The following is a 133,628-nucleotide window of genomic DNA, read 5'->3' as shown; positions in this document are numbered from 1 at the left end:
AATTCAGGGTACCTGAGTAGCTCTGTTGGTTGTTTGCCTTCAGCTCAGGTCATGAACTTGGGGTCCTGAGATTGAGCCCCGTGTTGGACTCCCTGGTCAGTGGGGAGTATGCTTCTCTCTTTCCCATTACCCCTCCCCACTGCTCTCTGTCAAATAAATAAATAAAATCTTAAAAAAGAAAAGAGAAAAGCACCCAGAGATTCTTTCTAAAGACAAGATAACAGTGTGGAGAAATGGCAAAACAGACGTTCAGTATTCCCAGGGAGCTTCATTAAAGATCTCACCTAATTACTTCCAGTATGGAAAGAGATAAGTCACTAGGATAACAGGTCCAGCATAGGGAATATAGTCAATGATATTGTAATAGTGTTGTACGGTGACAGATGGTAGCTACACTGGCGGTGAGCACAGTATAACATACAGGGTTGTTGAATCACTCTGTTGTACACCTGAAACTAACATTGTCTGTCAACTACACTTAATCTAAAAAAAAAAAAAAAAGTAGTGATCGAAAAAAAGAGCAAGAGAGAATTATAATAGGAAAAAAAAAAACCTCACCTGGGGCGCCTGAGTGGTTCAGATGGTTAAGTGTCTGCCTTTGGCTCAAGTCATGATCCCAGGGTCCTGGGATGGAGCTCCCTGCTGAGCAGGGAGCCTGCTTCTGTCTCTCTCTCTCTGTTCTCCCTCTGCTTCTGCTCTCTCTCTCTCTCTCTCAAATGAATAAATAAAAACAAAAAAAAAAAAAGAAAGAAAAAGAAAAAACCTCATCTAAATAAAGTTATCATACTTAAAACACATAGGGGAAGATTGCTGGGTGCAACCTAGTCCCTGTGCTGCATTTGCCTCATGGAAAGCACAGAGGCCTCAGAACATTCCCTCCCCCAGTGTGGCCAGTGCACACGGGAAGAGTAGGAGCTCCACAAAGCCCACAAGAGCTCTCTCTACCCTCAAGAGAACTCTCCTTGTTCAAAACATGGAGTTCTACTGAACCATGTGCCAATCTGAATAAAAGCAGACATCATTGTAAAAGAGAAACTTTAATTTATGCTGAAAAAACTTTTTAGGAGATAACATCCTGATGTTAGTCAGAAGCAGGTAAATCAGGGCATTCTGCATTTTCTTTCAACACAGGACACACCTGAGATCCTACAGACAGGAAACGTGGGGAGGATAAATCCAAAGACATATGCATCAGGTACACTCCGAAGTTCACCTGTGAATAAGACAGTGGCAACAAGCTCGATTATTTGAGCAGTTGAAATAATTCTGTAAATAATAATGTTCAACTAAAATCAAGACAAATATTAGGGATCCTGGGGGGCTCAGCAGTTTAGCCGTTGCCTTCGGCCCAGGGCGTGATCCTGGAATCCTGGGATTGAGTCTCACATCAGGGTCCCTGCATGGAGCCTGCTTCTCCCTCTGCCTGTGTCTTTGCCTCTCTGTCTCTGTCCCTCTCTCTCTCTCTCTCTGTGTCTCTCATGAATAAATAAATAAAAATATTTTAAAAAATAAAATAAAATAAAGTCAAATCTTTAAAGACATGTCTGAGAATCTAGTGGGAAACAAGAATCCCAATTTCAGACACCAAGGATTCTCGTTGACACCAAGGATTCTCGTTTCAAATGTCCTTTCCTGGGCGCCTGGGCAGCTCATCAGTTAAGCATCCAACTCTTGATTTTCACTCAGGTCATGATCTCAGGGTCATGAGATGGAGCCCTGAGTCAGGCTCTGTGTTAAGTGTGGACTTCGCTTGGGATTCTCTCTCTCCCTCTTCTTCTGCCTCTCCCTTCTCCCCACCCCCGTGATCTCTCTCTTAAAAATACATACATACAGGGCAGCCTGGCTGGCTCAGCGGTTTAGCACCGCCTTCAGCCCAGGGCCTGATCCTGGAGACCCAGGATGGAGTCCCATGTCGGGCTCCCTGCATGGAGCCTGCTTCTCCCTCTGCCTTTGTCTCTCTCTCTCTCTCTCTCTCTAATAAATAAATTAAAAATCTTTAAAAAAATACATATATATATACATACTATCCTCTCCTAATAGTCACCCCACACCTGTTTATTGCTGGACCCATTCTTTTTTCTCCTTCCTCTATACCCTGAGCTTCCAGTAGGAGGGCTTGCATCCTGCTCTTTGTTTTTCACCACTGTCAGGCCAATTTCTGCTCTGTTCCCTGATGTAAAAACTATTTTGTGAAAATAATAGCAAAACTCTGCATTTTCTTTGTTGTGATTTTTTTTTTTTATATCATGTAGGTTAAGTTCTCCAAACTCTCTAGGATAAAGATGGAAAGTCCACAATAAAGAGCTGTGTGAGTCTACTCAAAGTTTGCCATCAATGCAAGTGAGCCAAAAAGGACCTTTTGGAGCATGTGACGTGCTCCCAGAGCTGTTCATTGCTGTGATAACATCAGCTGGACGCCCCCAATGTTCCAGGCCTCAGGCTAGAGGCTGAGGCCAAATTAATTCCTTAAGATTTGTGCACATGTGGGTGAAGGGTACACAAGAATTCTCTGTACTCTCTTTGCAATTTATCTGTAAATCTAAAATTATTCCAAAAATTATTTTAAAAAAGAAAAGATGTGTGCACATGAGAATTACAGTGATTCTAAGAAGTATTATTTCCTTGCATGCCCACCATCCCCTCCCCTAGCACCCTTGGCATGGCAGGCCCAAGGTCCCCACACCCCCAGGGGAAATGACTTGCCTCACTGAGCACATAGACATGTTGGTAAAACACTCAAGTGCAGACCATATCTATCCTGTACCTGTAGGGAGACTGTGGCAATTACATATTGTAAACAAATCCCAGTTTTGGAGAAAGAACAAGTCCCAGTTTTGGAGAAACACAGGAAACAGTGCAGAACATTTTACTATGAGTTAACTTTCTAACTTACTATTGGAGAGAGATTAAATATTTACATTATTTCAGTTAACTTTCAAGAAATGCTCCATGCAGGCTGACTACTTACCTGACTTCCTATAATTCTTGGGAAACAAAACCAGAAAGTACTAGCCTAGACACAGATCTTCCTAAAGAATCAATCTGTGAGAAATTCAGTTTCTATAATCTGGCCTCCACAAAAACAGTATTTGGGCATATGAACCCTCAAGATGATTTACAGGCTTCTGAGAGTAGAATTTACTGAATTTGTGCAGCTCCACTACTTACCAGGGGGCATTTTACTCTCATGAGACATCCATGGAGAAGAAAATAATGATCAATACAAAAAAATTACTTTGCTTATTTCCTTATTTCTTATTTACACCCAATATCCCTTTAATGAAATTTGACAGCATCAAAAATACACATAATAAGACCCAAAATAGTAAGGAAGTGATAGAAAGGAAAAATAAGATGGGTCCGTGGATGAGGTCAGAACCTTAATGGTAGCCCATCAGCCTTAGGATGTGTCCCCACTTCTAAAACTTAACTCAGCACTAATACTCAGAACTACAGTTCTGGTGTGGATAATGAGCCAGGATCTTAAAACAGGTGCCATGGTTCACAATCATGCTTACCTTTCTCTCGCGCCTCTCAGAAAGCTTTTGAAAAACATTTTGGTTTCGCTGCCCAGTTTGCTGGTCGATGCAGATCATCTGGCATCTGTGACAAGGCCCCGAAACCTGGGAGGTGAGAAGGGAAAAGAGAGTGTTGCCATGAAAATGACCAGACACTCCTGCTGTGCAGGTAGGAAGCTGAGTCCGGAAGACTGGTTGTAAGAGGTAGAGTCTCCAGCCCCACTCACACACAGAAATGCTCAATATTCTAACAGCAAGGAGCCAGAAAGTGGCACCTCCTCAGGTCATTGGTCATCTACTGAAAGGCTCCCACCTCAGGGCTTTGTAGAGAAAAAAAAGAGGGGTTGTGAATCTTGGATGGCTTTCAAATGAATCCTGGGGATCCTCCCAGGAAGAAAAGAAATAACTGATTGGAGGGGTAAAAGGGGAGAAGATCAATACCTACGGACACAGCACTGAGTCCTCTGAAAGAACCTTACAATGTCCATGCCCTTTGACCCAGAAATTTCAATCCTAGTAATTTCACCTAAGAAAAGAACCACAAGTACAAACACAGATTCACATACAAGGATCCTTCTCACATTACTTGTAGTAGGGGAAATCTGGGAGTGTCTTAAACATCAAAGAGTAGAAAAGGATGGCCACACTCCATGTATGTATCATGCAGGTATTAAAATTACCTCTATAAAGGGCTTTATTTTTTTTTAAGATTTTATTTATTTATTCATAACAGACAGAGAGAGAGAGGCAGAGACATAAGCAGAGGGAAAAGCAGGCTACCCACAGGTTGCCCCATGAGGGACTCAATCCTGAAAATCCGGGATCAGGCCCTGAGCCAAAGGCAGCCGCTCAACCGCTGAGCCACCCAGGCATCCCTATAAAGAGCTTTAAATGAAAGGGGAAATATTTACGTTTATAAGTGAAATAAGCAGGAAACAAAACATATATATATACACAGTGTCTTGACAGGGGTCATACCATATGGTAGAACTTCTATTCTGCTTGGTCTGCCATGAACATGAATTGCTTTAAAGTGAGAAAATCTCCCATAAGTGTTAACACAAAAAAAAGAAAGTATGCACTCAGCGGTGACAAGACGCTTCTTTTGTCTCACATATAAAAAGAGCAAAGGCACTTGATTTTCTCCTTTGCTCCTCTGCTCACCCATGGGCGCAAAGTAAGCACTGAAATCAGAAACAACTAAATCTGGATGTGTCTTGGCCTTTCCTATCCCTCGCTCCTGGCTGGTGGGCACTAAACCAGGGGAAGCGTGCCCTCACCGTGGTGCGGAAGTCAAGGTCCGCAGGCCTCCATAAGCAGCTGGAGTGCGCTGTACGGGCCTCCGCCCAGCACTTGCCTCAATACAGGGTAGACCTACGACCTCTCAAAGCCCTATTTCCTCATCCAGCCCCTTAGCTTGATTTGGTGATTTCTAAGATGTCAAGCCCAGGCCTGGCACTTAGTCATGCTCAAAAGTGGAAGCTCTCATTGTAACACACAAGAATCCCCAATATGGAACAAGACTTCCAAAAGATCAGAACACTAAGCCCTCCAGAATCAAATACAGAACATTTTACCTTCTCTGCCTAGAACATTATGATTGCCAGGCCAGGCTCCCTCTGACTCTGCAGAGCCATGTCCCTCAGAATAGATGTCCCACAGAAGGGATGTCCCACCAGCCCTGGGCCCCAGTGGCCACCTGACAGACAACACTTGAAGTAAAAATCCTGTCACTTTGGTGAAAAGACTCTCTTAAGACAGTTTCTCAAGCTGACAGAAGGAAAGATATTTTCCAGGCACTTTTTTCAAACACTAAGACAGAGAAATCAACTTTCTTACAAAACTGTAATTTTTGGGACGTCTGGGTGGCTCAGTGGTTGAGCATCTGCCTTCGGCTCAGGGCGTGGTCCCAGGGTTCTGGGATCAAGACCCATATCGAGCTTCCTGCGTGGAGCCTGCTTCTCCCTCTGCCTGTGTCTCTGCCTCTCTCTCTCTCTTTGTGTGTGTCTCTCATGAATAAATAAACAAAGTATTTTTTTAAAAAACACTGTAAATTTAAGCTTTTTTTTTCTAGTACTCTTATCCATTGGGATTGTAGAAAATTGTTTACTAGCATACAGGTTCTTTGAAAAATAACTCAAATGATACAGAAGCTTTAAGAAATGAGAAAGCACTTAGCAGTAGCCTCTCTATCCATCCTCAGAGGCAAAGGCCACTAACATGGCTGTAGGTCACTCCAGACTGCAGCTTATAGCTGGACACGACACCCCATGCACCTGCATAGCACACTCACTGCACTCTGAAAGACCACTGAGTTTCCTCCCTGTTGGCATCACTCCACAATACATCTTGGACATCCTTCCATGTCTGTACAGAGACGACCCCATCCCTGAGCTTTGCAATGTTCAGGATGGCTGGCATTCCTGGGAGGTGATGTTCTTCACTGTTCTACAAAGCCATATCAACAGTTTCTTAACTCTTTGCTGTTATCGATAATTTTGCAATAAAGGTCTTAATCCACATAACCCTCTTTGAGCTCTAACGTTTTTTGTTTTTGTTCTTTTTTTAGCATCAATCTCCCTAAATGTGACTCTAAAACCAACACATATCCAAGTTTCTATGACCTGATGATCCCCAGTGCTCTCTTTAGCACAGAGATGTGCTAAAGCTTTTTGCATTGCAACGGCCTCAGCCTGAGTATTAGCAACAGCAAACGTCTTTTAAGCATTTAGTTTTTGAAAGGCACAGTACTAACTATAGTTTATACTTTTTAGTGTCTGCACAGGACCACATTGTGTGAAGATAACATAATTTATTTAACCAGTTTCCCTTTTTGTGCATATGTAGGATAGCCTCCAATTCTTCATATTTAACATCATAAGCACTACAATAAGTTTGTAACATAGCTCTGCATACATGTATTACTGTATTTTGTGGAATAGATTGCTACCCGTGAAAGAATTGAGCCAAAGGGCAGGCAAAGTCTCACTCTTATTAATGAATGTTTATTAAGTGACCTAAAGAAAACAAAGCATCTCATAAAAGTATCTTAAAGAATCTTCCCTGTATGCACATCTCTGGGGGTACCTGAAGAGCCACAGTGCTATGGTTTCTGGGTGAGTTTCTGACAGTGACAACAAACTAGTTCTAGTTCTTTCGTTATCCTATTCTTTTCTTCCTTTATTTCTCCCTCCTCTTCATTTATCAAACAACATAGACTAGCACCTACTCAATATCAGGCAGGATACCTAAGAGCAAGTGTTTTAAAGACATGACAAGGACACAGCAACAGGAAATAAGAGGACATCAGGAGTCAGGGATAAGGGGGTGGGGGAGGCGGCAGGAAGGCTAGTGCCAGTGAGAGGTCTGTGGGAGTGAATATCACAGAGAGAAGAGATTGTTTTTTTCAAGAGGGAGCAGCTGCCAGGATAAGAGGAAGTTTGGGGAGTTAAATGGATAAAAGAAGTTCTCTAGGACATTTTAGCGTCATGCAGATTGAATCACCCTCCACAACCTCAGACCTCTGACATTCTTCAAAAGATTTATTGTTTTAATTTACTGCTTTTCTGGATATTACAGTGGTGTCCCTTCCAAGTGCAGAGCCAGGACACAAGGTAGCCCAGTATAGTCATTATACCATTGATTAATAACACTACTATCAAAATAGTTTCATGCCCCCACTAAAGAACTGGGCACATTCTGTGCAGATGCCCTATCCTTCCGTCCCTAGCTATTCCTTATCTTTCCTGTCAATTCATTCTCTCAACAATTACTGAGCACTGACTCCCAGCCAGGACTGTTCTGGGCCCTAGAGGGACAGCAGGGAACAAAGCCTACTTAAGCCCCACCCTTGTATGCCCTGAAGGAATAAGCAGGTAGTATGCAGACTCAGAGTTTTTCAAGGAAGTGGTATCTGAGCAGAGGTCCTGAAGTGGTGGCAGGAAGAACATGCCAGGCCTAAGGGACAGCAGGGACAAAGGTGCTGAGACAGGACACTTGGCCTGTTTAGAGAGTGGAGAGAACGGTGGTATGGCAGGTAGGGGTGAGGGCTGGCAAGCTCGGAGAGGTTGGAGAGGTCAGAGGGCTCAGGGCTCTGAGGCCTTTACTGGCTCCAAGAAAGAATGCAGGTTTTAACCTAAGACTTCCTCACATCTTCCATGCCCATTGCACAATTTGGGGAGCTCAGAGCCTTGGGAGAGACAGCAAGCCATGGCTTTGCCTCTGACTACGAGCTCCTCCACAATAACCAGTGAGGCCAGAGGGCAGAGCGTGGGAAGAGGGTGGAGTGGCCATGGGCACTGAGGGACTGCTAGGCATCTGGGACCTTCTCCACCAGACAGCAGTAAAGTCCAACAGGTTTCAAGAGGATAAAGTTCTCATAGACACAGCATTCTAAGAAAACAGAATCTAAGCCTGAACATAGTGAGGGGGTGGAGGTGGCACTGAGCTTGCAATCACCTGTATGGGGCATATTCTCTCTGCCCCATGTGAAACTGACTGTTGCTGCCCTCGTGGGGAATAAACAACAGATCCTTCCCAGGGGAGTCCCAAAATGTAGATGTCAAAGGACTCTCCTTTAAGAGTCAAAGAGAGGCATTCCCGCCTACCACCACCCTGGCCTTAGATAAAGGTCAGTTTCCATTTGCAACCCTTGAGGAAGGGTAACTGAACTTCCCTCAACTCACCTGGAAACGCAAGGAACCAATAGAGATCTCATCCCACTTCTCTTCTTCAAAAGCCCTTGTTCCATTGGTAATAATATTGGCACGGAAACGTGAGATGAGGTCTTTCATTGGGAATAACTCCTCCTTTCCATTCTCATCACTGTTTAAGACATACCGAAGGGGGGTGGGTAAGTGAGGAGAAGTGGGTAAGTGCATTGTTTTATTTATTAAACATTTCTAGCACTTGATGCCTGACTTCATCAACTGCACTCTGGCCTGAGGCCTAGATGATCAGAATAAGCTTCTGCCATGAGTATAAGGCCAACAGACACCCATCTGTTTAATAGACCTTGATGGTGTCCCCTGGGAGATAGTCCCATCTCCATGAAGAGGCCTACTAGAGGCAGCACAAAGGTGAGTAGATCTTAGCAAAAAAGCTGAAGGATTCTAAAAACCAAGTGAACAGGGTCAAGTGAACAAACATCTATGAAAATACCAGTTCTATGAGGTGAGTCCAGACAAGGCATTTAAAGAGTGTCAATAGGCTTAGTTACCAAGGACCTAAAATGTTGCAAGACCTCATACTCTTTTTCTAATATCATAAAGCAACAGGTACCTATGGGAGGTTTTAGTATTTATTTCCTATAGAGAACAGACTGGTGGTTACAAGAAGCAGGCATGGGAGCAGTCGAAATGGGTAAAGGGAGTCAAAAGATACAAGCTTCCAGTGCTAAAATAAATACATCATGGAGATGTACAGCATGATGACTATAGTTGTTACTACTGTACTGCCTGTTTGAAGATTGGTAAGAAAGAAAATCTTAAAAGTTCTCATCTCAAGGAAAAAATTTGTATGTGGTGACAGATGTTAATTTGACTTATTGTGGTGATCATTTGTTAATATATACAAATAGTGAATCATTATATTGTACATCTGAAGCTAATGTAATATTGTATGTCAATTATATGTCAATAAAAACAAATTTACTTCTTAACTTTTATCCTGTTTGCAGTTTTAACTAGCATATGCTATATTTGTAATTCTTGTTTACAATCTCTGCTTACTGACACAAGGCCCCATACAAGGGCTCTTGGCACCTCCATGCACCCCCTCCCCCAAGTGAAAAAGCACTGAAAAAAAGCATTTAAAAACTTCAGCAAAAGAACACATTGTATGATCCCATTATACTGGGTTCAAGAATAGGTGAGACTATCTCTGGTGAATGAAGGCAGAATAGTGATGACCTTTGATAAGGCTAAGAGGGGATACAAGGAAAGTTTCTGGTTTACTAGAAATGTTCTCTATTTGATCTGGGTGGTGGTTACATGGGCATATACATCTGTAAAAATTCATTGAGCTATGTCCTTATTATTTTCCTGCTTTGTTGTGCCTCAACAAAAAATAAATAAATTTTAAGTTGGGGGGGGGGGATCCTTAAGTATGATTGAATTTTCCCTGGAAACAGAACTGAAAGTCTCTAGTGGAGGATACGGCTATATCTCAATTCCCTTCCAAATGGGGAATGGTGTGTGAAAAGATGGGAGCCAGGAGAACCACCTCTAGCTTTGCCCCTATGTATAACTCCCATGACTGATGAACTGAGAACTACAGTTTCCTCATCTGAAATGCAAGAGCTAGTACTTTCCAGTCCTAAAATCCTTTGATTCTGGATTTACCCTCTAGGTTACAAACCTTTCTTTTGTCCTCTGTAAAAAGAAAAACTGTATGTTTAAAAGCTAATGTGGTCAGCATATATAACATAGAGTCCGTCAGATTTGAAAGTAGAACAGAGATACAGCAACCAGAGCCTCTAGCGACCCTCTCAGGTACTAGGCACAGGCTGGTCCTCTTACCTTCTCTGCCTACTTGCTGCTTGTCAGCCCAGCATTAAACCAACTGGTAGGAAACATGGTCCCCTCCTGGTAGGAACCAGGACTGCAGCAAGCCTGTCTCCATCTCCTAGTTTTCCACACCAAGAATCCTAGAAAACTGCTGACCTGCCCTCCCCAAGGGCTCTGAGTACCTGAAGAGAAGTGTCACTCTGTGCCAGGCTAGCTCAGTGAACACCCAGGGCCCATGCGCTTGGGCTCTTATGAACCCAAGGAGGGTGAGCTGGGCCACAGCCAGGGAACTGTGTTGTATGTTTTTGCCAATGACTATAAAGAGGAATTACTACAAACAGTCCATCTTTGTCATTTTTATTAAGCTATATTTGTCCATGTTTGTGAGTATGCACACATGTGCCCAGGACCACATGGCATGTGAGAGTTACAGGATCCCTGGCTCATGGTGACAGGCATATACACACCCCTCCTAGCCTGTGGACCAGGGATGAGCAGTCCATCCAGCTCTCACAAAACAACGGGGTAATTCTTTTTGCCCTAATTGTCTGATTACCTTGAGACTTCAATTTCCTCTAAAGAACAATGAAGGGAGTTGAACTAATCCTTTCTAGAGCTGACCCGCTAATATGTCAGGGCCCTTGGAAGAGCACTGGATGGGAGCAGGCAGGCAGTCATGTCAGTTCTGTCTGATGATACAAACAAATAATATCTATAGTTACAATTTTAAAAGCTTTCATAATCACTCTTCTTTTCACTCAAAATGACTGTGGAAGTAGGGCAAAGCTCCTAGGGGACAGGGAGTAGTAGAGGGCAGGCAACGAAACTGGGTCAAGTTCAATTCAATTAGAGCAAATGTTAAGAGATGGAATGATTGGGGTGCCTGGGTGGCTCAGTCAGTTAAGTGTCTGCCTTCAGCTCAGGTCATGATCTCAGGGTCCTGGGACTGAGGCCTGTATCGGACTCTCTGCTCAGCCAATAACCTGCTTCTCCCTGCCCCTCTCCACTACTTATGCTTCTCTCTCACTCTCTCTCAAATAAATAACTAAAATTTTTAAGAAAGAGAGAGAGAAAGAGAGAAGGAGGGAGAGAGGAAGGAAGGAAGGAAGGAAGGAAGGAAGGAAGGAAGGAAGGAAGGAAGGAAGGAAAAGGAAAAGGAAAAGGAAAAGGAAAAGGAAAAGGAAAAGGAAAAGGAAAAGGAAAAGGAAAAGGAAGAAAGAAAATAAAAACTTAAAGTTAGGGTTGACTAAGCATCATGAAGGCATCAAGAGAGATGTGGGAACTGTACCTAAGGGCTTTGCAACTTCTTAGGGCCTCAGTCTCTCATCTAGACTCCATGACTCCCCAGGTAGGTGCCAGGCTCACTCCCAGAGTCAAGTGGTTACACATGTCTGCTATGCCCAAGGCAAAAGGTCTTACCTGGCATTTAATTGCTGCTGAAGCTCCAAAACACTGGATCTGTTTATCAGCAAGTACTGTGCTTCATTCACCAGAGAAAGGCTGGCTGTTGTACCAGCAGGCTGATCTAAAAGTGATGGAGTATTTTAAAAAGAAGTTGCAATAAATGGAAATAATCTAAGTATCTATCGATAGATGAATGGATAAAGAAGATGTGAGATATACATATAATATTATATATATAGATATATATAATATTATTCAGCCACAAAAAAGAATGAAATCTTGGGGTACCTGGGTGGCGCAGTTTTTTAAGCATTCAACTCCTGATTCGGGCTCAAGTCATGATCTTGGTGCTATGAGACTGAGCCCTGCATCTCTCTGCTAGAGATTCTCTCCCACCCCCTCTACTTCTCCACCTGCTCACATTCTCTCTCTCTCAAATGAATAAATAAATAAATCTTAAAAAAAAAAAAGAAAGAATGAAATCTTGCAGTTTCTGACAACATGGATGGAGCTTGAGGGCATCATGCTAAGTGAAATAAACCAGACAGAAAAGCCATATGATCTCACTTATATGTGGAATCTAAAACAAATAAAAACAAAACAAAACAAAATAAAAAAACAAGCTCATAGTTACAGAGAATAGATTAGTGGTTACCAGAGGCATTGAGGAGTGGGAGCAAGATGGATGAAGGGAGTCAAAAGATAGAAGCTTCCAGTTGTAAAATAAATACATCATGGGGATGTAATGTACACCATGGTGACTGTAGTTAATAACACTGTACTGCATGTTTGAAAGTTGCTGAGAGTAAATCTTAAAAGTTCTCATCACAAGAAAAAAATGTGTAACTATATATGGTGACAGATGTTAACCAGACTTATAGTGGTGACCATTCCTCAATATATACAATATCGAATCGTTATGTTGTACATCTGAAACTAATATGTTATATGTCACTTATACCTCAATAAAAGTTTAAATTTAAAAAGAAGAGTTGTTTTCTTAGAATGCAAATGAATCATGCTTCCATTAGCTTGCATTTTTAAAAAGTAGAGACTATTTCTACAAGGGAAAAAAATAGTGCCCTGGAAATAATAAAAATGTTCCAAGCACATCTGGCTCAAACCTCCCAGAAACAGAAAGAAAATGAGCTCCTAGAATACTGTTAATAACCCAGAAAAAAAGTAATAATAAAATGCTGAAATTGGTCCAGCAAAGAAGACTTAGATGCAACATTTAGGGGAGAGATGAGAAGGAGACAGGGATGGGCTTCCCTAAGACAGTCGAAAGAAGGGCCTTGAGGAGAGCCACAGGCCCAGGAAGATCTTCTGAATCCAGTCAGGGATTTTTCTCCTTAGGAAAGTGTATGATATGGACTTTAGAAATAAATAGTACAGGGGCGACTGGGTGGCTCAGTTGGTTAAGCATCAAACTCTTGTTTTCAGCTCAGGTCATGATCTCAGGGTCATGAGATTGAGTCCTATGGCAAGGTCAGCTCTCAGCATGGAGTCTGCTTGAAATTCTCTCTCTCTCTCTCTCTCTCTCTACCCCTACCTCACCCAGGTGCATGCACATGTACATTCTCTGTCTCTAAAATAAAGAGAAGGAAGGAAGGAAGGAAGGAAGGAAGGAAGGAAGGAAGGAAGGAAGGAAGGAAGGAAGGAAGGAAGGAAGGAAGGAAGGAAGGAAGGAAGGAAAAAAGAAAGAAGAAAGAAAGAGAAAGAAAGAAAGAAAGAGAGAGAGAGAGAGAAAGAAAGAAAGAAAGAAAGAAAGAAAGAAAGAAAGAAAGTAAGTTAGTTTTAAAACTACTGAAGGAAAAAAGTAGAAAACTAGTAAAGGAAAATATCAAGTGTGCCCAGAACTGCTAGCAGCTTCTGTCAGCCATTTGTTGACTGGCCATCACTGTTCTTGCACAAGATGTTGAGAAAAAGAGTGAGCTGGGCTAAAACCTAGTTAGCTGTCTCCAAATCAAATTCGTGGAACCCAGTACACAAAAATGGGTACTTTTATGAGAATTGCTTTCCATACCCTCTACTCCCATAGGTCGTCTTTGCTAAAATGGCTGTGTCAGGAAATGGGAGGTGGAATCCCAGCCCCCTCCACAAAGGCCCTTCTTGTAACTTGCAGGAGAAAGGCTCACTCACCTCTCCCAAGGTGCCTTGCCACTGGGGGCTAAACCCCTCCAGGGTAGAAAACAAAAACCCCATTCAAAGCCCTGGAGTCTGTGCAGAGAAAATAAAAGTCTCTAAAGCGCATATGAATGAGCCTCCTGTAGGTCAGACGGGTTCCTATTCCTCACTCTACACAAAACTGCCCAATCTAATTAAGCAGCCAAGTGCTGGATGATTCAAGTCATCCTAGTGTGAGATCCCTGTGCTTTGGTCATGTGCCTCAGAAGGAAGGTTTGAGTGACAGTGCATTAACCAAATCCCTTTCATCCCCAGCTTTGTATTGACTTAAATAAAGTTTTCCAGAGAAGAACCAGTCCTGAGCACCAGCTACTCTGGCCACAGGTGACAGTCATCTCGGATATGGGAATTAATTGGGAATTAATGGTGGGAGGGGGGAAGGTCTGGCATCTCATTAAGAGATTCTTTTTCAACAATGTTCTATTTATATTTATTAACTATTTTTCAAAATTTATGATTGCTTGTGTTGTTTTGATAAACCGTGTACTATTAAACACTCAACCTAGAAAAAAATCTAACACTTGGACTCTTATGATGACAGTAAACTTGAAAAATGTGTATACGTTTCAATTTATATATTATTATAGTTTCAGATAAATATGACAGTGATAAAGAAGATTTTCAAACATGAAATATATAACACTAAAATAAAATTCGAAAAAAATAAAATTTCTGACCATTAAAAAGCAGTGTGCCCGTGTGTGTGTGTGTGTGTGTGTGTGTATTTCTAATGGATACTCTTGAGAATCAAACCACTAAATACCGAGATTCTGTTGGACAGTTTATATGACAATGTAAAAATGTACAAGGGGGTAGTGTAACTCTAAAAAAGTTCCTCTCAGGTGTACTAACCTAAAAATGTTCCTAAGACCAGTGGCCTTGACCATCAGAGACGTCTCCACCATGAATGGCACCCTTGAAGTATATAGTATTCACAAGCTGACACTCCCTGGCACTGTATCTTGCCGGGGACAGACTTCCCTCTGCACCTACCTCTGCCTCACCCAGGTCCCCACCTCCCACTAGGACAGTCACTGCTACCTCCTGCCTGGCCCCTGTGCTTCCCTCACCTCCCTCTCTGATACAGCTTCCATGCCACACCAAGGTTGTCTTTCTAACACATGTGGCATCACGAAACTCATCAGCTTAGAGTTCTTCAGTGCCTTCCCCCAACCACAAGACAGTACTCACTGGCTCCTCAGCCAAACATTCATCTCTTCTCCCCAGCTCTGCCCCAAGGCTCCCCTACCCACATTCAACCCTCCCAAACCCTTCTCTGGGCCCATGAAATGCCAAGGCCTGCCATACTGTTCTCAACTCACCTTCCTGCCTCTTTTGGCCTACAAAACTCCTATCTCATGTTAAGATGCAGCTCCAAAGTTACCTCTTCCTTGAAGCCTTCCGTGATTCCCTCCAGGTGTAAAGGATGCCTCCCCCACACCCATGCCCTTTGCATAGACCTTTAACTGTGACCTTTCTGTTAGTGTCACTGTCTACTGGTAAGCCATTGCCTCTAAACTTAGGTCTCAAAAGACCACAACCATTGCTTTGTAATCTTGGCCAGCCTCCTGAAGACCCAGTTGAGCCCCAGGTGGACAGGAAGTATAGGAATTATGGAGATATTCCATCAGCTCATGTATATGGTGGCCCTCGTCCTGCCAAGCCCCACTCCTTGCATATCCCTACTCACAGAAGTGCCTATTTCTCTCTCCCTTTTCCCCATGTCTCTAAGCTTGCCCATGCCCAAACACTACCAGCCCACCCCCTCAATAAGATGAACATACATTTATTCCTCTTCTCCATCACACAGCAACTCAGATTGCTAAACAGCTTATGATATAACAAATTGTCAGCACTTGTAAAAGTGCAAATAGATTATATCCTCCAAATCCTCTCTCAATCATACATTTTAAGGGACTCATGGTTCACCTATGCAGGTCCCTAGACTCGGTCACTGGTCCCTATACTGTCAAAATGCTACTCGGATTTACAAGCCAGTCTCTCTGGGAGCTAATAACTAAGCCAGGTCATCCCTACACAAAATCAATATAGTGGCAATGACTCATCCATGCATTCATTCATCTGGTATTTATTGAGCAACTGCTATGTGCTAGATGCTGTTCTGAGCACTGGGGATGCAGCACTGAACAAAGCACACAAAAACTCCTGTCCTCTCAGAGCTTACAATCTATTGCAATCTCATAAACAGAATGAGTAAAATGCATGGTCTATCGGATGTGAAAAGTACCACATAGAAAAATAAAACAGGGAATGAACTGGAGAGATTCAGGTAGAGGCTCTGGTTCTAAGGAAAGCAGTCAAGCAAGGCTTCCCTGAGAAGGTGACACTTGAGTAGACACCTGAAAATGATCTCTTCTTCCCACGTGATACTGTTAACTTTCAAACACTTTCTTCTTCTGCTGTCTCAATTCAGCTAACAACAGCTTTGGCAGGAAAAACTGTCAGCACTTTTACAAGTCGAAGGAGTTGAGGTCTACAGCAGTTGAGACATCATGAGGCTTAACATTTGCCAAGCTCTCAGAGCCATGTGGTGACAGAGTCAAGACTAGAAACCAGGTTTTCTCATTTCCACATACAGTCTGAGGACATAGCAAGTTACCAATGCTTGTAACCCAGTAAACCTGTGCTTCTAAACATGGAGGACTGAGACAGAGTGCTTGTCAGAGGTGAAGCAGCTGGCTGGAAGCCCACCTCCCCTCCTCAGGGTCATCCTGGAGACCACACGTGGTCCTGCAGACCACCCTGCTTTCTGTGCATGAGTAAGTCGCCCTGTAAATCCGTTTCATGGGCTGATTTTGATGTATGCCAGAGTAAACCCAAGCTCCTGTCACCTAAGAACCAACCCAAAATGTGATACCTTTGCCCTGTTTCTTTGCACTTCTTTGAAACTTTGAACTTTGTTTGATCAGTTGACATGGACGGCCAAAAAACCTTGACAACCAGCTTGAAATTTTTTCTCCACAATTATAAGTATTTACCCTGGAAAAATAAAAGGGAGGGGTGGTGAATATTACTTAGCATTCCTTTAATTTGATTTTTATTTGATTAAATAATAATCTAAATATCAAAAAAGTTGGGTTATAAAATATAATACAATATTATAAATATAATGTAATATAATACTGAACCATAGAGAGGAAAGCATTAAGTGACAGTGTGCTCAGGAAGCTGTGGGGATATGCTCAAAACATGGGAAGACCTGAAGTTTAGGGCTTGTGCAAAGCTTTCAGATCAGATAAAAGCTTTAGAAGTTCGTCTTGAAAGACCTTGTTTAATTATAGCTACTGAATACCATAGAGCTTAGAATTTGAGAGCTTCCAGAGCAGTATTTTGCTTTAAGAAGCCCTTGAACCCAGACATATGTTCTGGATTTTTACTATTGGCCTGACTAATATTTTCCCTCATAGCCAGACTACATGGAATAATGGGTTTGGTTTGTGAAAAGAATGCTATGCCTTTATGTTACCGATAGAAGTACATTTATTGATTTAGTTTTTTTCTTCTAGAGTCTTAGAGACTTTTTAAATTTAAAGCATTTAAATTTTTTAATTGTTCTAAAATCTACACAACACCAGAATTTATAATGCAAAATTGCTAATAACCTACATTGGGATTACAAGATAGAGTGTATGGAAAATCTAGCCTTAATTTTACCTGGATCAAATAGCTGCCTACCTGTGTCTGGAAAGGAAAGAGTAGAATGAAACCTCATTTAGTTACACTTTCTCTCTGGTGCTTTGAGAGATTGCAGGAAAGTCCATTTTCATTAATCTGAGCATTTATGGTTCTGAGCAAAAGAAGCCTAACTACCTCTTTATTAACCAGAAAACAGCATTTATCCCAAATGAAGCTAGATGAAATGTGCAACCAGGAATGAGCCTCATAAAGAAACAGCAGGTATCCCTAAATGGCTGCATTTCTCTCTATGCTGGCATCCTGAGGAAGGAGCATGCTTGGTAGGTTTGAAGAACAGCAGGAGGCAGTGTGCTCAGAGTGGAGCTCCTGAGAGGGAAAGGGCAGCCGACTGGATGAGGGGTATAGCTAAGGACGGATCTATAGGGCACTGCTCTCCTCCCCTGCTGTGTTACCTGCAGATGGACTGAGATCTTCACCTGCTACAGAGACTCACCTGTCTGCACAGACCTTGCTTTGGTAAATCTGAGCCTGTTCACCATCTTCTTCCAAGGGCACCTCTATAGGCTCCATCCCTAAAGAATAAAGGTTAGAGACAGATTTATCATCAGGCAAAAAGAACAACTATTGAAGTGAAAGTCCGTTATCATGAAATATACAAGAAGTGTAATGCCCTGGGAAATAGGTTGGATCAAACAGTTGGCCAGATCTTGGAAATCTCTTTATAACACACAATCTCTTTTGCATGATCATTACCACCAAAGAATATACATCAAACAGCCTTCTCATGGAAGACTCTGCACTTCGGAAGTCACATCCACAGTAGCTGGATCATGATAAATTCCTTAAAAGATTTCTCTAACTTTCGATGACTCCACATTCCAAGATCATTGTTCTCTAAACTACCTTAAGTCCTTTAGAAATAGGCAGGCTTGAGGGCTCACTCTGTAAAGATATCAGCATAGAGTGGTAATTCCCAATAGCTCCTGGGAATAAGCATCAATTTGGATTCCTGTACCAATCACTGTCATCTAGATAGATAGATAGATAGATAGATAGATAGATGACAGATAGACTGACAGAAATAAAACTGTTGCCATGTCAGTGGGGCTGGGAAGTTTATTTTAATTGTTGCATTTATCATGTATGAAGGAGTATATAGCATATGTATGCAACAGTTTTAAGAATAACAATAGTTAAAACTCATGTACCCATTACCCAGCTAAAGTGCTATTTATTTTTTAAATTAAATCAGAGTGAAATACATGGATGAAACAAGAAGAAACGGATCCAACTAAGAAGTGAAAGACCGGGATCCCTGGGTGGCGCAGCGGTTTGGCGCCTGCCTTTGGCCCAGGGCGCGATCCTGGAGACCCGGGATCGAATCCCACGTCGGGCTCCCGGTGCATGGAGCCTGCTTCTCCCTCTGCCTGTGTCTCTGCCTCTCTCTCTCTGTCTCTCTGTCTCTCGTGAATAAATAAATAAAAATATATTTAAAAAAAAAAAAAAGTGAAAGACCTTTGGTAAAGGCTGGAACTGCTGAGGCCCTCTGCTACTCTGTACTCCTTGTTCTCCATGAATCGTTGAGAGTACAGGGAAACATATGAAGCCAAAACACTCCAGTAGAATGTATGGTGGCCTCTACTCTGTGGACACTAAGGCAAGAGCTCCTCCTGTGTGATCCACCTGGCCCTCCAGCCCTCTCAGCACTGCTACTGGTCACAATGCTCACCAGTATGACCCAACCTGTTCCTTAGGCACCTGTCATGCACACCTGCATTCCTGACCATCTCAGCCCTCCTTATCACATAGGGCACAACACAGCACATCAAATGGGCATATCATGAGCTTCAGATCATGCCTGCTGTTCAGCCCGTCACAACAGGGCTTTCACAGAGACAAAGACAGAGATGCAACAATTTGATTACCAAGTTTTCCATGAACTATGTCCCCTGCTTGTCTGCACCTTACACATGCACAGCCCATTCCATACTCCTGTCCCTGTGTGGGGAAAGCCAGAAGAACTAATTCAGAATGTTCCCAAAGTTTGGAGAAGGGATGTGCTGCTCTGAGTAATTATAGATGCTGCTGTGTCAAAAGGGTGTGCATGGAAGAACAGTACGGTGCCAGGTATGCATCCACAGGGAAATGCAGTAAAGTGAGCTTGGAACACTGGTTATGAGGAAGTCACCACAGCAAGGCAGACAGCATGTGGACAAGGGCACACAATGGGCAAGTGGCGCTGGGACTGTGCTCAGCCTCTTTCTATCCTTACACAGGCTCTAAATAACTCAGGGTCTTTGGCCCTCAGTTGCTTTCTAAAGGTCACTGTAGGCCTCTGGTTAAGGCAACAAAATCTGGGACACATCCGTGAATTGAACTCAAGGGACCTGAACAAAGTTCATGGACAGTGAGTTCATTCCATATATACAAAAGCCCTGGGCTCAGCTCAGAGATACAAAGAAATAAAAGAGCCTGACCTCCAGACTCAAGATGCCTAAAATCTTTGGGAGTGCCAAGTCTCACACATGAAACCATTATAATGCCTTGTTTTATTGTTTATTATTCAGTTCATCCTGTCATGCATTGCAAAAGATGGGCTTACCCCACCCACAATACAAGAATCCTCAGCAAGTGAGCAGAATATCTGGTACATGGTAGGAAGGGACACCACACCACCTCACAAAGCACTGCTATTTTGGAGTGGAAGATATTGGGTATCTGTTTTCTTTCTCTCTCCCATTCTTTGCATCCTGGAATAAACCCTACTTATCCATGATATATATTTTTATGCTTCTGAGAATAGAAAGAAAGAGAAGCAATCTGCTCAATTCTTTTTATATATTAATGTCCTGGATACCTGAACTTAAATAAGAAAGCACAGTAAGGGCAGCTCAGGTGGCTCAGGGGTTTAGCACTGCCTTTGGCCCAAGGAGTGATCCTGGAGACCCAGGATGGAGTCCCTCATCGGGCTGCCTGCATGGAGCCTGTTTCTCCCTCTGCCTCTGTCTCTGCCTCTCTTTCTGTGTCTCTCATGAATAAATAAATAAAATCTTTAAAAAAAAAAAAAAAGAAAGAAAGCACAGTAAAAGAAAGTGATATATCAATCTCACTAATGAATAGTTACAAAAATACTAAACAAAATATTAGCAAACCAAATCCAACAATATATCAAAAAGCCATTGCCACCTACTGTTTCCCTCCCCTCAAGAGTCCAAGGATAATTTAGAACTAGACAATCTATGAATGTAAGACATCACACTAACAGACTATAGGAAAAAAAATATGATAACCAACAGATGCAGAAAAAGCATTCAGTAAGAATTGACTATTAGCCATCATTTGGCTACATAAGAAAAGAACTATTTCTATCAAATCTATCCAAAGCTTATAGTAAGAATCATTATTATTTTTGAAACTGTAAAAGTATTCTATTCAAATCAGTAATAAAGCAGGCTATCTTCCATCATTGCTCCAGCATCATACAAACAGGCTAAGCCAATGCAGTAAAAAAGAGAAAGAAGAGAAATACAAATTAGAAAGATAAGAAACTATCATTATTAGAAAATTATATGTCTATTTACACAGAATACGTGAGAAATCTTCAGACCAACTAGTAAAACTAACAGGAATTCAGAAAAAGTATGGGGAACACATAAATATATAAAAATCAAACATTTCTATATGTATTAATAACCAATTAAAATATTTAATCGAAAAAAAGATAGTATTAAAAATATTCCAATAAACCATTACAAAGCAGGGCACCTGCATGACTCAGTTGGTTAAGTGTGTGACTCTTGATTCCTGTTCAGGTCATGATCTCAGACTTGTGAAATTGAGCCCCGAGTCAGGTTTGGCACTGAACATGGAGCCTGCTGAAGATTCTCTCTCTCTCCCTCTCCCGCTGCTCTTTCTCTGTCTCAAAAATTCATTCATTCCTTCATTCATTCATTCATTTAAGAAAACCATTAGATAGCAAAAAAAAGTACAAAAGTCTCTGGAAAATATTAAAATTTAGAGCAATTAAAGAAGTTGTAAATCAAGAGAAACACCATTATAAATAAAACTCAATACTATGATAAAATTATTTGAAATTAATATATCATATTACAATCAAAATAGGATTACAAATATATGACTATAAATCATGCAATTTTGCAATCAAAATGCCAACAGGACACACCAATAAAAATATAGAGATTGTCAAAGTGGTTAGAAAGCATGAGCCAACTCTATGGTGGATATAGGAAACTCACTTTAAATCTAGTGATACAAAAACCACAATGAGATACCACCTCACCCCAGTGAGAATGGGCAAATTAACAAGGCAGGAAACAACAAATGTTGGAGAGGATGCGGAGAAAAGGGAACCCTCTTACACTGTTGGTGGGAATGTGAACTGGTGCAGCCACTCTGGAAAACTGTGTGGAGGTTCCTCAAACAGTTAAAAATAGACTTGCCCTACAACCCAGCAATTGCACTGTTGGGGATTTACCCCAAAGATACAAATGCAATGAAACGCCGGGACACCTGCACCCCGATGTTTATAGCAGCAATGGCCACGATAGCCAAACTGTGGAAGGAGCCTCGGTGTCCAACGAAAGATGAATGGATAAAGAAGATGTGGTTTATGTATACAATGGAATATTACTCAGCTATTAGAAATGACAAATACCCACCATTTGCTTCAACGTGGATGGAACTGGAGGGTATTATGCTGAGTGAAGTAAGTCAGTCGGAGAAGGACAAACATTATATGTTCTCATTCATTTGGGGAATATAAATAATAGTGAAAGGGAATATAAGGGAAGGGAAAAGAAATGTGTGGGAAATATCAGAAAGGGAGACAGAACGTAAAGACTGCTAACTCTGGGAAATGAACTAGGGGTGGTAGAAGGGGAGGAGGGCAGGGGTTGGGAGTGAATGGGTGACGGCACTAGGGGTTATTCTGTATGTTAATAAATTGAACACCAATAAAAAATAAATTAAAAAAAATAAATCTAGTGATACAGACAGATTAAAAGTAAAATGGAGCCACCAAGAAGATAAAAAGACAATCTAGGGACCCCTGGGTGGCTCAGTGGTTGAGTGTCTACCTTCAACTCAGGGTGTGATCCTGGGGTCACAGGATTGAATCCCATACCAGGCTCCCCACAGGGAGCCTGCTTCTCTTTCTGCATATGTCTTGTCTCTCCTCTCTGTATCTCTCATGAATAAATAAATAAGATAAAATCTTAAAAAAAAAAGACAATCTACACAATGGGAGAAAAAATTTGAAAATCATAGATCTGAAAAAGGACTTGTACACAATATAGTAAAGACTCTTACAACTCAATAATTCAAAAATAAAGAAGCAAAGAATTTGAATAGATATTTTTCTAAAGAAGATATACAGATGACCAATAAACACAAGAAAAGATAGTCAACATCATTAGTCATTAAGGAAATATGAACCAAAGCCACAGAGGTACCACTACACACCCACTACAATGACTATTGAAAAACAACAATGGAAAATAACAGGTGTTGAGGACATGGAGAAATTAGAACCGCCGCACATTGTTGGTGGGAGTATAAAATGGCAATGCAACCACTTTGGAAATGTTCAACATACAGTTCCCACATGACCCAGCAATTCTACTCCCAGGTATATACCCAAGAGAATGGAAAACATATGGCCACCTGAAAACTTATACACAAATGTTCATAGCAGGATGATTTCTAAAAGCCAAAATGTGGAAACAATCTAAACATCTATCAACTACTAAATGGATTTTTCAAAATGGTATGTCCTTGCAAAGTAATATTATTCGACAATAGAGAGACCCTCAAAAACTTGTGCTAGGTGAAAAAAGCCAGTTGCGTATTACATGATTCCATTTTCACAAAACATCCAGAAGAGGCAAATCCATAGAAGCAGCAGATTACTGGTTGCCTGGGGCCAGGGATGAGACTGGTGATGGAGACTGACTACTAATGGGTATGACGTTTCTCTTTGATGGTCATGAAAATGTTCTAAAGTTGATTGTGGTGATGGTTGCCCAACCTCGTGAATGTACAAAAAAAATCTGACCTGGACACTTCCCACTAGCCACATTTCAGGGCTCAAGAGCCACATGTACCCAGTGGCTACCAATCTGGACAACAGAGATATTAAACATTTCCATCGTCACATAAAACTCCATTGGGCAGAGTTGATCTATACTTTTATATATTTGTTAGTTTATAACCCAAAAAAACAAAAATGAAGAATTAAAGCTTGAGTATGTATTATGACAAGTGACTAAAATAAAGGGGATGCAAGTGAAAAGACATATTTCAAATTTTATACTTCTTTATTCCTGAGTCAACTGCCAGATCTTTACCTCTTTCCAGAAATGTCTCAAAACATAGGGAGCAAAACCTTTTTGTTGTCTCTTAACACCATTTCATGGACTTTAGGGTTATTTTAAGAGTTGGTAGAGGAAACCCCTTATTTTATTTTCTGAGGAGTACGAAAGCTACTCTTGACAGTGGATTTGTGAAAAATGAACCCAGTTTTCACACCTTTGGCTTTGAGGACCATGACCTTTTGCTGTAAGTCAATGAAGGGCTGAATCAGACAGAGCCGGGGCTCCTGCTTCTGACTGAGGCACACGCCGTTGTGGTTCACAACCATCCAGCTCCGGTCATACAGCAGCCCTTGATTCCCTAGAGGCCACGTGGTTACCTAAACACAAAGGAAAGCAGATTTTAGGGTAGGGCTCCTCAAAGGTGGCCTTTGCATTATTGCACAGTGGCTGCACAAGTACAGATGGACTTCATGGCCTCAGCACACACTCTTCCTTCAAGGAGGAAATGAAGGAAGAAAAGAAAGGAAAGCAAAGAAGACAATGCACAGGAGACAGTGTGAGAGCTAGATGTCTCCCATTTACCCTCCAGATCTACTTCCTACCCTTCTCTTCGAACTGTCTTTTAAATAGGCAATGTGTGTGCAACCAGCAACATTCAGAGTGCTCATGGAAAGTAAGTCTCACTCCACCCCAGCTCCCCTCCCCCCAGACTTCCATCCCTCTCACTTTCTGTCTATCCTTCCATAGTGGTGAATGTCTGTACAGGCATATCCTGATACTACAGACATATTTCTTGCATAAACTGTGGCTATAGGCATGGCCATTGAGTTGAGCCACTTTAAGTATACATTTAAAGTGTATACACGTTTTCCTAAACTCTTCATATTTCTACAAATTTTAAAATATAAATTACACCCACTGCCCAGATCATTCTTGCATTCTAATACTATTCTCCAATAAAAAAGAACTGGGATTATTTGGAGAAATGGTTGATTCTAGGGCTGGGTCAGCAGCATCTGGTGATGGTAGAAAAGTAAGGAAGTACTCAAAAAGCAAAAAGATGGGAGCATGTCAAAGGGATGCAGTAGTCAACTGCATGGCAGCTGGCCAAAACTGGAACAATCTGAGCAAAAATAAGAATAGTGATGTAGTACTGTATTATAACCCAATATATAAAATAAATATTCATGAGTCAATACTGAAATAAATACATAATTGGATAAATAATAAATAAATATACAAATATATAAGAAAAGTTAAGTCTCCCACACAGAAAAACCTCAAATAATTGATGTAGATGCTCCCCTCTCAAGAAGGAGGAGTAGAACTCCTCACCCCTTACATGTGGGCTACTGACTTGCTTCCAAAGAGTTCAGTGTGGAAAGGGGGTGGAGGAGAAACTTTATAGTGAAGAAACCTGGAAAACACTCTCTCAACCAGATGATCAGGGTTAATTAACATCAGTAGTGGTAAGTCATGTTGATAGTATGTACTATGATATGATATGATATTATATTATATGATTTATGATATGATAAGAATAGCACTTTGTCTCTGTGTTCCTCCCCCCCACCAAAAAAAATCCTGTAACCCCAGTCTAATCATGAGAAAGACATCAAACAAACCCAAGTCAAAGGACATGCTAAAAATACCTGACCAGTACTCCTCAAAACTGTCAAGGTCATCAAGAACAAGGAAAGTCTGAGAAACCGGTACAGCCCACAGAAGCCTAAGGAGAGATGACCGCTAAATATGATAGGACATCCTGGATGAGATCCTGGAACAGAAAAAGGGCATTAGGGAAAAGCTAACAACATTTCAATGAAGCATGGCCAGGTCTTCACAGGGTTTTGTCCACAGCTGAGCTACTAACAGCACTGCATGCAACATCGCATGTACGGTAGTCCCATCAGCGAGGGCTCTTCTGGAATCCGCTCTCCATTGAAGAAAAGGCAAAGGCGAAAAAAAATGTTTTTGAAATAGTTACAAGACAGTCATTCTTGAACTAACTGTGAATCAATTTCAACCAATTGTCTTCCTCTGTGCACTCAATTCAGCTACCCAAAAGAACCTGGAAACTTCAATAGCAGGTAATAAAAGGAAGCAATTTTTAATCAAGGGGCATTTTGCGGTGAGTCTTCTGGTGAGGGACCTCAGGGAAGACAGAGGGAGGCACCATGGAAAGTGAAGGAGAGGAGCTGCAGGCACAGGGGGAGGCATAGAACTCAAGGAGGAAGAATGTCAAGGTAAGCTTCACCTCGAGCAGGGTAAGCCCTGTATTCAGGAGGTGGAAATGTCATGCAATGGGGGATGAAGGTATCCTGGATACTGACAGATCTGGGTTTAAATCCCACCTCAACTGTTAGTAGCTTTGAACAACTTCCCAACCTTACTCGGTCTTGGCTTTGTCACATGTCAGATGGACATTATTATCATTTCCTGCAGTACTGGCTAAAAGCTAAAATGAAATATAAAATGTAAAGCAACTAAAATATATTAGATGATCCATAGATGTTAATCCCTTTACCTCTCTCCCTTCAATTTTTCTCATGTATCAAATATCCTCCCCATACACTAGAGATGCCTCTGTTAGTACAACATTCAAGTTCTGCAATATTATGGTCTATATTAGCTTTTATGGGTAAGCCCAGAAACCACCATTATTTTTTATTCATTTTTAATTCATTTTTTTATTATTCATTATTATTTCTATAGGAAAGCCCAGAAACCACCATCATTATTTCTATAGGAAAACATGTTTTGAATGACAAATAACTTTTTAGAAGACAAGGTATTACTGGAAGACAATCTCCATGGTCTCTTGTTTCTGCATGTCTGTTTTAATGAGCAGAAGCACTAACTGCCCTTTTGTTCCAGACTACCTGAGTACGTTTGTATAGTGAACACAAGGAAATATAGTGAATTCAAGCCTCTGGGAAGAAGAGCAGGTTTGCTCACAGGCCAGTATTATAATGTCTTCCTCCTGAGCCACGACTAGGCACCTTTGCTCGTATCCCATTATGAGTCAGGTTCCCGGAGTGAGGGGTTCCTCAGCCACATGCACAGCATCAGCCAGGGCCCCTCTATAACCCCTCTTGGAACTTAGGGGGCACAGGGAAGCAACACAAACGTGAAGTTCATGCTGCCTGCTGAGTAATAAAGCCCTTTGTCTCTGACCCGGGAGTCTCATGTCTTTTGCCAGCATCGAGAACAGTTAGGCTAGCTGGTTAGCTTAAAAGGAGGGCAAGCTTACAAGGTTTGCCTCAGACTCTTCACAGTTCTTCACACCTATTTATTGAAATAGGTTTATAATTTTCTATCTTTTAATTTGCCATCTAAAAATCTAATGTGCTGGCTTCCCATTTCCTCCTTTCTTCTTCCTCTTCATCTGGGCCACCCTTCCAGCCAGTGTGCACATGCTGAGGAAGGGGGAAGCTGGCATGTGTGGGGCTGAGCTTTCAGCTGCTGTAGCTAGGGTTTGGTTACATAAGGAGGAGTTGAGCAAATAAGTATCTGGTGAAGATATGGAAGCCAGGTTTCTCACAGGAGATACAGTACGGGAAGGGGGATAAATAGAATAAACAATGTGGTGTCGGATTGAAAGGGGAGGTGTTAGTGGGAAACTGGGAGCATATCTAGCTGACAGGGATGGATAATAGGTTAAGAGATGATAGATAGATAGGTATAGAAATACAGATGTGTGTATGCATGCATGTATGCAGAATATCCCAAAAGTCTTAACACATACATATATGTGGTAGACAGAATAATGGTCTTTCTAAACATGTCCACATCCTAATCCCTGGGATTAGGCAAAAAGGAACTTGCAGGTGCGATTAAAGTTGAGGACCCTATGATGGGGAGATCTTCCTGGATTATCCAGGTGGGCCTGCCCTATTTCTCAGGCAGGGGACATACAGAATGAGCCTAGAACACATTATTGCACCAGAAAGTAAGAAAATACTCACAGAATGAAGGGAACATATCAAAAGGACACAGGAGCTGACCTGAAGGAGCTCCCACAGACCAAGTCTGCAGCAATTTAATCAAAATAAATACTGATAATGATGGATTGTAACTTTTGAGCAAAAAGCAGAATCCATGAGTTCATGCAGATTCAAAAAGAGAGAAGAATTAATGACTAATAAACATGGAAGAAGGAAAGCTCTATCCTACAACAGAATACCAACTAACAAATCTAAAAGGAATAATGGAATTTCTTAAATTACCATTTTGCAATCCTTATACCAACCATTGATTTGGCAAAAGTCATCAATAGATGCTAAATCTAGTGAATAAAAGTTTGACAAGGAACAAGATATTTCGGGACACCTGGGTGGCTCAGCAGTTGAGCATCTACCTTTAGCTCGGGGTGTGATCCCAAGTCGTGGGATCGAGTCCCACGTCAGGCTCCCTGCAGAGAGGCTGCTTCCCCCTCTGCTTATGTCTCTGCCTCTCTTTGTGTCTCTCAAGAATGAATAAATAAAAAAAATTTTTTTAAAAAGGAACAAGATATTTTCATATCCTCAAAGTATCTCTCCATAAAATAGGATTAATTACATATTAATGAATTTTACAGTAGAGAAACCTGGCAGACTCCATCTTAAGCAAATGATGACAGTTAATGTCACCAGCATTGGGACAAATGAATAGTGTGTCTTCTGGGATGCACTGAGAAAGCAGGGTATAACTCTGATGGAATTCCAGCCCAAAAATACAGAAATCACAAGGAAACCTCAGATAATACCATCACGTTGGGAAGTAGGAGACCTTTGAGAGGTGAAAAGTCATGAGGGTAGAGTTGTCATGAATGTGATTAAAGATCTTATAAAAGAGGCCCCAGAGAGCTCCCTCGCCCCTCTGCACGTGAGGACACAGTGAGAAGAGGCTGTCTATGAACCAGGAAGCGAGCCCTCACTGGACACTGAATCCACCAGTGCAGACTTGCAGCCTCCAGAACCATAAGAAGTGTATGTTGTTTACAAGCCACACAGTTGATGGCACTTTGCTATAGCAGCCTGAATGGACTAAGACATCAATCCACCAAAATTCTATCTGGTGCACCCCACATCTTGCCTCATGGGCCCTTATCACTAGTGTGATTCTGTTCCCTTGGGTGGTGTTTGGTCTTGTATATGCTTCCCTTCTGAGATATTGTACTCTCTGATGGAAGGAACCATTTCCATCTTGCTCATCGCTGTAGACCAGGCGCTGGCCTAAGGCCTGGCAGATAGCAGGTGCTTGGTATACAGTTTTTGAATGAGCAGATAGATAGATGACCTTTAGCGGATCTTACTATCAGTGACCTTGCTGTAAGATGGGATGCTAATTCCTGCTTAGGGTACCTGTGCTATGTGGCTACCCTATGGGACATAACCAACCTGTGAAAATAAGAGTCCTGACACATGAGGGAAACAAGGACCCATCACCTTCCTCCATTTGGAAGTGAAAGTGAACTTGCTTGTTATGGTCTCGGCCTGGAGGACAGGCTCCCATCGGACCACCCTGAAAGGCAGTCCACATACAGCCCTAACCATGGGATATCTGACCAGGAACCAAAGAGCCTGCTATTCCAGAGGCCCAGGAGTCTTTCACCTGTGCCTGGGACTTAGGACACATACATGCAGATCATAGGAAGATAGCTTCAGTTTGTCCACAGCAGAGGTGTCAGGGCTAGCTGGCCTGCCAAAGCAGGCACCCCAGCCTCCCAACTCAAGTAACCAGCAGGCCGGCACATTTCAAGACATAACATAGTTCACATTCATAGGAAGGGCTAAGCAGAATGAGCACATAAAAGCACTGACCCAAGAAGTCAGCAGACCCAGGTTCAAATCTTTATCATTGATTACTGGGCAAAGTACTTAACCTCAATATCTATAAAATGGGGATTTTATTACCTTGTACCTCATATAGTTGTTTTAAAGATAGAAAAAAAAGCATGTAAGATGCTTCAGCAGGGAATCAGCACACATTCGGTAAAAATTATGTCCATTATTATAGAGTAACTAGGTGTTCCCCATTCAGAAACAGGATCATCTCCAGTGTACCTCTAAGCAGAGCCATGTTCAAAAGTCAGCCCAAACCAAGAGAGGAAGAATGAGAATGACTCTTCACATATCACAATACTCTTAATATGATCTTGATTTTCTGCACACTTTGCTTTACTTTCTGTACTTTTTTCTTTATTTTATCAAAAAAAGTCATAAAGTAAACAACAAAAAAAAAGCAATCTCTGTGCTGCAGTGAAAATCCTTACCTCAAATGCAGCACAGGATTTAATCGGGTAGAGGTAAAGGTTGGTGATGACATATGGCCCAAGGCCCCCATCCAGGACTCCAGCTGCTCTCTCTAAAGGGGTGTGCTGGGTTCCGGTGGTCATAGGCAGAGGTGAGTGCAAATCCGCTGCACCCACAGTGCTAGGCAAATCACTGCAAACCCCAGAGGCTATGGGAGCATCTTCCTGAGGTGAAGAACTACATCCATCCATGATGGCCGGAATGGCGTCCTGAGCCTCGCTCTCTGATGGGGCTCCAGCCTCTGCAGGCATGGTCTGAGGAAGAGGCTGGCCATCAGACTGGTGCAGTTGCATTGCTATGATGAACCTGAGAAAGGCCTGGGCATCCTCAACTGTAGACATATATCCAAAGGAAATCCTCACAGATCCTGTAGGCTGCCCATCTATGAGGTCCACGTCATCTCCACAGACATGACCAGCCTAGAATAAAAGGGCAGTAAGTCAGTGAGAGTGATGCATTCCTTATGGATAAATTGGAAATCATTTTGGAGAAAAAACTTAACCCAGGACAAGAAACTGCACCAGTAATACATGCTGTGTGCCTGAGCCACGATCTCCTAAGCACAAGGACTCCCTTGTGAATCTCACTTCGCCCAGGTGCAAATTGGGGTCAATACCAATGTCAATGGATCTTTCAAAAGTTTAAAAGAAAGACTGCATGGAAAGCATTTACCCAGAGCTGCACACCATGTCAACTCACAGACACATCAAGACAGACCAAAGTTTCAGAAATGTGATGGGTCAGCTTCTTGTTCTACCCACAGCTGAGGCAGTAGAAACATCTGCTAGCCACTCCCTTGAGCCTCTCAGAACCAAAGGCACCTGGGTGGCTCAGTTGGTTAATTGTCTGCCTTCAGCTTGGGTCATGATCTCAGGGTCCTGGGATGGAGCCCCATGAAGGCTCCCTGCTCAGTGGGGATCTTGCTTCTCCCTCTCCCTCTGCCTGCTGCTCCACCTGCTTGTGCTCTCTCTCTCTCTCTCTCTCTCTTTCTCTCTCATTCTCTGCCAAATATATAAATAAAATCTTTAAAATTTAATTTAAAAAAAAGAACCAAAGGGAGGGTCACATCCCTGAGAGAGCTGCCTTTGACAAGAAGGCAAAATAGAGATGCCCTCTCTGTGAATGAGCAGCCAAGGCCACTACAAAAGCCAAAGACAGGCCGGGTGCTCCTGCTGGAGGGCGGGGAGAGAAAGGCAGGAAGTCCCTGAGCCTCCTCTCCAAGTGGGGATGCTGGGTATCAGTCCCTGCTCAGGCCACCTGCCTGCCCCGGTGCTGAACCCAGGTCAGTCACTCAAAGAGCTGAGGTCCCAACACTCCACAGCATCAAATATTCTATCTAGAACTGCATCTGTTTCTGTACCAGGGCATCCTCCTCTCTCTTTAAATAAAGTCCAGTCCATGGTTAGTTGGGATCTAGTGTATACAATAGTTAGTGACAACCAAAAGAAACTCAAGTTAGAAATGATTCCAAAATAAATAAGTGCTCTTTGCCACCCGAACTATTCTTATGAAATGGCTTAAAACACTAGCTGTACCCTGAAGTGAAAAACCTCAGCCTAGGGCAGAGGTAGGGAGGGAGAGGATTCTGAGAGAGTCAGAACAGCCCCTGGAAGAGTTTCTCTCCTTACCCAGAGATGAGCTAACTCTAGGATAGGACTGGACTAGCTAAGAGCCCTCTGTATGTACAAGCACATTCTCACATACGCTTGCCCCATATTAAGACCCATCTTCTGCCTTTACATTTTTCCCCTCAAAGTAAAAAATGACTGCCAGAGAGGTACTATGTTTTCTCTTTTTGTGGACCCCTTTTCCTTTGCACTTCCACAGAGTGGGCTCGGAGAAATGAGCCCAGCCCACAGAACCAGCTCTGACCCCAGACATGAGACCAGCCTCCAGGGTGGTTGGAGAGGCCACCATTGGACATGACCAGCATTACCAACCTGAAGATGCTTCTTGACCATCTCATCGCTTATCCCCAGGTGCCTCTGGCAGGCCCCAGTGTTACAGAAGCAGCCAGTTCGCACATGGATGTTGTAAAGACTGGCCATTTTATCCACCTGTGGGTTCAATGTGACATGAAACCAGTGTTACAGATGTCCAGTTTTACTCTGACTGCCTGGGAGAGAGTTTCAGATCAAAATGTGGACCTCTCTTCCCTAACAATAAAATGAAAATTTGAGCTTGGAATTTTGCTTTGAAGTGCCATGATCTATCATGGGTTTACTAAACACATTTTATAAAATGTCACTGAGAATTAAAGTTTATGCAGTTGGCTCATAATGTATGCCTGAGAAAACCGAAAATATCCAATTCAGTCCAAACTCCAAGTTTGCAGAGCTCACATTTCAACAAACAATACTATTAAAAATGGCACAGAAGATTTGAATAGACATTTTTCCAAAGAAGACATACAAATGGCCAAGAGATACATGAAAAGATGTTCAACATCACTCATCATCAGGGAAATGCAAATCAAAGCAACAATGAGATATCACTCACATCTATTATAACAGTTATGATTGAGATAACAAGCAATAACAAGTGTTGGAAATAACGCGGAGAGAGAGAACCCTTGTTCACTGTTGGTGGGAATGTAAATTGCTGTAGCCACTACGGAAAACAGTATGAAGGTTCCTCAAAAATTAAAAATAGAAGTACCACAGGGCCCAGCAACCCTACTTCTGAGTATTTATCTGAAGAAAATGAAAATATTATCTTGAAATGATACTTGCCTCCTCATGTTCATTGCAGCATTATTTATAATAGCCAATGAAACAACTTTAGTATCCATCAAAGGATGAATGGATAAAGAAAACTGGAATACACACACACACACACTGGAATATTTTTAAATCATAAAAAAATAAGGAAATACTATCATCTGTGACATCATGGATGGACCTTGAGGACATGATACTAAATGAAATAAGTTAGACATAGAAAGATAACTATATGATATCATTTATATGTGGAACCAAAAAAAAAAAAAAAACCTCAAACTCATAGATACAGAGAACAGATTGGTGGCTGCCAGACGTAGGGGGTGGACAAAAAGGGTAAAGGTGGTCAAAAGGTACAAACTCCTGGTTACAATATAAATAAGTCTTAGTAATGTCATGTACAACATGGCAACTATAGTTGATGATTCTTCGTTATATGTATTTGAAAGAGAATAAATCTCTTTAAGAGAATAAATCTTGAAAACTGTCATCACAAGAAAAAAATCTGTAACTATATATGTTGATGAATGTTAGGTAGACTTACTGCAGTAATTACCCTGCATTATATACATATATCAAATAATTATGTTGTATACCTAAAACTTATACAACATATGTCAATTTTATCTCAATTTTTTAAAATAATAAATTATTTTTTTAAAGAGCCCACATCTGCCAAGGGGGTTCACAAGAATAAAATCTGAGTGGCTGGGATGGGGGACAGGTCCTTGGCATCTTCTGCCACAGGGTTGATCACAGGGCAGTCCCCAGCTGACCCACCACTCAGAGCCTCCCTGTCTAGGTTCACAGCCTGGGTTACAAACATTACTGTGTTGACACTGTGTATTATCAATTTGCTTTCTATAATGTCCCTTACTTTGGGTTGAATCACAGAACTTCTGTTCCTTCCAGAAGTGCCAAGGCTCTTTCCTGTCTCCCAAAGGCTCTGGGAGGCGAACTGCATTCACCCAGTGCTCAAAAGTAGGGCTAGCATGGGGGATATTTGCCCAGCCCTTCCCGCTGTGAGTCAAGGGCTGCATTCTTCCAAGTATCTAGGAGCCCACTGAGGGTCCTCTAAGCCCTGGTGACTCCTGCTAAACCCAGGAAAGTCACCTAACTGCATTCAGGAAAACAAACACATTTTGCCCAGCTGGGCAAATCTTTGAAACTTTTCTCCCTGGGAATTCACATTGTAGGATGGCCAGAGGCAGCCAGGGGCAGTACAGCACTCTGCAGCTCACTACACAGCCAGCAAACATTCCCGGCCATGCTGTGCACAGCAGTGGTGACTCCCACACTGCTGAAACCATGGCTGTCTTCACTTCAGCTGTCTCCCCTAGACTGTCAGAGTGAGAAGTCCTTCCCTGGATTGAACTGAGGGGCCTCAGGAAAACATCTCTGTTCCTTTATCCTGGGCAAATATAGCTCAGTGACGTGCAAGACAACTAATGAAATCCAGGCATTCCCTGACTCTCTGAGTTGAGACCTGGCAGGACCGCTGGGTCTGGCCAACTCCATCTCCAGGTGGCCTCCATTCAAAGGGCAGCTGTTAGGAAGTTCCCTCACTGCCCCACCCCAACTCCTGCCAACTGGAATGAGAAGTCCCCTGTGCCCACCCCACATTCACTGTTCCAGTTACCAATGCCATGAAACAAGCCACCAAACTTGGTGGAATAAAATAATAACCACTTTATTGTGCTCGGAGCTACAGAAGGTCAGGAATCCGGAAAGAGCACAGAGGAGATGCTTGACTCTTTTCCATGATTTCCCGAGTCTCAGCTGGGAAGACTCCAAGGCTGGGAGTGACGTGGTGTCTGGGATTTGGAATCATCTGGAGACTTACTTATGCATGTGTGTGTCTGGCCTCCCAGCCAGGAGGGCTCAAAACAGGACTGTCACAATAGGGCCTGTGCTTGGCCTCCTGACATGGCTTGGCTTCCTCAGAGCATGGCAGCCTCAGGGTAGAACTTCTTACATGGTAACATGGGGCCCAAAAAGTGGATGCCCCAAGGAATAATGCTTTCTACCACACAGCCTTCCCTTCTGTAGCATTCTTCTGGTTGTGGGCAAGTCGTAAATCCACCAAGATTCAAGAAGAGAGAGGGGCCCCCACCTAGAGGAGGATCTGGGTACAACAGGCTGTTTGGGCCACAATTAACCCTCCTCCAATTTCCCATCATGAAGTAGTCCCCTTTTACCTTGAGCCTTGTGGAATCCCTGCCTGTGCCTGGCCAGGTGAAGGATTTGGTTTTGGTGGCAGGATGAGCACTGTATCCAGAGAGGGCGAGAAAGTAGCCTGAGCACAGAACAACATGGGAGCCTCCCCACCCAGGAGCTTGCATGCTCACTGTTTATTGAGCACTTGCTTCCCCGTGGGCCCCGTGCTCAGGCATTCTATATGATATCTCATTTAATCCTCAGAGCAACACTATGAGCAGGGTTCCTTGTTCTCCCCATTTCATGGAGACTTGGAGAGTTTATACTAACTTGCCCAAGCTCACAGCGCCAACAAAAGGCAGTCAGAATCTGAACCTGCATTCTTAACCACTAAGTAGAGTGACTTCTGCAGAGGGGAGAATGGAATTAGGAGGCCTGGCTATAAAAAATGAGAACCCCAAAGCTTCTTACGGAAAGCTAAATTCTTTGAAAAGCTTCAGAAGTTCTTTTGAAATCTCCTGAAAAGAGCTATACTCAGCCATGAAATCATCCGTTCTTTCTGAAGGCCACTGAAATCCCTATGGAATTCCTACACAGAGAAGTGGCCCAGGGAAACCAAGCTGGGCTTTACCAAGCCAGCAAAGCTGGCCACGCCTCGGCCACGGATCCACTCATGTAACAAGCTTCCTCTATAAACACACAGAGGAAGAAACTCGTCCAGGGTCCAGCCTCCAGGAATGAGTCCTGGTGAAGTCAGCAGGACACCTAGACAGGTAGCTCTCTCCATTACTCCCCACCAGACTGCTCCTCTCTTCCAAGCTTCTCTGGCCAAATGAGGCATTCTCTCCCTGCTCTGCCTGACACAGCATACTTCATGGTCACCTGTCTGTCCTCCTCCATACCTCACAGGAAATACAAACTTATTTAGGTCCACGAATGAAACTTACTTTACCAATCATCTAGAACAGTGTGTTTAAGAAAGCATACTCCTGATGCATTTTCCATCACCTGGAAAGCATTTAAAATCACACACTTCTGAGGCACCCCAGGTGGCTCAGCTAGTTGAACATCTGCCTTCAGCTTGGGTCATGATCCCAAGGTCCTGAGATTGAGTCCATCATCGGGCTCCCTGCTCAGTGGGGAGTCTGCTTCTCCCTCTCCCTCTGCCCCTGCTCCCTGCTTGTACTCTCCTGCGTGCTCTCTCTCTCACTCTAGTGTGCTCTCAAATAAAATCTTTTTTAAAAAATTGCATACTTCTTAGTGACATTGGGCTGCCAGTGCATTACTAAAGGCGAGTCTGCACAGTAAACCTACCCAAGAGAGAACCTATAGTTAGAGTGTCTACTCCCGGATACCAGTAAGGATTGACATATCCCCAGAATATTTCTCAGCTTTGTTCCTCAGCTAGTTTATGGCTATTGAGAAGAGAGGGGGTTATGATTCCTTGAGAAATGGATTTTGTTTGAGAAATTCTGCATTTAACAAAGGTTAATGGGGATTGTGGCTTTCAAAGGAAAACTTATCTGACCTTTGAACCTGCTCCTCACAGAGCTGCTCCAGGAACTCACACTCTGGGAAGGGCCTTAGGCTGCCCATCCCTGCCAGTCTGTGACACCCTCTCTGATGACCGTCTACCACTGTGTCTGAGTGCTTGATATGACTCTGGACATTTTAATGGACTGAGCAGTGACCAGCTTACTCAGTTATGGCAAGGAGCCAAGTATTTCCTAATACTGCACTGCAGAGTACAGAGTACATCTGCACAAACTGTTTTATAATCAAACTACTAAATCCTTTGATCTCATAGTATGCATGAACTATGACAGAAATAAGGACTTTTGTGATACTAAGGACATCATTTCTACTTGTTATAAAGGAGTTCTGAATTCCAAGCCACATGCAAATACATGGTGGTCAAAGGACCACGTTTTGTGTGATGCCAGGATCCGATCTGATGTATCACCGGGGCCACCATGCTAAATAGACATGGGATGACTATTCTGTAGACAGAATACACTGCTTTTCTGTCTACACTCTTTTAGGATGTCTTCCCTTGTTAGGATGTCTTCCCTTGTTGGCAAGCTGTCGGCTGCCCCCTTCCACTGGGATCAAAGACTCCGCCCCTCCCTCCTTGCACTTGAAATTGACAATTTCTGGCTGAAAAAACTAAACATCCACACCTGTTAGAACTGCATGGAAAGGAGAGTAGGGAGCCTGTAAGGAAGCGCTGGGGCGTCTCCAACCATGCCCAGGCTGCCCTTTGCACAGCGGCTGCAAGCCCCCAAGGACCCGCACAGCAGTACAGTTCAGGGCTTCAGAAGGCAGCAGAGTGCCAGAGAAGAGTGTCTCTTGTGAACGAGTACTGGAGGTGATGAGGAGACCCACCTGAGAGTAACCAATGATGTTCCCACTGTGGTCGAGCACATTAAAATTGATGATGGGACCCTGCTCCTCCGGGCTGCTGAATTCAGAGTCACTGTAAATCCGCACCACAGGGGCTCCATCAGGGTACCGGAGAGCAGACAGGGCAGTGTAGGTGTACTGCGCCAAGGTAAAGGTGTGCTGCTTTATATTCTCCATTCCACCTCAAAAGCGATTGCGAAATGTCAGAGAGAAACATGAACTTCACGTGCAATTCACTCACGCATTTTTAAGAAAAGATCATTTTAACCAGCAAAGCTGGAGCTCAGATCAATGATTCTAAATACTGGTAGATACTGTGTGATACTGTCCATATGGTTATGCATAGGTGTGGAGAACTAAACACCTTCCTGTTGCTGTTCTGTGGAATCTTCCATAGGAATTCTTGTCATCCTTCTTTTTTCTTTCTTTTTTTTTTTTTTAATTTAGACCTTTGGGTTACAGATGGCACAGATACACAATTTTTATTTTAAATTTTTTTTTAATTTTATTTTTAAGTCATCTCTATACTCAATGTGGGGCTCAAACTCACAACCCTGAGATCCAGAGTCACATGCTCCACTGACTGAGCCAGCCAGGTCACAGTTTTATCTTTAAAAGTATCAGGGGAGGGGATCCCTGGATAGCTCAGCAGTTTAGTGCCTGCCTTTGGCCCGGGCATGATCCTGGAGTCCTGGGATCGAGTTCCACATCGGGCTCCCGGCAGGGAGCCTCCTTCTCCCTCCTCCTGTGTCTCTGCCTCTCTCTCTCTATGTCTATCATAAGTAAGTAAATCTTTTTAAAAATAAATAAATAAATGTATCAGGGGATAAGATAAATAAATAGATAGATAAATAAATAAATAGTATCGGGTGGTTTTGCTGGTTTTTTTTTTTTAATGTCTAAAGCATTTTAACATTATCCAAATCGATTAGGGATACATGTTACAACATGGATGAACCTTGAAAACATGTGAAATAAGCCAGACAAAAGAGCAGATAATGTATTATTCCTCTTATCTAAGTGCCTAGAATACGCAAATTCATACAAGCAGAAAGGAGACTTGAGATTACTTGGGGCTGGGGCAAGGGGAAGGGGGCAGCCTGTTGAACGGGTAGAGTTTTAGTTTGGGATGATGCAGAAGTCCTGGAGCCAGTCGGTGGTGGATGGTGGCATACCAATGTAAGCACACTTAATGCCCCTGAAACGTACACTTACTTAAGTTGGCCAAAATGGTGCATTTTGTGTTACAGATAGTTCAGCACATTTTTTCCCAAAGAAGCGATAAAGTAGGAATAACCAGGGTTTGCTTTATTGTGGAACTGATATGGTCAGTCTGTTTTCAGTTCAGAGGTGTCCCTGCCCCCATCAGACCTGCAGCTTGCAGTTTGGGTGTCTATTAATATCTTTCCTTGGAAAAGTGCTCATATCTCAATACTTGTCTTTATTGTCTTTTCTTTGTCTTGGATGGTGTACATTCTCTGCATTACCATCAGGACTCCCCTCCACTCCTGTGAATCCTGTCTGCCCCCAGCTCAGGCCAAGAACCTGAAGAGTCCCGTTACGGTGGCAAGAGAGAGAGAAAGGAAGGACTACCTAATCATTAAGCCACATCCCTGCTTCACCACAACTCCATTTCCATATGGATGGTCCAAGCAGTACCACCCAGTTCTAGAACCTCAGCCTCTGGAGAGTGCCCAGGAGCACAACAGGATGAACTCTCTGTGTGTCAGCCTACTGTGAGGGTCCTCCACCTGCCCACACACCCCAAACATTTGCCAGGAAAGAAAACCTGCATCACTGCAAATGCCAACAACAGAGACAGTGGTTGGGGCTCAGGGTTAGGCATTATTATGGTCTAGGTGGACATCTCAGCCATCTCAATTATTAGGTCCCAGGGAAGGCATTTAACCTCTCTAAATATTAGCTCCTCATGAGCAAAGTGGGCTCATCATATAGCTCCCCAGTGTGACAGGAGGGAGGACCCAGAAAGGTAGCAGCTGAATAAGGTCTCAGGATCTGTAACCAGTCCTAGTTTGGGGACCAAGGATGGCTCCTCTGCTCCTGTGAAGCTACTAATCTCCTGGTTTGGAATAATCTCCTACTTGTGAAAATGTTCTTTTAACTGACACACACACACACACACACACACAGCACCTCAGCCTCTTGCTCTTGCCTCAGAAGTCATTCTGAAGTTCTTCAGGATAAGCTTCAACTGCATTCAGGGTACAGCTCCCAAGTGCCAGCCGCTCACACAGACCCTACGTCCTTACCTACCTTATCTAAACCGCACCCATTGCAAGGCTCCCTCAAGGACGCAGGTGACAGGAGCAAATTCCACATAGATAAAAGGGTCCACTGACCTGTGAGGCGCTCTAGGGCATCGAATCCATGTTTTAGTGCTATCACGTCAAGGAAGGAGATGGTGCCATCTTCAAACCTGTAACAGGGTTGAGGGGAACAAGGTCAAGCTGTGGCCAACATCTCCATGTGCATTTTGTGGCATGCAACAAGGTTTTGACTCTAGTCTTGGCTATAATCGATGAATACCTCTGCTGTCTTATAAACCACTGCTCTCCCAGTCAGGATAGACGGATTTACACACAGAGACGGATGGGGCCGGTTCTGGCCCTGACTCGCTCACTGGGGGTGCTTCCTTGGGATCGGATGGCCATGGTGACAAAGGACCCTAAAAGACAGTCACCGCCTCGAGAAGTGCTATCCTGCCCCCGTGAAGACTTTGACAAGACCCCAAGCGCCACGGGCTCTTAAAACGCTGCCCTTGGCCCCAAGGGAACCCCGCTGGCAAGGCGTCGGTTGGGTGTGATCAACGCGCTCGGAAGTCTAGGATGCCAACCTGCGGAACCACAGGCTTCGGGGAACATTAGGAGGCTCCCGATACAGCACACATGCCCCTCCTGGATTATCAGGGTGTTCACGATCGTCGCATTCTGTGATTTCTCATCTAGCCAAAATATTCATCAAATCTCTACTGCCCACACACTGCGCGCCAGGCACCGTCCTCGGTGCCCTTCTGGTGCTTCCCTTGTCCTGAGGCACAGAAACAAGGGACGACACGCGACAGGTAAGCAACACGCCAGCGGGTGACAGTGCACTGAGGATGCAGAAGGATCATTTTTGAAACAGCAGAGTTCACAGAGGGAAAGGGCGTCCCAGGCGGAGGCCGCAGGGAACACCCCGAGCGGGCGGAAGCGGGCGGAAGCGGGCACGCGCCCTGAACGGCAGGGACGTCAGCGCGTCGTCGGCGCGTCAGTGCTGCGTCAGTGCGTCAGTGCTGCGTCGGTGCGGCTGGGCGCGAGTGCGCATGAGCGGGGAGCCAGCGGGGGCGCGGGACGGGGGTGGGCGGCAAGTCGGAGGACGCCCGCGGTGGGGAGGTGGGGAGGCTGACGCGTGGCTGCAGGGCTCAGGGCAGAGAGCAGGGGCGGGATGCGGACCCAGAGCCTGACAGGCAGAGTCCGCCCGCGCACTGCTGGGGGGGGGGGGGGGGGGGCTCGGAGGCAGGAGGTGTCAGCGAGCACTGGCCTGAGGATGGGGACGGCAGCCTCTGCGAGCCCACCTGTGGGTGACGGAAGCAGGTTGAAGCTTTCAGGGGAAATGCTCTGCTTTGTATTTTAAGATTCTAGAGATGAGGTCTGCTCAGAATACTGTTACTGCAATGTTGATTTCTTTATAAAACCGATGTGTTAATGATAGCCGTGAATCAATTATGTGAACCAACAATTAATGAATCAACTGGGTTTTCATTTCTGTTTGTTTGTTTAAAGATTTTATTTGGGGGCAGCCCGGGTGGCTCCAGCAGTTTAGCGCCTGCCTTTGGCCCAGGGCCTGATCCTGGAGACCTGGGATCGAGTCCCATGTCAGGCTCCTTGCATGGCGCCTGCTTCTTCCTCTGCCTGTGTCTCTGCTTCTCTCTCTCCTCTCTGCGTATTCTCAGAAATAAATAAATAAAATCTTTAAAAAAAAAAAAAAAAAAGATTTTATTTGGGCAGCCCCCGGTGGCTCAGTGGCTCAGCGGTTCAGCGCCGCCTTCCTCCCAGGGCGTGACCCTGGAGACCCGGGATCGAGTCCTGCATCGGGCTCCCTGCGTGGAGCCTGCTTCTCCCCCTGCCTGTGTCTCTGTCTGTCTCTGTCTCTCTCTCTCTGTGTCTCTTATGAATAAATAAATAAATCTTTTAAAATATAATAACCAGTTGTGCCATCAATATGCACGCAATCTTGTTCCAAACAATGCCATCTTTTAAAATGACTGCTTGAGTAAACCGTTGTACCTCTTGCCTGTGCTCTGGGAAAAAGGCCTGGTGGCCTATCTTCCTTCCTCTCCTGAGAGTCTTTCACCTCTCCTGCTTGCAGCCCTTGTACCCTCATAGCTATGGAGAAGCCCCCAAGTGGGGGTCCAGTTCACTAAGCCACCTGGGGCACACTCCAGCCGGCCTCCATCCACTCCACTCCAGCCCTCCAACCCCAGTGGCCCAGTTGGGTCCCTTGCACAACCCTATAGGTGATGCAGGCCAGAACCCCTGCCTTGCTGAACTCCAGTCAGCCACTCCCACAGAGAGGTTACCTTTCAGCCACCGAGCTTCTTGGGATGTAGAAGTCTTCTCCTGCCAGGTACGCAGCAGCTGTGCCCCCTCCAAAGTAGGTTTTCCTCAGCAGAGGAGCCACACGATTATTCACCAGCAGGGCACCCAGGCCAGTGGGGAATCCAAAGAGCTTATAGAAGGAGAGGGGGACAAAGTCGGCCTGGTGGACCGACAGGTCCAAAGGTGAGGTGCTCACATAGGAGGCTGCATCGAGCAGCACGAACCACTTGCCAGGCACACTCACAGGGCACATCCGCCCAGCCTTGACCTCTCCTATCCAGGACAGGGGGTACCTGGTCCCGGAAAAGTTACTCTGCGCGGGGTAACAGAAGAGATGCGGAAGCTGGCAGTCAGGGTCACTGGCGGCAGTGGCCCGTCTCTCTGCCAACCGCATGTCCTCTGGCCTGACTGGGATGGAAGTGACGTTCATGGCCGTGGTGACCGTCCTCATGCCCACCACGGAGGTATGGCTGTCAGTGAGGTAACAGAACCGGCTCCCGCTGCACTCCGGGCCTGGGGACACCCACGGGAAGGCCTCCGCCACCAGTTTAAGAGCAGCCGTGCTCCCTGCCGTGAAAATCACACTGTAGTCCTCTGAGGAGGTGTGGAAGTGCGCCAGAATCCTGGAAGAAGCATAGCATCATGCCAATCCATGGTCTCAGTAGTGTCAAATGTTCAGGGGTAGCTGTATTTGACCTCTCACTCTCCCTTTATATTTAGGGAAAAACCCAGATCAGCTTTGCCACAATTACAAAGTTAGGGTAGGGGCAGAGCAAGCAGCAGGAAGAGATGACAAACCGGTTCAAGCTGGCAAGAGCAGCTCTGCCTCCCATGTCCCCACCCTCAATGGATAAGATAAAAATCCTGGGGCAGGATGCCTGGGTGGCTCAGCGGTTTAATGCCTGCCTTTGGCCCAGGGAGTGATCTGGGAGCTCCAGGAGTCCCACGTTGGGCTCCCAGCATGGAGCCTGCTCCTCCCTCTGACTATGTCTCTGTCTCTGTCTCTTCCTCATGAACAAATAAAATCCTTTAAAAAAAAATCCATGAGGCACCTGGGTAGCTGTCTATTGAGCATTTGATTCCTTTTTTTTTTTTCCTTTTTTAAAGATTTTATTTATTTATTTCAGAGAGAGAGCACACAAGCATGAGTAGGAGGTGGGGTGCAGCAGAGGGAGAAGCAGGCTCCCCACTAAGCAGGGAGACCAATACAGGCTTGGCTCCATCCCAGGACCCTGGGATCACAACCTGGGCTGAAGGCAGATGCTTAACTGACTGAGCCACCCAGGCACCCGGAGCATCCAACTCTTGATTTCAGCTTAGGTCATGATCTTAGGGTTGTGAGATCAAGCCCTGAGTCAAACTCCATGCTCAATGGGGAGTCTGCTTGGGATTCTCTTTCTCCTTTCCCGCCCCTGTCTCCCCCTGTGCTCATGTGCTCTCTATCTCCTTCTCTCTCTCAAATAAATGAATAAATAAATCTTTTTTTAAAAAGATAAAAATCCACAACAACCTCAACCCTAGAAAATACTCTCTCCTTGGACCACTCTCCTTGGTTCAGCTCTATTGCAGCAAGTTTTAAGTCACCAACTTGTTTCATGGTGCTTTTAAAATTGGCAGCCCAGCTTCCCTTTTAAATTGGAAATAACTTGTTATATTGATTCAAGCAACTTCAGGCACTACTTGGAAATTACTAAAAAGGAATATTACACATGGAGAAAAGGGGGGATGGATAAAACAAGATGCCCAATGAAACATGAAAGCCCAAAGAAAATGTTTTTCTTCTCTCTGAAAATGAGACTTAGGAAATTGGGTCCCTCCTGGTCATTCTGGCCCTCAGGCACTCTGGCATCAGCCTGAAGCTGCACACAACAGCTGTGCACACCTCAGGGCCACCCACCTGTGCTTCAGATCAGCCCTGCTCTGTACCTACTCACTCACACCTTCCCATCCCCTGCCCCTGATATTTGTCACTGTTCATGTGATCATTTACCCAAATGCGATCTTCCTGAAACCAACTCAGAGCCTTTGTGGGATGCAGTGGGTGGTAGGGAAGAAATCCATCCACCTGGGAGTGCCCACTCAGGCTGGCATCTCTGCCACTCACCTGTAGCGCACGTGTTCCACGATTTCGTGGGTGAGCTTGCTGCTGATATTCTGGCTGTGAGGATTACCTGGCAGGTTACAGAGACAAAGCCATCAAGTCACTACTTATGTTTCTCCTCTTGTGTTCCTCCCAAACCCTCTCTTTTGGTTTCTCAAAAAGTTAAGCATACAATTACTATATGACCCAGCCATGCCACTCCGATACACTCAAGAGAAATGAAAACACATGTCCACACAAAGATTCATGCACAGAAATGTTCAAAGGGAGGTTTATTGGTAAAGCCAAATTCTGGGAACAACATGAATGTCCATCAACTGATCAGCAGAAAGACAAGATGTTGTATATCCACACAACTGGAAAGTATTCACAACAAAAAGGGAACAATCTACTGGCTATGTCATGAATGAACCTCAAAAACATGCTAAGAGGTCACAGATTGTTTGATTCTATTTATATGAAATGTCCAGCAAAGGCAATTGTATAGAAAGATATTCAGAAAGTAATGGATTAGTGGTTGCCTGGGACTGAGGGGGTAACAGGGATGAATTATAAATAGGCATCAGAGGGGCAGCCCCGGTGGCTCAGCGGTTTAGCGCCGCCTGCAGCCCAGGGTGTGATCCTGGAGACCCAGGATGGAGTCCCAAGTCGAGTTCCACGTCGGGCTCCCTGCATGGATCCTGCTTCTCCTTCTGCCTGTGTCTCTGCCTCTCTCTCTCTCTCTCTCTCTCTCTCTCTCTGTGTGTGTGTATTCTCATGAATAAATAAATAAAATCTTTAAAAAAATAAATAGGCATCAGAGATCTTATGGAGGAATGAAAATGTCCTTAATGATTTGTTTTTTTAATATTTTGTTAATTTTTCATGAGAGACGCAGAGAGAAAGAGAGAGAGGCAGAGACACAGGCAGAGGGAGAAGCAGGCTCCAGGCAGGGAGCCTGACATGGGACTCGATCCCGGGTCTCCAGGATCACGCCCTGGGCTGAAGGCAGCGCTAAACCACTGAGCCACCAGGGCTGCCCCTAAATGATTTATAGTGATAGTAGCATCACTTGGTAGTTACTAAAATCACTAAATTGTACATTTGAAATAGATGAATTGTATAATATGTAAAACATAACTTGATTTTTAAAATACTTTTTTAAACAAACAAACCAACCCCTGCCCCCCACTAGTAGAACAAGATGGGATTGGGAAGAGCATTCTGGAGATGGAAGTCAGCTCATTGGCAGCCAGGCCAATGCTAGAACCTTTCCTCCAAGTTCCCTGACAGGTGGTTCTGATCAGTAATCCCAGGGAAGCAAGAACACATCCTCAGGAGGCTGCCCCTTCCCCAGCCATGAGACAGAGCCATGAACACCACTTCATCTAAATCCCCCTCTCTTGGGATCCCTGGGTGGCGCAGCGGTTTGGCGCCTGCCTTTGGCCCAGGGCGCGATCCTGGAGACCCGGGATTGAATCCCACGTCGGGCTCCCAGTGCATGGAGCCTGCTTCTCCCTCTGCCTGTGTCTCTGCCTCTCTCTCTCTGTGTGTGACTATCATAAATAAATAAATTTTAAAAATAAATAAATCCCCCTCTCTTGCCCTGTGTTCATACTCCTGCTCCTGGCCTTGTTCCCGCAGAAACACATCTAATTCCTCCAAATATGTGAAGGCGGCCATCACATCTCCCCTTAGCCCAGGCTCAAAGCTAACATCTCTACTAATTTCACTTGTCAATTTCTAGTTTATCTTCCCTCCTTCCATCTCTCCTGAGTGGGTCCCGAAGTATCATTACCTCCCTCAAAACACAGCCCCCCAGGTGAGGACACAGACCTCTCCAGGGGCTGGACATGCAGGAGCCAGGCACAAGCACTTCTCAGGAGCAGGACTACATGTGCACGCTAACGCAGTCTTGACTTTTTTTGTTTGTTCATTTGTTTTCTCATTTCATGTTTCTACCATGCCGTCTGGTCACACTGGATTTCTGGCCACTGAAGCTACCACTATTCCTTTTCCATAAGCACCAGTAACCTGTGAGACTTGGTACTTACCCGAATAGCCTCTCAACACTCTAGTTTTTAGCTCAGCACCACCTCCAGTCTAGATTCTGTCACCGTGCCCACAGTTAAAACTCTTGCAAAGAGTTAGAGAAGATTTGCGGATCTCTTTGCAAATCATGGATTAAAGTCAAGATAAGGACCCTCACTGGCATCTCCTCTAGAAACTTTTCTCTAGATTTAAATATCTGCTGGCTGCCCAGGATCATATTGGGGCATGATAGGATTGTCATGAACTGGGCAGCCCCAGTGGCGCAGCGGTTTAGCGCCGCCTGTAGCCTGGGGTGTGATCCTGGGGACCCAGGATCAAGTCCCACATCAGGCTTCCTGCATGGAGCCTGCTTCTCCCTCCGCCTGTGTCTCTGCTTCTCTCTTCGCTCTCTCTGAATGAATGAATAAATAAATATTTGAAAAAAAAAAAAAAGGATTGTCATGAACTGAGGGAGTCTGGTGAAGACCAAGGCCTTGCGCTCTGGAGCCCAAATGCCTGGAGATCCAGATCCCCCAGCCCCAGCACTTCCTGACTGAGTGGCCTCTGGTTAGCTCCCTATCCTCTCTGGGGCCCAGGAGTGAGAACAGAACCTGTACCTTAGCTTGTTGGATAGCAGCACCTGTACACTAGTTTGCTGGGAGAGCAGAGGGGGACGGTGGAGATAAAGTATCTGGAGCAACCGAATATGGTTTCTAGAGGAAACATCAAACTCCTCAGAGCGCCCTCAATGCCCCTACCTCTCCATTCAGGCCCCCTGCACTCTCCTCCCCTTCTCTGCACTCCGGAGCTAATTCCTGGACCCACTAATGGGTCTTGGTTCATGCTATTACCTCTGCCTGGAATACCCTTCTCCCTCTCTTCTCCATGTGAATTCCTGCTCATCCTCCAGGATCCACCCCACTCCTAAAACAGCTTTTTCTGACACTCAAATGGCCAATGCTGTGGCTCTGAAGCCACACCCCACCACGGTATCAGGGCCTTGTGTTCATAGCCCTTCATATAGCTGGTCATTTACATTTATATTGGAGCTCACAGGATTAGGTCCTGTGTACTAGGTCACAGCCCACGAAGGCAGAGGCAGTGCTTCCTTTGTCTTCATGTTAGCACCATGCCCCCAATACCAAAGTGGCCCAACAAACACTTATGGAGTGAAAGAATGAGGGTGCCTGGATGGTGTAGTCGATTAAGCATCCAACTCTTGGTTTCGACTCAGGTATGATCTCTCAGAGACATGAGATCAAGCCCCATGTAAGGCTCCTCACTCAGTGCAGAGTATGCTTGAGTTTCTCTCTCTCTCCCTCTGCCCCTCCTGCCTGTGTTCTTGCTCTCTCTCTGACTCTCAAATAAATAAATACATCTTTAAAAAAAAAAAAAAAGGGGGGGATCCCTGGGTGGCGCAGCGGTTTGGCGCCTGCCTTTGGCCCAGGGCGCGATCCTGGTAGACCCGGGATCGAATCCCACGTCGGGCTCCCAGTGCATGGAGCCTGCTTCTCCCTCTGCCTGTGTCTCTGCACCTCTCTCTCTCTCTGTGACTATCATAAATAAAAAAAAATAAATAAATTAAAATAAAAATAAATTAAAAAAAAATAAAAAAAATAAAAAAATAAAGGAGTGAATGTCCTTCCTGCCACCCTACCCTCTGCACTGCACTGTCCCCCAGGGTCATACTGCTGTCAAACACAGCACCTTTGTACTTCTGTGCCCTTCTGACATTGACCCGTTCTTCTGGAAGTAAATTGTGTCCCTGAGCCAATTCTTCCTAATCCTGGCAGCGCATGTATTATAGGGACTGACCTTTGGGCTTCCTTGACCACCCGCCCACCCCACGGGGCCTATTCAGTGCTACATGCTCAGCACAGTCCTGGTCTATTAATCCAACATTTGGTAAGCAGAGATATATCAGCTGAATGTAGTTGGCTCCTATTCAATGCAAAAGTCAGCTTTGGTGTGTTGTTCTTTACCATAAACATTTTCCATGAGATCATTAGTGAAGCTTGTGAGCTGACTCTGGGGAAACAACGTGGCTCCTGCATGGTCAAGGTAGACAGTTCCTGAAAGAAAACACAGAATAAAGCTGTGGTTGTTTTTCAGAGGTATTCTACTTATATTATCAGGATCTGGTCTGGGTGAGCTTGAGCAGTGGGACCACCAGGCTACTGATTTCTCCCAGCCTCTTGATAGGAGCTTCTTAATCCAAATAGTAAGCATGAGCAATGGAAGATTGCACTCTCCTGTGTAATCAACTTTAGTGCCCGGAGCAAGGCTGCCTGATTAACCAGCTCTTTTGCAAAACCAGGAACAGTATCCCACACACAGGAGGAGCCCAACAGACATTTGTCATTAATGACGGTAAAGTAATTTCACACGGATGACTCACTTCCTACCCAGGATTTCCTTGCTGCTTCCCCGGCGGTTGGTCGAGCTCTGAGTCTGCTTTCCCACAGTGAATTCGCCATCCCTCGACCCTGGACCAGTTCTGAGAGCTTTGGAAAATACTAGGATTGTAAACGATCTTCCTAGCCTCTTTCATAAACAGAGATATAGGCAAATTTAGATGAGAGGGAAATGCTGAGGTTTTCCCATCAGATGGTGGAGACCAGAAGGTTGGATAACTCACCGTGTGGGTGAAGGTGCTGGAAAAGAGGCCTGCTGGGACATGGCTGGTTGGAGGCTACACTGATACAGTTTCTTTATGGATAGTAGTTTGTCAATATGGGTTACACTTTCAAATGCAAATCCACAGGGCACCTGGGTGGCACAGTTGGTTAAGTGTCCAACTCTTTTTGAGCTCAGGTCATGATCTCAGGGTCGTGGGATCAAGTCCTGCATGGGTCTCCAAACTCAGCAGGGAGTCTGCTTAAGATTCTATCTCCTTCTCCCACTGCCCCTCCCCCATTTTCTCTCTCTCTCTCCCAAATAAATAAGTAAATCTTTAAAAAAGAAAAGAAAATGCAAACCCTCCTTGACCCAGCAATCCCTCTTCTAAGAATTCACCTTATAAATCCCCGTGGTTTGTGAAATGGCCTGCACATGAGGACACTTAGTGCAGCATTGTCTGCAGTAGCCAGAAACTGGAAATGACTTAAATGTCCATGAACATGTGTTTAAAATAAAGAATTCTTGTACCTCCATCTAGTACTTTTTAAGTACTGACGTGGAGTAAACTCTAAGATAACACTTTTGAGAACATACAGTGTGAATATTCATTCCTCCTTTCATTCACTTAAATGGGTTTTTTTCTGTTGTTTTGTGAAGAATGGATTTTTTTTTTGTTTCTTGTGTAACAGCTTTATTGAGATATAATTCCCATACCATAACATTCACCCTTTTAGTGGTGCTTTTAGCAGATCCATAAAGTTGTGCAACCATCACCATTATCTAATTTTTGAACAATTTCATTCATCCCAAAAAGGGAGCCCATACCCACTGCCAATCACTCCCCAATCTACCCAGCCCCAGCCCCTGGCAATCACTAATCTACTTTCTGTCTACAGATTTGTGGATTCTGGGCATTTCACATAAATGAAATTATATACTATGTGACCTTTTGTGTCTGCCTTCTTCCACTTAGCATCCATATTTTCATGTCATTCATTTTTATGACTGAATAATATTCTACTGTATGGACGCACTACATTTTGTTTATCCATTCATCCAATGATAAACCTGTGGGTGGTTTCTATTTTTTGCCTGCTATAAGTAATGCTGCAATGACTATTTATGTGCAAGTTTTTATGGGGACATCTGTTTTCTCCCATTCGGTCAGTTGTCCTTTTTTGGTGGCATCCATTGAAGCATAAAAGTTTTTAGTTTTGATGAAGTCCAATTTTTCTATTTTGGTTGTTACTGTTGCTTGTAATTTTAGTGACATAAGAAACCATTCCTAATTCAAGGTCCTGATGATTATTGCTTATGCTTTCTTCTAAGAGTTTTATATTTTTAGCTCTTGTATTTCGGACTTTAGTCCATTTTTAGTTAAAATTTTTAAAGATTTTAGTTATTCATGAGAGACACAGAGAGAAAGGCAGAGACATAGGCAGAGGAAGAAGCAAGCTCCCTTTGGGGAGCCTCATGCAGGACTTGATCCCAGGATCCTGGGATCATGCCCTGAGCCAAAGGCAGATGCTCAACCACTGAGCCACCCAAGTGCCTCATTTTTTTTTTTTCAGTTAATTTTCAAATACAGTGTGAGGTAGGGGTCTACCTTCATTCTTTTGTGTGTGGATACCAGCTGCCCCCACACTATTTGTTGAAGAGACTATTCTTTCCTCTATTGAATAGTCTTGGCCTTCTGTTAAAAAGCAATTGACCATAGATGTGTGGGTTTATTTCAGACTTACAATTCTACTCCATTGTTTCATGCATCTGTCCTCATACCACATTGTCTTGATTACTGTAACTTTATATAAATTTTACTTACTTTACTTTTATGGGAAGTGTGAGGCCTTCAACTTTGTTCCCTCCCAAGGTTGCTTTGGCTAGTTGGGTCCCTCCCATCTCTATATGAATTTTAGGATCAATTTGTCAATTGCTGCAAAAAGGTACCTGGGATTTTGGTTGGAATGACATTCAATCTGCAGATCAGTTTGGGGGGTATTGTCATGTTAGCAATACTTAGTCTTCAAATTCATGAATATAGGATGTCTTTCCATTAATTTAATCTTCCTTTATTTCTTTCTTTCAATGACATGTTGTAGTCTTCAGTGTTTGCTTTCTACTTCTTTTGATAAATTTATTTCTATGTATTTTATTCTTTATGAAGCTTTCCTTTATTTAATTTTCATAGCTTTTCTTACTAGTGTATAGAAATCAGGTTGATATTTGTATATTGAGCTTCTATCCTGTAACCTTGCTGAGCTTGTTTTTTAGTTCTAATAGTTTTATATGTGGATTCTTTAGGATTTTTTTTATATACAAGGTTATGTTATCCACAAATAGAAATGTTTTCCAATCTGGGTGACTTTTGTTCCATTTTCTTGCCTAATTGTCCTGGTTAGAACCCTTAGTATGATGTTGAATAGCAGTGGTGAGACCAGACATCCTTGTCTTATTCCTGATCTTAGAAACAAAGCTGTCAGTCTTTTGCCAGTAAGTATGATATTAGCGGTGGATTTCTTGAAGATAGCCTTTATCAGGCCAATTAAGTTTCCTTTTATTTCCTTGTTTATTGTATTTTTACATTCAAGAAATGTTTATTGAGTAATTACTGTGTGCCAGGCACTATTCTAAGTGGTAGAGACACAACAGTAGATAAAAAAAGCTGGAGGGATCCCTGGGTTGCGCAGTGATTTGGCGCCTGCCTTTGGCCCAGGGCGCGATCCTGGAGACCCGGGATCGAATCCCACGTCGGGCTCCCGGTACATGGAGCCTGCTTCTCCCTCTGCCTGTGTCTCTGCCTCTCTCTCTCTCTCTCTCTGTGACTATCATAAATAAATAAAAATTTAAAAAAAAGCTGGTATGATAGTGACAGAGAAAGACCATAAACAAATAAATGTAAACTGTGTCAGTTAACAGATGTTATGTCTCAATTACGTGATAAAAAAACTGTACACACTCATATAAATATAGACAACAACTAAAAAGAGACACAGGACACAAATGGCAGGAGCTGACCCTGGGGCAGCCACCATGGCTGTGGCTGGAGTGAGAGGGGGCTCCCTGGCCCTTTACCGTCCTTTGGCACCTTTGGAATGCTGTGTAAAGATACTACCTAACCCAAAAAAATTAGTTTTAGAATAACGTTCTCTTTAACTGAAGATTCAGAAATACAAATGCACCATACCAAAAGACAGGCTTCTGTCTAGGTACACATCAGGGAGATGCTTTTGTGAAGCCCCGGGGAACATGTGAAACCTAAGGGGTTCCCAAGGAGCACCACGTGTCTTGCCCACAGTCTTCTGCAGGGCCAGGAAGACTTTTGGGAGAAGGCTACTTTGGCCTTTGGTCAAGTAGTTAATTTTGCAAAACCAGTCAGCCCTGTTAGATTAGCTAGAGATCTGAGAAGCCAGCTAGCACCGTGGTTAACAGTGCAGAATCCAAGTCAGCCAACCTGACTGAATTTTGCTCTACCACTAACCACTCTGGATCCCTGTTCCTTCACCTGCAGATGGGATGCGGGTTAAAAGAGTCTGTAAACAGAGCCCAGTTTAGTGCTTGGCATATAGTAACACCCACTGAGATTTGACTGTTATTAGAAGAAGCAAGCAAACGACCCCAAAACCCACTGGTATTGGGTCTTCAAGAAGGAAATTCCAGGGTCTCTTCTAGACCTTGCCTCTTCAGTTCTCAGTTCTATACAGGTGAGTGGCTATCCATCAGTGCTCTGAGACTTCAAGAACCATTTGTACCACATCTGAAAATTCAATATGCTCCTTTCACCAAGACAAGGGAATTCCCAACCAATTGGTTAGGCAAAATGTTTCAGCATTTAAAGATTAAGCATGTAATTATCTAGAGCTACCACGTAACCAAAAAACTCTCCAGCCTGCACAAAAACTATGAGGAGAAGGAGGAAGGGGAAAAGAAGAGGAGATGAAGGTTATGTTATTTTGTTTTGTTTGTTTTTCCCTGATCTGTGAGAGAAAAAAAGTGCGTGCTTATGTTCCAAGACTCCCAGCCATGGAAGGGGTGGGTTTAATTCACAAAACTCTACTTGAACTATTAATGTAGAGGAAATGCTGGGAACTTGCACTAGGTAGATAGATAGATAGATAGATAGATAGATAGATAGATAGATAGATGATAGAATACAAAACAGTAGATTTTTTTAAAAGATTTTATTCATTTATTCATGAGAGACACAGACAGAGAGGCAAGAGACACAGGTAGAGAGAGAAGCAAGCTCCCTGCAGGATCCCGATGTGGGACTCAATCCCAGGACCCCAGGATCACGCCCTGAGCCAAAGGCAGACACTCAACCACTGAGTCACCCAGGTGTCCCAATATGGTAGATTTTAAAGGGGCTCTGAAGCCTGGGATCCTGGCTATCACATCTAAATTTTACATTTAAGGGAAAAGGTGCTGCTCTCTGAGGGACACAAGTAAACAAGTACGGGCCCAGAACATACTTCTACTTCCCCAGGGTAGTCTTCAGGGGAGAGGTCAGCCAGTGATGGGTGTGAGGGACCAGAGCTGGAGGGATTAGGAGATTAAGCAGGTGTGGTGCAGAAATAATTATGGGCTGCACCAAAACAGCCTCTAAACTTTCTTCAAAAGAATGGGGAGCCTCCTTCCCTCCCTCCACCTCTGTGGGTGTTCATTGTCCCAGTCTACTCCTAGGGTGGAAATTTCCGTAATACAAACTTTCAGAGACAGCAGGCAGAAGCATTGGGGTGAGGTGCTGTCTCCTCCAGGTGGATGTGCCACTAGGAAGAATGGGCAGGTGGTAGAGAGGAGCCAGAAGGCCCGCGGTCTCCCTCCCGAGGTCCCTACTGAGGTACAGACAGGAGACGCACAGAGCGGAGGCCACAGCCCTGAAAGCCCTCCAAGAGGAAAAACCAGTCACTCTCCCAAACTGGAGAAAGTGACTCAAAAGAGCTGAAATCAGCTACCCGATTAATGAAATATCACGCCAGGGTGGCTGTTGCGCCACAAGCAAGGAAGCAGTCACCAGTTAGTTGCTCACTGCGGCAGAATGAGTACGAGTCAACTCCGGCCGCCACCACCGAGCCCACTTCACCTGCGCGCCCTCCCGGCCCCGCCCGCCGCGGTTCTGAGGCTCGAGGCCGCCCCTCACTTGAGGTCCCTTAAAAGAGCGAGTCCCTACACAGTCCCCACAGGGGCGAGAGCCCTCTCGCCCTGCAGCAAGGATGAAGCTCGACTTAAAATTCGACCAGCCTGTTCCGTCCTGCGGAAACCCAAGGGATGTGATCCCGGCCTTGTGTCCAGTTTACAGGCTCGCCCTGCCCCGAAAGCTCAAAGTGCCCGTTTTGCGAATGGGAGGCGCCCGGCGAGCTAGAGCTCGGAGGCAGTATTCCGGCTGCACGCCGGAGAAAACTGAGGCTTCGCAAATGAAAGATGCGTGTGAGCTCAGTCTCCAGAGGCTGTAGCCTCTGGGTCGCCACGGCGCGCCCCCCGCCCCGCGCCCTGGCCACCCGCGCGCTGCACCTGTTCGCTGGCGGGCGGGCGGGCGGGCGAGCGCCCCAACAGCCGCGGCGGCAGGACATCCCCGCATTTTGCAACCCTAGCTCCGACCTTTAGAGCAAGCCTGGGCCAAAGGAAGGAATCCTAAGGCCGGCCCGCGGTGGGCGAGTAGGAGCAGGTGAGTAAGGAGTAAGGTAGGGACGAGGCTGGTCCTGCACCGCGGGAAAAGCCCAAGGAGCTAGATCGCAGGAAATCTGGGCTGCAGGTGGGACCTCGGGGAGCCGGGTCCACGAAGCGGATGCGTGGACACGTCTCTCCAGGTCTTTCGGTCCAAATGTATCCCAAATAAGGTGAGCCGCTCCACCTAGAGCCAAAGCTCCTTCCACCCCAGTTCCAGAACCCGCGCGCCCGCCCGGTCCTCCCTGCCGGGTCCGCCCGCACAGGTGCCCCGCCAGCCTCACCTGCCAGGCGGCCGAATTCGCGCTGGCGCAGCTCCCGCAGGCTGCGCGGCCCATAGCCGTAGGGGAGCGGCCGCTCGCTCGACTCCCGGAACCGCGCGAAGGCCAGCAGCTCGGGCCCCGGCGGCGCAGCACCCTCGGCCATGCCTCGCGCCGTCCCGGCCGCCGGGCGGGGGAGATGCCGACTCGGCCGCAGCGACGCCTCCGCGCCCGCCGTCCCGGGCCGCACCTCCCGGCCCTCGGCGGGCACCGGGTCCGCGGCCGGGGGCGGCGCCTCTGCGGGCGGCCCAGCGAGCCAGGGGCGCTGACGCACGGAGTTTCACTTTCTGCGGCCCTTTTCCTGGGGCGGGGCCCGTTTTTGTGATCTCTCTGAACAGCGTCCCCGGGGAGCCCACGGAGAGGCCCCCGAGGACCCGCGGAGCACGACGAGTCTGGGGCAGAGGCAGCGCGCGGCTCTCCGCTGCTCCGCATCCTGACCCTTGTCGCCTTGGCGTTTGCAAGGAGACTTCGCCTTGCTGCCCCCCCCCCCCCCTGCCGTGTGTCTGAGGCAAAGTGTGGAAGAGGAAGAAGGCCTGGGGCTCCAGGGGGTTGTTTAGTAGCTCTCAGCGGTTGCGCTCCATCGAAGCCGTAGCTCGGTTGCGACTCCGACCAGAGGGCCTCCTGCGCTCTGCCCTTGGACCTGCGGCCGGGGTGCCCGAGTCAGGGCGGCTCTGACCCGGGGCACCGCTGCCTCATACTGAGCGGCAGGCCAGGCCCAGGCGTCGGAAGCGCGGCGCAGGTGCGGGAGCCAGTGGGCAGGTGCACAAGGTGGGGCCCGGCACGAGGATGGGAGGGAGAACTCGGGTGCGATCCCAGGGTGGGGACCCGCTTCGGAGGATGGAGGGAAAGGTGACCAGGTAGTGGAGGCCTAGGCGAGGTGCCTGGTGTGGAACCAAGTTAGGGGGCTTAGCGCAGAACCCGCAGTGAAGAGGCACCAAGCGCTGGGAGCCAGGTGAAGGGACTCAGGTGTGGGCCAAGTAGAGCGACCCACCCAAGGAGGGGTGGACCCCTGGCTTCCGAAGCATACCATGGTCCTCGGAGGTGGGAAGGGCGCCCATGGCACAAGTCCACCGCCGGCGCCCCAGCCAGGCTGGCTGCAGCCTAGTGCAGGTGCCGCACGCCCTTGCGATGCGTGATGACGTATGTACCCTATGTACCCCGCAGATCCCTGGGCCCAGCCTCTGCCTGTATAAAAAGCAGCCCGAGGGCTGCAGCTTGGCTCAGCTCGAGAGCTGCCGGAGGGCCATGCACAGTGTTGCCCCTCCTGGCCCGGCCCAGCCCCTGAATATTAGGTTGCATTTTGGGGGGGGGTAGGGGGATCTATAAGGGCCCTGGCCAGAGGTTCCTCATTCTGGGGCTGCAGCTGAGGGGGCAGAATCCTGGCACGCCCTGTGCTGAGGGGGCCTCTGCCTGCAGACAGCCCCAGCTCATCCTCACTGCCAGATCCACAGGTCCTTACTGGTCAAGCATTCATACTTGTTCTGAACGAACATATTCATGAACGAATGCCCAAATTTGCTCATTGGCATCACTGACCACCGCCAGCCCCTTCTGCCTACACTTGGAGCTGGAAGCTTGGGCACTGGTGGCATCTTTACCTCTCTCCACTGTACTCTCCTGAAATGTGACTTCTGGCAATAACGGTAAGAGCAGGTACCGCCCTGGGCACCTGTATGCCGTTACCTGTACTCATTATTCCACACTTAAGTAAGCAGATCCATGAGGTGGCTCTTACAGGTGGAGAAGCTAAGTCACAGAGATGTGCAGTGACTTGGTCAAGAGCACACAGCTAGAAGACAGACAAGTCAGCACGTGTGAAGTCAGTTTCCAGTGACCAATTCCAGCTAAATGCGTCCAGCAGCCTCTCTGGTGCAAGCCTCTATGGGCCTCAGGGCCTCGGTTTTCCCGTATCTAAGTTGGGAGAGGGCTGGTCACCCCAAAGACTGTTTGGTGACTGTGCCACTCACCCCTACTTTTATTATCCTACTTCCCAGAGAGGATCCCCTCTAGGCCAGGCTTTTCAGGCATATATTTGCATGAATTGCCTGGAAGCCTATTAAAATGCAGATTCCGATTCTTCAAGCTTGGGGTAGGGCCTGAGGTTCTGAGTCTCTAAGGAGCCTGGGTGATGCTGTCACTCAGGTCCAAGAACTGCACTCTGAGGAGTGAGGGCCTTTCATATTTCCCTAGGAACGTAAGGAGTACCTACCTCTGCTCAAGGTGTTCTGTTGGCCAAGTAACAAATCCCAGATCTGCAAGGGGGCTGCTTTCCAACAAGTTTGCCTAGTGAATTATCTGAATGGGTCAACTCAGTGCAGAACTCCTTTTTTAAAATTTATTTTTAGTTGTGGTAAAATATACATAAAATTTACCGACTTAGCCATTTTTAAGAGTACGGTTCAGTAGTGTTAAGTATATTCACACTGTGTGCAACCATTCTCCAGGAACTCTACCCATCTTGCAAAACTGAAACTGTATCCAGGAAACAACTTCCCATTCCCGCCGCCCCCACCCCCACCCTTCTATTTTCTGTCTCTGTAAATTTGGCTACATTAGTGAAATCATATAATATTTGTCTTTCTGTGACTGGCTTATTTCACTTGCATAACGTCCTCAAGATTCATCCATATTGCAGCATGTGTCAGAATTTCCTTCTTTTTTAAAATGGAATAATATTCCATTGTGTGTATATACCACATTTTACGTATCCATTCATCTATTGATGGGACATTTGGATTACTTCCACCTCTTGGCTTTTGTGAATAGTGCTGCTATGAACCTGAGTACCTTTGAGACTCTACTTTCAGTTCCTTTGGATATAGAACCAGAAGTGGGATTGCTGAATCATGTGGTAGTTCTAATTTTTGAGGAACCGCCATACTGCTTTCCACTAGCAGCTGCACCATTTTGCATTACAACAGTACACAGGGGTTCCAATGTCTCCTCGTTCTCACCAACACTTATTTTTCTATTGTTTCTTTATAGAAATCATTCTACTGGGTGTGAAGTGACATCTCATTCTGGTTTTAATGTGCACTTCCCTAATGATTGGTGGTGTTGAGCATCTTTTCCTATGCTTTTTGGACATTTGTATGTCTTCTTTGGAGAAATGTCTATTCAAATCCTTTGAATTCATTTTTCAATTCGTTTTTTTTTTAATTGTTGAGTTGTAGAAATATATATTCTGAAATTAACCCCTTATCAGGTAATAATTAGCAATATTTTCTCCCATCCTATAGATGGCCTTTTCACTTTAATTGTATCCTTTTAGGTACAGCTCAAAATTCTTGAACTACCATTCGGTCAAGAAATATCTTTAAGTTCCTGACTCTGCCCAGGGCACCACATACTCAGGAGGATGGGAAGGAATTGTGCCTATGGAGCCATGCAGGGAAATGAGCTATTGAACATCTAGCCACTAGGCCATGTGGCCTGAGCACTGTCCCACCACTCCAAGAAGGAGGTGTAGAATTGCAGGGGAGTGGAAAGGAGCTACTTCCAACCAGGGAGTTCAGGGAAGGCACCCCAAAGGAGCAAGCCTTTGACCTGGGCCATAGCAATGTGTCTGTGAAGGGAGGGAAAGTAGTGGGGGATGCCAGAAGGCTCAGCCTCTAATTGGCACCCTCAAATTTATTCACCAAGATTCCCCAGGGGTCTCCTGACAGAGACATCAGAAATCAGATTGCCCATTCTCACCCTGCCTAAAGCAGAAACTCCTGCCCCCATGAGTGAAATGCCTTCCATGTGTTTTCAGTGGGTTCCTGCCTGCCACTGCCTTGTCTGACCTGGTCCACTGCTGACCCTGGAGCTTTTAGGGCCTGAGCTGGTCCATGCTGAGGTCCCAAGAAGCTAGCTTCTGCACCCAAAGTCTAGAGCTTCGTAGGGAAAGTTCTTCAGCTCCTACTTATGGCCCTCTCTCAACATGGAACTAGGAAAAATATGTACCTACAGGTCAGATTGGGCAGACATGAGAGACAGCCCTGATTCTGTACTTAAAATCTCTCTCACTGGGTGAGGCTTTGTCCCTGGTCCAGCTCACCGAGCTTGGATGATAAATCGCCCAAACCCTTGCTCCCATGTTAACAGACTTCTAGAAGACCCCATCCCCAGGGTTCCCTGGCCATGGACTCCATTTGCAAAAACCTCCACTCTACAGAATGTATTCTTCATTCACTCAGCAAAAGTTGTATGAGTACTTCTCAGAATTAAAGTCTATAGTGGTTGTGGAAGACACGGTAGGTTTGGGGGCAGATTTTGGAAGGCTGTAAATCAAGCTAAAGGAACTATGATTTCATTCTGAACATTTCTGAGCACAAAAGTGTTCCCAAGAGGTGATTTAGGTAGATCTAATGGGCACGACTGCGTGGGGAGAATGGGCAGTAGAGAGACCAGCTACAACCTCCTGCAACCCCCAGGCTTGAGTCACAGAGATGCAAGTGGGCACTGGCAGGGGTGTCATCCAGTGTTCACTGGGGAGCTGCTCCCTGTGAGGAACACACTCGGTCTGGGAAGATAGCAGTCAGTACAGCAGCCTGTGTGCCTGAGAGGCCCCCAGGGAAGAAGACAAGTCTGCAGCTAGATTACTCCTTCTACACCACACAGTGCTGGAGAAGGGAGCTCCCAAGAGATTGAGGCTGTAAAGGAGAAAGCCTCCCCAGCCTGGTGCTTCTCTAAAGAGAAGGTGAGAGAGGGAGGGCAGCATCCCACGTGCAAATGCTGGAGATACGAAAAGGCTCAGAAAATTACAGAAGCACGACCCTGAAGGAGGCTGGAGCACAGGCTGTGGTTGTGCAGGGATAAGGGGTGGGAGGACAGGGAGTGAGGAAAGGGAGTGGGCCAAACTCTGCAGCCCCAAGTGTCAGGAAGGTGCCAGGGAGTCCTGACAGGAGAGTGGCTGTGTCAAAGGTGTGTCTGACACCCCAACAGCACTGAGGCAAGTAGGGAGGCTGCCCAGAAGTCCTAGTGAGGAGCAGGGAGGGCCCAGATGGTACAGAAATGAAGGAATTCAGAGACAAATGGGGTAGAGGGAGGACTGGCTTAGGCAACACTGTTGGAGTGGGTGCCTTGGTGGATGCAGGGAGGAGGGGACTCAGGCACAGGGAGACAAGACAGTTCAGGACATCTAAGTGCAGGTTGGGGCTCAGGAAGGTCAGTGTCAGGAGCTGGAGACTCAACTCATGGGAGAGGCTTCTGAAAAGGTTACATTACAATGGTCAAGTCTTAAATGGTGATGAAGATAGAGGTTTTCCTACTGGCTAACCCCAACCGAGGCCTCTTGATCCTGGAAGTATTTGGGGACTGCCATTATGATGGATCAAATTTCCTGCCAAGCGGCTGGGATGGAGGGTGGGTGTTTCAGAGGCTAAATCTGGTTTCCACAGTGGATTTATTGCTTCCTGTTAGGGTTAAATGCATCCTTCCCTAACAATGAGAACCTGCTAGCCGAGATAATCTGACACCTGAGAAGAGTCTGCACAGCAGGAGGAGGAGAGACAGCAATGGAGCAGGTTTCTCTCCAAAGCCTGAAGAAGTAGAAGTTCTGGGAGAAACAACTTAAAAGCAGTGGAAAGATCAGAAACTCCAGGAAGCTCCCTCCCCTACAGGGACACAAGACCTTTTCTGTGAATAGAAGCTAAAAGGGCAGTTTGGAATCATGAACAAGGCTCCATTATATCTAAATCCATAATGTACAAAACAAAACCCTGCCAGTACTGGGCGGACCACAGAAGTGACAGGATGGGTGGATGGGGCAGGGATGGAGGGGGATTTTCCTGAGCCTGTTTTCTGGAGGTTTCAGCTTCTTCCTATGTTCATTCAGGCGCAGGTCCACTGGGCAAGCCCACCTCCTTCTTGGTCTCTTCTGCATTGACACCTTCCCTCCAGTTCTTTGCCACCAACCCCTTTAGGCCACGGAGGCAGGGGAAGGATCGGATACCAATTATTCTATTTACTGCCTAGTGGATTACATTGGATAATCCTTCCTCCACCAGCCAGCCATCTGTGTTGTCAAATTTACTCATCCTTAAACTCAGCAAATATTTGACAATACACTGTTAGACACACTGTGCTAGATGCTGTGGAGAGAAGAAAACAAATCTGATGCCCCATGTTTAGGCTTTAGTAGACTTGTATAGTGGGATTTCATTGGTTGCCTATCCAGCACCCACTGCCCTTCTGACTTTGCTTTGGAAAACTACCTCACATAGAACAGTCGTGTGGTCCTAATGGGAGGAACCCTGCCTCCAGCTCCAGAGTAATCCATGGCTCTTGCCACATCAGATAGGCCTAAACTAATCAGTGTGGTTCCCTCCCACCCCACCACACCCTCCCCATCCCCACTGCCCACCATGATTAGTTCAGGAAGTTCAGGTCAGATAAAGTTCAGGATTTAATGTTTATTTCCTTTGATATAAGGCAAGGAAATCTACAACATCAACAGCTGCTTTCACCCATAGGGGAGGGCAGCCTTGGAAGAAAGCTGACCCATGGAGACCAGCTGAGAGAAGTAGAGAAAGGGACACAGAGCCCTGATGAAACTATATCTGAACTTTGTCCTACCACTGTTTTTTTTTCAGTTATGTGAGCTTATAATTCCCTGTATCATTTTGAGACAAACTTTCTTACCAGAGAAAGAATCTGAGTGACATAATGGAAGATATATGTAAATAAAAGGGAATGAGAAATGCCACAAAAAAATGGTAATAAAATACCATGAAATTCAGAGAAAGGAAAGAATACTTGAAACAAGGGGATTAATAAAGGCTCTATGGAGGTGATATGAGCAGAGCTTTATTTAACTCAAACAGTTGGTATCTTTTGATATATTTCCAGATCCCGAACTAGCGTTTTTCATGTGCTGGCTCATTTAATCCTGAAAACAATGCTACAAGGTGGTTGGTTTTTACAAAATGAGACTAACATTTGTTTTCTTCCAGAACAAAGCGCCTCAATTCCCAGCTGAACAGATGGCTCCTGCAATAAAAATTTTATTTCTTAGTTTCTCTTTCAGTAGAGCACAAGACTAAATTGTGGCCAAGGAGATTAAACAGAACTGTGTGGACTTCCAAGAAGCTTTTTTAAAGCTAGGGACAAGCCTTTCCTTCCTGTTGGTTGGAATGCCAAGATCATGGCAGGAGGCCAAGCAGCCATGCTGGATTGTGAGGAAGTCACACACTGAGGATCGCAGACAACAAAGAAAAACAGCCTTGGTCCCTGATCATGTTGAGGAGTCTCCATGCCCATCCTGGTCTGCCTACCTTGATTCCTTTCTTTTTTTCTTTTTAGAGAAAGAGAGCACACAGGGAGGGGCAGAAACAGGGAAAGAATCTTAAGCAGGCTCCACACCCAGCGTAGGGAGCCTGACACAGGGCCCAATCCCACGACCCTGAGATTATGACCTGAGTTGAAATCAAGAGTTGGACATTTCACTGATCGGGCCACCCAAGCACCTCTACCTTGATTCCTTTTGAGAGAAAACTTCCACCTTGCATAGGCCAGAAAGAACATCCGGATTTTCCTTCACACACAGCCAAATGGAAGTCAGACTGACCCACTAGTATTATCTCCATGTAGATGTGTGGGGAAACGCTTACTCACATTTATTGCCAGCATGAGCCTGGATTAAACGTGCTTCTGATTCTTTAAGTCTAGGTTCCAACTCCATTTAGGGGGCCTTGAGAAACACATGGGTCTGTACAAAAGTAGTTCACAGAAGGCCTGGAATTCCTTAAACCACTCAGGATTTTGTGGTGGTCAGAATTTCTAATTTAAAAGAGAGAATGAGTCTGTCCTTGCATTTTATTCCTGAATTTGCAGTTTCCTTCCAATTCCCGCATTCGTCCTTTGGGATCCATAACCAATTCTGCTTCCTCTTATTTGGCTTTGTGCTGTCCAAGATTAAAATGTACTCAGAACAACCCAATAACTTCTCCCCCCATCTAGGAAAGTTGTACAGGTCAGAAGATAGCAACTGCTTAGGCTGGCACTTGGCATCAATCTGAACTCTAATGCTGTGAATCAGGCAGAGATTGAGAGATCAGGGAAGAGGGAAAGGCAGGTCAGGGACTCTGAAATACTCTGGAGCAAAGTTCCAAGAGTCCCTTTCTGCTTTAGATATGATGAACAATGTGGTTCATGATATGATATGGTCAAAGGGTGTGCTCCTTTAGCAGATTAAGAGGCATGTAAAATTACAGCATATGTGTATGAATTACAATGTAGACTGCCCCAGTGTACAGTAAGTCCTTTGAACACTTACTGAATTACTCAGGTAGTTACTGAGAAAGATGCTTCAGTACCACACACGAAAACTAATACAAACCCAACTGACAAATTAAAACAATAACCATGAATTCAGTCTGAGACGAGGTTTATTTTCAGGGAACTTTAGGAAATTGAGTTCTGTGCTTGAAAATGTTCTAAAACACCAAGTTAGTTCAATCAATCTGCTCCGGAATCCCACACGGATGGGATCCAAACAAATCCCTGTGTGCCAAATGGGGGTGAAAACTCACATCCTTTAGCTGGTAAAGGAAACCGTACTTTAGGGCATCCTGGTTTCTGAGGTTGAGAACTCAGACTCTCATTGCTTTGGTGTAGACATGCACACACGTGCTTGAGGGTGTAAGACAAGTTTATACAGACTCAGTAGCCTAGAACTGCACAGTCCAAATATGGATGGCCACTAGTGACATGTGGCTAGTACATACTGAGATAGGCTCTAAGGGTAAAATACCTCAACAATCTTTAATGTTGTATATGTGAAATGATACTATTTTGGATATACTGGGTTAAAAGAGGTCACTAAAATAAATTTTACCTGTTTAACTTTTATTACATAACTACCAGAAAACTTTAAATTACTTAAGTAGCTCAGATTATTTATTTCTAGAAATACTGGATAGTGTCAGTCTAGAAATCTCGATTTAGACAAAATATCTCAATTCCTTTGGAAGCAAAATGTCACATTAGATAATGGCAAACTCCAATGAAGAAAATCCTCACCACCACCCCCCTTCAGCATATTTATTATTCACAGTATTCATTTCACTGCCAATTTGTCAGATGACTCTGGATCAGAGGAAATCTCCATTCTCATGCCAGTTTTCATCATACCCCTCCCCCAGAGCTTAAATTCCCTCCACCCAACTCCCAAAGTTCCCGACTCTCATGATCCATGTCCCAAACTTCAGCTGGCACACCCAACATTCTGTTTGAAGCATCTTCTTCCCTCTGCTCCCACTATGTACTCACCCTGGGGGACATCCTTTCTCTCATAACTCATGTATGTGACTTCACATCAATTCAGGTGATTCAGACACAACTCTACTTTTCAGGTCCTACATCTATCAGTGTAAATGTCAGGATAGTCTGCTTTAAGTCAAACTGTAAAAGAATCTATGTACTTTTAAATACAAGGAAGAATTGACTACAGTTCAAATTCACAAGTGCCTGCCAAATTCCTAGAATGGTGGGTGTGTACTGGAAGAAAGGGTCAAGACCACACAAAGTGTGGTCTCTACACAAATTGTTAAAATAAAAATTGGGTAATCTGGGTTTTATCTTTTTTTTATTTTCCATGTCCTCTCTTTGAAGAGGGCAATAAATAATGAAATGTCCCAAAGAAGCGCATATGAAAAGGCCCAAAACAACGCATAATTAGGCAAATTCAGTCATGAAGAAAGAAGGAACAGAGGTTAACTTGGGACACATGAATGCAGGTCTGAATCCCTCAAAGTGTGGGCCAAGTTGAGGGTGTGTACATATATACATCTGTGAGAAAAGAGTCTGCAGTTTTCATGAGATTTCAAAGGGTCTGTGACCCAATAAGAACTACTGCTATAGGGCTTAAAAAGAAACTAGATAAAATTACAAGGTAAAGAAAGACATCTATTTACAGGATAAATATTTTAAGACACCAATGACCACATGCCAATAGTTATTAACCCCATCACAGTACACATCTGTTAACTTTGTATATTTTCACAGTGTGATCTTCACCACAACTTGCAAAGTGTAACCACTCGGTGCCTTCTGCTTCATTCTGTTCAGTTTTTCCATTACAATTCTTCCAGCATAATTTTTTGATAGCAAGCATATGTCTTTGGCTAAAACAAAGATAGAAAAATCATGAAAGGAATGTATGCTAGGACTACAAAATATTTACCCTATGTATTAATTTCATTTATATGCCCTTGTTATTAATGTCAACATGAATGGAAGTCAAAATCTGAAAAATCAAAATGTAAAGGTCTTACAAAAAGCAGAATCAGACCTATAAATACAGAGAACAAACTAATGGTTTCCAAAGGGGCAGGGGTGGAGGGTTGGACAGAATGGATGAGAAACAGATACACACTTCCATTATGGAATGAATAAGTCACGAGAATAAAAAGCATCATATAAGGAATACAGTCAATGATGCCCTCATAGTGACTGACAGGACAGATGGCAGTTACACTTGGGGTAAACACAGCATAACGTGTAAATATGTCAAATCACTAAGTTGTACACCTGAAACCAATGTAATACTCTATGTCAACTATACTCAAGAAAAAAATTATTATAAAAATTCAAAAGTACAGGTTTTAAAATGTCATCACTAATACTTTAGCAATTTTATTCTAAACCCAAAAATATCTTAACTCTATTTACTTAAAACCCTAAATATCTTACTGACAAAGGACACTACCAAAAAGAGCAAGAAATAGACAATGAATTCCTGTCAAATCTTGTTTGAATAAGTGTAATTCATAAAATGGCTATTAAAATCAGTTTTTCAAATAACATTACTAAAGGTATTTCTTTTTTAAAGAATTCCAACTTGCAACATATTCTAAATTATTTTATTCTTTTGACATCCCTGTGATATTGATAGACTCATGTTTTTACTGCTGGGTAAGTAAAATAACAAAAGATTTAATAAACTGCCCAATGAAACAATCTTGGTCTCCAACATGACCTCCAACTGCATGACCCTGGGCAAGACACTCTTATTAATGCCCCCTCAACCCCATTGCAGGCCTAGAATGATACCAAACAAACACTGTCAAATCCCTATGAAAATATAATACCCTATAAATTTAACCTGCAAATTAGACCTCCAAACCAAAGAGGAATAAAGTTAAAAACTTAAGTAGATTTTAAGGCAGTAAACCCTGAAAACAATACCTGTGCACACAAATTATACTTTCAGATGTTGAGAGCCCCACACATCACCAGATGCACTCTCAGAATGAAAGGCAGGAATGAAATATAACCTTGAGGTAATGAAACACATTTTAAAAATGGGCATACCAGAATCTATGTAACCACATGACTGTGAGGCCTTGCAAATGACCATAATGGAGGTTACACACACTTCAACAATGCTACTGTACATAGTGTTTCCTGAAATTTTCTTATAGGCAATGCTTCCATACTATGCAGGCGATGACCTGAACACTATCTTCAGTGACAGTACATCTGTGCATTTGACTCTGGTTACTGAAGGGAGTCAAGACTTATATGGAAATGAACTTTATAAATAGAATCAATGCCACACTTTAAAAAAAAGTGATGAAATGAGTACAATTATAAAAGATATTATAACTGGCTTTCTTGTATCACTAGTAAGCTGGTCCTGAACACAATCTCTAAAGATAAGTTCCAAAAATATTTTAAGTCACACCAACATCACTAGCATCTCATTTGTTATCAATAATATTAAAGAGCTCACATTTCATGAGAGGAATGGTTTGAAGTAGTGACATTACTGGAAGAAATACATGTAGTACAGTTGACCCTTAACACAGATTTGAACTGCATGGGTCTACTTATACACGGATTTTTTTCAATACATACAGTACAGTACCATAAATGTATTTTCTCTTACAATTTCTTAGCAACATTTTTTTTCTCTAGCTTATTTTATTCAAACACAGTGCTAAATACATATAACATACAAAATAGGGGCTAATCCACTGCTTATGTTATTACTAAGGCTTCTAGTCAACAGAAGGCTGTTAGAAATTAAGCTTTGTGGAGTCAAAAGGTATAAACCTCTAACTCCCACTGTTCAAGGACCAATTGCATACTGCTCCCCTTGGGAGCTACTTTGAGGAGTACTTATTTTGTTATTTTAAGTCTTAACATGGTGGGTTTGGGTAATATTCCCCTTAAATCTAGCATGTTAATAGATCATATTTAGAAGACAGGAGTTTGAGGAGCCAACCTTAAAGGCAGTATTTGGTTGTACTTACCTTTATATCTCATTATGAGCATAAACTTTGATTTGAAAGATACTGAAATTTGGTAACTGGGATATTAACAATGCAAATAGTATAATGTGGTTAAGTCAGGGATTAGTTCTTATAAATCTAACATATCATAATGACTTAAAAAAAAATCTTGAAATAAAAAATACAAATTCTGTACATGTCCCCTTGCCTTGCTGTCTCAGGGCCTTCCTACCAGTATTCCACATTCAGGACCTGCAGAGGAGAACGAGCACCATGGGTAGGGCAAGCTGAAAGGAAGAAGGCAAGGGAGGGAGCCCAGGAAGAGAGAAAATTTCAAATTCCTAGAATATGGAATATCATACTGAAGTACTTACCTCTTCAGTAAGCAACAGCATGAACTCATTCTTTCTTTTTTTAAAATATTTTATTTATTTGGCAAAGAGAGCATACAAGTAGGCAGACCAGGAGGGAGAGGGAGATACAGGCTTTCCGCTGAGCAGAGAGCTTGATGTGGGGCTTGATCCCAGGACCCTGGGATCATGACCTGAGCTCAAGGCAGACACTTAACTGACTGAGACACCAAGGCGCCCCCAACATGAACTGTTTCAATTGCTAAAACCACCATCAGAGGTGGGAGAGAAGCCAAAAGGGCAGCAGGAACAAAGATTACATTTTAACCAATACAATTATTACCAGTACTAACATGCTTTGCCAACAAGGAGACAAACTCTCCTGGATGAAATATCTTGTAAAAGACATCTGCTCACAGGTCTCTCTCTCCACCAACCCATCACTTTCATCATGATACTGTCACTTGGAATTTTGACATTCTATTTTGAACAGTTCAGATATATGAAGGTTGAAGAATTCTAAAAAAAAGTCTGACAGAATGAGGTTAGTGACTTTTCAATTATTCAGATATTTTTAAAGAATAATTTGGGTTAAAAATTAGATTAAAAAAGGATCCTGCTACCTAAGTGAGTGATAGTAGGGAGAAGGCTGTAAATGACAGGTGCTCTAAGCCAGCGCAGGAGGCAAAAGCCCAGGCGCAGGGCATGAGGCTCAGGGAGCATCTTGTGCTAGAAAGCAGTCATGTGGCTTTGAAGTGCACTTGACCGTTTGCTCCAACATGGGTTCTAAGCTGAAATGTTCAAACACAAGATGAGGATACCAAAACACAATCTCTAATATTTCAAAAAATCACCAATACTTTTAATCCAATTTTACTACAAATCTACTATAATCACATTCTAAACATCATTATAAAAATCACTTTCATCTCAAATGCGTTGTCTATAAAGATAGTATTATGCAAACAAGCAATCTGTTCAAGTAAACTTTTAAAAAACCTGGTGTGGGGACACCTGGGTGGCTTAGTGGCTTAGCGCCGGCCTTCGGCCCAGGGCATGATCCTGGAATACTGGGATTGAGTCCCATGTCAGGCTCCCTGCATGGAGCCTGCTTCTCCCTCTGCCTATGTCTCTGCTTCTCTCTCTCTCTGTGTCTCTCATGAATAAATAAATAAAATCTTTAAAACAAAACAAAACAACAACCTGGTGCAATAGTAAGAAACATCAATCTCAAGAGACTACCACAGTACCACTTGGTGGTAAGCACCATGAAGAGAGATTTATGTCCCTCTCCATGTAAATGTGGCATAAAATTGCCCGTAAAGACAAATACTCTATGATTTCACTTATATATTGAATCTTTAAAAAATGAAAACAAGGGCAGACCCAGTGGCTCAGTGGTTTAGCGCCGCCTTCGGCCCAGGGTATGATCCCGGAGACCTGGGATCAAGTCCCACGTCGGGCTCCCTGCGTGGAGCCTGCTTCTCCCTCTGCCTGTGTCTCTGCCCCCCCACCGCCGTCTCTATGAATAAATAAATAAAATCTTAAAAAAAAAATGAAAACAAAAAAAAAAAGGGAAAGAAAAAAGAAAACAAAAACTCACAGGAAAAGAGATCAGATTTATGGTTACCAGATACAAAGAGTAGCAAAGAGGGAATCAGAGGAAGGTGGTTAAAACATACAAACTCCCAGTTATAAGACAAGTACTAGAGATGTAATGTACGACATGATGACTACAGCTGACACTGCTGGATGACGGACAGGGAAGTTAAGAGAGTAAATCCTAGAGTTCTCATTAGGGGAGACATTTTTTCCTTTATTCTTTTCTTTTTTCCCTTTTTATTGTATCTCTAAAAGTAAATGGATGTAAGGTGAACATAGTGCAGTAACATTTCACAACGTATGTAAATCCTGCTGTAGACCATAAACTTATAGTCATATGTATTGATTACTTTCCAATAAAACTCGAGAAAAACTGCCACTAAAAACTAGATGCCAGGGACGTCTGGGTGGCTCAGTCGGGTTAAGTGGAGCCTATCTGGCTCCCTGCTCAGTGGGGAATCTGCTCCCTCTCCCTCCACTAAGCCTTACCTTACTCTTGCATGTGCGTGCACTCTCTCTCAAATAAATAAATCTTAAAAAAAAAAAAAAAAAAAAAGATCTACAAAAGAGCAACTTATTTTTAAAAATAAATAAAAACTCAATGCTTGATAACAAATACAATTCTAATTTGCATATTTATAACAAAATCTAATGTGATGAATGTGAAAATAGTAAGAAAATACCTTTGACTTGTTTCTACACAGTGGGTCCAGTCATTTATTTCTGGAACTTGATCAGTCTTTTTCCAGGTATATAAACAAACCTTTCCACACTCTAATCCTACTGCAACAATGTATCTGTTTTTAAGGGAGAGGAGAAAAGACTGATTAATTACATGAATTTCTGTTATCTCTGTCATCACTCTAAGGGAAGGCAGTTCTTTACCTGTTTCCAACTGTTCATGGCTTACAAAAGGCTTTGTTTAAAAATGCCAGCTGAGGAGAGAGTGCACTGCTTCTACTGTGCCCTCATGGAACTTCTCTCCATCATGGGTGCTCAAAGTTTTCCCTCTGTTCTCTGCTGGCAAAGCCCATAAACCAGTGTTTCCCTGGCTGGCTGCAGGCGCTCCCGTTCTACTGAAGACACTTGTTACCAAGAAAGCACCAAGGTTCTAAATTTGGTGACATAAGAACCTTTGAGCCACACTCCCAATCCCCATTTTCTCCACTCTGAATATCATCGAGTTTGGATGATTTAACAATTCTTATAAGAAACCTAAGCATTATGAAAAAATAGCAACTCAGAAGCTATGAAAAAGCACAAATCAAAGTATGAGAGAGCTACATACTAAGGAATCAAGTCTTAACAAATATGTAAAACAAAGCCCCACTTGGAGACTGACCTTTGGGAAAGGTTAAGCAGGGGGCAGACACTGACCGCTGTCACTGCCCCGCCCACATCCAGGACAGAGGAGCAGGGGCCAATGCTGTGCTCCACAGAGTCATCACTGGAGTCGCACTCACCCCACACAACCACCTAATAGAGACAGATCAAACTCTGTGAAGCTTTCTCTTTGCAAGGTTTCCAGCAATGCATCAAGAGTATCAGTGGCACAGATAATGCAAAATATTCACTCTAACGTTTAGAAAAATGCCTCATCAACATTTGTGGATGATGTTCCAGGATTTCAGGTATTTCAAGCATCAGAGAGAAGCCACAGTGTAGCAGACACAAGTCTGTGAGACCTCAAATACCTAAGTGTGCTGGTCCCAGATGGACTGCCCCTGCCCAGAGACTGGAGATTATCTAGCATGCTCTTTGATACTCAGGAAACCAGTTCTGATCCAGGGAGAGTCTATCGGTCACATCTTCACCAGGAGGCTCATCCTGCACGTCTCTAAGAAGTTACCACACAATGCATGGGGACCTATCAAACCTATCTTCCTCTATACCACCGAGTCGCTCAGGGAAACAAGTCAGCAGTCAAGAGCACCTAACCATGATGCTACCCTGTGTAAAAAATGGTGTTTCCCTGGAAGCTCATGCCTCCAGGGGGTGTGACTGGTCCCTACGAAACAGAGAGCAGTGAAGCAGATGACACTTGTAAAATCCAGACCAAAGCAAGACTCCAAGCAGAAGCCTCTGACCAACTAAACAAAAGTGCATTTCTGAGAATGTGTGGTGGATGACACTTTGTCCATTTCAGTCCCGACACACCCCTGAGAGCCACAGCTGGAGCATGCACTACAGCGAGACTGCAGAGGGCAGAGAAGCCCCGCTTCCTCAGCAGCCAGCAGCGCACAGCAAGGGAAGGGGCAGGGAAGAAATGAATAGGCAAATGGACACAAGTGAACATCTAAGAGAAACAGGTTTAGAGGATGACATTTCAGTGATTCACTGAGTGACAAGGCAAGAGCTAGCCCTCTGCTAAGGAGATTTGGACCATGACAAACTGATGAAGGCAGGAAGAGGAAAGGAAACGCTCAACTGCCTCACCACCTCTGGTCCGCAGGCACTGCAGAAAAAGGAAAGGGCATTAAAGAGTGTGAGAACAGGAGGGACCAGAGGCCAGGGTGAGGGCAGTAGTCAAGAACATACACCTAACTAACTTTTTTTGATTTTTTCAAAGCTTGGGAAACACACCCACCCACATACACAAACTGCTTCCTCCACTGAATGAAAAGGCAGTAATTATCTAATGTAGAAAAATTAATTCATAAATGTATGAAAAAGAAAAGCAGCGACTGTTTTCCCCCGTAGATCCCCTCCACCCCCTCCTGCTCTCCTAGTTGGTTAGTCTTGAAACCATTTTATTCACCACTTCTCTCCTGCTGGGGTCATCTGAGGAACATCATGTGTCTGAAAGGTTTTCTTCTCAGTATTTGATATTTCAGAGAAATGTATTTATAGAATTTAGCACAAAAAGCCTTTTTATGCATGCATATGAAAAACACAGAAGAGGGCAGCTCCAGTGGCTCAGTGGTTTAGTGCCACCTTCAGCCCAGGGTGTGATCCTGGAGACCTGGGATGGAGTCCCATGTTGGGCTCCCTGCATGGAGCCTGCTTCTCCCTCTCCCTCTCCCTCTCCCTCTGCCTCTGCCTCTGCTTGTGTGTGTGTGTGTGTGTGTGTGTGTGTCATGAATGAATAAATAAAATCTTAAAAAAAAACAATAACAACACAGAAGAGAATATACAGATTTTTAAAAAATAAGATCAGAAAGTCAGGATTATATGTTTTCTATCCAAATACACCTGTAGTATTATTTTACATTTGAAAACTACTAAGTTTAAAAAAATTACCTTTTTGTCCCGACTTCCAGTGAAGAAATACTTGCTATCAGGACTCCAATCACAAGACCAAATAATTCTACTGTGCACAGCAGTTACTTTGTTGGTAAAGGCAAAGAGGCTAAAAACTGGGTCTGAAAGAAACACCATACACATGACTCACAAAGCAGAGTTGTCTTTATCTGTAGAAACCTATGGTTATGTGCCATATCCATCAAGCCCTTTAGCTATCAATTTATTCATGTGGACTTTTGCAACACACTAAGCAGCTGGCCCTCACCAGAAGGCTATAGGCACACAGTTACTCTCCCAGGAGGGAAAGCTCTCTAGTGACATCTTCCAGGTGCTTAACTAAAATTTAACTTATGCCCATGAGAGAAGCCTGAGCAATTTAACTTTACTCAGGAAGTGGCCAGATTTACACATATGGATAAAAGAGTAATGCACTCTTCAATAATGGAAAAAAAAACAAAAACAAAAACAAAAACAAATGAATGAAAACTTTAAAAAAATCTTTGCCCTGGAGCGCCTGCGTGGCTCAGTAGGTGAAGCATCTGCCTTTGGCTCAGGTCACAGAGCCCCACATCTGGCTCCCTGCTCAGTTGGTAGTCTGCTCCTCCCTTTACCTCTGCCTACTAACTTCTCCTGCTTGTTTTCTCCTTGGTAATCTGTCAAGTGAATAAATAAAATCTTAAAAAACAGGGATGCCTGGGTGGCTCAATGGTTGAGCGTCTGCCTTTAGCCCAGGGCCTGATCCTGGAGACCCGGAATCGAGTCCCACATCGGGCTCCCTGCATGGAGCCTGCTTCTCCCTCTGCCTTTGTCTCTGCCTCTCTTCTCTCTGTGTCTCTCATGAATAAATAAAAAAAAAATCTTAAAAAAAAAAAACAACCTTTTCCCTTTTAAGATTTAAATGTAAGATAACTACTAGCCCTCAGGGGGACTAAACCTAAAACATATAATTACTTATGAAGAGGGAAGAGGAATATATCTATTAACCATAATCCATAAAGATACAATACATTAATGGATATATCATTAGTTTCACATCAACTTTTTATAAAGTAAAAGCTGCATGTTAGGAAATCACTAGTTGCAAAAGAAATCAATCTGTTCTAATATGTACTGTTTAATATGTGTCAGTCTAAAATACAAGAAACTAAGAGACTAGGAATACCACAAGATCAAACTGCATGCAAGTTATATCAATGGAAAAATTAAAACAATTACACAACATGAAGATATATTAAACACTCTTTAGACTTTACCCAAAGAAACCAGGGTAAGAGAAATAGGCTATGCTCCAACAACACAAAGGTTTGTTGTTGGTTTTTTTTTCCCTTTGTTTTTAATTAATGCCAGAATATGCCACTCATTCAGTTTTATGCTGGCATTCTGAAACAATCCACAAAATCCATATTTTTTAGATTTCTGTTTCTTTTAACGGAGATGTCTGAATACTTGCCATCTTGACTATATAATCACAAGAAGTCAACTCAAAGATCACTGTGTTTAAATCTTATAAGGAAGGTCAAGTCTTCCTCAGAATACAACTATGAAAGATTTCATGAAAATGAGACTGTGGCCTTCACCCTGGTATTACTTCTACTCCTCTTCAACTAGTAGCTCCTCACTAGATAAAATAGTAGTAGATAAAATGGACATATGTGTTTCACTAGTAATTTTCCAACTAGAAGCTGTTTTACCTAACTCAGGTGAGATTGTGTCCTGCCTTTTCCACAATGACCAGGTTCGATCTCTGGAAACAGCTAGTAAGAACTTGTCGTTAGGTGAGAAGGCCATCTGCGTGACAGTCAAACTGTGAAAAACTAAATTCTGCACCTGTTTCCAAGATGTAGTGTTCCAAAGAATGATGGCTGCATGCTCTTTCTTAGCTGCCTGGAGGACAGAGATGAAACAAGCAATTTAAGTAGAAATAAACTGGAAAAAAACCCACATTAAAAATAAATAATATATTGTCTCTATGGGTATGTTTTATTTATATGTATAAATGAGGAAAAAATTCAGAGCAGGTACATACTACAAGCAGGTGTAATCTCCTGGAAGAAGAAGACTGGGATTAGCATAGGTAACTCATCAGAAACTGACACTGTCATCACAATATTTCAATGTTTTATAAGAAGAATACCTTTGTGTATTAATTTGTAATTAAGAGTTTAGAAACTTTCACTTCTGGTCAATATGATGGAGGACTGGGGACTGGACTGACTCTTGTGTGAAATAACTAAAAACAAAAAACAAAAAACAAAACAGACATAGTGCCTGGAAATAACAGCACTCCAAAATACGAGGTATCTGGCAACAAAGAACACTCATCTCTGGGACAAAATGAATTTGACTGGGAGAAAAAAAAACGAACCTCACTGAACTCTGTGACAACTTCAAACAGCTAAAGAAGTGTAACTAGGGATCCCTGGGTGGCGCAGCGGTTTGGCGCCTGCCTTTGGCCCAGGGCGCGATCCTGGAGACCTGGGATCGAATCCCACGTCGGGCTCCCGGTGCATGGAGCCTGCTTCTCCCTCTGCCTATGTCTCTGCCTCTCTCTCTCTCTCTCTCTCTGTGTGACTATCATAAATAAATAAAAATAAAAAAAAAAAAAAAAATAAAGAAGTGTAACTAGAGTCTCCACAAAGGAAGAAAAGAAAAAATACTTAAAAAGATAATTGCCGAAAAATTTCCAAATGTGATAAAAACAATAAACCTACAGATCCAAGAAGTTCAATAAAACCCAAAACATGAAGAAAATTATATAGAAAATAATCACATTGTTTACAACCAGCAATAAAAAATAAAATTGCAGTTGGAGGGGAAAAGCCCACCACCAAGAAACAAAAAAATTACAGCAAATTCCTATCAGAAACAATGCAAAAAAAAAAAGGAGCTCCATTGTTAAAGTACTGAGAGGAAAACCAACATCTTACCCACTATAAAAATTATTATTGAAAAATGAGGGAGAGACAGAGTCTGTCAGACAGGCAGCTCAAAAAATTCAGGACCAGCAGAAATACATTACCAGGAATGTTAAAGAATATCCTTTAGGCAGAAAGAAACTGGTATCTGCTGGAAAATTTTTTATTTATATCTCTTCAAAAGATAACTGACTGATCACGGGGATCCCTGGGTGGCTCAGAGGTTCGGCGCCTGACTCTGGCCCAGGGTTTGATTTTGGAGTCCCAGGATCGAGTCCCGAATCGGGCTCCTGGCATGGAGCCCACTTCTCCCTCTGCCTGTGTTTCTCTCTCTCTTTTCCTCTCTCTCTATGTCTATCATGGATAAATAAATAAAATCTTGAGGAATTTCTCTGAAGAAGTAAAGTGTCCAACAAAACCACAGTAGGGGGAAACAGAAGTATACTTCTGTGAAGTTCCTAAATCATTCATGAAACAGTGCAACATTACTTGAAGGCAGACTGTGGCAAATTACAGATGTACACTATGAAATGAAAGACAACCAATAAAATTACACAGTAGTTATATCTACTAACCAAACAAAAGAAATAAAACAGACTCATAAGAAGTAATCAATTAACCCAAAGTAAGTAAAATGAAAAAAAAGAAAGGATGGAACAAATAGAAAACAAAATAGCAAGATGACAGATTTAAATCTAAGCATATTATTTATTACATTAAGGGACACCTGGGTGGCTCAGTCAGTTGAGCATCTCCCTTCTGCTCAAGTCATGATCTCAGGGTCCTGGGATCAAGCCCCACATCAGGCTCTCTGCTTAGCAGGGAGTCTACCTCTCCCTCTCACTCTGCACTCTCTCTTTCTCAAATAAATAAATAAAATCTTTATTTAAAAAAAAATCTCTAATTAAAAATTATATCTCATGTTTTTTTTAAAGTAAATGGCCTCACAATTGCCACTATTAAAATGGAAGATTATCAAGATGAATAAAAAAGTAAGATCCAACTGTATGCTGTCTTTAAGAAACCCACTTGAAAAAAAAAAAGGAAACAAATAGCTGAAGAGTACAAGGGTGGAAAAAAGATACATAATTCAAGCACTTCTCAAAAGAAAGCTGGAGTGGGTATATTAACATTGGACAACATAGATTTGAGAGCACAACATATGGCCAGAAATAAAGAGGATCATTCCATAATGATAAACTAGTCAATTAATCAAGAGAACATAAATCATAAATGTTTTAATAGCAGAGCTCCAAAATATAAAAACTGATTGAAAAACAAGTATTAAAAGATAAGCCCACAACCATATAGATCTCAAAAAGCTACTCTCAATAAAACTCAAAAGTATCGAGACATAACACTATCAACCAATCTGACATAATTCACATTTTCAGAACACTCCACCTAACAGAAAGAGAATTCACATCCTTTATTTTTTTTTTTTTAAAGATATTATTTATTTATTCATGAGAGACACAGGCAGAGGGAGAAGCAGGCTCCATGCAGGGAGCCCAATGTGGGACTCGATCCCAGGACTCCAGGATCATGCCCTGGGCAGAAGGCAGGCACTAAACCGCTGCCACCCAGGGATCCCGAATCCACATCCTTTTTAACTGAACATGGAAATTTACCATGTTCCAAGATTACCAAGATTAAATTTCAAAGGATTCAAATTATACTATGTTTTCTGACCATAAAGAAATTAAATTAGAAATCAGTAACAGAAAGATATTTGGAAAACACTCAGTATAAGGAAACTAAATAATAAATCTCAAAATAACCTATAGGTAAAAAGACAAAATCAAGAGAAATTTAAAAATATTTTTAGTGAAAATGAACAGAACTATCAAAACTTTAATACTTAGAGGGACACGTGGGTGGCTCAGTGGTTGAGTATCTGCCTTTGGCTCAGGGCGTGATCTCAGGTCCTTGGATCAAGTCCCACATCAGGCTCCTTGCAGGGACCCTGCTTCTCCTTCTGCCTATGTCTCTGCCTCTCTGTTTCTCATGAATAAATAAATAAAATCTTTAAAAAAAAGCTTTTTAAAAAACAAATTAATAATAATACTTAGAAAATTATAGCACTCAACATCTGTATTAGAAAGATCTGAAATCGGGATCCCTGGGTGGCGCAGCGGTTTGGCGCCTGCCTTTGGCCCAGGGCGCGATCCTGGAGACCCAGGATCAAATCCCACGTCGAGCTCCCGGTGCATGGAGCCTGCTTCTCCCTCTGCCTATGTCTCTGCCTCTCTCTCTCTCTCTCTCTCTGTGACTATCATAAATAAAAAAATAAAAAATTATAGAAAGATCTGAAATCAATGGCTTCAGCTTTAGCCTTATTAAACTAGAAACAGTAGAGGAAATGAAATCTAAGAAAAAAAACCAGCAAAAAATCAATGAAACAGAAACAAGAACAGCAGCAGAGGAAAATCCACAAAACCAAAAAGCTGGTTATTTGAAAATACCAAAAAAATAATTATTTTCCCGATTAATTCTCAGAAAGCTCTCCACCCCAAAAAAAGGTATGAGAGAGAAGACACAAATTGCTGATAACAGTTGTAAGAAAGATGACATCTGGGGCACCTGGGTGACTCAGTTGATTAAGTACCTGCCTTCAGTTCAAGTTATGATCACAGGGTTCCTGGGATCGAGCCCCATGTCCAGCTCCCTGCTCAGCAGAGAGTCTGCTTCCCCCTCTCCCTCTGCGCCTTGGCTTGTGTTCTCTCCATCTTACTACCTTCTCAAGTAAAAAAATAAAATCTTAAAAAAAAAAAAAAAAAAAACAAAGGTAACATCACCAGATATTCTTTCAATATTAAAAGGGACAAATTGGGATCCCTGGGTGGCGCAGCGGTTTAGCGCCTGCCTTTGGCCCAGGGCGCGATCCTGGAGACCCAGGATCGAATCCCATATCGGGCTCCTGGTGCATGGAGCCTGCTTCTCCCTCTGCCTATGTCTCTGCGTCTCTCTCTCTCTCTCTCTCTCTCTCTCTCTCTCTCTGTGTGACTATCATAAATAAATAAAAAAATTTAAAAAAAAATAAATAAATAAAAGGGACAAATTTTCTGAAAAATACAAACTACCAAAGTGCACTCAAGAAAAGCTACACAGTCCTATATCTATTAAAGATATTATATTTCTAGTTAAAAACTTTGCCACAAAGAAAACTCCAGGATTGGTTGGCTTACTGGGGATTTTTCTCAAAAATTTAAAAAGATAGTAATACAAATTCTACACAAACTCTTCCAGAAAATTGCAGAGGAAGAAATATTTCTAAGAGGCTAATATTACTCTGAAACCAAAACCATATAAAGAAAACTATATTTCAAAAAAAATAAAAATAAAAAAAGAAAACTATATTTCAATATCCATCATATATTATATACAAAAGTTTAACAAAATTTTAGAAAAATTAGTCCAACAGTATATAAAATGATAATGTACTATAAACAGGTGGGGTTTGGTTCCAGGAATGTGACGTTGGTTTATTATTCTAAAAATCCGTGTAATTCACCATATTAATAAACTGAAAAGGGGAAACCATATGATCATATCAACAGATGAAGAAAAAATACTTAACAAAATCTATCTTCCATTCCTGATAAAAACTCTCTGCAGAGGCACCTGGGTGGCTCAGTCAGTTGAGGATCTGCCTCTGGCTCATGAGGGTCATAATCCTGGGGTCCTGGGATCGAGTCCCATGTCAGGCTCCCTGCTCAGTGAGCAACCTGCTTCTCCCTCTCCCCTGCCCCTGCTCACGTTCTCTCTCTTGCTCACTCTCTCTCTCAAATAAATACAAATCTTTAAAAAAAAAAAAAAAAAAAAAAAAAAAAAAAACCAAAACAAAACCTCTCTGCAAACTAGAAATTGGAGGCAACCTGAGAGAGAAGAATCACAAAAAAGTCTATAGCAAACATCACCTGTAATGGACAAAGAAGGAATCCTGAGGTGAGGAATTAGGCCAAGGATTTCTGCTATTACTATACCATTTCTATCCAACATTAAGACATGCATATGAGGAAGGAAATTTCTTTACTCATAGGCAACATAAGAATCTATATGGAAATGCTATAGCATGTATAATAAAGGTACAAATTAAAAAAAAAAAAAAAAAGGTACAAATTTAGAAAGCTCCCAGGATGTAAGATCAATATACAAAAAGCAAGGAAAAGATACAAAATATTTGAAATAAGGGTAAATCTGACAGAATTGCCTAAGACCTGACACTGAAAACTACAAAACAAACATTCCTAATAGTAAGATGTTAACAATGGGAAAATTGGGTGAGATAAAACTATATATTATCTCCGCAACATTTTGTTAAATCTACCATCATTCTAAAATAAAATGTTTACTGGGACGCCTGGGTGGCTCAGTGGTTGAGCGTCTGCCTTCGGCTCAGGGTGTGATCCTGGAGTTCTGGGATCAAGTCCTGCATCAGGCTCCCCGCAGGGAGCTTGCTTCTCCTTCTCCCTATGTCTCTGCCTCCTTGTGTCTCTGATGAATAATAAAATATTTAAATAAAATGTTTACTTTAAAAAATCATCCTGAGAAATTAAAGACCTAAATAAATGAGACAGTGCATTTGCATGTCAAAAAACCCAATATTGTTATAATCTCCTCCAAATAACTTTGAAAAGTAAGAAGAGAATTGGTTCCTGATTTCAAGACCTATTACAAAAAGCTACAGCTATTAAAAGAATGTGGTACTGCATCAACATAAGAAAAAAAGATGAACAGAAGAAAATAAAAGTGTAGAAAAAGACTCATACATATATAGACAGGTGATTTCTAGCAAAGGTGCAAAAGGCAGTAAATAAAAGAGTAGTCTTTTCAACAAATAATGATGGTACAATTGGATACTGACATGCAAAAAAACCCAACTTTAACCTAAATTCCAGGCCAAATGCAAAGAATGCAAGAATTAAAGATGTAAACATAAAACTTAAAATCTACAAAACTCCTAGAACAAAATGTAGCAGATCTTTGTGACCTTCAGTTAGGCAAAGATTCCTTAGACATTACACAAAAAGCACACAACCCAATACAGAAAAAAAACTGGTAAATCAGACTTCACCAAAACATATAACTTCTGCTCTTTGAAAAACACAGTTAGGGAAATGAGGACAAGTCATTGGGAATAATTATCTAAATAGCATTTATCTGATAGTTGTATCCAGTGTATATAAAGAACTTTCCCAAATTCAGTAGTGGAAAAACAATTGCTATAAAGAAATGGGCAGAAGATTTGAAGATACTTCATCAAAGAAGAGATACAGATGGAAAATTAGCACATAAAAAGATGCTCAACAACACTGGTCTTGTGGAAAATGCAAATTACAATCACGAGATGTTACCCACCAAACTGAATAGTTAAAAAGATTGACCGTGGAGTACAAAATATTGATAAGGGTGTGAAGCTACTCAAAGTCCCTCTGCTGGCGGGAACTGCAAAATGGTACAACCACTTTGGAAAATAGATTGGCAGTTTCTTTTTTTAAGATTTTATTTATTTATTCCTGAGCTGGAAGGAAGGAAGGAAGGAAGGAAGGAAGGAAGGAAGGAAGGAAGGAAGGAAGGAAGGAAGGAAATACGGCATGATTCCACTTATATAAATTTTAGAAGATACAAACTACTCTATCATGACAGGAAACAGATTAGTGGTTTCCTAGGGATGAGGCAGCAGAGGGTAAGAAGGAGCAGGGAAGAGGACTTACCAAGGGACAAAGGAAATAATCTAGGGTTGATGGCTATGTCTATTATCTTACTTGTGGTCGTGATTTCACAGGTATAAACAAACATGTTAAAACTTATCAAACTGTTCACTTTCAACACGCAACTTATAGTATGCTACTAACACCCAAATAAAATTGCTAAAAATGTTAGTTTCAAAGAAAGATACATCTAATCATCTGCTTTACCAAAGAAAACCAAATATGTGGCTGGCATCTTCAAGAAACCCAGCTACCTTCAGGTAAATCTGCAGATTTAAACTTTCCAAGCCACACTAACATCCACATCGCTTTTCTATTGTTTATTTAAATATAAAATACACAGAACAAGTATACAAATAACAAAAAGAAAGCTGCACATTTTTGCTATAAAAGCAAGACCATTTGAAAAGGAAAAATAATCAATTATATGACCAACAGTGCCCAAAAGCTAAAAACAAATAAGCTGCTCAATAGAAGCATGGCTTTTCCTGATACCACACTCCATTCTTTCCACAGGCCCCTGCCACCAAGGAAGTATTCTCAGTACCATCCTCACAGAGGGACAAGCAAAGGACATAAGGCAGGAGGGGTATATTGATACTTATGACGCCTCACAATATAGGCCAACAGCAAGAAGCTGCAGAAAGAGCAGGGACAGAGGAGCCTAGCCACATAGGCAGCTCGCATTATCACATTTAAAACAAGTAAATGAATTTTAGAAAATGTAGAGAAATATGTAGATCTCAGACCTTTCAGACAATCCTCCATACACACTGGCTCCTTCCACAGAGTATGAATATATGGATAAATACTGAATTTTAAGTTTGGGATCATTCTCCCAGGCAAAAGCTTGAAGAGCACTATTCCACAGTGCCATGTGCTAGTGAGCAGGCACCACCCTGCCTCACCCTGGCATAGGCTGAGGGACTCCATTCACTTCAGTCGATACCACATCTGTTCCTGGAGAAACTCAAATGGAGCAGAGGGCTCCTTCTCATTTCCCTGTGTCTTCAGGGCTCCCAATTATTTCAATTTATTTATTATCTTTTTAGGTCACTTAGAAACATCTGATTAAATACATCAGGCAAGGGACTCCTGGGTGGTTCAGCGGTTAGCGCCTGCCTTCAGCCCAGGGCACAAGCCTGGAGTCCTCGGATCGAGTCCCGCATCGGGCTCCCTGCAGAGCCTGCTTCTCCCTCTGCCTGGTCTCTGCCTCTGTGTCTCTCATGAATAAATAAATAAAATCTTAAAAAAAAATAAATAAATCGGGCATACATCAACTTAAACCAAGTATTTAAAAACAAAAGTGTGTGGCTCAAACAGATTTAAAATCCAACTGCAGGCTTTATTTTATTTCTCTTTATGTAAGCTCTACACACTCAACATGGGGCTTGAACTCACCATCCCGATATTAGGAGTCACATGGTCTACTAACTGAGGTAGCCAGGTGCCCCTCAATTGCAAGATTTTGAAGGGAAAGAAGGGAAATGAGATTGAGAAAGTAAGTTCAGAAAAAAGTAGGTCCCAGTGGCCTTTCACGGAGCATTCTGCCTCTATTACCACAACTTTTAAGAGCCTGAGGACTCAAATAACATGTCACCAAGTAGAATAAAAAAAATTCCCTACCTTACATGCTGAGGCAAGCAGAGTCTTTGAATTGCTACAAGCAACACAAAATATTTCATAACCATGTCCATATCTAAAATTTAAAAAAAAATGCATGATCCCTTTATTAGTATATATACTTATTTTCATGCTGCAAAGTTTTAACATGTGAAAAGAACATCAATCTCCGTAACATACAATTCTTTTAGGGACATTACATTTCTGTCTAGGCAAGCATTTAGGGTAAAAAACAGAGAGACTGGGAAACAGGCCAGCTTCCTAAAAGTGCTACAACTTATTCAAACAATTAGATTAAAATACATTTCACACCTCCACCCCCACCAGCCAATACAACAGATAAATCCAGGAAAGGTTTTGATGGAAAAACACCCAAGGGAAAAAAACAAAAAACAGAATAATAAATCTTAGAAGTCCTTTTGAAAAAGGGAAAGAAATGGGGCACCTGGGTGGCTCAGTTGATTAAGCATCTGCCTTTAGCTCAGGTCACAATCTCAGGGTCCTGGGATCAAGCCCCACAGTGGGCTCTTTGATCAGGAGGGAGTTGGTTTCTCCCTTTCACTCTCCCTCTGTGCTATCCCTCTCTCTCAAATAAATAAGTAAAATCATTAAAAAAAAAAAAAAAAAAAAGTAAAAGAGATATAATGCTATGTCTCTACTTTAAAAACAAAGACCAATAAAAATCTAGTAAATACACAGTAATATAAAAATCTATGTGAAGTTTGATTCTTGTCCCTTATCCACTAAAGATTTTTAGATGGGGGGACAATATAAGTAACAAGAAAGCAAAGGAGAAAATCAAGTTGTGGGGAGAAAAAAAAATTACAAGTTATGACAGAATCAGACCAAATAGATTTGCACAGTTTAACTTACAGTTTTTGAACTTCAGGCCATAAAGTATTCTGCAGAAGATGATCCTCAGTGGGAGGTTCTATAATAAACGTATAGCACTGGAATTATTTTTTTTCTGATTTCATGCAAATGAGTAAATTCTACAGCACTTACTTAGGTCAACAGTGACAGGTATCATACTATGTGTACTAATGACTCTTATTAAACCACCTTTTTACCATTTCTTACCAGTAAGTATGGAAGGTTGAAAGGCCACTGGTTGATACTCGAAACTGGTACTAGTTAATAGTTCCTCTTCATCAGAAGGCTGAGAGGCTATATCTCCTAGTGTAAATGAAACACATCAACATCATGAATATAGCCCCTATATGTATATGTCTTGTACATGTCCCAATATCACAACCATCAGAAAGCAGTGGCACTTCAAAGTACTAATTGTACTTCAAAGATGCATCACTGTGATTCCAAAGCCAAGGGTATTTCCATTACTTCAATATCTTCCAAATTCCAAATGTGTTCCTTGAAGCACCAGTCAATTCCACGGATTCTTTTTTCTTTCTTTTTTGTTTTTTGAGATTCTATTTATCCATTCATAGAGAAACAGAGAGAGAGGCAGAGACACAGGCAGAGGGAGAAGCAGGCTCCATGCAGGGAGCCCAACATGGGACTCGATCCTGGGTCTCCAGGAGGCGCTAAACCGCTGCGCCACCAGGGCTGCCCAGATTCCTTTTTTCTTTGACCTAACATTTCCCAAATTTTTAAAAAAATCAGATTCTTCAGGCCACCCATATTAACATGTGGTATTCAAAAAAAAACGTGGTAGTGGTAGTGCTCTATGAAACACACTTTGTGAAAGCTGTACCTATTTCAGGGTCTACATATGGCCAAAGTATTTATTATGAAATGTCTGATGGAGAAAGCAGACAAATGTGTTGTGATTTAAAAAAAAAAAAATCAGGGCACCTAAGGGGTGCAGTCGGTGAAGTGTCTGCCTTTGGCTCAGGTCATGATCTCAGGGTCCTGGGATCAAGCCTCCTATTGGGCTCTCTGCTCAGTAGGGAGTCGGCTTTTCCCTCTTCCTCTATATCTCTCTTGCTTTCACTCTCTCAAATAAATAAAATCTAAGAAAAAAAAAAAATCAGGGGTGCCTGGGTGGCACAAGCAGTTAAGTGGCCACCTCTTGTATTGGCAGCTTGGGTTGTAATTTCAGGGTCATGGCATCAAGCCCCACGTCAGGATCCATGCTCAGTTTGGAATCTGCTTAAGACCTCTCTCTCCCTCTGCCTCCAGCTCACTCTCTCTAAAATAAATAAATAAACCTTTAAAAAATTTTTTTAAATCAGTAATGAACATGAAGTACATATTATCCAAGTGTTTAACTAGATTATTTATTTATTCATTCATTCATTCATTCATTCATTCATTCATTTATTTTTATAACTAGATTTTAAACACCACTATGGATTCAAAACTTTTGGACACTAAAAGCCTTACCTTGAAAGACAGCTTTATTTGATAACCCCAAGGCAGGGACTGTAGCTCCTTCTGGAAGATCACTGTCCTGCTGGAATAAAAAGTATGATACATGTTTTAAATACTAGAAGTTACTACTACACCTCAGGCACACAAAAATGTCATGCTCATAAATGCAGAGGAGCAATTTAAAGATCACATTGAGTGGATATCTGCCCACACTTCCATTTTCTAAACCAACAGATGCAATGCTAAGCAATTACTCTCTGAAGACAGGCTGCAGTTAACCCCCAACGTTCTACACCCAATCCATAAAGTCCAGCATCCTTTCTTCCATGAGCTCATCAAACTCTAACAGTTCAGTGAGTTTCAGAGTCTGAGAAGGCATGCACTGGTCTGGTTTCTAGCAAAGAATAGGCTGAAAATGGCATGCATGGGGATCTACTTCCAAGAGTCTCCCAAAAATATCCTAATGATACTCCTGCAAACATGACCATTTCCTAAAAAAGCACGGAGTATTTTCATGAAACATATTTAAATAACTCGGTATCTTTAAAAAAAATTTTAGAGTACTGTCTGAAGTGCCAATAATCTATTTATACTATGCAATTTACATCAAATTAAAAGAAACTATATGCTAACTATAAAAATTGGCACATGTCCAGATGATAAGAGCATTTCTTACAATTCAGACTTTAATATACAAAGGCTGGAACTCAACACAAACATGAGCAATGGGAACTTAAGCCTTCATCAGGAACAACAGTCCAGGATATAAGAGACAGCATGCTTTATTTCAGACACCAAGAACAACAAACCAGCATGGAAAAGAGAAGCAAGAAGCATTCCTACAAACTTGTCCCCACATTCAGAATGGGAACAAAACCCAAAGTACAGCAAGAAGCTTTCCGGTCTAGGCAATTTCTGTATCTTAGGACACAGAATTGACTGTTTACCTGGACTAAGGCTTTCATGGAATCCCAAAACCACATTTCAACCCCTAGAATTGAGAGATCCTGAAACTAACTGCCCTTCCACCCCTGCAGCTCTATATAATAATCCCAATCAAGAGTTCCTTTTTAATCTCATTCCCATTGTCTATTATGATTAGAAACAAGCAGAATAGAATCTTAAATCTTCTCATCATCAAGAAAGCCTATGTATACTGAGGTGCCCAGTATACAGTCAAGGAAATTTAGTTGGAAAGTTTATTTCAAATGACTCATTTTCTTCTTCTTCAGTCTTATCCAGACTGGTGTTAGCTGCCCTGCTTTCAGTCTCCAGGCTCAAATGTATCCTGGTCTCACATAATACTTTCTACACCAAAGTACTTTTCAGAACCTTCTTTGGTTAGAGGACCTCCTTCCCCCCGCCAACAGAGCCCCCCAGTCTAATTGTGCCTGCCTCCCAAGGTCCTCCAGCACTTGGACTTTCTCCCATTCTCTCCATTTCCCTGGCTATACTACTCTTCATTTGAATAGCTATGGCTACCCCGATGCTCACTCGCTCACTCCCTCTCCCTTCCTTCCCCCTTCTCCCTACACTTATCCTTTTAAATCTCAGAACCAAATCTGTGACCCAACTCTCAGTGAAGAACCATATGAGGCTCACACTTCTGTGTAACACAACTATCTTCCTAATTTCATAACTTTGAAACTAATTACTTTATAATTTTTATAATTTATATATCATTGGTCTCACCTAATAATTCCAAGTACTTCAACTCCACTGCTCCCTATCCCTAACCTACAGCTACATGGAAATCTTGAAAGTATGGCCTACTATATATTGTTTTATTTTAAGTACCTGTCACAGTGATGATACATGGCTCCTGCCTTGACATAATGTAATTCTTCACAGTGTCTCAGGCTACCTTTTAAAGATATTTCTGGTTTTAACATTTAAATTATTGTATGCCACAGTGTGCAAAAAAGGTTGTCAAGCCAATAACATGATTTGACTTCCTTTCTAGCAATGAGCTTCCTTTACAGATTTAAGCAAAAAATTTCTTAAATGAAGGGGATCCCAGAGTGGCTCAGCGATTTGGTGCCTGCCTTCCATCCAGGGAGTGATCCTGGAGTCCTGGGATCGAGTCCCACGTTGGGCTCCCTGCATGGAGCCTGCTTCTCCCTCTGTCTGTGTCTCTGCCTCTTTCTTTCTCTCTCTCTCTCATGAATAAATAAATAAAATCTTAAAAACAAATTTTTTCTTAAATGAAGTGCATGGATTTAAGCTGAAACATTTAGAAGAATACTCACATTATAAAGCACAAGATTCATAGACTGGCCTGTAATGGCACAAAAATTTTCCACAAAATTCCGAGGTGCAGAAAATACCCGAAGAACTTTTTCATCTGCTCCAGATACAAACTGAAACCGATTAATCATTGCCAAACATTTCAGGTCATATCCATGTATCTGAGGCCTGGCAATTTCATGCCAAGTCACCTGGGTATTAAAATAGGATAAACAAAAATGATCATACATTTCAAAATCAAATTCTTTTTTTTTTAAGATTTTATTTATTTATTCATGAGAGAGACAGACAGAGAGAGAGAGAGAGAGAGAGGCAGAGACACAGGCAGAGAGAAAAGCAGGCTCCATGCAGGGAGCCCAATGTGGGACTCCATCTTGGGACTCCAGGGTCGTTGCCCGGAGCCGAAGGCAGGTGCTTAACCACTGAGTCACCCAGGCATCCCTCAAATTCATTTCAACAAGCAAAATATGAGATGCAAAATCATTTATTATGCCATGGAAATATGACCACAGAGCAGATTCATCTGTGTTGTGTTTATTGATAATTCAATCCTTTTGGTTACTGAGTATATTCCCTTGTACAGATATGTGTATATTATGTGTATATACATACACATACATAAGCTTGTTGATCCATTCACATACCAACAGACATTTAGGTTGTTTCCAGTTTTTGTCTTTTTTTTTTTTTTAAAGATTTTTTATTTATTTATTCATGAGAGAGAGAGAGAAAGAGGCAGAGACACAGGCAGAGGGAGAAGCAGACTCCATGCAGGGAGCCCGATGTGGGACTTGATCCTGGGACTCCGGGATCACACCTCAAGCCAAAGGGAGACCCTCAACCACCAAGCCACCCAGGCATCCCTCCAGTTTTTGTCTTTTACTGAAAAAGCAGTTGTGAACATTTCTGTAGAAACCTTTCTTTGCATGGCCATGGGCTTCTGTTTTTCTTGGGTAAATACCACCTATAAGTAAAATGGCTAAATCATATCATAGATGCATATTTAAATTTTTAAGAAACTGCCAAATTATTTCCCAAAGACATTATGTTTTACAATCCCATCAGCAGGGCAGCTCTGGTGGCGCAGCGGTTTGGAGCCACCTAGAGCCTGGGGTGTGATCCTGGGGACCCTGGATCGAGTCCCACATCGGGCTCCCTGCGTGGAGCCTGCTTCTCCCTCTGCCTGTGTCTCTGCCTCTCTCTCAATCTGTGTGTCTCTCATGAATAAATAAATAAAATCTTAAAAAAACCAAAACAAAACAAACAAAAAACAATCCCATCAACAGTAGAGGAGAGTGCCAGCCGCCTGCTTCCTCACCAAAACTTGGTATAGTCAATCTTTTACTTTAATCACTCTGATAGGTGTGTAATGGTTCCTCATTGTAGTTTTACTCTGCATTTCCCTAATGACTATGGGGTTGAGGATCCTTTCCTGTCCTTATTTCCTTATATCTTCTTTGGAGAAGTATCCGTTCAAATCTTTTGTCTTTTTTTTTTTTAATAGGATTGTTTTGTTTTCCTATTACTGAGTTCTAAGGCATTCTTTATATACCCTGGATATAAATCCCTTACCAGAGATGTACTTGGTAAATACTTTCTCCCAGTTTGTGACTGGTCTTCTCATTTTCCTGACAGTATCTTTCAAGGAGCAAAAATTCTACATTTTGGTGAAGTCCAATTTATCCATTTTTTAGTGGATGATTAATAAACAACAGCTGAACTATACCGGCAACAAGTCACAAAGAGCCATAGAAAAGCACTACAGGGATGACTGGGTGGCTCAGCAGTTGAGCTTTTGCCTTTGGCTCAGGGCTTGATCCCAGGTGTGGGATCGAGTCCCACATTGGGCTCCCTGAGAGAAGCATGCTTCTCTGTCTGCCTATGTCTCTGCCTTTCTCTGTGTGTCTCTCATGAATAAATAAGTAAAATCTTAAGAAAGAAAGAAAGAAAGAAAGAAAGAAAGAAAGAAAGAAAGAAAGAAAGAAAGAAAGAAAGAAAGAAGAAAAAAAGAAAGAAAGAAGAAAAGAAAGAAAAGAAAAGAAAAAAGAAAAGAAAAGAAAGAAAAGCACTGTAAATCATTTGCTTTGTTTTTTAATGGACTCTAGTATTGCTCCCAATGTCTTCAACTCTATAATCTGAATCTACCGCTGCTACTAAAGTACTAATATAAGTGGCAGATTTCGCTTGTTTTCAAGGACTGACTTGTAGTCAGTTCCAAGAATTTCTGTCAGAAATTGAAACTGAGGGGGCGCCTTGGTGGCTCAGTTGTTTAAGTGTCTGCCTTCAGCTCAGGTCATGATCGACCCTGAGTCAGGGTCCCTGCTCAGCAAGTAGTCTGCTTCTCCCTCTCCGTTTGCCCCTCCCCCCAACTCATGCTCGCTCCCTCTTTCGCTCACAAATAAAAAAAAAATCTTAAAAAAAAAGAAAAGAAACAAACTGAAACTGAGTACACAGGCTTTCTCTACCACATAGCACAGTTCAATGGCTTGCCAGTGGTAAAGTCTGGTTGTAATTTTTTGAGCTCAGGACCAAGACTGAAAAGTTTATTAAACAAAAACTGCCCTCAATCACTATTACCTAACACTATATGACTTTAGAAATTAGTTTCCACTGCAAACTTGACAGCATTTCCTAATGAATTAAACCTAAAATTATAAGGGATAAGTTAACTTTTATGTAGAACAAAAGTAAATTTTGAAAACTGACACTTAAATTGTCTGAATTGTAAAAAGTATATGTATGTTTAAGTTCTTAAGAAAACATCAAACGTTTTCCTAACTGGCTGTATCGTTTTGCACTCCTATGAACAAAGTATAAAAGCTTGGGCCACTCTGCATCCTTACCACCACTCCTTACTGTCAGTACTTTTCACTTCAGCCATTCTATATAGTCTGTAGAAGCACATCACGGTTTTCACTTGCATTTCCATAGTGCCTAACAATGTTGCCCCCCCTTTCACGCACTCAAGGGTGTTTTTTAAAGTACATCAGTCAAGTAGGAAGACATTTCACCTGTGATTGGTCTTTTCTCTTCCATGGAGCAAAAAGTCGAGTTGTCTGGTCAGTACCAACAGTGATGATAAACTCTCCTTGAGGATCCCACATTAGGTCTTGGACACCATCAAAGTGTCCTGAAATAACAATCTCTGGAGTCCACTCTCTCTGCAATGAAAGTACTCATGACACATCAAAATAATCAGAGATCACTGCTACTCAAAATCAAGTCTGATAATGATAATGCCTTCTGCCCTCAGGGTTAATGATGGAAAACACTGATGTCCCAAGCAAGGTGAAAAACTTAAAAAACAAGATTGGATCTTAAGGCATTAATCCTGGGAAATTCCCCTCAATTCAGCATTTACTGAAAGCCTCCTAGAAGTTAGATACTATTTAACTTTTCTTTGCCTCAAAGAACTCTTCTAGAAGAGTTACCAAGCTTGTACGGCTGTTACGAGAATTAAATGAATGAATTTATATTTGTAAAATATGCAGAACAATGCTGGCACATAATACGTATTATTTGTGTATTTTTGTTTAAACTACATAATAAAGAGTATTATGTAAAATGAATCAGCAGATTCTGAGTGTGTGCCTGATTGGCTTAATTTTTTTTTAAGTTTTTAAAATTTATTTTAGAGACAGGAGACAGAAAGTATACGTGTACAAGAGAGAGAGGCAGAGGGAGAGGTACAAAGAATCTCAAGCACTCTGCACCGAGCACAGAACTTGATGTGGGGCTCGATCTCAAGATACTGAAATTAGGATCTGAGCCTAAACCAAAAGTTGGATGCTTAACCAACTGCGCCACTCAGGTGCCCTGATAGCTTTCTTTATCAAGTAAAAGGAGCTACAGGTATACAGAATAGAGGCTGAATCGAACCTAGCTGGCCCACCTCTTGAGGGAGCCTGTACCAGCAAGCATGTGAATAGAGACAATCAAGTACAGAAAATGTCCTATGTCTGGTCCACACAGCATCTTTTTGAACCACCTCAAGTAGTAGTAAAACAATCTTTAGAGTAAAATTAGACTTGTATAAATAGCTAAAAGGTCACTCAAAGCAAAGTATGATGAAATCAGTGATTAAGCTAAGCTATATTATTTTCTGGTAAAAAAAAAATTAAACAGTTGTGACTAAGAAATGCTATTAATTTCTTCTGTGACATAAAAACTGATTCTAAAGTTAGCACTAATGGGAGTTTTCAAAAAGCTCTGAACAAAGGGCAGCACTTTTGGACTATCAGTACAGTTTTCCACTATAACAGTCCTGAATTGCAGTGTTTGTTTTTAAAATCAGCCTCAATTGTAACAAATGTGCCACTCTGGTGTGGGAGGCTATGCACATGGGTGCAAGAGGGTGTACTAGAACTCTCTGTACTTTCTGCTCAATTTTTCTGTGAACCTAAAACTTCTTTAAAAATAAAGTCTATAAAGTCTATTTTTTTTAAAGTCACTTTAAATACTTGGTAAGCAGTTATTATAAATCTGAAGTCAAATTATAAGTTCCCTGAATTCTGTCTTGTGGCTTGAGGTTTTTTTTTTTTTTTTTTTTTAACTCATCTGACACTTTTTTTTCTATGAAGGCCCTCAAAAACTAAAACTGAAATATGACTCAAAAGAGCTTCAAGTTAAGAAAAAAATTTATCCTAAAAAATATCTTATTTAAAAGTGCCTTAGGGACACCTGGGTGACTCAGTTAAGCATCCTCCAACTCCTGATTTTGGCTCAGGTCATGATCTCCAGGTCATGGGATTAAGCCTCACTTTGGGCTTCACATTCAGCAAGGAGTCGCTTGGAATTCTCTTCTTCTCCCTCTTTCCCTCCCACACATGCATACACACGTGCACACGTGCTCTAATAAATTTAAAAATCTAAAACAGGTGCCTTAGCTGATGATTCCCTGGTTCGTTCGTTCTTTCTTTCTTTCTTTCTTTCTTTTTTTTTTTTTTTTTTTTTTAAGATTTTATGTATTTATTCACGAGAGACAGAGACAGAGGCAGAGACATAGAGGGAGAAGCAGGCTCCTGATGCAGGACTCAATCCCAGGACCCCGAGAGATCACTACCTGAGCCAAAGGCAGACACTCAACCACTGAGCCACCCAGGTGCCCAACCCTGGTTCATTTCATAGCAAAAACAATCCTTCTGTTTTTCAAAGTGTATGTATGGTTGATACACAATATTACATTAGTTTCAGGTGTACAACATAGTGATTCAATATATCTACACATTACACTATGCTCACCACTGATGTAGCTACTGTCACCATAAACACTATTATAATATCATGACTATAACTCCTTCTGTGCCTTTTATTCCCATGACTTAATTCCATAATTGGAAGCCTGTACCTCCCATTCCCCTTCACCTACTTGGCCCAACTCCCACTCCTCTTTCCCCTCTAGCAACCATCAATTTGTTCTCTGTGTATACAGGTCTGACTCCTTACTAGTAGAAACAATCTTGAAGGTCAACTTCAAATGGAAAATATAAGGGAAAGAGTAAATCACTCCATGCACCGAGAAGTCAAATCTTCATAGATGGATGATACAACTATTACAAAGGCCATCAACTAAAGATTATACAAATCCATGAGCTTTTATTTTATAAAGTAACCCATGAGATGCACATTCGGAATCTACTGACTCACATTTCACTCAATGCTCTTCTCTCATTTATATACTTGGTTTGAAATATATTAACATACTGTCCCACATGTGTGTCAGACCCCGTTTTTCATACTGTACAAATTTGAACTCACTGAAGCACCACAAAAACCCTATTAGTAGGAGCTATTTCCATCCACATTTCACAGAGGAGGAACCTGAGACCAGAGGTCAGGCAATGCCCTCGAGGATACAGGGCCAGTAAATGCTGGGGCCAGGCTCTGAACCCAGGCTATCTAGTTCCCAGGCCTGTGCTCTTAGTTACTGTTCCTGCAATCCCATTTCCCAAATCCAAAGAAGTAGACCAGAAGCAAATGAGAAAGAGATGGAATAATGATGAGAGGCAGACACATGATTAGAAGATTACTTCACTTTGAGAAGAGACTATTATTAAAAAAGATGTAAAAAGAGCCCAGGATTTAGAAGACCATTTAAAATTACACTTATCAAAAAAATAAATAAAAATAAATAAATAAAATAAAATTACACTTATCAACAGCCCTGTGAGCATTAATATATTCCTTCACAAAATAACAGATGGTCTTATTGCCCTTTTGTCAATCATTCATTAGTAATTATCTATGGAGCACCCAACTGTCCACAGGAAAACCAAATTATGTTATTTCCTTTAAGAAGACAGGGAAGCTAAACATTTTAGGAAACATTCCCATCAAAAAATGCATAGAGTTTAAAGGCAGAGCTTAAAATTTATACAGCTTAGAGTTCACTTATGTAGAAAGTTTACCTATGTACAAATTTCAGAACCTCAACAATGATGGACAAATGAATACTTTATGCCTTAGAAGAGCTTTAAGTTTCTTAGTATAACTACAGTATTAATGTCTATAATAAGAAATGATGTCATTGGAACTTAAGCACATCTACTATGTTTCTGCAAAGTATTATAAGTGTGTAACATAACTTATCTAGGTTTCACTTCACTCTATTTGATCACAAATGCTTTATTTAAATATGCTTTTCTTACTGGGTTAGTCACATTCTGTTTCCAAAGGTGTAATGCTCCATGGAAAGCATGAGCGATGATCATGGAACCATCTTCATTAAACTGGCAATCATAAAATCCCAGAGTATTTCCACCTACTTCACCTACTCGGACCTATGCAATAATAGAAAATAATATGTAATCAATATTCCACACTTCACACAGTAGAAATCACAGATTTCAGAGATTGTTATGTTCCCTCTTATTTAGCATATATAAAGAGTAAACATTTGCATCTCCAGGAATACAAACTTGGGAGTTAACTACTGTTTATTAAACCCAATTTCCTGTTCCTTAAATATTCACATGTTTACCTGTTCTAGCCAAACTCCTGACTCTTCATCTGGAGCCCAGAGGATCATGGTTTTATCCATTGAGGCAGACAACAATCTCATTGGCTGCTGGAGAATACCATCTAAAGAATAAAAGCAAATGCTTTAAAGTGACCAACAAGCATTATGTTTATAGATTACTAGAAAAACATGATATGAGTACTGCAAGAACATTCACTTGCAGCATTACTATAGCCAAACTTTGGAAACACTACATAAATCTACCATTAGAAGAACAGATGAATGAGTTGTGGTATATTTAGATAATGGAGTATTACACTTTAATAAAAATTAGAGCGATATGAATCAACATGGATAGATCTCCAAACATGTCAAGTTAAAAGGCAAGTTGTAAGAGGAGAGTATATATTGATGCCAGGTTTTAACAGCTGTAAAACAATACTGTTTGGGGCTATATAAATGTGTAGCATAAGTATAAAAATACTCATGACAATGATATGCAGTGAATTCAGTCCTGTAGTTGCCCTAAGAGAAGAACGGAGGGGGAAAAGGTTCAGGAAAGAATACACAGGGGTCCCTCGATACCAACAATATACATATATTTTTAACTACAACAAATATGGCAATATTTGGCAAATATGGCAATACTAATATAACAATATTAATAACAATTGAATGGTGATTACATTCATATTCATTATTCATATTTTCTACTCTTGTCTTGGAGAATAAGCTGGGGGAGGAATGTGAGGCTTATGCCTTATTCAGCTCTACACCACAGCGCCAGCTTTAGTATGCAAACATCACTTCACAAATGGGAGATTGAGGGCAAAAGAAAGGGACAGAGAGTCTTATTTTTTCATAAATGTTGCATCCCAGTATTATGCCAACTTTTTTATTTCCAGGGACAAAGGTTCCAGTGAAGTTGGAAGTTGGCTTAAAAGTCAATTTCTCTTATATCCCATAATGACTAGATGAAAAGTTTTAAGAGACTTAAAATGGGAGTGGTGGTTTCAGCATCAGGGCAGCATTCACACTTTTCCCACTCAGGAGTTTAAGTTTCAATGGAATTGACTGTCCAGCAGAACATGTCCAACAGCTGCAGTTTTATACTTTGCCAACTTAAAAATGTATTTCAGGGAATCCCTAGATGGCTCAGCGGTTTAGCGCCTGCCTTCAGCCCAGGGCGTGGTCCTGGAGTCCTGGGATCGAGTCCCACATCAGGCTCCCTGCATAGAGCCTGCTTCTCCCTCTGCCTGTGTCTCTGCCTCTCTGTGTCTCTCATGAATAAATAAAATCTTTAAAAAAAAATGTATTTCAGATTTTATTTTTTTTAATTTTTTTTTTAAAGATTTTAAGTAACCTCTACACTCAGCATGGGGCCCAAACTTACAACCTCAAGATCAAGAATTGCATGTTCTATTGACTGAGTCAGCCAGGCTCCTCATTCGAGATTTTTAATCACACTGGGGGCGGGGGGGGGGGGGCGGCGGGTAAAAAGCCACCACTTCATTCTGTACATGAGATTTACCTGAAATGAGAGATACATATACGGCTTTTCCCCTACCTTTGTAGAATGAAGGCTGCCAATGAACTGCATTTACCCAGTTTTCATGACCAGCCAGTACAGTCTCCAGAGTAATTGCAAATGCTATTTTAACACCTATAACAAAAATGACATTTTCTTTTCTCAAAGCCCTTCTAAAAAGAATTTTTAAAACCAAATTGTACAATTTCATACCCTCCTTCAAAAATCTGAACATGATTTAGATTCAACAAAAAATAAATTAATTTTATCCACTGTTCAAAATTACAAAGAAAAAAGTTCTAAAGATATATAAATTTTTCTCTCAAGTTTTTCTATCTAATCATAAATACATGCTAAGGAATATGTTCAATTTTAAAAGTGTTCAGGAACAACTACTCTTACATTGCAATTAAAAAGCAAAACCAGACATGTCAGCTTTCCTTGCTCTCCACACTATCAATGTGTAATAACCTAATACTATTTTTAAGAAACTTAGCTTAAATACAGAAATAGAGGAAGTCAAATCAGTATTGTGACTGTTCAAATAAAATAATTGATAAAAATATCACAAAAATTTCTTACTTGGGATTAGCTAGCTACTCATAACACACTGATTAAGGATTTTTTGGTTCTCCCCATAAAACGATGTTACAAAATCCCAACCCTAATGGGCTTTAAAAAACAGAGTAATAACAAGGAAGAGTATTCCTAGGTAAACAACGCTCACTGAGGGCTAACTTTATAATTTAGTTGAATACTCAAAAATATTTCCTTCAAATACAACATTCCAGCAGGATCTATCATGCAGGGGGACTGTTCTGACTCCAGACAGTAAGAAAATCAGAATTACATATACCACTGAAGTATAGTGCTTTGGCATGTCTCTTATTCAGTAAAGGTATAGATAATTCTCTTTATTCCTTTAGATCTTCCTATGCTAACGCTGAAAATTTGGCATCATTTTACAAATTAATTTACTAAGAAAATATTAAACATTTTCAGCAATTTTTAAAAATCTTACTAGTATGGTTAGGAAGAAAAATAAATCTCATATATGAAAAATAACATCCTCAAATAAAACCTTTTTTAAAAAAACGTATAGGCAGTGGCTTCCGGTCAGCGTGGCTTGTGTACAGTGTCTGGTCTCCAAGTTTCCCGCTTCCCAGGTAACATATGGCTAAAAGCTTACAGAGTAAGTGGAAAAGGAAGATGCGGAAAAGAGAAAAAAGAATGCCCCAAAGGAACTCAGCAAACTTAAAAAAGTATTCTTAAAATAGATAGTGATGTTTTAATGAAAGATGTTCAAGAGATAGCAACTGTGGTGGTACCCAAACATTGTCAAGAGCAAACTCAGTGTGTAGTACAAGATGAAAAAAGATGACATGAAAATAGAGACTGAAATTAAGAGAAACAAAAAGAGCCTTCTAGACCAGCATGGACAGTATCCCATATAGATGAACCAAAGGCAAAGGAAAAGGCTGAAGGTAAAGCAAGAAAAAGGGAAGGGGAAAAGCAAAGCCAAAGCAGCAAAGGCAGCGAACACCTGAAAAATCCTACGCGGGACTGGTCTTTGATTAGAATGTGTACATGGATTTCAGCTTTACCAAATGAAAACTTGGTTTTCATATTTAACTTGGCCTTGCTCTTCAATTCAAACCCAAATTAACTCCTCAAATTTGTTTTGGGAGCTTGAATGTTTTTTTGATGAATGAAAAAATAAAAAATAAATTTTTAAATGTATCTGATCTGATACTGATCTGATACTTCTGAAAAAATAACCTTCACACAGGTGTGTAGTGAAACAGATGAATGAGCTAGGAAGCTGTTACATTAAATATTTTCATTATTACTCACTTTCATTTTCTATTGTAAAAGTATTTTCCTTCAGTTTTATATTATCATCATCTTGAGTTTCTAAAGATGTTGATTTTATATACAGCCTCCATATTCGTATCAGGCAATCTTGTGAACAGCTTGCTAGGAAAAGATCTCTACCTAATAAAACAACAAATGTTATATATTTTTAAACATTATATTCTTAAATTTAGTTATAAGATTTTTCTCCTCTACAATATGGTGATCTCTAGATTTCCTGAAAAACTGAGACTTTGCTTCCCTACTCTTCATTCATTTGACCTATAATCTTTTTTAGTAACATTAGCAAATATACATACAATGCTAATAAATGGTTACAACATGCAGCATTTTTTTTTTTTTTAACATGCAGCATTCTTATACAGTCTATAAGATTCTACAAAGAACTCAAGAAATGTCTGCATGGGTAATAGTCAGCTAGTGTCCTGTTTAAAACATCAATTTCACCCTCTATCACCCCAATTAATAGATAACAAAGGGGTAAGTATCTTCTAATAGGGACAATAGAAAAATATCACGTAAAAAGAAAACATTAAATGAAACCTAAGAAGCTCCTTTTCTGAAAGATCCACACACTTGCTCCATTATATGTACTTCAGCAAGATTTCATACTGACCAAAGGTTGCCCATTCCACGCCTCTTATCCAATCCTCATGTCCACAGAGAAAAAGCACTTTCTGAAACTAGTAAGATAACAAAAATCATAGGCTTGATGTGAGAATTTAGTATTTTCATGTATATCAGTGATTTCATTGGGATCACAGCCAGTCCTAACACACCTAATGGTTTTTTATTTTTAAACTGGGAACACTATCTGATCAGATAGAAGATAGAGGTCTCATTTGGGAATGAAAAAAATCTCATAATCATTTAACTCATCTAGGTAGATAAGATAGTATCTATAGACCTTAAATACTCTAAATGTTTGTCAGATAAACTGACATGCGCTGTCCTATAGAAAAAAGTTGGTTGGCTGGACATTCACAACCATTTTAAACTTTCTTATAGAATGCAAAGAAACAGGTATTTCCATTATTAAATAAATAAGCCTGAAGTTAATCTCTTTTCTGCAACTTCTCTCCTCTAATTTAACCACTCAATGTATAGGTAAAGCTCAGAACAACAAATAAACACCGCCAGGGGAATTTCACCATAAGTTATACTTTATTTAAAATTTACAGAAAAAGAAAAAAGAAAACGAAAATCTACTACCCCACATATTCCTCCTGTCCTTCCCCCATCTAATGACCTGTTTCTCACCTAACAACTCTGGACCACATGGCCAAGGCAGCACTTACTTGGTGTTCAGTGTAAAGCTGTCTTAAGAGAGGACTGTCAAAAAAGATTCTCCTTTTAGATTATTTTGGTTTAGATTAGAACAACCCTAAAATTCTACAATCTGGAAATAGTCTGTTTTAAGATGTATAATTAAGCAGAACATAATTCTAGTATCTTAATGAAATCATTAATTACCTGGTCATTTTGTTGAACGAATAAGTGAATCTTGCAGTCATCATCGCCACATGCTAATATTGGTACTGGAAGAATAAAAAAGCTTTACTGTAAATGTTCCATCACATTTTATTACCACCAATGCTGGATTCTTTATTGGGTAAAGAATCCAGGCTTCTATTTTCCACACCCTGAACAAATAAATTGAAAGTCCTCAATAAATGTCAATAAGAATAAAATGAACACTCTAAAATGTTCTATTAAATGGCTCCTTGGCAAAGAATGACTACTAATTAACCGAGAGTCCTTTCCTCCATCATGTGTCATTTATGATAGAATTAGTGGTGAAAAGAGAAACACAAGAAGCAAGTTGGGAGCATTTCATCAAGCCAACCAGAAGATTAATCCAAAAAGTTGTTAGCCCAACTGAGTGAGAAAATATAAGAGCTATGAGCCTAGCATCACAGCTAATGCACAAAAACTTAAGGGTATGTTTGTTACTTGAAGCACCTTACATTTTGTTTGAGATTTCAACAGTAAAACCAAATTCATAAAGCATGTAGAGAATAAAGTAAAAGGGCATTGTAATTATTAAGGGCATGTAATTATTATGCAATTTAAAGTTGCTAAGAGAGTAGATCTTTTTTTTTTTTTCTTTTTTTTTAAGAGAGTAGATCTTAAAAGTTCTCATCACAAGGAAAAAAAATTCTGTAACTATGTATGGTCAGGGATGTTAATCACCTACTGTACTGACATACTCATTTCTCAACATATAAAAAGACTGAATCATGTTGTACACTTAAAACTAATATATCACTTATACCTCAATTTGTTAAAAAAAAAAAAAAAGCACATGGTTAAAATGCTATGAAAGATGAGGCTATAAAAAATTCATTTTACCAAAGGACAGCAAATAAAATGACTTCTTCTAAGTAAATGTAAATATAAGTGTGCTTTTCAAAGATTTTCTCAGTTTAAATCAAGCAAAAAACAAACCCCAGTCACATGACTTCAGTGTGGATGGGAAGAAAACTAAATTCTCTGTTATAAAGCCAGAATGTATGAATTCCTCCTACTGGGAAGCCCTCACACAAAGTGGGAGCATCACATGAAACCGCAGAGTAGCAGTTCCTGCTACAGAGGGCACCAGAGACTGACAGTTACCAGGCCTGCCTTTCTGCGCTAGCTATGTTCTCCAGGCAACTTAGGTGGTAGAGATGGACCGACTCACAGGCCATAAACTTTGTGGAGGATAATCAAAGGTACAGACAGATGGGTTTCAGAGTATAAAGGGAAAGTTTCCTATTGGGAAATTTTAAGTGGTCTCGAGCAAATGGTCATTATGCAAGATGTGAAAAGGCTCTCATCTTCACAGATTCATAGGGTCCATCTTCAGTATTTTTTCTACTTATCCTAGACCTTCACCTTCAGAGAGTTAATTTTCCCAAATAAGACCTATAAATGTTGATATCTGATAGATAACAGTATCAATACCAAGTACATATTAAGTGACTTAAATTTTCAACAGTTATCAAAATTCTTAGCAGCTTCCCTTAATTTTATGTACAAAGATCATTTGAATACTGAAAACCAAAGTAAACTTCTAGTCATAGCATAAGGTACATAGTAGTAGAAGTTTCAGGTGTACACCTGAAACTAAAGTTAACATTTTGTCAACTATACTTTAATTCTTTTAAAAAGTATATTACCCATGTTTCAACTTGTTTCATGAAAACACTTAGATATGAAATTAAGACCCAATGTTTCTTTTAGGTTCTGCTTGTTTTTTTTTTTTTTTTTTTAATTTTTTTTTTTTTTTTTAATTTATGATAGTCACAGAGAGAGAGAGAGAGAGAGGCAGAGACATAGGCAGAAGGAGAAGCAGGCTCCATGCAGGCTCCATGCACCAGGAGCCTGACGTGGGATTCGATCCCGGGTCTCCAGGATCGCGCCCTGGGCCAAAGGCAGGCGCCAAACCGCTGCGCCACCCAGGGATCCCTAGGTTCTGCTTGTATGGAGATAAAAATATACTGCTGTTTTAATGTGTATTCAGCAGGGTACTCACCATTAGTATTAGGCAAATAAGATAAAGAGAGAGCCAGAGTGAATCCATTTCCAAAGTTCAAGGTCTGAAGGCACATTACTAAGAAATAATAAAAAAAAAATCATGAACAACTAACTTTGAGCTTATCTACCTGAAAAGGTAGAGTAGCATCAATACAGCCCTGGGTGCAGGATGGGATGAGAGAGGTCAATCCTGGGACCCCAGTGACCATGTCAATTTAAATGATCAACTTTAAAAAAAATTTTTATTTAAATTCAATTAATTAACATATTACTGGTTTCAGAGGTAGAGGTCAGTGATTCATCAGTCTTATAGAATACCCAGCACTCATTACATCACATGCCTTCCTTAATGTTCACCACTATATGATCAGCTTTTAACAACATTACAGAGAACAAAAGGACTTAAAACACTTGAAAATGGTATGTATGTTCTTCTGTCATTCATTTGACAATTACTACTTCATTTGGATTATAGTGTCTCTAAACCTACCTTCTGAACCCTTTACAGACCATATTCGAACGGTAGAATCTGAAGCTGCAGAAACTATCAATGTATGTAATTCAACATCTGATGCCCTCCTCTGGTAAAGAGCATGCACTGCATAAACAGGTCCTTCATGGCCTTGAAGATGGATAGCTTTTAAAAGCTGTATCAGAAAGAATGGACAAAAATATGTGATAAAAAAGGAATTAAGAGTTCCATCTTTATTCAACTAAAATCACAGAATTAAAGGTACAGTTAAAATGCCTGACACAGAAATACATTCTTTCAAATTGAAGAGAATGTAAACTTCAGAGACGGTCTGACCACAGTAAGGACACATAGACCTACACAGTCTTTGACACAGCAATTTCCCATCTACTCTGAGGGCAGCCCCAGTGGCCCAGCGGTTTAGCACCACCTTCAGCCCAGGGCGTGATCCGGGAGACCGGGGATCAAGTCCCACGTCAGGTTCCCTGCATGGAGCCTGTTTCTCCCTCTGCCTGTGTCTCTGCCTCTCTGTCTCTCTCTCTGTCCCTCATGAATAAATAAAATCCTAAAAAAAAAAAAAAAATCTACTCTGAGATGCTACCTACATTAGTGTAACAAATAATAAAAGACAAATGCAGAAAGACATTCATCCACACTCTTTATAATAGTGAAAAATTCCAATCAACTTAAAATTTCTAAAAGGAACTGGTTAAATTATCATAGGCATACACTATAGCCAATAAAAAAGATAACAGAAAAAGACAATCACAACATTGATATTTTTGAAGACTACAACCCGCTTTGTGGAATGTTCCTTCTTTTGTAGTGTGATATTTCCTAATGATATTATATTCTGGTTATACATTTTGACATCATTACTATCCACTAGCATTACATTAGACAATACATTTATGTCAGTCCCAGTTTTAGCGATGTTAACTTTGGTATTGTAGTAGAGGTAGTGTCTGCCAGGTTTTTTCACTGTGAAGTTAATTTTTTTGGTGATACTATGTGAGATCATACTTTGGAATTGGGTAATCTATTCTCCATCTAACTTTTACCAAGTACTTTTAGCATACACTCATGATACTTGCCTGAATCCGGTACAGCGAGAACATGAAAAAAATCACAAATGGAACTAGGAAATCCCATCTACCTGCCTGCCATGCAAGATTATTCCCTGTGGTATCATTTCTGCTATTTTAGGTATACTTTTTAGAGTTCGAAATGTGTGAGATGTCTTCTGTAATCTGCTGTCTACTGAAATAGAGAAGCCCCTTCAACACCTGCTCAAAAAAAAAAAACACCTGCTCAGTTGTTTTCTGAATTAAGCAAAACTCTGGCACTCAACATAATGATTAACAGTTATGTATTAGGATCTGTACGTTAACTTAGTATAATCATTGACCTTGGGCTTCTTTAAAAACTCATTTTTAAAAACTCAAGTACAGTATAATCTCTTTTAAAGATTTTTTTTTTTTTTTACTCATGATAGACATGGGGGGGGCGGGGGCAGAGACACAGGCAAAGGGAGAAGCAGGCTCCATGCCGGGAGCCAGACGCAGGACTCAATCCTGGGACTCCAGGATTGCACCCTGGGTCAAAGGCAGGCACTAAACCACTGAGCCACCCAGGGATCCCCAGTATAATCTCTTTTATGTATAATTATACACACAAAATAGACACCTAGAATAATGGTCATTAGAATGTTATTAATTCTGTTGAGGTTTCATAATTCCTTTTTCATACTTTTCTATATTTAAACTTTTTTTACATGAGTCTGTATCATTACTCCCTAAAAAATTAAATCTTTTGAAATTACTCAGTTTACATTTTTAGGCAGGATTATATATCTACCATCAGATAATTTGAAAAACAAAAGAAACCTCTCAAGTGCACCAGCTTGTTAATAAACAATACTTAATCGTTGGAGGCGCAAATCTCTCATTATACCAGTTTAGGATTATTTCCTTTTATCAGAAGTCAAAGTGTGTTGAGCACCTGTATACATGGAAATGCGTATGAAAAGGAACCTGTAAGCCTCTTAAGGTTTCCATGTGTGGACCCTTCCCCCTAAATCCTCTTATTTCATTCATCCCCTTTTAGGAGTTTAACCCTCCTGCTGTCCTCCACCCTATCTGGCCTCACATTCTCTTCTGGCTTCTAAGTTTGCTGTCTGCCATGAGATACTTGCTCAAGTACAGTCCTCTCTATTGACAGAAGTATAAGGCAACACTGAGGAAAGAGTTTTGCAAGTGTCACCTCAAAAATCTCAAAAATGAGTGCTCAAATCAATCTTTGGATTCCTCTGCCAAGATCAATCCAAACAGGAGTTAAGTTTGCTACACCCCTCTCTGCTCTTATTTCAAGTCTAGGTGCTTTCAATATCACCACCTCCACACCTATCCTCTCCTTCTGAGGACAAGTCTGGATATCTGGCCAGTAATTCAAGTGACAGGTCTACAAGTAAATTCCACATCTTCCTTCCTACTTCCCTATTTTTTCTTTGTAGAAGCACCTTTCTTCCAGGACCTGAAAACAGAATCCCACTATTTTTAATTACTCACTCCCCTGATACCAGCTCCTACCCCTTTGATAACTAGTCAATGTCAAAATCATCTTCCCTTCAAAAACACATCCCACCACTTTCTTCATATTTTTTCCTACTTTAATTTGGCACACTGCTGTCAGATTAGTCTTCTTTGACATTCGTATTCTTCTGCTTAGAAATCATCAATGACTACCAAATGCCTGCTAATAAAGCAAACTCTTAAAGGTGATATTCACATTCCCACACGATCTTCTATTATACTTTACTGCCTACAATGAATTGCCTAGGAACGTTTCCAAAACTATGTCATTCAGAGTTACAAAGAATGCTAAGAGATTAAAAGAAAAAATAAAAAGTTCAGACTTGAAAGAAATTTGGCAAATGCTAGTTAAACGAAGATACATTCGTCCATGTCAGAACTCTACAGGGTTTTCACTGTACTCATGGTACACTGGGACTCTCTAAAAAAAAGTATAGGATTTATACTTTAGGTATATATACCAAAAGTATTTCCCAACCTTGATTTGCCAGACTCCTTTTTTCATGTTAACTTCTTGAAAGATGAATAATTCTCTGAATAAACTTTAGAGAAGCCTGTCCTAAAGACATCTTAGGCTTTGGTTAAGACTGGATACTTCTGAGCAGGCGATCTCCTTTATCACCTGAGCTTTGTTATTTATGCCAGTCTTCCTACCAGGACTTCTAGCCACCTGAGCTTTGTTATTTATACCAGTCTTCCTACCAGGACTTCTAGCCCCTTAAATTCCTCCCAAGGAAATTATCCCTACCCAACTCAAAGGCCACTTCTTAAAACTCCACTGCACTGGGATCCCTGGGTGGCTCAACGGTTTGGTGCCTGCCTTTGGCCCTGGGAGTGGTCCTGGAGTCCCGGGATCAAGTCCCGCCATCAGGTTCCCTGCATGGAGCCTGCTTCTCCCTCTGTCTGTGTCTCTGTCTCTCTCTCTCTTTCTCATGAATAAATAAATAAAATCTTTAATAAAACAAAACAAAACAAAAACAAACCTCTACTGCACTCACAGCATCATGGTTGTGGTACAGCAAGTCAGAGCACATATTCATGGAGCTACCCTTGTACTTTAGCTATTTAAGTTCCTTTTTTCCTTCAAAACCATGTACATGAATTATAAACAGGATTCTATCTCATCTTCATCTTCTGCACGACAGATGTCCAAATGTCTAACATGCTTTTAATCTTTGCTTACAACTAGAAATGACCTAGTGTTCATCAATAGAGATCCATCCATACTCAGCACTGCATATCATAACATTACTCAGAATTATGTAAAGCTATAATCCACATGGTAACATCTTTCCTATGAACATGGGCAGTATTAATTTTTGCTATCACTGAAAACAGAACAGCCCCTGTAAGTGCAGTCTGAAAACCATTCCAAAATGATGGAAATTAACAGAAATGAATAACAGTCATATGAATACAGGAGAAAATATTAGAGGAAAGATACAGGGCATGTGAAGTATAGAAGATATAGGATCTGGATTACTGATAAAAATGAAGCAACTTCATAAAAGAACACAGTAGCTATAAGGAAAAGAGCTGAAAAATAAAAGCAGATATAAGTCATTTCTTATAACTATAAACATGTCTACTCACCTGATTATTCTCTATTTCCCAGTGAATCACTTGATTATCAGATCCTCCAGAAACTAATTCAGTAGAAGGAGCTAGAAAAAATTATATTTCCATAAATATGTTTTCCCTAGCTATTTTGAAAATTTTCAAAGCTACAGAAAGGATACAAGAAAACTCATACACCCCTTACCTAGACTCACCACTGTTAACATTTTGCCACATTTATGTAACATCTTTATCCATATATATATATATATATATGTATATATATACATGGACCTCTTTGTTTATGACAAACCGTTTAAAAATAAATTGCAGGGATGCCTGGTGGCTCAGTGGTTAAGGGTCTGCCTTCAGCTCAGGGCATGTTCCTGGAGTCCCAGGATCAAGTCTCACATAAGGCTCCCTGCATGAAGCCTGCTTCTCCCTCTGTCTACATCTCTGCCTCTCTCTCTGTGCCTCTAATAAATAAATAAAATATTTTTTTAAATTAAATAAATAAAAATAAATTGCAGATATCAAGACCCCTGACTCTCAAAAACTTTATCATCTATCTTACTAGATTTGGAACACTGCCCTACATTCCTGCAATACAATTATCATATTCAACAGTTTTAACAGTTGATACAGTATCATTAATGTGACATACAGTCCATACTAAAATTGCCCCAAGTGGTTCCAGTACCGTCTTTTATAACTTTTTAAAATTCTGAATCTAGGGAAGCCTGGGTGGCTCAGTAGTTGAGCTTCTGCCTTCAGCACAGGGCATGATCCTGGAGTTGCGAGATCGAGTCCCACATCAGGCTCCTGCAGGGAGCCTGCTTCTCCCTCTGCCTAGGTCTCTGCCTCTCTCTCTCTCTCTCTCTCTCATGAATAAATAAATAAATAAATATTTAAAAATAAAAATAAAATAAAATTCTGAATCTAAGGACCACACAGTATTTAGTTGTCATATCTTCTTAGTCTCCTGCAATTTAGAATAGTTTCCCAGTCCCCCCTTTTTGCAACAATGAGAAGTCCTAGCCAGTTGTTTTGAAGAACGACCCTCAATCTGAATATATCTGATTGTTTCCTCATGTAAGATTCAGTCTAAACACTTTTGGCAGGAATAACATGTAAGACATTATAGTCAGCTGCTGCTACCAAGTAAGTGACCTATTTTTGAAATAAGACAAATATTTTATTTTTTTTTATTTTTTTTTTAATTTTTATTTATTTATGATAGTCAGAGAGAGAGAGAGAGAGAGAGAGAGAGAGGCAGAGGAAGAAGCAGACTCCATGCACCGGGAGCCCGATGTGGGATTCGATCCCGGGTCTCCAGGATCACTCCCTGGGCCAAAGGCAGGCGCCAAACAGCTGCGCCACCCAGGGATCCCAAGACAAATATTTTAAAGTAGCTATTTTAACCACTTACAACTTCTTGTTGATAACAGAAGGAGTAACAACCAAAAGGGGAAGAAATAATCAAATAGAATTTTGGTTTGTATTTTCCATTGGTTTGTTTCTTCTGGCCTATGTGCTAGATACTTAGGGGAAGCAGTTGGGAGATTGTCTAAAGGATATTGGATTTGTAGTCAGAAGTCCCAGGTTCATGTCCTAATTCTACTGCCAGCCAGCTGTGATTCTGGGCTTTAATCTCTTCATACATCACAGAAATTAAGCCATTTAACTACATGATTTGGGAAATTACTATAAGGTAGAGAAAAGTAATGTGTTAAAAATCAGTTTAAAAATATGAAACGGTGGGGCACCTAGGTAGCTCAGTGGTTGACTGTCTGCCTTTGTCTTAAGTCGTGATCCCAAGGTTCTGGGATTGAGTCTCACATCAGACTGCCTGCAGGGAGCCTGCTTCTCCCTCTGTCTATGTCTGTCTTTCTCGCTGTGTCTTTCATGAATAAATAAAAAAATCCTTAAAAAAAAAAAAAAGATACGGGGCAGCCCCGGTGGCGCAGCGGTTTAGTGCCGCCTGCAGCCTGGGGTGTTATCCGGAGATTGAGTCCCACGTCAGGCTTCCTATGTGGAGCCTGCTTCTCTCTCTGCCTGTGTCTCTGCCTCTCTCTCTCTCTCTGTGTGTGTGTCTCTATGAATAAATAAACAAAATCTTAAAAAAAAAAAAAAAAAAAGATACTTTTTTTTTTTAATTTTAAGTAGGCTCCACAACCAACATGGGACTTGATCTCACAACCCTGAGATCAAGAGTCACATGCTCTACTGGCTGAGCCAGTCAGGCACCCCTGAAAATATAAAATGGTATCATTAAAATTTTATATGTCACTAATACTTGGGTTAGAAAAAAATGTTAATTATTTGGTGATACAGCCTTCATCTTAGAGGAAATCAAATGTAATACTTATAGATCACAGTGAAACACAAGCAGTTCATTTTATGTAACCTCACTTTTAAAGCTTTTATTTTTATTTATTTATTTTATTTATGATAGTCACACAGAGAGAGAGAGAGAGAGAGGCAGAGACACAGGCAGAGGGAGAAGCAGGCTCCATGCACCGGGAGCCCGACATGGGATTTGATCCCGGGTCTCCAGGATCGCGCCCTGGGCCAAAGGCAGGCGCCAAACCGCTGCGCCACCCAGGGATCCCTAAAAACTCTTTAGTCACAGAATCTTAGAGATAAAAGAGACCTAGAGATAATCTAGTCCAGTAATTCTCAAATTTTCTGTTATCAATATTCCTTTACACCCTTAAAATTTTTTGAGAACCCAAAAAACTTTTGTTTATATGGACTATATGCACCAATATCAACCACATTAGAAATTAAACCAGAAATTTGAAAATTACTTTATTAGTTTATTTAAAAATGATGATGAACTCCATCACGCTAACATAAAAAAACATCTGCAGGGAGTGATGGAGGGAATCTTTATATTTTCCAAAATAAAAAATGGAAAGAGAGGCACTATTTTATATTTCTGCAAATATGTTTAACATCTGATTTTATTAGAATACAACTGGATTTTCAGATCTGCTTCTGTATTAAATCTGTTGCAGGGGGATCCCTGGGTGGCTCAGCAGTTTAGTGCCTGCCTTTGACCCAGGGCGTGATCCTGGAGTCCTGGTATTGAGTCCCGCATCAGGCTCCTGGCATGCAGCCTGCTTCTCCCTCTGCCTGTATCTCTGCCCCTCTCTCTATGTCTATCATGAATAAATAAAATCTTTCAAATAAATAAATAAATAAATCTGTTGCAATATGCCACCATATACTTGAGACAGGATGACAGGATGAGAATGAAAGCTTTGAGTAACTTCTATTATTCTGAAAATAATTTTGACTTCACAAGTGTTGCAAACCTCTAAGGTCACCTGATCAAGTCTAAGCATTTATTTTTTAGGTATTACTACAATGTAAACTGGAGTAAACAGAGATGCAATGTCCCGCCTAAAAAAGCAATAGCTGGGGGATCCCTGGGTGGCGCAGCGGTTTGGCGCCTGCCTTTGGCCCGGGGCACGATCCTGGAGACCCGGGATCGAACCCCATGTCGGGCTCCCTGCATGGAGCCTGCTTCTCCCTCTGCCTGTGTCTCTGCCTCTGTCTCTCTCTCTGTGTGACTATCATGAATAAATAAATAAAATCTTTAAAAAAAAAAAAAAAAAGCAATAGCTGGTATGTGGCAGAGATAGATCTCAAGCCAAATCCTCTGAATCCCAGCCTGTACCCCAACACAGGCCCTGTTTACAGGCTTTTAGGTCAAAAACTGTGGGTGATGGAGAGGGTCTAGCCATAGTCAGGGGCTGCCTCACCCTGGGCACTGCTGTGTCATTCATAATTTCTATAAAGTACAGGTCAGATGTTTCCCTGGGCATACCATTTTTCTTCTGCTTTCCAAATGCATATCAGATAAGCTAATGTTTAGACAAGTGATGAAAAGAAAAATTACTAATCATACATTATCAGAAAATAAGATCAGCATTAACAACCAGATTGATACTTACAACCATCTTGTTTACAAATCCACTGTATGCAATTAACTCGAGCAGTGTGACCATTCAGGTTGGTAACAACAATTCTTTTCTTTAGAGAAGAAAACATCAGTAAATTACAATTTATCCCATAGATAAATTAATAAATTAATAAAAGTCAGGTATCAGTGGTTTTGATGCTAATAAAAAGTTCAGGATTACTCCAAACCGAATCACCTTCCGTAATTTATAAACTTTAAATTATAAACTCTCCATTCACTCCAACATGTGCCTGCCTTTTCCACCACTCCACACTCCCCTCTATGTCCTGTGCTCTTAGCACACTGAGCTCCCAGGTCTTCATCTGCTAGCTCCTGTTAAACACCTCCATTCTCTCTACTGGAGAGCTGGTCTACATCCCAGGCTAGACAAGGTAACTCTTCCTTGAGCTCCCACAGGTCTACTTCTACCATGCTTACACCAACCCGAGAGCTGTATTGACCCAAAAAACCCTTCAATAGAGGAATTCATGATTACTGGATTCAAATTCATGGCTCAACTTTGCAGGTATTGGGTCCTTCAGCCCTAATGATATAAAGTTACCTAGCTATAACTAAGGTCCTCAGGTACCAGCTCCTTTCAAGGCCTACAGCCAAGTTCCCAGCAGCCCCTGAGACTGCTTTCATTTCAGCAAAATCCCTCCACACTTGGGCTTTCTTTACTTCTCACACTGCTTAAGTTAACTCTGTGACTACAGTGCCTTCCTCTTTAGACTCCTTTCTCTACTGCCAATAACATTAGCTTTCTATCTGCTTATATGCAACTGAAATTCTCAAGACTGATTAAAAAGTATGCACATGTAAATGTGCAAAAAAACTAGTGTATTTCACACATAAATTACTTGAAATTGTGGAACAATTCATAGTATTTCACTGTCTCTCTCACCAGATTAAGAATTCCCCGATGGGGAAAAAAAAAAAAAAAAGAACTCCCTGATGGGCAGGAATAATGTTACCTCTTTTCTTTGTGTCATCACCACCAGTCCAGGGCTAGCCCATAGAGGGTCCTCAAAAATTTGCTGAATATCACTCCAAAACTTTATTTTTGCATCTGATATGCTCTTATTTCAATAATTAATTAAGTGTCCAAACAGTAAATATCTAACAAAACAAACTACTTTTTAGGCCCAATATACTTTTTGGTAACTTAAAATTCCCTAACATGGCCACAAATACATTAATTGGCTGCAGAACCACAGGCTTCTCCAGCTGAGTCAGCCTTTGATTCGGTAAAGTTTACCCTTGGTGTTCATGCTTTCAGTTGCCAGTAAGAATGCATGACAATAATAGGAAAACAAGCTTGCCAAGTAAGCTCAAGATACAAATGAGGGGATCCCTGTGTGGCTTAGGGGTTTGGTCCCTGCCTTTGGCCAGGGGTGTGATCCTGGAGATCTGGGATAGAGTCCCACATCAGGCTCCCTGCATGGAGCCTGCTTCTCCCTCTGCCTGTGTCTCTGCCTCTCTCTCTCTCTCTCTGTGTCTCTCTCATAAATAGATAAAATCTTAAAAAAAAAAAAAAAAAAGATACGGAAAATGAATACAACCATTTCATATACAAATCTGAGTATAAAAAGGTTATGAGAATAATGGGATTTTTAATCAAATTAATAAGCAGTACAAGAAATACAAATAGCTATTTCCAGCATGGCATTTTCATTTCTATCACTTTGAGAGGCAACACTAACTGTATGGTCCAAAATTAGACAATGAGAATGGAATCACAACAACTCTGGGAAGAATGCAAAAACCGTCACTTGAAAAGTTAGGTAAAACAGCAAGAAAAAAAAAAATCAACTGAATGGATGAAGTTCAAGGAATGTGCAAGTTCTGCCTTATAACTAAAGCTTAGGATTCCTAACCCTTTTGACCTTTATCCCAATGATGCCTTCCTTAAAATGTCTATTCCCGGGCGGGGGGTTGGGGTGACTGGGTGAGCGGACGCTGAGGGGGGCGCAGTGGACGGGATGAGCACTGGGTGTTACGCTATATGTTGGCATATCGAGCTCCAATAAAAAAAATATATATATGGGATCCCTCAGTGGCTCAGCGGTTTGGCGCCTGCCTTTGGCCCAGGGCGCGATCCTGGCTGGGGTCCCGGGTTCGAGTCCCGCGTCGGGCTCCCTGCATGGAGCCTGCTTCTCCCTCTGCCTGTGTCTCTGCCCCTGTCTCTCTCTCTCTCTCTAGGTCTATCACGAATAAATAAATAAGTAAATAAATAAATCTTCAAAAAAATATGTATATACACAAATAGTAATAAAAATAAACATGAAAAAAAAAAGTCTATTTCCAAAGCCGAAATGCAAGTGGTATTTCTTTGAAACCCAATACAAGCTTATTAAATAATTCTGAAGGAAACACAGAAATGAGGAAGCACCTGTGACTACGGCTTTCATCCAGACCCAAACTGCAAATCCTTTAAAACTCAAACTGGTCAACACCACGACAGTTCCCAGGGAAGGCTGCAGAGGCGGCTGTGTTTCCGGCGGGGTTACGTGGGGCGCCAGGCCAGGCCCCGGTGGCCCCAGGCTGCCAGGCGAGCCAGCGGCCGAGGAAGTCCCGCGCGCGCAGCCTCCCGCCGCTCGGACCGAGCGAGCGCCCCAGGGCGTCGGGCCTCTTCTCTCACCTGAGGGTCGTACAGCACCACGGAACAGGACGTGCCGAAGGCCAAAAGTCCTCCGGGCCCGGAGCTCCAGCTCAGGGCTCCCCGCACCCGGTTTGGGCAGCAAAACACGTGAGACACCTCCAGCACCGGCGCCCCCATGTCGCCGGCGGGGCCGCGGCCGAGAGCGGGGCGCGCACTTCCGGCCCCGGGGCGGAACTTGTCGCCCGGCCGCCTCTCGCGCGGGTGCCACTCGCACCGCGTTTCCGAGGCGGCCGGGGGCGGGGCGGAGGCGGCCGCGCCCCCCGCCGGGCCCGCCCCCTCGCCCGGCGCCGGTGGGCCTCGCCTCCCGAGCGCGGCTCGCGGCTCCGTGGCGGGCGCTGACCCAGCGCGGGAGCACAGCCTCCGTCCCGGGAATGAGGGCCTCGCTGGAGTAGCCCGGGCCCTTCCCCCGGGGCCCGTGTGCCACGGCTCGTGTGCTGCTCAGGAACGTCCCGCGGCCTCTCCCGGCCAGGCTCCCCGGGCGGGGTGGCGGAGCCTGAGGACACAGCCGCGGAGGGCCCCCGGCTAGCTGGGGTCGGCGCTCGGGGCCCGCTCTGGCCGCGCCTTCGCCCCTCCCCGCTGCTGCGAGCCCCCTGGCACCGGCGAACAGACGGACACGCGGATCCGCCGCTCGCGGACGGGGTCCCGGGTCGCACTGCGCATGCCCCGCAGTCATGGCCGGCGGGGGCGGTGGTTCGCCGCGGCGCGCTGCGCGCGGCGGTAATTAGTAATTGTCCTCCTGCTCCCGGGAGGCGAGGCGAGGCGCGTGGGGCGCGGCTTCCCCGTGGCTGCGCGGCGGCACCCCGGCCGAGGGGCAGCCGGGCCGATGGGACCGCAGCCTCTCCGCGCCCTGTAGAGGTTCCCCAGAGAGAACCACGGACCGGTTCCGAACCCTCCGGACCGCCCGCGGGGCACCGAGCCGGCGCGCGGGGCCGGGCCGCGGGACGGCGAGGCCGCGGAGAGGTGAGTCCCGCAGCTTCGGGAGGGGACAGTGGAGGCCCGGCTTGCGCGGGCATGGTTGGGCTTCGGGGTCCGGCGAAGGAAGGACTTTAGGAGGAAGCAGTCTGTCCGGTTCACCTCCCATTCGAAGAAGGTACTGGCGTGCTTAAAAATAAAAAGCCTTTGGAAGCAGTTTCGTGTCCTCTTTCCCGTTTTCTCCACTCGCCCCTTTTTCCAGGCCCTTGCCCTTCGGCTTTCTTTTTTCTTCCGCACATGCTGATTTGCCGGGAAGAGAAGATCGCCCGGTCCGCGACCGCCCTAAGCATCCTCCCTGGAGAAAAGCGTGGAGCTTCCCGCTGAACCATCCGTCTGTGTCCGTCCCCACCCACCCCGCTCCTTGCCTCTCTCTCTCTCTCTCTCTCTCTCCTACGAATGATTTCTTAATCTTTCTCTTCTGCATATTATTAACTGAATTACCAAAACTTCGGGCCCTGAAAATTCTTCTTTCAGGAGACTAGCCCTGTGGTAGTCATACTTCTATTTTCCAGGGCTCCCGGTATGATAAGCAGCAGTGTGCAACAAATGACAGTTAAGGAGCACCTGCACAGGCATTCGTTCGTGTGGTTTCTCAAGTCATCCGTCACATATGTATCATTACCAGCTTTTCCTGGTGCAGGAAACAGCTGAAAGTCGTACATCTAGGTTGCCCCGTCCTTGCTCCCTAGCTCCGGAACCCAACCCCTAGCTTCTTCGGCTGAAGGCAGGTGAATTTGGTCACAATCACGTCCTTCGTTGGGGCTAGACATCTGCGGGGTCCTGAGATATCAGTTCATCCACTTATCTGGACTATAACTTCTGTATTTAACTGAGCTCTGTTTTTCAAGACTCACCTTGGTATTTTTATACATGTAAAATGGGCTCTTTATTTTTTTTTACTCTTTTAAAGGTCTTATTTTTAAGTAATCTCTACACTCAGTGTGGGCTCAAACCTACAACCCCAATATCAGGACCCCCAAGCTCCACTGACTGAGCCAGCCAGGCACCCCAAGGCTCAACCTGATTCTTCTCTTCGGAGTGTAGGCCTCTGGTTCCAAACACTATTGTGTGGATGAGTGATGATAGTCTGTGATAAAATTTTCACTGTTTTACAGCTACATAAGAATGATACAGTTTTTTTTTAGGAAGTTTAATTTACTTCAAAGGGTGTTATTTTGCAGTCATTCAAGAGAATGAGATCAATATAAGAACCGACCCAAAAAGTGTCATTTGTTGAGTGGGGGGAAAAAGGATCCCGGTTGTGTGAAGGAAAAAGGACACATCTACTTGAGTATGCATAGAAAACATCCTAAGGGATATACAAGAGAGTGACAAAACTAGGTACCTTTGAGGAGTGGGATGCGGGGAAGAGGCCTCAAATTAATTTGTACATAGTTAAAAAAAAGTTTCAAAGGTGAATTATTTTGATATTGCCGTTTCTACTTTTTTATATATTAAAGATTATCCTATGAACAATGATGATGGGGGGCTAGTTGCATTTTGTGTTGAATCCTTGTTCTTACCTGATGATCCCTTTTGAGGGTCCACAGAGCAGTAATAAGTTGCCAAGTATGGCTGTGACCACATGAATATCCAATTTCTGAATTACTGTTAATTTGCAGTGCTAATTATGGTCTCAGCACTCAACTATCCTATAGTTGTTGCACGTGTTTTAGCAATGCAAGGGTAGAGGAGCCTAGGATTCTTCATATTTCCTTTATATATGTAATTCTTTATATTTTCACATGTAGTACTACACAGTCACACTAAATGATGCTCTGTAAACCTTGATTAGTATTGATTTTCAGCATAAGATTTCTTAATTTGTTTTAAAAGTGAAGGCAAGAATATTTTTTTTTGTCTTCTCTAGGAAGGTGCAATGGCGAGGAATTTATCTGTAATCTTGATTCTGACCTTCACCCTGTCAGTCACAAATCCCCTTCATGAACTAGAACCAGCAACTGCTTTCCCTCAGACCACTGAGAAAATTATTACAAATTGGGAATCTGGCATTAACGTTGACTTGGCAGTTACCACACGACGACATCATCTACAGCAGCTTTTCCACCGCTATGGAGAAAATAATTCCTTGTCAGTTGAAGGATTCAGAAAATTGCTTCAGAATATAGGCATAGATAAGGTTAAAAAAATCCATATACACCATGACCATGACCATCACTCCGACCATGATCACCACTCTCACCGTAATCATGCTGCTTCCAATAAAAATAATCGGAAAGCTCTTTGTCCAGACCATGAATCTGATAGTTTGGGTAAGGATCCCAGAAACAGCCAGGGGAAAGGATCTCACCGATCAGAGCATGCCAATGGTAAAAGGAATGTTTTAATCAAGGATGGTGTTACTGCTAGTGAAGTGACCTCAACTGTGTATAATGCTGTCTCTGAAGGAACTCACTTTCTAGAGACAATAGACACTCCAAAACCTGGAAAACTTTTCCCCAAAGATGTGAGCAGTTCCACACCACCCAGTATCACAGAAAAAAGCCGAGTGAGCCGGCTGACCAGTAAGAAAACAAATGAATCTGTGAGTGAGCCCAGAAAAGGCTTTATGTATTCCAGAAACACAAATGAGAATACTCAGGAGGTAAGATGAATGCTTTTCGTTATGCCTGCTTGTTTGTCCATCACCTTTTACCTTTAGTTGCACGGAGTATATAGTAAAAATGATGACGTTATTGAAAAGAGACGTTATTTCTTCTTATCCAGACACTTGGCCCAAAGGCCCTTGTCCCTGCTATGTTGTAAACCTTTCTGATACAAAATTTGGGGGATCATTTTTTGGTAAGAATGTTGCTGGCAGCTGAAACTATTTTCTAGTATGATATTTAAAATGCATGTGGAAAGCAGTAATCAAGGTTAGTTTTGGATACAGTCTTTTTTTTTTTTTTTTTGGATAAAGTCTTTAAAAGGTGAATATTGTTAATGAAAAGTAGAAAACGAGATAAAAACAGGAGTTAGAATCCCATGTTTTAGGGAAAGGTGTGGTTGAAGGCACAAAAGAAGGCATGAAGAACAATAGTGTTACCTTTTTGGAAGAGAAATCTCAATGACTTATGGAGTGCTGAAACTGGAGCAGCTACCAAGTATCATGTGCTAGACAATCTAAAAGTCTGGGCAGGGAGGTTCTGAATTCATATGTTGTTCCTAGACTAGACATCCAGACTGTACACAGTTTTCCTTGGCTGAGAGATGTCAAGAACAAGGAATTAGTTGGTATGCATTAATAGGCAGAACTTAAAAAAAAAAAAAAATAGGCAGAACTTAAAGAGTTCTTCATTCAAGTCATTTTAGGACTGTACCAATTCCTAAATAATCCTAACGGTCATTCCCATTGTGACACCAGTAATAAAGTTTTTCCTGAGTAGTTTTGGCCAAGAACTATGAGAATTTAAAATAACTTTACAGAAGATGAGAAACAGGTGCTACTGCCAATTTTTTTTTCTTTTTTTTGGGGGGGGGGGGTAAAAAGGGAAGCTTAGATTACCTAGAGGGGATTCTCTTCAAACTAAGCTTGTCATCTAATTAAGTTGTTGAAATAGCTGCCTGCTGGTACAAGTTTGTTTTATTAACCAGTCTTGCCCTCCACAAGAGTAATTTACCTAATTTAATATTCTCTCGTAGGTATTTTGCCAGGTTTATAGAGTTTGCCAAGTGTACAGACCTGATCTAAGTATTGCAAGTATAGTCATTGCTGGAAGAGTGACGTGTCTTGGGCTTGTTTAGGCCACATAGGGTAGCGTTGGTACTAAAACAACATATTTCTCAATCTCTAATGAACTCCATCTCAAAATTAAAGCTCATTTCCTTAATAGGTTTATACAATGAGTTAACAGGCTTGTGAATGTCCATTTATCCTCAAGGTTATTCCACTTGGGGCTTTCTGTCTAGATTAGTAGCAATTTAACTGCTTCCCCCAAGAAGAAACAGGCAGAAGAGGTGGGATATCACCATTGTGACATAGTATCTCAAGGGAACTTGAGGCAAGTTCCGAAGTACTCAAGACAAAAGTTGGTTTTAATGCATTAGCTTGAAAGAATAAAGTAGCTTCAGTATGGAAAGGGTATTGGTTGTATCATCAGACAACTTTTTTGGATTGGTATGCTTCTTGGTAATTTTCACTGCTTTGTTTCTTGCAGTGTTTCAATGCGTCAAAGTTGCTTACATCTCATGGCATGGGCATCCAGACTATGCTGAATGCAACGGAGTTCAACTATCTCTGCCCAGCCATCATCAATCAAATTGACGCTAGATCATGTCTGATACATACAACAAGTGAAAAGAAAGCTGAAATTCCTCCAAAGACCTATTCTTTACAAATAGGTAGAGTTGCCTTTTTTTTATATAAAAATAATTTCAAGTAGGTAAGTTTATGCTGCACTTTTCCTTACATTTACATCAAGCTATTCATTTTTTTAGTATAATTCCAAGTATCTTCATTGTTCTCTGCCTTGAATGTGAAGAAAGCAGGCCGGTTAGCCTTGCCTTCAGAAAAAAAAACAGAAGAGATTATAACTGAAGCCATCCCACAGGAGATCAGGGCCTCTAAAATTTGGGCATCTTATATGTTGTCACACTGTTTCAGAAGGTCAAAGTTAATACCCACTGTTTAGGAGCCTAATTCTGGCATGTTCTTATTAATAAATGAAACTAGGATAAGTTCTGCTATAGTGTAGACCCGTGTTACTCAAAAACTATGGTAAATAAATAATTGCTTTGTTTACTGAGGAAATTATTGAATTCTCGGTTTCTTTCATTCTTCTTTTATTTTCCTTTTTTAAAAAAAAAAAACTCTTCTCAAAAAAAAAAAAAAAACAAAAAACTCTTCTCTCTTCCATAATTTAACTATATGGGAGTCCACTTCCCAAATCATCTAGAGTTCATCATTGGTAACCATCTTCTCTTCTCACTCCCATCTGAAGAACTTTCCACCAGACTTCTGCTCTTTACCAGGAGGGTTCAGTCAGATTGTTCATTTGTTGCCAGCACCAGATTTCTTGGTTATTGCTCTATTGCCACAGCCCCATTCACTGAGTTGCCACTTGCTTTGACAAGTTGCTTTATGCCACTCTTTTAAAGCTTATCAATTGTATAATTTTTCTGTTGCTGTGTTTTATTTGACAGCTTGGGTTGGTGGCTTCATAGCCATTTCCATCATCAGTTTCCTGTCTTTGCTTGGCGTTATCTTAGTGCCTCTCATGAATCGGGTGTTTTTCAAATTTCTCCTAAGTTTCCTTGTGGCACTGGCCGTTGGGACATTGAGTGGTGATGCTTTTTTACACCTCCTTCCACATGTAAGTACAGTCATTTGTCCTACTAGTATATTTTGTTCAGTGAAAAACATTAATATGTTTTTGGTTTGTATTAGAATTCTTCGTATTGATATAAAAGGTTCGAAGTTTGATTTAGAAGAATTGAGTTTAGAATATATTTGGTAAAAAAAAAAATATATATATATTTGGTGACTAAAAGCTGTATTTTTGTGCTAGGCCTTAACATATGTTTGTGGTTTGTTTTTTGCTTTTTTCTTTAAGAGAATTTACTAAATACAGATTAACTTTCTGGACCCAATTAATAAAAAGACAGATTCTGCTCAGATAGTATTACTGTGACAGATTGCAACAACATGAATTATCTGCTTATATTAGTGTAATTGCCGCAGAAATAAAAACTGATTCTCTACTCAAGAAATGAGTTTTCCTGTAGAGTTGGATTTATGTGTGTAACTAGAGATTCACACTCACTGACACGAGTAAATTCTAAAATAACTTGAGTAAAGTTTATTTAAGAGCCCCATTAAAAACCTCAGATCAAGTATTTGGATCTCATCTTTTAAGTTTCCCTTAAAGGTTTACAGGTAAGTGGGGAAAAGAAATCATTCTTAGAGCTCTACATATCTCATCATGTTCCATTCTGTAGTGAAAAAATGTTTTGCCATGATAAGCTCCTTGGGCCCCACTGGTATTCAGGAATACCTGCTGCATCAACCAGCCTGTGTAGAGTGTATCCTGTAGCCACCCCCATCTCAATCCTGTTGGTGTGCTCCACGTCCCCTTCCCTGACATGCCATAGTGTTAGTTCCCCCGTGGACAGCTGGGGTGGTGTACCCGACCTCAGATACCTGCCAGGGCCCAGGGCACAGATTCAGCATCTTGTAAGCACAGTGACAGGACTAATATGGGCTTTTTCAGTTTGGAGTATAAACAGTAAACACTGCCCATTAAGTCTAGCAGTTCCCTGTTACTTGTGGCCATGTTGACTTTTCAAACATTGAAAATACCTGCTACCTGTGTGAGAGTCATTAGGGAACATATCTGGCTTCACACTAAACAAATGCATGCCATTAAGTGCCTTAGCACTTGATACGTTAAGCTAGCAGCACATGAGTCATTTTAATGTATTAAACTTGCCCTCAGCACTGAAGTATCCCATTAATTGCCTAATTCCGAATGGTTTCATATTTGACTTATTGCTTACCCAATTTTTCTGACATGTATGAAACTAATGAATTTATGAAACACATACTGTTTTTCCTGTAGTCTCACGCAAGTCACCACCATAGTCACAGCCATGAAGAATCTGCAATGGAAATGAAGAGAGGGCCACTTTTCAGTCATCTGTCTTCTCAAAACATAGAAGAAAGTACCTATTTTGATTCCACATGGAAGGGTCTCACAGCTCTGGGTGGCTTATATTTCATGTTTCTTGTTGAACATGTACTCACGTTGATCAAGCAATTTAAAGATAAAAAGAAAAAGGTAAGAAAAAAGTACTGTGTACTTCTATGCATCAGACATTTACGTGAGTGGTATTCTTTTTTTTTTTTTTTTAAAGATTTTATTTTATTTAATCATGAGAGATACAGAGCAGGAGAGAGAGAGGCAGAGACACAGGCAGAGGGAGAAGCAGGCTCCATGCAGGGAGCCCAATGTGGGACTCGATCCCGGATCTCCAGGATCACGCCCTGGGCTGCAGGCAGCCCTAAACTGCTGCGCCACCCGGGCTGCCCCGTGAGTGGTATTCTAACTAGACTGTTAGCTGAGTTTGTCCAGTGGTATGATCTTCAAGAGGGTTTCAGTACCCTGAGATAATTTTGTTCCCAGAGGCATTCATGGAGAGCTATTCTCTATCTCAATAATCCTGGAGTTCTCTATTTTCAGTATTCCCTTCAGACTCTTGAGAGGCTAAGAATGGCAAAGGATAAACATCTGTGTAAGAGCAAAAAAGGCACAAGCAGAGTCCTCAAAGTCTGAAGCATCATGATTATGGCCTTGATGGTGGTGATGGTTTCTTGGGTATATATACCCAAATTCATTGATATATGTGTGTGTGTGTATATATATATATGTATATATATATATACACACATTAAGTATGTACACCTTTTTTTTGTCAGTCACCCCTCAGTAAAGTGTTGTGGGTATTTTTGTTTGAGTGGAGTTTTTTTGTTGTTGTTTTTTATTTTTTCTTAAATAGGCTCCATCCCCAGGGTGGAGCCTAACATTGAGGCTTGAACTCACAACACTGAGATCAAGACCTGAGCTGAGATCAAGAGTTGGACACTTAACTGACTGAGCCACCCAAGTGTCCCTATGTGTTTTGTTTTTTAAAGAAGTATTGTGGATACCTTGTTGGTATTGGTAGTTATGAATAACTGTTGTGCTTAACTTTAATGTTTCACCCAGTAGCTGAATATTCTGTTGTCTTTCAGAAGGCTTGTGACTTTCAAAGTCTTGTCCTTAGCAAATTGCTGCCAGAAAATAGTATGAAGCCAAACCGTGGGCTTGTTATTTCTGGTAAAAACACCCCATGAAAAAAAAATTAAAATTAAAAAATTAAAAAAAATTTTAAAAACACCCCATGAGTCACCTATGAATATCTGCCCCCTTTTGAACTGATGTGACCAGGCAAGCCAATCAAAAGACTGTCCTAATGGGAATTCTTAAAAAGGATATATACACATCTTAAACGTTTTAATTTAAAACATTTGTACATTCATATTCTGGTCATTTGATGGTGACCAAGATTTTCTCTGACTCAGAGTTCTATATGATCATTTCTTTTCTGTAGCCATGCTCCTTCATCTACAATCTCCAATTTTGGTTTCTCTCAAATTGAACAAGAGGTTACACACTTGGAAAGCTATTTGAGAGTAGAATCTAGGCTTTATAAATTTTATGCAACAACTTGTCTTTGAATCTTTCAAAAGCATTCAGCTTAAGTTTTCATAGAAACAACTATTCTCACCATCATTTCACTGTTCATATGTAATTAAATTGTGCAATTACAGTAAACAAGCCTAACTGGCCTGAAGGGGTTTGAAAACAAACGTAGTTGGTTCTTCCTGAGCACGGAGCTCACTGTGAGAAACAAGTGCATGTGCGAACAGGAGAGTTGCCTCCTTTTCCATCCTATGAATATTTGCCCTTAAGGATTTGACATTCAATAAAACCTCAAGTTACAAATTTTGAACTTTCTCTTTTCTGAACCTAAAGTTAGAGGAAAGAAGTGAAATAAGAATAACTTATTCTTTTTTTCTTTTTAAGATCTTTTAAATTTATTTTTGTGAGAGAGAAAGAGCATGAGCAGGGGAAGGAGCAGAGGGAGAAGCAGATTCCTTGCTGAGCAGGGAGCCCAACAGGGGACTGATCCCAGGACCATGAGCTCATGACCTGAGCCAAAGGCAGATGCTTAACTGACTGAGCCACCCAGGCGCCCTAGTTTATTCATTCTTAATCTAAGGAGTCATCTTCCATGTTCCCATCATCCCAGTTGCTTCACTTGGACTGATTTGAGGGTATATCCTACTTGTTTACATTCTCTGGAATTCTTTCCTTAAAAAAACAAATGATCCTTTTTAGTTTTCTTTTGGTGGAGGTTTGGAGATTTGTTTGTTTTACTCTATCTCTAGTTCACATGCCGTCATTTCTTTAACATGGTCGTTTCAATTTATTTTTCAGATTTTACCTTAAGCTTTTCTTAAGCTTTTAAGAAGCAGACTCTATTATTTAATACAGAACGATTTTTTTCAAACTCTAGGTTATAACTTAGTTGTGAAATCATTCTTCTGTCATGACCAGTGTTTTTAAAGGCAGCAGTAATAATACAGTATGTTTTACTATATATGCATACTTTGACTTATAGTCAAAGAGGTTTGATGATCTCTTTTCTAAAATAATTTCGACTGAAAAAAAATAAAATAAAATAAAATAATTTTGACTGGAATATAAGCTCCTAAGAGCCAGGACCTCTACTATATCTCCAATGCCTAGAGTAGCATCTGGCACATGATAGATAGTTAACAAATATTTGTTGAATATATAAGAAACATTAAATGGCAAGTAAGCATAGGTTCTATACAGACTTCCCACAGGAGTTTTGCAAATGTTACTTGTTCTCTTCCTTTTTAGAATATATTGACTTTATCTTTTGTTAGAGGTGTCCAGATCTTAGCATTACTCATTCAACAATTTTAAATTACATTTGTTCTCTCAAAAAGAACAAAAACTCTTCCTTATATGATGAGTGTTGAGAACTTCTTCAGCCTTGTAACAGTACCTAGGATTTCCCTTAAGATATCTATTCTGTACCCCTAAGAGATTCCATGTATCATACCATTTATGTCAATCTGAAATCTCTATATTCAAATTAGGGTTACATCTCATACTTGATATAGATAGTTGGACTTTTATAATAAATTCAGCCTCAAAAGCTTTTTTTCTACCAGTGAAGGTTATTGCTCACACTCGGAAGCTCAAGTCATCTATGATATCTCCCTTGTCCTCATATCCAAGCTAGTTTTAGTGAATACGTCCAGAGCCTTTCCATTTCTCTCCGTTCTTGCTATCATTCTAGTCTAAGCCATGCTTATCTCCTACCTGGGTGATAGCAGCCCCTTCCAGCTGTCCTGTCTACAGTGTTTTATTGTTTTCTTCTCCCAGTTCAGAGAAGAGCAAAATGATTTCTTTAAATGGAAATCTGATGGAAGTTGTACCCGATCATTGAAAATCCTTCCTTCAGCAACTTCCTGATATTTATAGCACAAAGTCCACACTTTTAACTTAGTTTGCTTTGTCTCAGTCTTCTTCTGCCACCTGGCCTCTAGCCCCCTGTCTTTGACCTACTAAGCCCCAACCACCTTGCACTCCTTTCATTTCTGGGGTGTGACTGGCCCCTTCATATTAAGAGCCTTCCAATGTGCTAGTCTCCCTACCTGGGACCCACCTCTCTACCACCCACCCTACCCTCCCCCACAAACTCCTGCTTATCTCTAGGTCTTGGTGTAAGGATCACTTTCTCAAGGAATCCTGTCCTGGGACTTAGTTAGGTCTTGTTATACACACTCTTATAGCACTATGTGTTTTTACTTTGTAAAACATACTAAAAATAACAATCAAAGAATTATTTAATCATTATATCTGTAAAGCCTCCCTCCCTGTGGATGATAATCTTCATGAAAATGGACACTATGTGTATCCTGTTCTACATTATATTGCCAGTACTCAGCAGAGGGAACAATATAGATCCCCAATACTTATAAAATGAAAGAATTGGTTAAGCTATAAGTGCTAGGGAGAGTCCTTGCCCAACAAGAAAGAAAGTGTTAACTGAAGTGATATAAAATATCCTAAATTTATTGTCATAAGTATTGAAGTACTTTCTCTGTTTAAGGAACTAAGCTAGGAGTAGGTATAGAGATGTGTCCGTGTGCTTGCCTTTAAGATCTCTTATAATCTAAGAATGTACAGATATTTTATATGCTATCAGAGCTAGAATGAAATCTTGGGTCTGGTGGTGATTTTTTAAGTAATTGAAAAGTACTGCAAATAAGAAATATATTACTTGTGTGACCGTTTTCATCATTTTGAGTATTATTTTTTGTGTAAATAAATCATGCACAGGCACCATTGTTCAAACGGTGACCTTTATGCTTGGGCTCAGAGATAAGGACTGTATCTCAAGCATGGTATTCAGGTGGTTAAAAAACCTAGTGATAAATTTGAGGCTAACTACTAGAGATTTGTTTAAAAAAAGAAAGCTTGTTAATGGTGTTTTATTATAGGAAAAGTATTTTAGTTTTAATAGCAAACACCTAATCAGTGTCAGGGTATAGTTTTAGGTTATAAAAAGTATGCGAAGTATATGGGTTTCAGTGTCCAAAAGAGGGATGGAAAGAACCAAGCAATTGGTTAGCAGGTCACTAAATGCTGCAGAAAATATCTCTAGTTGGTTCTAAATTGATAACCTGCGGCAGAGTTCAATTTTAATATGCATATGAATCATCCAGGCATCTAATTAAAATCCCTGTGCTAATTCATTAGGTCTGAGGTGTGGCCCAAGATTGTTCATTTCTAACAGGCTCCCAGAGCACACTTAAGGTAGATGACGTAGGGGACATTGAAAAAGATGAATATGTAATATTGCAACATTTCTTAATACTAAAGCCTTGATGCTTCATCTTCCTGAGCAGTTTTTATGCCTAAAACATAGGACGAGGTGCTGTGTAAATTAACTACAGGCCCTGCCTGCCCTTGGATGATTTTCATCCCAATAAAGGTTTGTTACCTGTTGTCTTTCTCTGGATCTTTTGCTTAGCTCTTTGTTTACAGTTGTACACATAAACATATCAATGATTTTAAAGTGTTGCTTTCCCTTGTCATTTTAGAATCAGAAAAAACCTGAAACTGATGATGATGTGGAGATTAAGAAGCAGCTGTCCAAGTATGAATCTCAACTTTCAACAAATGAGGAGAAAGTAGATGCAGAGGATCGTAAGTCTTAATAAATCTGAGGGCTAGAGGAAGTTTAATGCTCTGTGGTTTGCAGGCAGCTTGGACTATCAGGAGGAGAGGGGACCTGTTCCTTTTTAAATTTTTTTTTTATTTTTCAACTTTTGAAATATGTCATACCTTTTCTTTTTCATTGCCAGTAAGTTTATATTATATTTACATTTATTCTATGATTTTTTTATTTTGAATTCAGACATACAGAAAAGTTTCAAGAATAATACAAAGAACTTTGTATTATTCTTGTATTATACTGGGGGATGTATCTTTCATACATCCCCCAGTTATTTTACCTACCCTTATTCTATTTCTTTCTCTCTTTCTCTGAGTATATATACGTACACTTTTTTGCTAAACCATTTGAAAGTAAGTTACAAATGAGATGTCTCTTTATCCTCAAATGCTCAGTATATGTTTCCTAAGAAAAAGCACATTGTCTTTTTTTTTTTTTTTTTAAGATTTTATTTATTTATTCATGAGAGACAGAGAGGCAGAGACATAGGCAGAGGGAGAAGCAGGTACCCTGCTTCTACCCTATGGGGAGCCCGATGCATGACTCAATCCCAGGACCCTGGGATCACGACCTGAGCCAAAGGCAGATGCTCAACCACTGAGCCACCCGGTGCCCTGAGGGCATTATTTTATATAACCACGGTTCAGTTACTGAAATCAGGAAATTAATTTTGATACCATGTTGTTATCTAGTCTCTAGACCACATTGGTTTTTTCCAGTTGTCTTATGATTCCTTTATATTTTCCCTCCACTGAAAAAAAAAAAAAAGGTCCAGAGTATAGTCCAGAATCAAATGTTGCATCAAGTTGCCCCTCATTTGGGGTGTTTCTAATCTTTTTATGACTAGATTGATCATTTGGGGCAGAAATAACCACAATGTGATACTGTATCTTTTTCAGTGATATATTGTGCCACTTGACACGATGATTCATTGTAAAGTTATTATTTTTCCTATAACTTGACTGTTAGCTTGGCATTTCTTACGGGACAGATTGAGTTAAGATTAAAATTTTATTTTTATTTTTTATTTTTTATTTTTTTAAGATTAAAATTTTAAACTAAACTCCTCGCCATTACCTTCATGGTCCGACCCTACCCTCTACTCTCTCCCATTGTTCATTGTGTACAGTCTCACTGGCCTTCTTTTCATTCTGTGAGCACACCAGGTTTATCTCTGAGCCTTGTTCTGTTTGGAACCCTCCTATCAGATCTTCACATAAATTCCTGCTCCCATCATTTGGGGGTCAGAGACCTTCCCTGGTCACCCAAAGACAAAGGTCTCCCAGTTATTGTCCTTCACATTACCCTTTTCTGTTTTTGTCCATGCTTTCCAATGCCTTATAGGACCTTATTTGCATATGAGTTTCTTTATGAAATGTGGCTGTCACCCCACAAGAACATAACTTGCTTGAAGTTAGAGATTTTGTCATGCTTCCTTCCATCCTCAGTTCCCAGCAGGTACTTGGCTAGAGTAAGTACTCACTAGATAGTTGCCAACTAACAAGGGAGAAAAACTGCTTCGTTGCTACTGTCTACTTGTACAGTTTCCTGTCCACATTTTGTTTTTTAACATACTTTTTTCTCTAAAAAGTGAGTAAAGTGTTCTTGCACTTCTTGTGTCTATTCTTCAACCTTTTTAATGGAGTCCAGTGAAATATATAACAGTGAGAGGGAATAGCTGCCCTGGAACTGGACCACAATGTCAGCAATATTCCCAAGAAAAGTGTGATCAGTGGACAGGGCAAAGGGAAAAAACAAAACGTTTTGTTGCAATTTACTTTTCTTTGCACAAGTAGATGATAAATGCTCTTTGGTGATCATTGTATTTCAAATGTTTGTTTTTCCTTGAAATTTGCCCTCAAAAAAGAAGTTGGAGGACAGAATTATACATGCTTTTTATTTCCAATTTTCAGTATTTTTCTTAAGTGTTTTTCTAAAATAAGTATGTGCTGCTTTTATAAGGAAAAAAGTCATATTTCCAAGTGTAAGGCAGATATTACACTGTATGGTAACTAAATGGAGTTTAAATTAAAACTTGATGGGCAGCCTGGGTGGTTTAGCGGTTTAGCACTGCCTTCAGCCCAGTGCGGGATCCTGGAGACCCAGAACCGAGTCCCACGTCGGGCTCCCTGCATGAGGCCTGCTTCTCCCTCTGCCTGTGTCTCTGCCTCTCTCTCTCTCTGTCTCTCATGAATAAATAAATAAAGTCTTTAAAAATAAAATAAAATAAAATAAAACTTGAGGGGCACCTGGGTTGCTCAGTCAGTTAAGCATCTGCCTTCAGCTCAGGTCATGATCCCAGAGTCCTGGGATCAAGTCCTGAGCAGGGAGCCTGCTTCTCCCTCTCTCTCTGCCACTCCCCCTGCTTGTGCTCGCTCGCTCTCTTTCTCTGTCAAATAAATCAAATCTTAAATAAACAAATAAATAAAAACTTGAAAAAGGAAAAATATAAGGAGGCAGAAGAAATCAAGGGGGAATCTTGAGGGTAGTTATTGCGGGTTAAAGTTGAAAATCCATTCTTAATATGTGAGACCATTACTAAAATGCATTAAAACCTGTTGGTGTTTTACATTAGCAATACTCTGTTTAGTTCTGCATGTGAGAAACTTGCCACGCTCTAAGTTATTTTTTGAGTTTGTCAATGGGAATGTTTGAAATGTGTCCAAGCACATTAACAAAGCCTTCTGACTTTGACCCAATGTCCGTTATGTTTATACCTAGGACCTGAAGGCTATTTACGAGCAGACTCACAGGAGCCCTCCCACTTTGATTCTCAGCAGCCAGCAATCTTGGAAGAAGAAGAGGTCATGATAGCTCATGCTCATCCACAAGAGGTCTATAATGAATATGTACCCCGAGGGTGCAAGAATAAATGCCATTCGCATTTTCATGATACACTCGGCCAATCAGATGATCTCATTCACCACCATCATGACTACCATCATATTCTGCATCACCACCACCACCAAAACCACCACCCCCATAGTCACAGTCAGCGCTACTCTCGGGAGGAGCTGAAGGATGCCGGCATCGCCACGTTGGCCTGGATGGTGATCATGGGTGACGGTCTGCACAATTTCAGCGATGGCCTCGCAATTGGTATGTCTCTACATGTTTGCTTCCTGTTGGCTGACTCTGAAAATGTCATGTGAAACCACCATTCCACTTTCAACAAAGAATAGGGCAACTGTGATAAAGCTAATTACTTCTAAGATTATCAGAATGTTATTTCTTCTGTAGCTACTTTGACAATGAAGTACTCAATAAACGTTAGATAAGATTAAGTGCTACAAACTGCCTACCCCATTACGTAAGCAGTAACTGAAAAGTTGTTTTTAGTTTGTAGTCTTAAAATCAAGCTCTAAGATGTATGGAGCATCTGGTTTTTGGGGGTTTGTTTTTTTGTTTGTTTATTTTTACATTAAAGTTCCCTTATCTGCAATATAAACAATATTAAGGTACAAGATGCTTTTGTTCATCATGTTTTATATTGAAGGAATCTTGGCATATCTGATAAATTCAGTTACCAAAAAATTATCATTCTACAATATGAATAGAGAGTTTTTGCTATTAAATTGTTCTATCATGATCAAGAGATAGTAGAATACTTAAAAATTGTAGTAACTTGGTGCTGGAAGGAGCAGTGGAAATAGTTACAAGTTAGGCAGCTGTGACCTGGCAAGGTGAACCACTTGTCCAAGAAGGCAGTGCTATTTTATAGCCAGGCAGAGAAGAGCCCAGGCCTTGGCTCCTGGAAACCTGGTGCCCTTCTTTCTCTATGTACTGTGCACAGCAGAAGCAACAAAGGAGGACATGCAAATGCTTGGTCAGACTTTGTAAGCAGCAATCAGTTAGTTTTATATAGTGTTTACTTTTAAAATGGAGAGAACTATTTGTCTTAGACTTTCCTTATTGACAGTGAAAGAATAAATGTAAACAAGTCTAATTACATAGTGAATTCTTCGGAGACCAGTGAAATATATTTGTACTCTTGACTGCTGCATTTTCTTCTAAACCTTTTAAATCCTTTTTTTTTTTTTTTTTAACATAAATGTTTTATGTGATAGCAATTACTTCTCAGGTCTGTGATAAGATTCTCTAATCCCTCTGAAGCATAGTGGAACTTTCACTTCTAAATCATATCTGCTTGTGATCCACTGGGAAATCAAAACCTAATTGAATGTAATCTAGCGTTACTTGTAAAGAAGATGCAGAGTGCAGCTGAGAAAGTTCTGTTTATTCAAGACCAGAATATAATTCACTTCTTTTATCTCATTTTGTATGCTGGTAAGATTTAAAAAACAACAACAAAACACCCACAAAATAATGTAGCCAAACTTTCTCTGATTGATTTTTACCCAGGGGCTGCTTTTACTGAAGGTTTGTCAAGTGGTTTAAGTACTTCTGTTGCTGTGTTTTGTCACGAGTTGCCTCATGAATTAGGTAAGGGAACCACATAAACAGTATTTTCCAGGGGGATGACGTATCCTAGTGTCACTGGCTTTTGCTATTGATAGTTCCAGCAAGCTTCCTCATAATTTTTATACCTTCTACTAACCTAGCCAGCTTTCTTTTCTTACTGAGTATGTTTGTTCCCACCAGAACTCTGCTGCTATAAGTATGATTACACAGTTGCCCCTGGGGGATTACCAGAGAGATACCTGGGCCTCTTCTCATCCTCTTACCCTACCAAATGCCTTCTTATACCAGCATACTGGTGACATCAGTGATCATTATCTTCATATCTACAATATGAATAAGACTACACCAATCAAATTTCCCATTAACAGAGAGACATTGGCAAAGAGATCTCATTTAAAGGAGAGAGACATGGGCAAATTGTGTTTTTAATATTTTTCTCCTGTCACCAGGACTTAAAAACCTTCCCAGAGTTGTTCTAGATCCCAGTTCGTGTCCTTGTTTTTCTCCTTAAAGATAGATACATATTTGCACACACCTGTGAGGCCATTTTCAATTTTGTTCCTTGGCATGTGTTCTACCATTCAGAAACCTCTCATCTACCTGATGGATGCTTATAATCCTCAACATCTTGTTTATGTTCCACATTCTAGATCCTTCATATGCCATGAAGCCTCTCTTAGCTATTCTCAATTTCTCTTTTTATCCTTTTATAACTAGAGCATTAGACTCTCTAGCTCTTAATTATAAATTGCCTTTGCCATTTGCTGATCATTTCATGTGTGTTCTCTATCCTCCTCTTCTTTATGCCCGATTATAAGCCTGTTGAAGACAGTGCAAGATCACAAATTTTAATAAGTTCATAGTATTTATCATTCATTGACAGAGTGGGAGCCTTAAAAAAAAACTTTGGCTAAAAATACCTTAATTTATAGAGCTGTTAGGGTGACTTACATTAATACTGTTATCCCTGGGTAATTTTTTTTTATATTTTTTATTTTTTTTTATTTTATTTATTTTTATTTTTTTATTTTTATTTTTATTTTTATTTTTTTATCCCTGGATAATTTTTAAGTTACTTTTTTTTTCCTCAAAAAAATTAGAGAATTTCTTAAATTGGGAAGTTTCTTGGGTATCTGAAAAGTGACTTTTTTCATTATTTTGTCCACTGTTTTGTTTTCTGTTAAAGGTGACTTTGCTGTTTTACTAAAGGCTGGCATGACTGTTAAGCAGGCTGTTCTTTATAATGCTTTGTCAGCTATGCTGGCATATCTTGGAATGGCAACAGGAATCTTCATTGGTCATTATGCTGAAAATGTTTCTATGTGGATATTTGCACTTACTGCTGGCTTATTCATGTATGTTGCTCTGGTTGATATGGTAAGTTTTTAAGAAGTCTAATTACAGTGTTGACTAACAAATAGGGAAAATGATCAGTGAAACCTCTTAAAAAAAAAAAAAAGATTTGAGACAGAGAGAGAATGCCAGGGTGGAGGGCAGAGCATAGGGAGAGAATCTCAACAGACTTCCCACTGAGTGCTGAGCATACTCAGGGCCCAATCCCAGGACCCAGAGATCACAGTCTTAGCCAAAACCAAGCTTAACTGATGGAGCCACCCAGACACCCTGTGAAACCTCATTTTTAAAAAGGCTTTAGTGGGGCAGCCCTGGTGGCTCAGTGGTTTAGCACCACCTTCAGCCCAGGGTGTGGGATCCTGGAGACCCAGGATTGAGTCCCATGTCAGGTTCCCTGCATGGAACCTGCTTCTCCCTCTGCCTGTGTCTCTGCCTCTCTCTCTCTCTCTCATGAATAAATTAAAAAAAAAAAAATCTTTAAAAAGTCTTTAGGGCAGGCCTGGCTGGCTCAGTCAGTGGAGCATGCAACTCTTGATCTCAGGGTTGTGAGTTCAAGTCCCACATTGGGCGTAGAGCTTACTTTTAAAATAAATTAATTAAAATTTTAAAAAGGCATTAGAGTAAATGCAGTAATGATAAGTGAGTCTGTATAAGTTAGCATAGAAAATACAGGTTCTTTGGAGTTTATCTTTTTGGATTGTTAATCACAAGCACATCTATCCTGCCTAATATAAGTTCAGGATACACAAAAATATGTGCCCTTTTCTGATGAGAGTAGAATCTCAGTAATCAGGCATTTGATTGTGTATAGATTTTTCAGAAACCCAGCACAAGCCTTGTATTGTTGACATACTGTGTGTATACTTCAGAATGCTCATAATTTCCTTACTGATAGACAAAGGAGTTACTTCTTTTTGTCACCAAAGTCTGCGTAACAATCCCAGTCAGTCTGATTAAAATTTTATTTTATATGTAAAGTTTCCATATCTCTGAACTTAGGTAAGCCACATGTTAGTGTTTGGTTCAGCTACAGTCAGTAACTAAAGCAGAGTAATCAATACAGATCTTCGTTTTATAGTGAAGCAAACTGGACGAATATAAGTTTTGACCAATTGAGCATACTGTGAATAATCATTGTTAATTAAACTGGTGGGAAATACTGTGTGACATTATTAGCTAGAGTCAGTGTGTATATGGTCCTGTTTTAAGGGGTTGTCTCTATATCCATCTACAAATAGAGCTAATATTACTGCCCTGTAAATTCTTCTAAAAACTAATCTGTGGTTCTGAAAACTTAAATGTTGCTCTTTTTTTTTTTTTTTTTTTTCTTTAAGGTACCTGAGATGCTGCACAATGATGCTAGTGACCATGGATGTAGCCGCTGGGGATATTTCTTTTTACAGAATGCTGGGATACTTTTGGGTTTTGGAATTATGTTGCTTATTTCCATATTTGAACATAAAATTGTGTTTCGTATAAATTTCTAGTTAGGGCGTAAATGCTAGAGTAGTTTAGAAAAATATTGCTGTCTGTAGTTTGAATAGGTCATAGGGAGATGAGAGTTCATATGCTGTGATATGCAGCCTTTACGGTTAGTGGATTTCGTGATTTTTTTTATTGAATATTTCCATTTGTTACACTTACAAGGTCAGTTATGGTGGTAACACAAAGGTACGTTTTAATATTTAAGTTATTCTATTTTGGGAATATGAGCTATATGTGCAATTTACCAATTTTACCAGTTTATTGTATAAACAAGAGATTTGGCATGACATATTCTGTATATTTCAGGAAAAATGTCTTTAATGCTTTTTCTAGAACTAATTTAACACAGTAAGCCCCATGCTGGATGTCAAGCCTCTGAAGAACTGTTGGCATTTAAGAATAAGGATACACAGAAAGCCTGAGATACCAATAAAGCTCGTACTGAATTTTAGCTAAGAAATAGAAAAAGAGAAGAATCTGTAAGAATTAAGAAGCCACAGATTTCTTAATTAAACTAAGTCACAAAATTGGCTACAAAATAGGGAAAATCTAAATTAAAAAGGCAATATTAGTAAAGTATAGAGTACATTCATAAAACATTCTTGTCAAAGTAAAATAACCCACAGTGAGCACTTTTTACTAATTTAGTTGTAAATTTAACTTTGTAAAATAGAGAAGTCTAAGTATTTTTAATGAATTCAAGCAACATATAGCTTAACGAAGAAATCGGAATGTTAAAATATTTCTGTGGAGTTATACCAGATGAGTATGAGTAAGTCTATGTATGACCAGAAAACTTAGATATTGAATGTTCTGGTTATCTGATTTACCAAATGTCAGCATATTTGAACTTTGAGATAGGCAAGGACATTAAAACCATATTGAGTATAATTTGACTCCTTGGATTCAGAAAGTATTTTGGTATCTTTCAGTGCTTCAGTGTTGTCATAATGAGCAATTATCATTTTTATATGTAGTACTTTAGACATACTAGGGCTGTCTGTGGCATTCTCTAGATGTTGCTTTTCTACAAAATAAATTCCCCATGTCATCTTGATATCAAATATATGATTTCTTTTTTTTTAACCTTCATAACTATTTGTAAGCATACAGCTCATATTATTTTTAAGCATATTCACTCTGTTGTGCAGTAGATCTCCAGAACCTTTTCATCTTGCAGAACCAGATCTCTATATCCATTAAACAATTTATTTCCTCCTCCCACAGCCCCTCGTAACCACCATTTTATTTTCCGTCTCTGAATTTGAGATGTCTGATTTTCTTAAGTATCATCCAGATTATAGTATACTTATCAATTCACTTATATTATTGGGTGGCATTCCTCAGTTTTAAATTCTATACCACAAAGACACTTAAAAAAAAAATTAACCCACAATTTGTTCCAACCTGCCCCTAATTTTTCTTATATAACAACCAGAGCCTTAAGCTTGAGAAGAAGCATAGATACCCTACATTCTAAAGAGAATCAGAAAAAAAAAAAAAAAAAAAAATTGGCCAAGGCCCATATCCCACTGCGGGCCTACTGAGAGTCAACTGGACCAGCATTTCTATTCCCCAGCCAAATGAAAGGGATGGATATGGGTAACAGGAGAACTTGGATTGAGGGTACTTTAAAGGATGACATGAAGCATCTCCACTAGATGAATTACTCTGCTTCAGAATCCTACCCACAGACCTACCTCACTGCTGAG

At 41.5% G+C, this 133,628-nt stretch overlaps 3 protein-coding genes and 1 pseudogene across 8 annotated transcripts; 2 read left to right on the top strand and 2 right to left on the bottom strand.

Annotated features, from left to right (window-relative positions):
- Window positions 1–1,021: 1,021 nt before the first annotated feature.
- On the bottom strand, window positions 1,022–54,610 carry MOCOS (molybdenum cofactor sulfurase). The gene is made up of 15 exons (XM_077900506.1): window positions 54,454–54,610; window positions 47,872–47,961; window positions 43,883–43,949; window positions 41,760–42,401; window positions 39,541–39,617; window positions 37,163–37,362; window positions 31,841–31,957; window positions 29,861–30,319; window positions 23,819–23,981; window positions 17,766–17,844; window positions 16,494–16,615; window positions 11,444–11,549; window positions 8,204–8,342; window positions 3,519–3,623; window positions 1,022–1,213 (listed from the first exon to the last, which is right to left on the bottom strand). Exons 1-15 carry the CDS (start codon window positions 54,593–54,595, stop codon window positions 1,082–1,084), a joined length of 2,640 nt encoding a protein of 879 aa, XP_077756632.1. The 5' UTR covers window positions 54,596–54,610; the 3' UTR covers window positions 1,022–1,081.
- Window positions 54,611–63,347: 8,737 nt separating this feature from the next.
- On the bottom strand, window positions 63,348–112,045 carry ELP2 (elongator acetyltransferase complex subunit 2). 6 transcript variants are annotated; one of them, XM_077900498.1, is made up of 22 exons: window positions 111,847–112,042; window positions 109,198–109,276; window positions 105,272–105,342; window positions 101,106–101,262; window positions 100,614–100,691; window positions 98,570–98,634; window positions 97,713–97,779; window positions 97,076–97,216; window positions 95,261–95,356; window positions 93,715–93,815; window positions 93,383–93,514; window positions 89,747–89,896; window positions 86,738–86,926; window positions 84,501–84,570; window positions 83,235–83,330; window positions 83,028–83,085; window positions 82,158–82,230; window positions 73,594–73,786; window positions 71,900–72,021; window positions 70,002–70,135; window positions 69,343–69,456; window positions 63,348–64,595 (listed from the first exon to the last, which is right to left on the bottom strand). In XM_077900498.1, the coding sequence occupies exons 1-22, from the start codon at window positions 111,982–111,984 to the stop codon at window positions 64,439–64,441; spliced, it is 2,481 nt and encodes an 826-aa protein (XP_077756624.1). In that variant the 5' UTR covers window positions 111,985–112,042; the 3' UTR covers window positions 63,348–64,438. The 6 variants fall into 6 exon arrangements, 5 of the variants coding, with proteins under 5 accessions (XP_077756624.1, XP_077756626.1, XP_077756627.1 ...); XM_077900500.1 differs by having other exon boundaries at window positions 84,501–84,567; XM_077900501.1 differs by lacking the exon at window positions 86,738–86,926 and having other exon boundaries at window positions 111,847–112,043.
- LOC144315307 (protein LLP homolog pseudogene) lies at window positions 96,395–96,768 on the top strand (annotated as a pseudogene).
- A 112-nt stretch (window positions 112,046–112,157) lies between the features above and the next one.
- On the top strand, window positions 112,158–132,980 carry SLC39A6 (solute carrier family 39 member 6). The gene is made up of 10 exons (XM_077900505.1): window positions 112,158–112,827; window positions 114,710–115,444; window positions 116,997–117,180; window positions 117,982–118,151; window positions 119,397–119,615; window positions 124,523–124,628; window positions 127,378–127,755; window positions 129,019–129,099; window positions 130,265–130,455; window positions 131,766–132,980. The coding sequence occupies exons 2-10, from the start codon at window positions 114,719–114,721 to the stop codon at window positions 131,916–131,918; spliced, it is 2,208 nt and encodes a 735-aa protein (XP_077756631.1). The 5' UTR covers window positions 112,158–112,827; window positions 114,710–114,718; the 3' UTR covers window positions 131,919–132,980.
- The last annotated feature ends 648 nt before the right edge of the window (window positions 132,981–133,628 follow it).

This window comes from Canis aureus, chromosome 6, assembly GCF_053574225.1.
Source record: "Canis aureus isolate CA01 chromosome 6, VMU_Caureus_v.1.0, whole genome shotgun sequence".
In the NCBI taxonomy this organism is placed as follows: Eukaryota; Metazoa; Chordata; class Mammalia; order Carnivora; family Canidae; genus Canis; species Canis aureus.
This window is presented reverse-complemented; position numbering and strand designations above follow the sequence as displayed.

Bases quoted from the DNA above. Each gene is read 5' to 3' on its own strand.
- MOCOS (XM_077900506.1), bottom strand. From the start codon at position 54,595: ATGGCCGAGGGTGCTGCGCCGCCGGGGCCCGAGCTGCTGGCCTTCGCG. The intron at 43,950-47,871 runs GTAAAGAACAAC...GTAACCTGCCAG, and splicing joins TCTCATGGAAAATGTTTATG to GTAATCCTCACAGCCAGAAT. The intron at 39,618-41,759 runs GTAACCTCTCTG...ACCCTGTTACAG, and splicing joins AGAAGCTCGGTGGCTGAAAG to GTTTGAAGATGGCACCATCT.
- ELP2 (XM_077900498.1), bottom strand. From the start codon at position 111,984: ATGGGGGCGCCGGTGCTGGAGGTGTCTCACGTGTTTTGCTGCCCAAAC. The intron at 97,217-97,712 runs GTCAGTATGAAA...TTGTTTTATTAG, and splicing joins CGTGGAATGGGCAACCTTTG to GTAGAGATCTTTTCCTAGCA. The intron at 86,927-89,746 runs GTGAAATGTCTT...TTTAATACCCAG, and splicing joins AGAGAAAAGACCAATCACAG to GTGACTTGGCATGAAATTGC.
- SLC39A6 (XM_077900505.1), top strand. From the start codon at position 114,719: ATGGCGAGGAATTTATCTGTAATCTTGATTCTGACCTTCACCCTGTCA. The intron at 115,445-116,996 runs GTAAGATGAATG...TGTTTCTTGCAG, and splicing joins CAAATGAGAATACTCAGGAG to TGTTTCAATGCGTCAAAGTT. The intron at 119,616-124,522 runs GTAAGAAAAAAG...TTGTCATTTTAG, and splicing joins TTAAAGATAAAAAGAAAAAG to AATCAGAAAAAACCTGAAAC.